Raw genomic sequence first — 144,179 nt, forward strand, 5'->3', positions numbered from 1 at the left:
TGCTTGAGTAGAGTCTTTTTTTATGCTAGTCCAGCAATTCTTGATTTTAGCACCAACAGATGTGCCAGAATGTCTGACACATCTGTGAAAACTTGCTCCATGAAACTCTACATTGTAAATGCAGTGCATCCAGTGCAAACAATCTGACACATCTGGCGGATGCGTCATAATTTTGTAAATGAGGCCCCAGTCATGTAATATGTGAGGCCATAAGTAGTTTATCAAAGCAGTGCAAGTTATACTTAGGACTGTTACGCATAAATGGTGAATTTCAGTTTCTTTGTTTTTTAAATGGCTTTATTGTTAGAAGGCCTATGTATAAATTCACTTCAATGTTAGCTTTTAAAAAAAACTAATTGTCCATGGGTCCTGCAGTACTCCATTGCAACCACCTGCCAGCCATGCTGACTCTTGCAGGAGAACTGTGGGACTAAATCGACCAAGGAAAATATGATTTATTTTATAGTCTTTCCTAGGGGGCTGCCTCTGGGACAGTCACGCAATGGCTCAGGGACACTGGGATACTCATGCAATGGCTGGGTGGTCAGGGTATCCCTACAATGCACTCTTATATGTTTTTTCAGGCAGGGGGGTGTATTAAAGTTACCTTAAGGAATGAGCTATAGTTACCTGAGATGACTACAACTATAACTGCTGAATTTCCATGGTTTTCTATTGTAAAATCTGAACCTAGCTATAATGTCCCTGCAACATTCAATTTTTCAGTGAATTGCTAGTTTTGTTTGTTAATTTCATTTCCTAATTATAAATTCCCTTATCTATTGCTTTGTATTTTTTAGTGAATTTCTACGTTTTTTAATGTTATTTCCTAATTATAAAGTCACTGTAAACTTTGGTTTCTTAGTGAATTTCAGTTTTATTTTTCTTAAAAAGAATTGTACTACGATTTGACCCATAAGTTTAATTACATACATTTTATTCACACATTCATTTTTATTATATATTTACAAATAAAAAAAATAAAATTGAGGTAAGGTAACTTATTTAGCCTTTGCTATTAATGCAATGTAAAAAGTCTATGTTTTTTAAATTCATTTTATAATTCTGCAGATCTGACTTGAATTCTCAGACAAAGACGAAGTCTGCAGTATATTGCAAACACACAATAGTAAAACAACAAAACATTGAATACAAACATATGCTGTTGCAATTTCTCTAAGTGTAGTGTGTCACTTTCTGTGTGTAGGTGTGTGAGTGGCTGTGCAAGCAACTGATGGCTGTGTGAGTGCCCAAATGAGTGTCTGAGTGGGCGTGTGAGTGGTTTTGTGGGAGAGGCTGTGTAGGTGTGTGAGTATGTGTGTGAATGGTTGTATGGATGTGTGAGTGGATTTGTGGGTATGTGAGTGGGTGTGTGAATGGCTGTATGGGAGAGTGACTGAGTGAGTGAGGGGGTGCATGGGGTGTAAGGAGGTGTGTGAGTGGGTGCACGAGTGGCAGGTGTGTGCGTGGTTTTGTGGGTCTTTGAGTGAGTGTGTGATGGGCTGTATGGGTGTGTGAGTGGGTGTATGAATGGTTGTGTGGGTGTCTAAGTGGTTGTGTGAGTGTGTGGGTTTGTAACTGCGTGAGTGAGTGGTAGTTATGTGGGTCTTTAAGGGGGTGTGTGAGTGTCTGTATGGGTGTGTGAGTAGTTGTGCTGGTGTGTAAGTGGCTGTGTGAGTTTGTGTATGAGTGTTAAATTAGACTCTCGATCTGTGGCTTCACCCAAATTTGTGAGGATCTGGGAAGATCGAGGTGGATCTGCAGATCATTGTGCACTAAAAAATCTTTTTTAGAAAATGTCTTTGACAATGAGAGGTCCCTCACAGCTACCTACAGCAGACCTATGGAGTCATGGTACCTCTACCTTGAACCCTTCTAACACTTTTCAGTCTTATTTTCCCCACTTGAAACCAAGTCCTTATGAAAAAGATGGTGGCCATAACTTTCCTCCCAGGTAGTGACCAACCAAATATGGCATTGCTGTTGGTGCATGGATACATGAATCCTCCCAGATCTGTTGAGGATCCGTGTCCCTAGTTAAACATAAATCCTTTTACCTTATTAGCTCCAACACCTGGTTTGACAGTTAGGGCTGGACTATTCCTATTGGAGCAGGATCATGACTGATTTGACATATCTGGACCACTCTGAGGTGGGATGGTGTGCACAATAATGATGGCTTTGGGTGCAGCTTTTAGTGCTTACCAGTGGCTAAGATCAATTTAAGCATTCCATCCATCACTGTTGTGTATACTTATTGTGTCACCTTAAGTGGGACGGGTATGCCCAGACGTGAGCCCTGTACATACTGTGTCACTGCAACCATACTGCACCCAGCTGATGAGCCCATAACTAGGGCCAAACCACGCATGGGTTGCTTGTGTTCCAGTTCAGGGAGAACCTGGATTGGCAATTCGTGCTGGTGTCAACACCAGGGCAGTGCGCGCTCTATTGGCGACTAGAATGCAAAAAACCAGCACTCTCAAAACAATGTAATTTATGCATTGTGCTGATATGTTGTTGTTTAACCTTTTGCATTGCAGAGTTCAATCCTGAAGACTTATTTTTTAATGTGCTTATACATGCTGTTCATTTGCAATGTATTGTTGCAGGCTTTCAGAGTGTGTTAGGGTGTGGTCCCTTTCCAGGGCCTTCTAGAGACTTTCCCTGCAACATGCCTGGGTGTGGTTGTGGGCTGGGCCAAGACTCTATAAAAAGGAGCCAGCCCAGCTCCAAGTGCTCACTATTCAGAGGTCCCGGTGCAGAGCAGCAGCTATTTCCTGAGCTCCTGTCCCGGTGGCATATTTGATCTTCCAGACATCTGACTTTCATTCTTCATTTGGAGATCCTTGTTCTGGGCGGTAAGACGGTGGTTGGGCTGGGTTCCCGATGCCGTTATTGACAACTCTCATGTTCTTGGGCCTAATTCTTTTATGATTTGACAGAGTACTTTGCACGTGTGAAATATGTGCTTGAGTGTTTGTGACATTTGCAGGGTGACTTGCGAATCGGCAAGACGCGCGATTCGTTTCATGATAATTTAATCTTGTTATTCATTGCATGATACCATTTCTTGACATTGCATGGTGGCTTCAGAATCGGCAAGACGCGCGATTCGTTTTATGGTGTTTTAACTTTGTTGTTCATTGCGCGCTACCATTTCTTGACATTTACATGGTGGCTTAAGAATCGGCAAAAGACGCACGAGTCGTTTCATTGTACTTTGATCTTGTTATTCATTGTGAGCTGTTATTTCTTGGCATTTACATTGCGGTTTACGAATCGGCAAGATGCGCGATTCGTTTAATGATGATTTGACTGTGATATTCATTGCGTACTAACATTTCTTGTCATTTTACATGGTGACACTCAAATCGGCAAGACGCACGATTCTCTCCTCGAGTTTAATTAATGTTGTTTATTGTATGCCACTATTCTAAGATATTTATCATGTAATATTCGAGTTGAAATTTTGTCAGAATGTTTTTTTCTGATTCTTATGTAAAGGAAAGTACTTGAATACGAAAGTTTTCATTTAATCCATCTTGATTCCCTTACAGATATCCGGCCATCTTGAAACTTAGTCATTTTAAACTTAATTCTTAGATTGTTCATGTTTTCAGAATGACTATGCTTAGAATCATAGTCTAGTATTGATTTCAGGAGATATAATTTTCATATTGTGTGTTCTAACCTTTTTCTTACTACAGGTCTCCTTCCCAGCTGTTTCCCTTCCTAATCCCCTCTTCCCCTCTTGAACCGTCTTAGCCTCTGTGATTTATCTATCAGAGTCTTGGAGCTGTTCAGTGGTGGACGTGTTGGGAACGTGCGCAGACCCCGAGGATCTGGTGACTCTGACAGAATAGTGAGCCCACGAATTATTATCCTCCTGGTTTGTGTATGTTCTCAGCATGGCCACGGTGGACGAGTTAGTCAAGGCTATCACCCAGCTCCTGGCAGAGGTGGTATCATCCAAAGAATTGAGAACTAGCTTAGCTGAGAGAGTGAGTCAGTTGCAAGATAGGGTAGAGAAGAAGGAACAAAGTCCCACAGGTGTATCCTGGCCAGGTACTTCTTCTCAGGCTTCTGGAAGTAATCCGACAAACATTTCCCTAAATTTTCCTTCTGCAATTCCTTTAGCTCCCCCAGAACGTTTCTCAGGTGACCCTTTGAAAGGGCAATCTTTCTTCATTCAAGTGGGACTTCACTTCACCTGCAGACCACATACTTTCCCCGATGCCTAGTCCAAAGTAGCTTTCTTGTTATCATATTTGGCTGGGGATGCAGCTACTTGGGCAATTCCACTTGTGCGTAAAAATAGTCCCTTGTTGTACAACTGGAGACATTTTGTTCGTGAGTTTGAGAGAGTTTTTGATCATAGAACTGTAACACAGTCAGCAGATCATGAATTATTAGATTTACGCCAAGGGAATCAAGACCTAGTGTCATATTTAGCCAACTTTAACTCGCTGGTTGCTGAGACATCCTGGCCTGAAGAAAAACAAGCGGTCTTGTTTTACAAGGGACTCAAAGATATCTTAGCGCAAATCGAACCACAACCTACAGACTGTCAAGAATTAATAAACCTTGTCTTGAGGCTTGATCATCTTTTAGCAGAACTTAAAGGAGCGCGCAACAAGATTGAAAAATATTTATGGCGTGTTCATGATAACATAGACTCAAGAACTCCGAAAGAGAGAACGCCGGAACCGATGGAAATTGGAACCATCAGAAGACCTTTGACCAAAGATGAAAAGGACCTACGCAGGAAAAATGGACAATGTCTTTACTGTGGGCGGAAGGGTCATTTTGCCAAAGATTGGCCAATCAAACCAAAGAACAAGCAAGGTCCAGTTCAGAAGGTCGCAGCCAATGCACCAGTCAAGTTGGAAAACTAAAACACCGAAGATGCAGAGAAGGGTTGCTCTTGGGTGTCACCGTGGACCCTTCACAATCCAGACATCTTAAACTGGAAATAAGAGTTCAGGTCAAGAAAAAGATCTATTTAAAAAAAGCTCTAGTCGATTCTGGGGCTACTGGGAACTTTGTTGATGCCCAATTGGTTCGTGCATGGGGGATCCCATGTATTGAAAAGAAGACCCCAGAAATCATCCAGGCCGTCAATGGAATACTCTTGACTGGAGGTCCAGTAACTCTTCAGACTATCCCCTTGTCGATGATTTGTGAATATAAGAATCAAAGAAAGAAACATAAAGAGACAATCATTCTTGACGTGATCCATGCTCCCCAATATGGGATTATCCTTGGCTTGCCATGGTTAACTCATCACAATCCAGAGATCAATTGGGCAGAACGAAAAATGTGTTCTCATCTGCGCTATGTAACGAACAATGTCTCCAAAAGATTCAAGTACCAAAATTTTGTAACTCTTAGATAGCTACTACCGCGGAGAAAGAAATTCAGCTGCCCAAACAGTATTCATCTTACAAAGATGTATTTGATGAGAAAGGAGCAGAGACTCTACCTCCTCATAGATCTTATGACTGTCAAATTGATCTAGCCCCAGGTGCGATACTTCCCAACTGTCGTGTATATGCCCTGTCAGAACATGAAAATCAACATTTAGGAAAATACCTAGATACATTTTTGGAGAATGGCTTAATTCGCCCTTCTAAGTCTCCTGCAGCTTCGCCTTTGTTTTTTGTTTCAAAAGCTAATGGAGAACTTCAATCTTGCATCGACTATAGGGGTTTGAACAAAGTGACCATCAATAATAAATATCCTTTACCCCTAATTCCGGTATTATTGGAACAAGTAAAGAGAGCAAGAATCTACACGAAGCTTGACCTTCGAAGTGCTTATCATTTGGTCCGAATGAGAGAGGGTGACGAATGGAAAACAGCGTTCAAGACAAGATATGGCCTTTTTTGATACCCCGTCATGCCTTTTGGTCTGTGTAATGCTCCAGCATCATTTCAATTTTTCTTGAATGACGTTCTTGGAGAGTACCTCGACATATTTGCCATAGTCTACATCGATGACATTTTGATCTACTCTGACAATGAAAACGAACATGTCCAACATGTCAAGAAAATTCTTGCAGCCCTTCGAAAGCACCATTTGTATTGCAAACTAACCAAGTGTGAGTTTCATGTTACCACAGTGGAGTTTTTAGGGGTTATTCTTACCCGTCAAGGTATGGTGATGGCAGAAAAGAAAGTAAAAGCCGTATCTGACTGGCCCACCCCAAAGACTGTTCGTGATGTACAATGTTTCCTGGGGTTTGCAAATTTTTACCGGAGATTCAGAAATCATTTCTCCCAGACAGTGACTCCAATCACTAAGCTACTAAGAAAGAAAGAAAAGTTTGTATGGTCCCCAGAAGCTGATCAAGCCCTCTCAACTTTGAAAAAAGCTTTCTCCACTGCCCCAGTCTTGACTCATCCTGATGCGAATTGACCTTTCATAGTGGAAGCTGATGCTTCAGATGTAGCAATAGGAGTCGTCTTATCACAACGAAATAAAGACACTGGTCAACTTCATCCTGTAGCTTATATGTCTCAGAAGGTGAACGAAGCCGAACAGAACTATGTCATTGCTGAAAAAGAGCTTCTGGTGATTCGTGACGCCTTTAAAGAATGGAGACATCATTTGTTGGGTGCCAAATACACTGTCACAGTATATACTGATCATCGTAATCTTCAGTTCAGGAGTTCTGCCAGACTTTTGACCCCTCGGCAATTACGCTGGATGCTGTTATTTGCCGAATTTGATTTTGTAGTAACCTTCCGGCCTGGTAAAGATAATCGCAGAGATGACGCCTTGTCCCATCAAGAGTCTACCACGTTGCCTGCATTTCAAGCCTCCAGAGCTATCATTGCTCCTGACAAGGTTCTATGTATCATAAAAACAGAAGATTTCTTTGAAGAAATTTGCAACTCTTTCACTGTTAAAAAATGGCAAACATGGGCCCAAGACGATCACAAAAGGTTAATCAAGCAAGGACTACCACTACCAAACTTCTCAAGATAGTTTTTCATTGGTTGCATGTTATACTGATGGCAGGTCACCCAGGTACTCCTAAAACTCTTGAACTGATCCAACGCTATTTTTGGTGGCCTACCCTAACAAAAGATATAAAAGCAATGGTAAACAACTGCGAAGTTTGTGCTCGCATTAAAACAAGTCATTCAAAACCAAAAGGGTTGTTACATCCACTTCCAACCCAAGTCATCCATGGGAGCACATTTCCTTAGACTTTATTACCGGTCTGCCAGTGGTTCAACAGCATTCAGTAATTCTGGTGGTAGTAGATAGTCTCACGAAATATGGACATTTCATTGCCTGTAAAAAATTGCCCACTTCTAGTGAACTGGCAACTATTTTACTGAACAGAGTGGTTCGTTATCATGGACTGCCAAAAGCTATCCTCTCCGATCGGGGGTCGCAATTTGCCTCCAATTTCTGGAAGACATGGTGTAAAACACTCCAAGTGACATCTACGCTATCTACTAGTCACCATCCTCAAACAGATGGTCAAACGGAGAGACTAAATCAGACTTTGAAACAATACCTACGTGCCTACTCTGAAAAGGCACTTCATTCTTGGACATACATGCTCTGGTTAGCTGAGTTAGCTTACAATAACTCATTCCACACATATTGGCGTTACACCCTTTTTTGGTTTATTTGGCTATCATCCTCACACCCTGCCCATCACAATTCCTCAAGAAAGTTATCTTACTCCAGCTGTGTCAGAAACCATTCAGCATTTGCATCAAACCTAGAAACGGATTCAACAGCATTTAGAAAAAGCCAAACAAAAATACAAAAGGCAGTATGACAAGAAACATTGTGAGGGACCGTAATATCAACCAGGTGACAAAGTGTGGCTTTCCACAAAACATATAGGGCCGTATTTATACTTATTGGCGCACAACTGCGCCAACGCAGTTGTGCGTCAAAAAATGTAACCCCGGCTAACGCCATTCCAAAGCGCCATGCGGGTGCCGTATTTATGGAATGACGTTAGCCGGCGGAGCTGACTGGTGTGCGTCCAAAAAAATGACCCACACCAGGCAGCGCCGGCGTAGGGGAAAATGGAGCTTGGGCATCAAAGAATGGGGCAAGTCGGTCTGAGGCAAAAAATCTGCCTCAACCCGATTAGCGCCATTTTTTTTTACTCCCACCCTCCATTGACATGACTCCTGTCTTAGCAAAGACAGGAGTCATGCCCCCTTGCCCAATGGCCATGCCCAGGGGACTTATGTCCCCTGGGCATGGTCATTGGGCATAGTGGCATGTAGGGGGGCACAAATCAGATTTGATCTTCCAGACATCTGACTTTCATTCCTCATTTGGAGATCCTAGTTCTGGGCGGTAAGACGGTGGTTGGGCTGGGTTCCCGACGACGTTATCGAGAACTCTCATGTTCTTGGGCCTAATTCTTTTATAATTTGACAGAGTACTTTGCGCGTGTGAAATATTCGCTTGAGTGTTTGTGACATTTGCAGGGTGACTTGCGAATCGGCAAGACGCGCAATTCGTTTCATGATAATTTAATCTTGTTATTCATTGCATGCTACCATTTCTTGACATTTGTATGGTGGCTTGAGAATCGGCAAGACGCGCAATTCGTTTTATGGTGCTTTAACTTTGTTGTTCATTGAGCGCTACCATTTCTTGACATTTACATTGTGGCTTAAGAATCGGCAAAAGACGCGCGGTTCGTTTCATTGTACTTTGATCTTGTTATTCATTGTGAGCTTTTATTTCTTGGCCCTTACATTGTGGTTTACGAATCGGCATGACGTGCGATTCGTTTAATGATGATTTGACTTTGATATTCATTGCGTACTAAAATTTCTTGGCATTTTACATGGTGACACTCAAATCAGCAAGACGCACGATTCTCTCCTCGAGTTTAATTAATGTCGTTTATTGTATTTGTATGACACTATTCTAAGATATTTATCATGTAACATTCGAGTTGATAAGTTATGTGATTTGTTTATTTATATGACTGGTTTAAAATTTAGTCTGAATGTTTTTTCTGATTCTCATGTAAAGGAAAGTACTTGAATACGAAAGTTTTCATTTAATCCATCTTGATTCCCTTACAGGTATCCGGCCATCTTGAAACTTAGTCATTTTAAACGTAATTCTTAGATTGTTCATGTTTTCAGAATGACTATGCTTAGAATCATAGTCTAGTATTGATTTCAGGAGATATAATTTTCATATTGTGTGTTCTAACCTTTTTCTTACTACAGGTCTCCTTCCCAGCTGTTTCCCTTCCTAATCCCCTCTTCCCCTCTTGAACTCTCTTAGCCTCTGTGATTTATCTATCAGAGTCTTGGAGCTGTTCAGTGGTGGACGTGTTGGGAACGTGCGCAGACCCCGAGGATCTGGTGACTCTGACAGCTGGTCTGTTTCTATTAGAGCCAATGTAATATAGTATGCAACATGAGAACGGATTGGAATGTGGCACCGAATGATGACCAGTGACTGAGATTAGTTAAAGCATTCCATCCATCTCTGTTTTATATACTTATTTTGTCACCCTAAGTGGGATGTGTACTCTCAGATGTGGGTCCTGTGCACACTGTGTCACTGCAATCAAGCTGTAGCCAATTGATGAGCCCATAACTAAGCCAAAACGGGTCTAGGGCTGCTTCTGTTCCACTTCAGGGAGGGCCTGGCTTGGCAATCAGGCTGGATTATTCCCATTGGAGCAAGGTCAAGACTGATTTCATATATTTGGGTCCAAACTGAGGCGGCATTGGATGCAAAATAAAGACTGATTTGAATCCAGCCCAGAGTGATTACCAGTAGATGAGATTAATTGAACCATTCCAGCCATCACTGTTTTGTATTCTTATTCAGAATAATATAAATCATCATTCATTTCATCACAGATACAATTCCCTTAAAAGTTGCAAGCATGTGTTATGTGCAGCACTGACCCTATACCATACCCTTCAGAAATAGCCTAGTTCACATTAACAATCAACCACACATGCATGGGACACCCTAATTGCATAAAGTGTTCAATATGTATACAACTGTTTAGAGAAAGCAGAGTTCCTCAAATATTCAACGTCCATTCAAAAATGAATGACCAACTATGGACAGCTTTTATCTGTATCAACCCCCTTATTGTCACTGTACCAACATTAAAAAGTGAAGCTGAAATAAGTACAAAAGTGGCTACTGTAAACAGTGCTTACCATGTGGAGAGAGTTTACGCTGTACCACACTGTTTGTACACAGTGAAATTCTCATGATAAATACAGTACAGAGTATTACAAAGTATCTACTAAAATCAGTGTACTCTCTATGCAGCACTTGTCAAAAAAACATACTTCAATAAAAATAGCCAAGGGCTGAAGATGTCACAGATATGAAGTACTGGGTTTTTCAGAACCCAGCGGTGCCAGGGAACACACCCTAAGACTTCGAGTCCTTCCTGTTTCAGACTACAGAAACACAGAGTCTTCTTGGTGAAGTCAAAGATCTTGTTTATTGGCTGCAGCCAGTAACAGGTATCCTAGAAGTACAACACGGTGTATATTCTCAGGAGACTGCTCCTCGTGCAAAGCTAACCTTCTCTTTTATACAAAATATTATGCTTTAGGCAAACATTCCTTATTTTACAGTTGACCATTCACATATTTTCACTACAAAGAAATAGCAGGTTTATGATGACAAGCCCATATTGCAGTTTGTCCAGCCCTCAATCAATTACCCGGCAAGGCTTAGTACTTTCATCAGATATCGACGGACCCCCAATATAAACGGGCACCTCCTCCTTGTAAAGCAAGTCATAAAGAAAGAAACAGGGACAGGTGTGTGTAAGATTAGGCATGGTTTGTGTGTGATGAAAGGTTTTATGATGTGTTGTGCCTTGATACTAATCTCATTCGGCCACTGGGAAAGAAACTGGCCGAACAGGTTTGGCTTCAGGCAGTGGAGTCAGCTTGCCCAGGTCACAGAGGAGTCAGCAAAGGTGTACGTGTCCTTCAGACTCGTTTTCAGCATTAGACATTGGCCTATGTGAGGGCAATCACAAAATGGCTGTCATTTAAATGGAACACGAGGGTTCAGGACGGAAACTCTGATATTCGGGTGATTTCGTTACCCGAATATGAATACAATGCTTGTGCATACTATTCTAATCATTCCCGGTCTGCTGATACCAAAATCGTTGTGATACGATGATGTTTATAACACGGGTCCAGAATTTTTCAGTACCACAGATACTGTGGTGAAAACTTGACAGATAGCCAATCGTCTGATGAAAAAGAAGGTCATGCATACATGTTAGTACTTGGTGCACACAGTCTACTATGTCACATAGAAATGATCACGCTAAGATGCTGAATAACTCAAGGCTGCATACAATACTTATGTAGGAGGCTGGCCTGGTTTTTTGTGGGTACTAAAGGTACTTACAATTTATACCAGGTCCAATTATCCCTTATTAGTGAAATATAGTCACTGTCTAGAAGCCAGGCTGTCTAGAGGTAGCTGTAGCTGAGCAGCCAAGGCCTATCTAGGAGACATGCAATGCTCTTGCAATACCACTGTAGTCACACATTACTCACACACATGAAAGAAAATACTCAGTGTCACAAAAATAAAGGTACTTTATTTGTTGTGACACAATGCCATAATACCTTAGAGACTATACTCCCTTAATAGGTAAGTAATATACACAGTACGTACACTAGAATGCAGAAATAGTTGTAGAAAACAGTGCAAATAGCGAAAATCACAATAGGTTGCAATGGGCATGGGGGATCACAAACCATGTACTAAAATAGTGGAATGTGAAAGTCGGTTTCCCAACTAGGCAAGTGTAGTGTGTAGAGGGGCATTGGGAGTGCAAGAAAACACCAAAGGTAAGTAATAGAACCAATCCCAGAGCCCAGGAAAACAGGAAAACAGGAGTAAATCACAGTAAGTTTCCTAGAACACACAAGAAGTCATGATAGAAGATATGCAAGAACCAGAAGAGACTGCAAGACACCAACAATGGATTCCTGGGCCTGAAGACCTGTTGAAGAAGGGGACAATGTCCAAGAAGCACTGAAGAGTCCAGGAAGAACAGGAGCTTCTGCTAACCCGGATGAAGGTGCAAAAGAAGAACCACCAGTGAGGAAGAACAGTCAGTACTGCAACCAAGAAGATGGATGCGGGTTCCTGGTTGGTGCAGGGGATGTCCCACGCGGGATGGAAGATTGCAGTCTGGGTTGCGTCACAGGATTCTGCCAACAAGCCTTGGCGCATGCAAAGCTCGCAGTTAGTGGGAAATGGCGCTGCCTGGGACCAGGAGGGACCTTGTGGCCTCTACCCAGGAGAGGGAGACAGAGGGGGCTCTCAGCAACCCAGAGAGCCCTCAGGAGAACAGTCAGCATGTACAGGAACCCCACAGCATGGGGACAAAGAATGTGCAAATGGAGGTCCACGCAGCACGACACAAAGGAATCCCATGCCGCCAGAGGACCACTCAGGAAGCCGTGCATCGCAGGAAGGAGTGCTGGGGGCCAGGGCTGTGCTGTGCATAAAGACATTTGTGAAAGGTCGCACACAAGCCTTGGCAACTGCAAATCACACAGTGCACGGTGGTATTGTCTTTTGTGGGGAGGCAAGCTCTTACCTCCACTAAAGTTGGAGAGCTGGACCTTGGGACTTCCGGGACCACTTCAGTCCACCACCTGTGTTCCTGGATCCATGCACCTCATCAGGGGAGGGGTCCCATGCCACTGGTCGTCGCTGCAGAGGGGTGCCTGCTGAAGCAGGGAAGTGACTCCTTCACTTCAAGGGAGATTCCTTTGCTTCTTCTAGTGAAGGCAAAAGGCAGGCAGTCCTCAGAGGATGCACACCTGGAAACTGTTACATTTGCTGGCAGGAGCTGAAGATACAATGTTGCAGAAGTTGTCTTTGCTTCTTTGGTGCAGTTTGTAGAGTTCCTGGAGGGCCCAGATGCAGTTCCATTGGTAGAAGATAAAGTAAAGGATGCAGAGGATTCCTGCTGGAGTCTTGCAATCCAAATCTGAGGAAACACCCAGAAAAGAGACCCTAAATAGCTCTGAAATGGGGATTGGTCAGCAGGCACTGGCCACTCAGATGCTCCCATAGTGCCCCACCACCTTGGAATCCAAGATAGCAAAACCCAGGGACACTCTGGAGGAGCTCTGGGCGACACTCATGGGGTGATGATGGACAGGGGAGTGGTCACTCCCCTTTCCTTTGTCCAGTTTTGTGCCAGAGCAGGGAGTGGAGGTCCCTGAACTGGTGTAGACTTGATTATGCAAGGAGGGCACCATCTGTGCCCTTCAAAGCATTTCCAGAGGCTCTGGACGGCTACCCCTCCCATGCCTGTAACACCTATTTCCAAAGGGAGAGGGTGTAATACCCCTCTCCCAAAGGAAATGCTTTGTTCTGCCTTCCTGGGCTTGAGCAGCTCAGGCAACAGGAGGGCAGAAACCTGTCTGTGAGGTTGCAGCAGCTAGGGCTGCCTAGAAAACCTCAGAAGGCTGGTACGGCAGTACTGAGGGTCTACTGTAGAGCCCCCAGAGTGCATGGAATTGTAAAACCAATACTAGAATCAGTAATGGGGTACAATTCCCAGATGTTAGACACCTTACATGCCCATATTCGGAGTTACCATTGTAAAGCTGGACATAACTATTGACCTACGTCCAGTGCATGCGTAAATTGGTGTCCCTGCACTCACGAAGTCTGGGAAATGGTCCTGGGTGACATGGGGGCACCTCTGCTGGTGTAGGGGTGCCCTCACACACAGGTACTTTGCACACAGCCTTGAGGGTTGGAAGGCCTGACACATAGGTGACTGATAAGTGACCTGGTGCAGTGTAAATGGCTGTGAAAGGGTGCATGCACCATTTCACGCAGGCTGCAATGGCAGTCCTGCAGACACCTTTGCATGGGCTCCCTATGGGTGGCAAAACTAATGCTGCAGCTCATAGGGATCCCATGGAACTCCATTGCCCTGGGTACCTAAGTACCATATACTATAGACTTATAAGAGGGGACCAGTATGCCAATTTGGGAAGAAATACTGGGTTAACAGTAGGTAGTGAGAGCATAATCACTAGCTTCCTGGTTAGTAGGACTCCAGTAACACAGTCAAACACACAGTCAAACACACTGACATCAGGCAGAAATTGGGGGTAACATGCAAAAAAGAGGGAACTTTCCTACACAACCCTCACCAAACGAGGGGCAATAAAGCTAACCTTGCCCAGATGAGTCTTCATTGTCTAAGTGGAAATATCTGGAGAGTCCATCTGCATTGGAGTGGTTACTCCCAGGTCTATGTTCCACTGTAAAGTCCATCACCTACAGGGAAATGGACCACCTCAACAATTTAGGGTTTTCACCTTTAATTTGTTTTAACCATAAGAGAGGTTTGTGGTATGTCTGAACTATGAAGTGAATCCCAAATAAGTAGGGTCTTGGCTTCTTTGGGGCCCAGACCACAGCAAAGGCTTCCCTCTCCCTGGCAGACCAACACTTTTCTCTAAATTCAACCTTCTACTAAAAACAGCAACAGGTTGATCCGGGCCCTCTAAATTGAGTTGTGATAGCACTGCCCCAACACCAACCTCAGAAGCATCTGTCTGGACAATGAACGTCTTTGAATAGTTTGGGCTTTTTATGACAGGTGCTGTACACATAGCCTGCTTAGGCTCCTCCAAAGCTTTCTGACAGCAGGACCTCCAAAACTTTCCACAGGTGGACCAGGCGGTCATCCCAGGTGGAGCTGAATAGAGCAATATCATCAACATATGCTGCACTGAAAGCTTCAAAAGCTTGGAGGACTGTATTCACCAGCCTCTGGAAAATGGCAGGTACATTCTTTAAACCAAAGGGCATAACTGTAAATTGATAATGCCCTCCAATGGCAGAGAATGCAGTTTTAGGTTTTGCATCTTCTGATAGCTTAATCTGCCAATACCCTGCAGTCAAGTCAGAAGTGCTTGGAAACTTTGCAGATGCTAGTGTATCTATCCGCTCATCTGCCCTGGGTTTAGGGTGAGCATCAGTCTTTGTGACTGTATTGAGCCCTCTGTAATCTACACAAAACCTCATCTCCCTTTTACCATTCTGAGAATGAGGCTTGAGTACTAGCACCACTGGGCTGGCCCAGGGGCTATCTGAGTGCTCAATCACTACTTAGTACAGCATTGTGTGAACTTCTGATTTAATAAAGTCCCTGACATGGTCAGGCTGTCTATAAATTTGACTTTTGACAGGTAAACTGTCTTCAGTATCTATGGTTTGTTCACACCAAGTGGTCTGACCAGGTGTCAGAGAGAACAGCTCAGAAAACAGGCCTAGGAGGTTTCTGCAATCCTCCTTTAACTCTTCTGAAAGGCAGTCTACAAGAACTACTCCTCCCACTGAGCCATCAGCTTCAGTCTTGGAAGAAATCAGGTAGAGGGTCACTCTTTTCTTTCTGTGCCTCATCAGTGGTCATGAGTAGGGTTAAGTCTGCCTTATCGTAGTGGGGTTTCAGGCGATTCACATGAAGTACTCTAAGAGGAATTCTAGGGGTGCCTAGGTCCACTAAATAAGTGACCTTACCCTTTTTCTCCACTATCAGATGTTGGCCAACCCATTTGTCTTGGAGTGCTCTGGGTGCCACAGGCTCCAGTACCCACACCTTCTGTCCGGGATGCCATTATTTTTGCAACTCCTAGCTTGCCTGAAAGTTTTTAGTGTCCTTTTTCATGTATTCAGCCATTTTGGATCTTAGGCCATAATCCACATTGTCTTGTTTGGAGGGCTTCAAGGGTTGCTCCAACCCATCCTTTTCAAGTACAAGAGAACCTCTAACAGGGTGACCAAAAGGGCGTTCAAATGGGGTGTAGCCCACTCCCTTCTGGGGTACCTCCCTGTAGGCCAAAAGGAGGCATGGAAATAGGACATCCCGTCTCCTTCTGAGCTTTTCAGATAGTCCTATAATCATACGTTTGAGAGTTTTATTAAATCTCTCAACCAATCCATTTGTCTTAGGATGGTAAGGTGTGGTGAATTTATAAGTTACACCACACTCTTTACACATTGCTTTCAAGTATGCAGACATGAAGTTACCACCCCTGTCTGATACTACCACTTTTGGAAAGCCCACCCTTGAAATATTCCCAGGAGAGCCTTTGCCACTGCAGGAGCTGTAGTGGTCCTTAGAGGGATTGCTTCTGGATACCTAGTGGCATTGCCCACTACAACCAAGATAAACCTATTGCCAGAAGCAGTAGGAGGATCAAGGGGGACAATTATGCCAACCCCTACCCTTTCAAGGGCACCACAACCACAGGCAGTGGGATCAAGGGGGCCTTTGGGGTGCCACCAGTCTTACCACTGGCTTTGCAAGTAACACAAGAGTAACAGAACTCTTTTGTGTCCTCTGATATATGAGGCCAGTGAAAGTGAGGAACTAGTCTGCCCCAGGTCTTGCTTTGCCCCAAATGTCCAGCAAGGGGAATGTCTTGTTCAACTGCTAGAAGAAATTCCCTATACTACAAGGGAATTACCAGTCTCCTGGTACTACCAGGTTTTGTGTCCTTTGCCTCTGTAAAAAGGAAATTGCTCTCCCAATACACTTTGTGAGAGTCACTGACACCTCCTGCTTCTTGCTTGACACTTTGCTGTCTCAACCCCTCTAGTGTGGGACAGGTCTGTTGTGCCATACTCAAATCCTCCATTCTGGCAGCCCACCCTGTACCCAAGAGCTCAGCTGTGTCAGCTGGGACCTCCACTGGTGTAGGTTCTACACAGGGAGTAGACTCCTCTTCATCAAAAGGGGAATCTTCATTGGAGGGAGGGATAGTGGATAACGGTTTATCCTTTCTACACAAAAGGATGATGGACGGAGTGCTGACAATGCAAACACTCACCCCCAGTCTCAGATCTGGGTTTAATCCATCGTTCTTTTGCTCACCATGCCACCCCAGTTCAGACCCGGCCATATGCAAATCAGTCTTGACCCTGTTCCTCCTGGTAACAATCCAGCCCGAACTGCCAGACCAGGTCCTCCCTGGACCGGAAACAAGCATCATGGGACCAGTTTCAGGGTATCACCCTTCTTCAGCCAGGCTAGCTTAATTCCAGTGGCACAGGGAGCAAGGGACCCACGTCTGGGCATACCCTTCCCACTTAGGGCAACATTAGTAACACAAAAGGATGATTACCGGAGTGCTGACAATGCAAACACTCACCTCCAGTCACAGATCTGGGTTTAATCCATCGTTCTTTTGCTCACCATGCCACCCCAGTTCAGACCCGGCCATATGCAAATCAGTCTTGACCCTGTTCTTCATGGGAACAGTCCAGCCCGAACTGCCAGACCAGGTCCTCCCTGGACCGGAAACAAGCATCCTGGGACCGGTTTCAGGGTATCACCCTTCTTCAGCCAAGCTAGCTTGATTCCAGTGGCACAGTGAGCAAAGGACCCACATCTGGGCATACCCTTCCCACTTAGGGCAATATTAGTAACACAAAATCCTTTCTACCCCTAGTTTTTGGGAGCACTTGTCCATTGTTGCAGGATCCAATTTTCCCTGCCCTCTTTGCTTCTTGGCCTACGCCCTGGTGAGAGCAAATATGTTCTCTGGAATGCCCAGCATTGCTGCATGAGCCTCCAGTTCTACTTCAGCCCAAGCTGAAGTCTCCAAATCATTGCCCAGTAGACATTCTGCAGGTAGGTCAGTGGATACTACAACTTTCTTTGGACCAGTAACCCCCCCACATCCCCAGTTGAGATTCACAACAGACTTAACCCTACTCATGGCCATCGGGTGGCTAACAGTGTTATTAATTATGGGCGACAGTCACTTGATACTTATTACCAAGTAGGTGTTGCTCAGGGACTACCAGTTTTTCCATCACCATAGTGACACTGGCATCTGTGTCCCTGTAGACCTCAACCTGAACACCATTGATTAGGGGTTGATGCTTGTAGTTATCCATGTTAAGGGGACCAGCAACAAGAACAGCAAGGGCAATGCCACCATCTGAGACTAAAACAGCCTCAGTGGTTTCCTTAACTAAACCAACCCCCACTACATTACCCAAAGTGAACCCTGCTATATTTGTATATGTATATATTGTAATGCTTTCCCCGCCACCACTGCTATTACTAGGGGCACTAGTGGAAGAAGTGGGGGTTATGGTGGTGGGAGCTTTGATGTTTTTCTTGGGACAAGTGGGATCACTAGCCCAATGGCCTTTGTTCTTGCACATGTAACACCAAGGCTTTTTCTGTTGGTTAGAAGGGGATTTGAGCCCACACCAGAGGACTTTTGTGAGACTGAAGAAGACTCTGACATTTTATCTTTGTCCCCACCTTTGTCATGTGACTTACCATCCTTCTTCTTGTTCTTGTCCCCCCATGTATGAGCTTTTCTGCTCACCTTTGTTCTAACCCATTTGTCTGCCTTCTTACCCAATTCTTGGGGAGAGGTCAGATCTGAGTTTACCAAGTACCGGTGCAACAAGTCAGACACACAATTGTTAAGAATATGCTCTCTTAAAATCAGATTATAAAGAGTCTCATAGTCAGACACTTTCTTGCTTTGTAACCAACCTTCCAAAGCCTTCACTGAACAGTCCACAAAGTCTATCCAATCTTGACTTTTTTCTGTCTGGTCTCTCTGAACTTAATTCTCTATTGTTAAGTGGTTAAGCCAAATCCATCCAAGAGTGCTGTCTTCAAAACATTGTAATTATCTGCATCTTCCTCCCTGACAGTGTGAAGTCTATCTCTCCCTTTGACAGAAAAGGACAATCGCTGAACAGCAGCCCACTGCATCTAAGGGACCCTTTGTACTTTACAGGCCCTCTCAAGTGCTGCAAACCACTTGTAGATGTCATCACCCTCCTTGTAAGTGGGAACAATTTTGTGCAAGTTTCTGGAATCAAAAGTATTCTCCCTAACACCATAATTCCTGAAACTGCTGCTGCTGCCACCAAGGGGGAACTAACTCCAGCCCTTGCCTTTCCCTTTACACAGCTAAGGCCTCACTATCTATGGCCAGTTGTTGCTGCTACAGCCTGAGCCTGGCCTCCTCCTTCAACCTCAGCTTTCCGAGCTCCCTGTCTATGGAGTCATCACGTGGATTAGATGTGTGGGACTCCTCAAACTGAGGTAACATGGGAATGGGCAGAGGTAGATCTTTCCCTAGACTTGGTAACCCTAGTGACTTGACATCTAGGTGTGAAGGGATCCCTCTCAGAGTGACTACCCCTCCCACTGCCAGCTCCACTAGATGGTTTGCTAGGGGGAAGATTTTGTGAAGAGCCCTCCCCTGAATCTTCAGGCTGATTCTCTGAATCTAAAGGGTTAGAATCCCCATCCCTCTCCTCCTCCTGGCTACCAGACTGCTCCTGGTCATCCTGGAGAAGTAGACTCAAAAGCAAATTCTGGTTTGGGTCCTCCCCTAACTCTAAGCTTCTCTCAAAGCAAAGCTTTCTTATTACCTCATAGGGAGTTCCCATGACTCCAGAGGTTGACTCAGAGGAAGACATAGGCCCTCATTACAACCCTGGCGGTGGGAGATCAAGGGTCGGTAATACCACCAACAGGCCGAGGGTAAACAAAAATGTAATTATAACCATGGCGGAAACTGCCAAAACAGACAGCCACTTTAACACACAGAGGTGGTCATTCTGACCTCGGCGGTAAAAGGCGCCTACCGCCGGTCAGAAATCCTCCATAATCCCGCCGCGGTCGCGGAAACCCGCCACGGTCATTCTGACCCGCAGAAGGCAAACCTCCGAAAATCCGACCGCCACAACAGACCGCCAGACCAGCGGTCGGCGGAAAGGTGGAGGTGCCCAAACCTCCACCGCCACGCCAACAGAAATACGCCCATCCCATTACGACCCACGAATCCACGCGGCGGTCATTCAAACGCGGTATTCCATTGGCGGGACACACCGCCGCGGTCAGAATACACACAAACGAACAAAACTCTGCCACATTGGACGATTTGAATCCCACACACCTGATACACATACACACACCACTCCCACACACACAATACAATATAAAACACACACCCACATCACCCACAAACCCCTACGCTAAAAAATTCGGAAAGAAGGCAAGAGCGAGACACCAGCATCCAAAAAATAACAGCCACAGCCACTCAACACCATCACCCACACACTATCCACACACAAAACAACACACACCACCACACTCAACTCACTTAAATACACATACTCCACCCCACACATCATACACACCACCCCATGGCACCCCAAAGACAACCCCGCTTCACAGACGAAGAACTCAGGGTCATGGTGGAGGAAATCGTTCGGGTAGAGCCCCAGCTGTTCGGCACACAGATACAATACACCAGCATTGCCCGGAGGACGGAGCTATGGCAGAGGATTGTCGACAGGGTGAACGCAGTGGGACAGCACCCCAGAAATCGGGAAGACATCAGGAAGCGATGGAACGACCTACGGGGGAAGGTGCGTTCCATGGTATCCAGGCACAACATCGCCGTGCAGAAGACTGGCGGAGGACCCCCACCTCAACCCCCACAATTCACATCATGGGAGGAGGAAGTCTTGAACATCCTGCATCCTGACGGCCTCGCAGGAGTCGGCGGAGGAATGGATACTGGTAAGTTGAAGCTTCAATACTGCTTCCCCCCCACCTGCATGCCAAATCAGTCCCCAACCCTCACCCCCATCCTCGAACCCCACCCTCACCCCCACCCCCATCCTCACCCCCACCCTCACCCCCACCACCATCCTCACCCCCACCACCATCCTCACCCCCATCACCATCCTCACCCCCACCCCCAGCACACCTATTCCCCGCCAATGTCTCACCATCACAACCCACACATCCCAAAACCTAGGCCTGCATGCGTCCACTAAGCATGGACACCCATCACCAAAGCATGCCCAATGCATATACACATCCCCCCACAAGCCACCCTCACCAAAGCCCCCACACACGAATGCCAGCACTTGGGGACACGAGAACCCACAGATACACCCATATGCGACACATTTAAACTATAACCATACCTCTATACCTCTGCAGGACCCGACCGTCAACACACCGCGGCGGAGGGGCCAGAATTCTCCACACCCCCCACCCAAGAGGCCGTCAGCGATGACAGCAGCTCTGTCGACCTGGACACCGATGACCAGCCCGGACCATCGGGGACCTCTGGACAGTCGGTTCCCCTCACACAGGCCCAGGCCACTACAGACCCAAACCCCTCTGGGAACACCAGCACAGCTCCCACCCAGCGGGCCCATGCCTCTGTCTCCAGGGCGCGTCAATCTGCGGTGTGTCTACCACTACAGGGCACCCAGGATAACCCACCACCCCAACAACAACAGGGACCTGGGGGCAGTGGTAGTGGGCACACCGGCCAGGGGGCAGAGGCCCAGGGAAACAGGGGAACTCGGCGGGCAGCTGTGCGACAGGGGGGGGGAGGAGAGGCCCAGGGAACCCACTCTCCACGAGGTCCTCACCACCATCATGGGAGCATACAACCGCTCCCAGGAGACGATGGCGACGGTACTGGCCCGGTTCCAGGAGATCCAGGTGCTGCAGGAGGAACACTATCGGGGGTACAGGGAGGACATCAGAGCCATCAACACCACCCTGGTTACCATGGTAGGGCTGCTGCAGGACCTCGTAAACAGCAGGGCGGACACTGAACAACACCCAAGGGCCCCTGCCACTAGCCTGGACCAAGAACAGCCATCCACCTCCGCCGGCGCTAGTGGACAGGAGGCCCCCGCACAGCAGCAGCCCACCAGACCCCCACCTCCTGCAGGAGAAGAACCACCCCGCAAGAGGGCCCTGAGATCTCGCAAGAAGACAGAGTAGGATGTCAAGACCCCCGCCAGCAAAGGATACCACCTGATGTCATCCCACTGTCCCACATTGTCACCCTGTCCATCCTTGAACTGCCCATGCTCCATCTCTCCACAGGCCTCTGGACAATGCACCTGTGTGACTGTTACTCTGGACTCTGCCATGGACATTCCTTCACCATAGCCCCCACCCACTTGAAACCACCCATCCCATTTTGAGCACTTCAATAAACACCTATTTTGCACCAAAATATCAGGAGTCTGGCTGTGATTTCAATAGATTGTAATTGACATGACAGTGCAAATATGTCCTTGTACATGGTGAAGTCAACAAACAGCTGCCACAAAGCTGTAGTCCATGGGGAAACGAAGCACAGGACTCGTAGTGGGGACCCCAGATCTGAAATAGGGAGGGAAAAGCCAAAACTCAGTCATCATACACTGGGGCAAATAGACAGGCAGCAGAGATGCTGGAGAGTAGTTAACATTTACTAAATTATCTTTGAAATGTTACCTGTGTCCTATTGGAAGTACTGTTCAATGATTCTGTCCCTGTTGTCTGTTTCAGCCCCGTCGTCTTCCTCCTCGTCACTCTCCTCAGGTTCCACCGCTGCCACAACACCACCGTCTCGACCATCCTCCTGCAGGAAAGGCACCTGGCGGCGCAAAGCCAGGTTGTGAAGCATGCAGCAGGCCACGATGATGTGACACACCTTCTTAGGTGAGTACATTAGGGATCCACCTGTCATATGCAGGCAGCGAAACCTGGCCTTTAGGAGGCCAAAGGTGCGTTCGATCACCCTCCTAGTACGCCCATGGGCCTCATTGTACCGTTCCTCTGCCCTGGTCCGGGGATTCCTTACTGGGGTCAGTAGCCACGACAGGTTGGGGTACCCAGAGTCCCCCACTAGCCATACACGGTGTCTCTGTAGCTGTTCCATCACGTAAGGGATGCTGCTATTCCTGAGGATGTAGGCGTCATGCACTGACCCTGGGAATTTGGCATTTACATGCGAGATGTACTGGTCAGCCAAACACACCACCTGGATGTTCATTGAATGGTAATTTTTTCTGTTCCTGTACACCTGCTCCCTGTCTCTTGGGGGAACCAAAGCCACATGGGTCCCATCAATGGCACCAATTACGTTGGGAATATGTCCAAGGGCGTAGAAATCACCCTTCACTGTAGCCAATTCGCCCACCTCAGGGAAAATGATGTAGTTCCTCACGGATTTCATCAGGGCAGACAACACTCTGGATAACACCTTCGAAAACATGGGCTGAGACATCCCGGAAGCAATTCCCACGGTTGTCTGAAATGACCCACTTGCCAAGAAATGTAGTACTGACATGACCTGCACCAGAGGGGGAATCCCTGTGGGTTGGCGGATGGGGGACATCAGGTCGGGCTCCATCTGGGCACACAGTTCATGGATAGTGGCACGGTTAAGACGGTAGGTCAGGATAATGTGGCGTTCTTCCATTGTCGACAGGTCCACCAGCGGTCGGTACACGGGAGGATTCATCCGTCTCCTCGCCCAACCCAGCGGACGGTGCCTAGGAAGGACAACATGGAGCACACAGTCAAGCAACCCACAGGTACGTACTCACAGCTAGCACAGTATACGATTCTCTATGCAGTGAATGGCGTGTCTGAGTGACTATGCAAGGCCTAGGCCTGTGTGACGCAGTTGAAATTGAGCCATGTGGGCCCTGGAAATGGCGGCTGCCTGACCTGTGAAGTGTGACAATGGGATGTGAGGTCAATGCGCTGGCGTGGCACACCGCGGCGGGCGGCGGGCGAAGACCGCGGCGCGAAGCCGCATTGGTTAACATTGAAGCCTATGGGTTTCAGGAGCCAATGGCGAAGGGCGCCGGCGGTGGCGGGACGCACCGCCGCGGTACGCACCGCCGCGGACGTGACCGCCATTTTCTATCTACTTATCCACTTGCGACTTGAACTTTCACAGGAGAGGACCTATACTGCAAGTGTTGCTGTGACCTCGGTCTGGAAGGGACAATGGCTGCTGCGACTGAGGAAAGGGCCCCTGCCTTCACTGGAGTGGAGAGGAGTTGGAGAAACTTGTGGATGGGGTCCTCCCCCAGTATGCGCTACTCTACGGTCCTCCAGACCAACAAGTGAGTTTAATTCAATATGGATTTGGGGCCACTGGCTGGCTTGGGGGCCTGGCGGGGATGGGGGGCATGTTGGGGCTGGCGGGGGGCCTGGCGGGGATGGGGGGCATGTTGGGCATGGCGGGGGGCATGGCGGGGGGCCTGGCGGGGATGGGGGGCATGTTGGGCATGGCGGGGGGCCTGGCGGGGATGGGGGGCATGTTGGGCATGGCGGGGGGCATGGCGGGGATGGGGGGCATGTTGGGGCTGGCGGGGGGCCTGGCGGGGGGCCTGGCGGGGATGGGGAGCATGTTGGGCATGGCGGGGGGCCTGGCGGGGATGGGGGGCATTGGGCCACTGGAAAGGAAAATGCTGAGAAACTTGAACGTGGTATTTATCCCTCCCTGTACGTGTCACATAGGTCCGCGCCCATGAGAAGATCGGGATTTGGCGTGCCATCGCCAAGGAAGTCCGGGCCCTGGGGGTCCACCATCGACGGGGCACCCACTGCCGCAAGAGGTGGGAGGACATCCGCCGCGGGACCAAGAAGACCGCCGAGTCTCTGCTGGGGATGGCCTCCCAACGTAGGCGGGGTGCCTGCCGTCAACTGAGCCCCCTGATGTTCCGGATCCTGGCGGTGGCCTACCCTGAATTGGATGGGCGCGTGAGGGCAGCACAGCAGACACAAGGGGGTGAGTACAAGCATTATCTACTCTGTTGTCGCGCAGTGGAGGTGTCTGGGTGGGGGAGGAGGGCTGGGGGTCCCCCTAGGCCAGGGCGATATCTGTAGGCTGGGCACCCCCGTAAGCCCCTGTGTCCCCAGCCACCACCCTCAGTAGTTTGTCAGTACAGCCATCCCTGGGCCGTGTCATCCATGGGTGCAGTTGTCAACTCTAGGCGTGTAGGGCATGTTCCACGGAATGCGTAGCGTACCCCAAGTGCGCAAGTTAGTGCAGGGGGCATCTGTGTCTGTCATGTCCGCTAACTGTACCGGAGATCCATGTACTCAATATCCCTTTATTTCTCTCTCCCCCCCCCTTTTTGTTTGTCTTTCTGTGCTTGTGTGCATCAGCATCATCAGGCGGAGGAGAAGTGGCATCGGAGCAGGAGGGAGCTGCATCTCACATGGCCCAGGAGGGCCATGCCACAGAGTCAGACTGGACCAGTGAGACGGAGGGCGAGGGGAGCTCCACGACGGGGACGACTGGACCCTGCAGCGACACGGACACGTCCTCGGAAGGGGGCTCCCTTGCGGGGGTGGCACCATCCGTGCCCCCCGCCATTACAGGTACAGCCGCCACCCAGCGCACCATCTCCGCCCTCCCAGCAGCCCCTCAGCGTTCGCCCCGTGCCCGCTCTGCCAGGAAGCCGGGCATCTCCTTCGCCCCAGGCACCTCAGGCCCTGCCCCTGTTACCCCCGCTGCCCTCAGTGAGGAGGTCATTGACCTCCTCCGAACGCTCATTGTTGGGCAGACTACCCTTTTGAATGCCATCCAGGGGGTGGAGAGGGAGGTTCATCGCAGCAATGCGTACCTGGAGGGCATTCATTCGGGTCAGGCTGCCCATCAGCGATCGTTCCAGGCTCTGGCCTCAGCACTGACGGCAGCCATTGTCCCTGTCTCCTGCCTGCCTCTACTAACTCCCTCCTCCCAGTCTCCTGTTCCTCTGCCTGTCCCACCCACACCATCAGACCAGCCTGCACACACCTCAACACCCAAGAGAAGCTCATCCAAACATAAGCACCACAGATCACGCAGACATTCACACACGCAACATTCCGATGCAGACATGCCAACAGTCACTACCACCTCTGTGACCCCCACCTCCTCGTCTCCCTCCTCCCTCCCTGTGACGTCTACACTCACACCTCCATTCACCTCACCATCAGCCAATGTTTCCATCACCAGCACACCCTCCACTCCAGTCCGCACACGTGCAGTCACCACCCCCACTGCCATTTACACGTCCCCTGTGTCCTCTCCCACTGTGTCTGTCACCCCCTCTTCCACACCAGACAAACGCAGCCACCCACCCACCCAACAGCCATCCACCTCACGACAGCCTATCCCTCCTGCACCTGCACCCAAAGACAGCAAACGTGACTCACCTACAACCACATCCTCTCCCTCCACTCCCATTCCCACTGTACCTACCACTCTCCATTGTCCCAAGAAGCTCTTCCTCGCCACTACTAACTTCTTTCCTGACCCTGAGCCCCCCCTCCTTCTCGTCGGGGTAAGAAGAGCACCTCAGCCACCACCAGCCCTGCAGCCCCCTTGACAAGGGTGCAGGGGTATTGGAGCCCGCCAGCCCGCATGTCTGGATCTTCGCCCAGCAGCAAGGGGACAGGCAGCCCACCCCCTGGGAAGAGGAGCAGAAGGCGGAAGGGGCGCCGCAGGAGCCCGCCTTCTACATCCCCCCCGGACACCACCCAGAGACAGTCACCAGCCACAGCTCCAAAGGGAGGAAAGGGCCACAGGCCGACGACTAAGGAGGGCAAGGGCAGCAAGTCAGAGAGGTCAGGCAGCAGGCCTGCTGCCCAGGAGGAGCCCACAACCCCCATAGCCGCTGCCCCGGGAGGAACCGGCACAGCTGCCCCGGGAGAGCCCACCACCCCCATAGCCGCTGCCCAGGGAGGACCCAGCCCAGCTGGCCAGGAGGGCCCCACCACCCACAGCCCAGGTGGGCATTGAAGGAGCACCATCCCCGCTGCCCAGGAGGGCACCACCAGGCAATTAGCAGTTGGCCATAGACCGGCCGCCGTCTCAAGAACCGCTGAACTGGGCCCCGCCGTCTCAAGAACCGCTGAACTGGGCCCCGCCGTCTCAAGAACCGCTGAACTGGGCCCTTCAAGGCAAGTAGCGCTGACCTGGGCCCCACCGTCTCAAGAACCGCTGAACTGGGCCCCGCCGTCTCAAGAACCGCTGAACTGGGCCCCGCCGTCTCAAGAACCGCTGAACTGGGCCCCGCCGTCTCAAGAACCGCTGAACTGGGCCCCGCCGTCTCAAGAACCGCTGAACTGGGCCCCACCGTCTCAAGAACCGCTGAACTGGGCCCCGCCGTCTCAAGAACCGCTGAACTGGGCCCCGCCGTCTCAAGAACCGCTGAACTGGGCCCCGCCGTCTCAAGAACCGCTGAACTGGGCCCTTCAAGGCAAGGAGCGCTGAACTGGGCCCCACCGTCTCAAGAACCGCTGAACTGGGCCCCGCCGTCTCAAGAACCGCTGAACTGGGCCCTTCAAGGCAAGTAGCGCTGACCTGGGCCCCACCGTCTCAAGAACCGCTGAACTGGGCCCGCCGTCTCAAGAACCGCTGAACTGGGCCCCGCCGTCTCAAGAACCGCTGAACTGGGCCCCGCCGTCTCAAGAACCGCTGAACTGGGCCCTTCAAGGCAAGGAGCGCTGAACTGGGCCCCACCGTCTCAAGAACCGCTGAACTGGGCCCCGCCGTCTCAAGAACCGCTGAACTGGGCCCTTCAAGGCAAGGAGCGCTGAACTGGGCCCCACCGTCTCAAGAACCGCTGAACTGGGCCCCGCCGTCTCAGGAACCGCTGAACTGGGCCCCGCCGTCTCAAGAACCGCTGAACTGGGCCCTTCAGGGCAAGAACCGCTGGCCCTTTGGCAGACGTGGCAGGGCAGGATCTATCTCGGGCAGGGCTGCAGGATGTCCTCTGGCCAACTTGCCTCCTCCAGTGGCAGTGGGGTCTGTTATGGACTGTATGGACTGTGGCTTTGCTCTCCCCAGGATGGCCCAGTGGGCAGGCCACCCACTGTATGGACTGTATGGACTGTGGCTTTGCTCTCCCCAGGATGGCCCAGTGGGCAGGCCACCCACTGTATGGACTGTTTGGACTGTGGCTTTGCTCTCCCCAGGATGGCTCAGTGGGCAGGCCACCCACTGTATGGACTGTATGGACTGTGGCTTTGCTCTCCCCAGGATGGCCCAGTGGGCAGGCCACCCACTGTATGGACTGTATGGACTGTGGCTTTGCTCTCCCCAGGATGGCCCAGTGGGCAGGCCACCCACTGTATGGACTGTATGGACTGTGGCTTTGCTCTCCCCAGGATGGCCCAGTGGGCAGGCCACCCACTGTATGGACTGTATGGACTGTGGCTTTGCTCTCCCCAGGATGGGCCAGTGGTCATGGAGTCCCCTCATGGATCTAGCGTCGTGTACTCAAGTGGCTGAGGTGCCCCCCCTTCCCTTCCCCCTGAGGTGCCTGTCCTATTTTCTTTCGGATGCCCCTGCAGTGTTCTCTCCGTGGAGTTCTTGTCGTGGGACTGGGCCTTGCCCCTTTGCACAGGACCCCTGTGATCCACGGACAGTGGTTGGACTACATTTAGTAGCTGTATATATTTTGTACATAGTTTATTTATTTATTGGGATTACTGGTGTACATATTTCAATATATCTGCCCGTTTATGATCTCTTCTTTTGGTCTTTGCATTATTTCGGAGGGGGGTGGTTTGTGGGTTGTGACAGTGATCTGTGGGAATGCATTGATGTGTGTGTTGTAGTGGGTGTGGGTGGGTGGGTGTGTGCCGGTAATTTTGTCCCTCCCCTGTGTCGTAGGTGCCGTACTCACCGATGTCTTCCGCGCCGCCGGGCGTGCTCCTGGTATATGAGCAGGAATAGGAGTGCGGGGATGACCTGCAACTCTGGCTCCATACTGCCGGAATCTCGCGTGGAGTGCGTAGAGGTGAGCGTTTTCCCGTTCGTAGTCTGTTTCCGCCGTGTTCTTATCGGCGGTGCTCCCGCCCCGGAAAAGGTGGCAGATTGGTGGGTCGTAATAGGGTGGGCGGTACTTTGTCTTCCGCCGGGCTGTTGGCGGAAACCGCCGCGCTGTTTGTTTGTACCGCTGTGGCGGTCGGAGTGTTAAGTTGGCGGGCTGTGTTGGCGGTTCCCGCCAGGGTCAGAATTGCATATTTTAGACCGCCGGCCTGTTGGCGGCTTGGCCGCCGCTTTATCACCGACCGCCAGGGTCAGAATGAGGGCCAGACTGCCATAGCGATAGCAACAAGCACCGCAGCGGTAACCACCAACAGCCAGGCAGTAGACAAGGTTCTGTCCTCTGTATTATGACACACCAATCCACCACCTTTTCCGGGGCTGTACCAATGCCATCAAAAGCACAGCGGAAACAGTATACAGAAGGCAAAGGACTCACCTCTGGAGACTCAAGGAAGAACCACAACGCCATGGAGCCCGAACTGCAGGTGTTCCCAATGATGGTCTACTTCCTCCTACACCAGGAATACCAATGCCAGCGACGACGACTACGGTGAGTACTGCCGCCTAGCACACGGGGGAGGAAAAAGAGAGTGCCACACACACACAACATGCAACACTCCCACCCCCAACACTATACACACAAACAGATGCAATAACATTACATATTCACCCCCCAACCTCAGGAATAATGCAAGAACAACATGATTGGAAGAAAGTGAGTGTAATAATATAAAATACTAGAAGTACATCCTCAAAATTCAAAACAGTATTTACAGATATACAAATGAAGGGACATTGCCCAGTCCATAATGTCCGTGGGCCACAGGGCCATATCACAGAGGCCAAGGCCCCACTTGACTCCTGCCTCAACACGGAGAGAACACTGCTGTGGCATCAGACCGAAAATACACTGGCACCTCAGGGAGGAGGAAAGGGGGGGGCACCTCAGCCGAAAGATGGCACAATGCCATTGCTCCTGGAGGGGGCTACATGCCCTCTGCGATGTCCTGGGGAGTACAAAGCCACAGTCTCTCAAGTGGGTGGTTTGCCCACTGCTTGGTCCTGGGGAGTACAAAGCTACAGTCTCTCAAGTGGGTGGTTTGCCCAGTGCTTGGTCCTTGGGAGTGCAAATCCACAGTCTCTCAAGTGGGTGGTGGTTTGCCGACAGCTTGGTCCTGGGGAGTGCAAAGCCACAGTCACTCAAGTGGGTGGTGGTTTGCCCACTGCTTGGTCCTGGGGAGTGCAAAGCCACAGTCACTCAAGTGGGTGGTTTGCCCACTGCTTGGACCTGGGGAGTGAAAAGCCACAGTCTCTCAAGTGGGTGGTTTGCCCACTGCCTGGTCCTGGGGAGTGCAAAGCCACAGTCTCTTTAGTGGGTGGTTTATCCACTGCTTGGTCCTGGGGAGTGCAAGGCCACAGTCTCTCTAATGGACGGGTTGCCCACTGCTTGGTCCTGGGGAGTGCAAGGCCACAGTCTCTCAAGTGCGTGGATTGCCCACTTCTTTGTCCTGGGAAGTGCAAAGCCACAGTCTCTCAAGTGGGTGGCTTCTCCATTGGTTCTGGAGGGGGCTCTGTGCCCAGTGTGCTTCATCCTGGCAAGGAGGGGGTGAGTGGATGCATTCTTCCACAGGTTCTGGAGGGGGCTCTGTGCCCAGTGTGCTTCAACCTGGCAAGGGGGGGTGAGTGGATGACTTCTTCCACTGGTTCTGGAGGGGGCTTTGTGTACTGTGATGCAGCACATGGGGAGTGCCAGCTCACAGTCTCTCACCTGGGTGTTAGATCCACTGGATCTGCTGTGAGCAGGATGCATGACACTCCATGGAGGCAGGACTATAGTCCATCCACCGGCAGGGACGGCTGCACAGTGGTGGCAGTGCCGGTGCTGGTGTCGGTGCTGCAAGTGGTGGGGAGAGGCTCCAGCCCTTCCCCTGCAGCCTTGGACGGCTGCCCACTGGGGCTGCTGCTGCTGGCAGTGGTGCTGGTGGCGGTGCCGGTGTCAGTACTGCTGCTGGTGCTGGTGGCAGTGCTGCCAGTGGTGGGGGAGGCTCCAGCCCTTCCCCTGCAGTGGTAGACGGCTGAAGCAGCATGGTTGGTGGTGGGGGCTCAGATCCTGTCACAGCACCAGGCCTCCTGTCCCTCCTGCCTGCAGGGGCAGGCCCTTAGCACTTGCCCTTGTTAGCTGGTGGTGCCTCCTTGCCCTTGGCAGCTGGTGGTACATCCTTGGCCTTTGCAGCTGGTAGTGCCTCCTTGCCCTTGGCAGCTGGTTGTGCATCCTTGGCAGCTGGTGGTGCCTTCTTGCCCTTGGAACTGGTGGTGAATCCTTGGCCTTAGCAGCTGATGGTCCCTTCTTGCCCTTGGTAGCTTGGTGGTTGTTTCTTGGCCTTGCCCTTGGCAACTGGTGCAGGCACACTGCCACTGCTGATGGGTGTCTCCTTAGAGTCGCTCACACCTGCAGTAGCTGCTGAAACTACAGTGGCTCTGGACTGGGTGGCTGAGGTGCTGGCCTGGGTTCTGTTCACCCTGGCCCGAAGTGAAGGACAGGGGGAAGGGGTAGGGAAGAGTTCAAGGGTGGAGAGGAAAAGCTGCTTAGGGACACTGGGGCGGCAAGAGGGTCAAGGTTTGGGAGTGGTTGTTCTAGGAGGTGTCTGTCTGCTGTGTTTGAGTGTAGGTGCATGGGCTGGATGCTGTTGTGAGGTGGATGGCTGTTGGGTGTCTTAGTGCTTGCGTTTGTGTACTTTTGGAAGAGGGGGCACAGACACAGTGGGAGAGGGCACAGGGGATGTGTGCATTGATGTGGGGGTGGTGACTGCCAGTGAGGGGTGTGTAGTGATAGGTGTGATGGTGATGGAGGTAGTGGATGAGGATGTAGTGCATGCAGGTGTGAGTGGAGATGCTACTTGGAGGGAGATGGACAATGAGGAGGAGGGGGACACAGTGGAGGCAGTGGATGTTGGTGTGTCTCCTTCTGGATGGTGTTTGTGTGAGTGCCTGTGGGATGAAGTGGGTTGCTTGTGTTTGCCTGAGCTACTTCTGTGTGTTGTCTTGGCCACTGTAACCCATAGGGCCCAATGATAATCAATGAGGGGTTGCACGCCAGTACTCGACCGCCTCCTGCAACAGCGCGCAACGTCAGCGGCATTACCTCATTTTCACCTGTCTCTTACATAGAACAGGGGTCTGCCAATTCAGGGGGAGGCAGATCATGGCATCTAACTGCATCACAGCCGGCATGAGCACATTTTGGGAATAAACATAAAGATACTGTTTCTGTCACAACATGCAATGCATTGTACATTGAGGAAATGTTAAGAACTGACCAGATGCTCATCGTTTTGCCCCCTAGAGTTCAACCGCTGAGGATGAATAGGAGATGGAGACATCCCCCATGTGCAGGCCCCTGGACTTGGCAACAATGGAAGACAGGCACATTTTTCTCACCTACAGACTTGATAGGGCCAAAACCCAAGAGCTGTGTGCCCAATTGGAGCCAGACCTGATCTCAGCTATCCGTCAGCCCACTGGGATCCCCCCTCTTGTGCAAGTCCTATCTGTGCTCCATTACTTGGCGAGTGGCTCCTTTGAAGTGACAGTGGCCATGGCAGCAGGAACGTCCCAGCCAATGTTACTCAAACGTGCTGACTGCCTTGATGAAAGACATGTGCAGCTACAGTGTTTTCCCCCAGGTGGAGGATTTGGCCACAGTAAAAGCTGACTTCTATGCAATGGGACATATCCCCAACATTATTGGGGAAATTGTACACATATATCCTTTGTTCCCCCCCCGGAGAAATGAACAGGTGTTCAGAAATAGAAAGAGCTTTCACTCTATGAATGTGCAGATAGTGTTCCTGGTGGACCAGTACATCTCCCATGTGAATGCAAAGTATCCTGGGATTGTGCATGATGCCTATATCCGGAGGAATAGCAGCATCCCATATGTGATGTCTCAACTCCAGAGGCACCGGGTGTGGCTAATGGGTAAGCCCATCGTCCCCACCCAGGTTATGTAGGCATATGGGTGTGGGTTTGGCCCTAGGGGTGAGTGTGCGGCTAACAGGTATCCCTCGATATTTACAGGTGACTCTGGTTACCCCAGCCTCTCACGGCTACTGACCCCAGTGAGGAATCCCAGGACAAGGGCAGAGGAACGTTACAATGAGGTACATGGGTGAACAAGAAGAATTATAGAGTGAACCTTTGGCCTCCTGAAGGCCAGGTTTAGGTGCCTCCAACTAACAGGTGGATCCCTGTGCTACTCACCCAAGAAGGTGTGTCAGATCATCGTGGCATGTTGCACAACCTTGCCTTGAGATGCCAGGTGCCTTTTCTGCAGGAAGATGAGGCAGGAGATGGGCGTGTGGCAGCGGTGGAGTCTGCGGACAATCACAAAGAGGAGGCAGAGGATGAGGATGTGGATAACAGAACATCTATCATTCGACAGTACTTCCAGTGACACACATGTAAGACACTATGGCCCTCATTACAACCCTGGCGGTAAATCCCACTTTCCGATGTGCAGAAGACTGCCAACATACCATTGCAGCAGCGAAATTCCGCTACAGGTATTATGACTCACAGCACGGAATCCGCCACAATACAGACACCCACACAAGTCCGCCACACCAAAGATCAGTGATAAACTGGCTATACCAAAACCTACACTGTCACACCAACAGGAATACACCCACAGTATCACAACCCACGAATAAATATGGCGGTCTTTCAACCGCAGTAAACCATTGGCGGTACACACCGCCGTGCTCAAAATTCACACACATTTACAATACACAACCACATTGGACAATTTCAAATTCACACACCTGATACACATGCACACACCACACCCACACACCCAAGCCAATATAAAACACACACCCACATCACCCACAAACCCTTACAACCAAAATTCTGAAAGAAGGCCAGAGAGAGGGACTACCTAACACAACTCCAGCATCCACAGACATACACCATCAATCATACAACATCCACACACCTCAAAACACACACCAACATATCCCCTCACACATCACAACAGACACCACCTCACACATCACTCACACCACATCATGGCACCTCAAAGACAACCCAGGTTCTATGAGGAGGAGATGAGGGTCATGGTGGAGGAAATTGTCCGGGTAGAGCCCCAGCTATTCAGATCACAGGTGCAGCAGACATCCATTGCAAGGAAGATGGAGCTATGGCACAGAATTGCTGTACAGAGGACTGGCGGTGGACCCCCACCTCCTCCCCCACAGCTAAAAGCATGGGAGGAGCAAGTCTTGGCGATCATGCATCCTGAGGGCCTCACAGGAGTAGCAGGAGGACTGGACACTGGTAAGGCAAATCTTTACTACTTCATCCCCCCCACCCCACCTGCATGCCTGTACTGTCATTTGATGGAGTTTGTTTTGACCAATGACTTTGTGTTTCACCACTGCGCATATTAGTTGCTCAATGTTCACCAGTAGCACATGGTATGTTTTGTTCAGTTGAGCCGCCTATGGGCTTTGACATTGCATTAGCCATTACATTCTGTATTCTGCCTATTGGCTTTGACATGCTGTATCCAGTCTAGCCGCCTATTGGCTTTGACATTGCATTCCTATTGGCTTTGACATGATATTATACATTGCATTTTGTATTCAGCTCAGCTGCCTATTGGCTTTGACATGATATTATACATTGCATTTTATATTCAGCTCAGCTGCCTATGGGCTTTGACATGATATAAGACATTGCATTTTGTATTCAGCTTAGATGCTTATTGGCTTTAACATGACACTAGACATTGCATTTGATATTTAGGTTAGCTGCCTATTGCCTTTAACATGACATTGCATTTGATACTTAGGTTAGCTGCCTATTGCCTTTAACGTGGAGTTAGACATTGCAGTTGAGAATCCAAGCTGTATTTTTCCAAGCTGTGTTTTTGCACCAGAGAACCAAGATGTTTTTCTCACAGTAGACTAGACATGATAAGAGAGAGTACATGGGTGTTGTTTTTCTTCGCTAGAGCTTGGGAACAGGAGTAGTCTTGGAGACCTGGCCAGTCTCCAAAGGGCTTGCTCAGTTTCCCAGGTCTGAGAGGAGGGGGCACACCTTTGTAACGAATGTAACAGGCTGCAGAGAGTCAGATTCGAATCTGCCGGACCTCGTGCTGGAGCTTGGCGCCAGCTGCCAGCAATCCTGTGTGGGTAGATGAATCTCTTTCTCGCGGCTGACAAGGGGTCATCAGCTTGCAGACCTTAGAAAGATGAAGCTGTAAATAGTTTCCCACATGGTGAAGTATTTGTTTTGCTTTGCATTCAATATCTTATAAATATAACCTGCTGTGTATATTGCAAACTGATATATTTTGTTTGATTAACGCGGGCTTGAAAGCTACTAATTCGTCATACATAAAAATTGTGGTTGGTGAAGAATTAACAACAATAAAAGTCTTCTTTGACCTCAGAAGTGCACTTTCTTGTGTTATGTTAGTGCTTAGAAACTAAATAAGAGGAAAGCACTACAATTGGTACCAGAAGGCGTGGGGTCGGTAATTAAGAGGTGATTAAGAGGGTGTTGACGAGTTGGTAGATTTCTAAGTGCACACTTTAAAAGTGTAATTGTTTTTGTTGTTTGGAGAATTACAGAAATTGTTTTTTTTTGGAGAATCACAGTAGCACGGCAGACCATGTCTGAGAATGCATGTGTTGGTAAACTGCCCGATGTTGCTCGGAAAAACTGTGAATTGTTTTCTGTTTGGGGAATTACAGATAGTGTTTTGAGAAATAATTTCTGTTGTACATATGTAGAAAAAGTGTCTTTTGGAAGTAATGATGACAGAAAGGTCTGGATACCTTTATCTGCTTACAGAGAAATGCAGGAGAAATGTAGGCAGTTGGAACATGAAAATAGGAATTTACGTGAGCAAATTAGCCAGGATACAATAATTCGAAATAAGACTGAAAGTTATAAAAATGCTGTTGTAGGTGAATCTTTCTTGTCCCATTCCAGTAATGAGGGGGTTAAGACAGCTCCGAGCTGCACTGAGCTTTCGTGTGAGCCAGGGTTTTTGGCAGTGAAAGCGCATTCCTTAACTGATAACACGAAGAGAGCTCAGAATGTGATTTACGAGTTACCGTTGCAAAATGCACAAGTAAAACGAAGGATTTTAGAGCAAGACACCCCGAGTTTCATTAGCTTGTTTGATTTTTGGAAAAAGAATAGCCCTCATTTGAGAGAAATCCTAACACTTTTGTATATGGTCACTGTGAAAAATTATATGCAGCTGCGCGCTTGTGATTTGGCAAATGAAATAATGCAGACTTCAGGTTTCTGCGCAGTGCAAGAAGGAAAAACTGATGTACATGTAAATCAAGAACAAGGAAAGAAAATAGTGCCCCTAGCTAGAATCATACAATGGATCTGGTACTTGCAAGACAGGGCTAGAGTACCACAGGTAAAATAATTACCGGTGAAATTGTGTGCACCATTTGAATTCGTGTCCACTGAAGATAAAAAGCATTTTTGTTTTACTAATGATTCATTGACTGAAATGTTGTTTTCTGGCACAGGAGAAGGAATGGAGTTGTATAATGTGTGTCAGATTTTAAAGCAAGAGCGACGTGAAATGTGTCATTTTTACGCTGATTTTTGGTTCATTGCTAATGTTTTAGCACCTAACTGGTTCAATTACCTTGCAGATGTTAATGAGAAAAATTCAGAGAGAGAAGTATACACCCAGAATTCTGCATTAGTGGGGATGGCTAAGTGGGTTCCCCAGAAATGTGAACAGCTGAGAGAAAAAGCCACTTACAGGTGGGCAGAGATGAGAGAGATGCACATTCCCCTAGATTTGATAAAAACTGTGCCGTACGCCCAAAAGCAATCTGTCATGCAAGCAGTCACAGAGCAGTTGGGGAGAGGAAAGTTACCAGGACAGAAATGGCAAATTGATCAGGTTTTAGGGAGAGTGATTGCTGCAGATTACCAAGGAAAAATCGAAATTATGCTGATACCTAGAAAAGAATCTGATTTATTCATACAAATTGGAGACAGAATGGCCCAAATTGACAAAAGTGCAGTGAATGGAGGTTTGGTAAAGAATGAGTCTGCCCCAGCCCTTCTGACAGTGCAAGAAAAGGGAAGCTGTGGCGCAGCAGATAAAAACCTCAGTACTGATGTGTGGGCTGAAGCCCCAAGTGACCCTCCAGAACCTGCAGAAAATATAACAAAGGGCCCCAAAAACGTCCTGCTGATTATAAAACAGGGAAAGAAAGAGAATGGGTGCAGTTTAAATGAAAAATGTTATTTGCAAGAAAAGTCATACTTGTTTCTTTTGCAGATCCTACCACGTTTCGCCACTGTCCCTGAGTGTGCTGTGTGGTCCCCCTTCCGGTGTGTGCGTGTGGGGTCGGGGAAGGGACCGAACCCCCAACCTGAACCTGGCTGAGTAAAGTGCCAGCACCATGGATCCATTTTGCGCAAACTGCGCCTTCAGTTCAAGTTCAACTTGTTTGATTGCATTCTTCCACTGGAACTAAGCTGTGTTTTTTTTTTTTTCCCTTCTCGTATGGAACTCTGACTTTTGCTTACCTTCCAGAAAACCTTTCAGGTGGACCGTGCACCTTTACATGAGCAGAACTCATGCCACATCAAATTGCTAACACTGTTGGGTTAGAGACTCATTCAGAGTATAAAAATTGCCCAGTCTTTTCTATGTAGATGTATCCGATGTGAAAGGTTATGAAATCAATGTGTTAATTCACTTCTATTGCTTTACAGTGATTGCTTTGATCATTCAAATCTGACTTGCTGATAATGTTTTGTTTTTTTGTGTGTTTTTGTTTAAAACAGGAGATATGTGAAACAAAAATTCATTGGTCAAAGGGCGGAATGTACTGCCATTTGATGGAGTTTGTTTTGACCAATGACTTTGTGTTTCACCACTGCGCATATTAGTTGCTCAATGTTCACCAGTAGCACATGGTATGTTTTGTTCAGTTGAGCCGCCTATGGGTTTTGACATGGCATTAGCCATTACTTTCTGTATTCAGTTGAGCCGCCTATGGGCTTTGACATTGCATTAGCCATTACATTCTGTATTCTGCCTATTGGCTTTGACATGCTGTATCCAGTCTGGCCGCCTATTGGCTTTGACATTGCATTCCTATTGGCTTTGACATGATATTATACATTGCATTTTGTATTCAGCTCAGCTGCCTATTGGCTTTGACATGATATTATACATTGCATTTTATATTCAGTTCAGCTGCCTATGGGCTTTGACATGATATAAGACATTGCATTTTGTATTCAGCTTAGATGCTTATTGGCTTTAACATGACACTAGACATTGCATTTGATATTTAGGTTAGCTGCCTATTGCCTTTAACATGACATTGCATTTGATACTTAGGTTAGCTGCCTATTGCCTTTAACGTGGAGTTAGACATTGCAGTTGAGAATCCAAGCTGTATTTTTCCAAGCTGTGTTTTTGCACCAGAGAACCAAGATGTTTTTCTCACAGTAGACTAGACATGATAAGAGAGAGTACATGGGTGTTGTTTTTCTTCGCTAGAGCTTGGGAACAGGAGTAGTCTTGGAGACCTGGCCAGTCTCCAAAGGGCTTGCTCAGTTTCCCAGGTCTGAGAGGAGGGGGCACTCCTTTGTAACAAATGTAACAGGCTGCAGAGAGTCAGATTCGAATCTGCCGGACCTCGTGCTGGAGCTTGGCGCCAGCTGGCAGCAATCCTGTGTGGGTAGATGAATCTCTTTCTCGCGGCTGACAAGGGGTCATCAGCTTGCAGACCTTAGAAAGATGAAGCTGTAAATAGTTTCCCACACGGTGAAGTATTTGTTTTGCTTTGCATTCAATATCTTATAAATATAACCTGCTGTGTATATTGCAAACTGATATATTTTGTTTGATTAACGCGGGCTTGAAAGCTACTAATTCGTCATACATAAAAATTGTGGTTGGTGAAGAATTAACAACAATAAAAGTCTTCTTTGACCTCAGAAGTGCACTTTCTTGTGTTATGTTAGTGCTTAGAAACTAAATAAGAGGAAAGCACTACAATGCCATCACATACTCCCACCCTCTCCCTCACACCCATCACCCCAACAACCCACAGATACCCCACTAACACAACCCACACATCCCGAAATCAAGCCATGCATGTAACACCAATGCATGGACACCCATCACTAAAGCCTGTCCAGTAGTGAGACTCACCCATGCCCCAAAATCACCAATCACACAAGGGCCACGGCTATAATGCAAGCACAGGAGTAGAGGATAACTCACCCATTTCACAAGATGGCAGACACAAATACAATAACTAGTACCCAGCACTGCATGCACCACCAATGCATGGACACCACTCACAGACCTGCATGGACACCCATCACCACAGCATGCACACTAGAGAGAGTCACCTAGCCCACAAAATAACTACTCACACAAGGCAAAGCTCACAGGGCACTCACAACCATACAGGGCAAGACACCCATGCACAAGATGTCATACGCAGAAACAATAACACTGCATTTACACCCCAAGAGGACCCCTACCCAATGTAACCGGACAGGAGGTGCCAGACATATCCAGTCCCCCCACAGATGAGGCCCACAGTGACTACAGCAGCTCTGCACGCTTGGATGACAAGCCTGGCCCATCAGGGACTTCGGGACAGTCGGTTTTCCTGACACAGTCACAAACCACCACTGAACCTCCCCCTCAGGAAACACCGCCATAGCACTCACCCAGTGGGCCCATCCCTCTGTCCCCAGGACACGTCAATCAGCAGTGTGTCCACCACTACAGGGAACCCAGGCAACCCCACTAACACAGGACGATCAGGGACCTGGGGGCAGTGGGCACACGGTTCAGGGGACAGAGGCACAGGATAACAGGGAAGCTAGGAGGACTGCTGTGCGACAGGGGAGGACAGGCCCAGGAAACCCACTCTCCACGAGGCACTCTCCAACATCATGGGAGTTTACCACCATTCCCAGGAGACCATGGGCACGGTACTGGCCAAGTTTCAGGAGACCCAGAGGCTGCAGGAGGAACACTACCTGGGGATCAGGGAGGACTTGAGGTCCATCAAAACCACCGTGGTCACCATTGCAGGGGTGCTGGCAGACCTTTCTCAACACCAGGAGGGACACAGTGGCACACCAACAGGCCCCTGACACTAGCCTGGACGAGGAACAGCCCTCCACCTCCGCCGGCTTTAGTGGACAGGAGGCACCGCCACAGGAATAACAGGCCATCAGCACTCCACCCCCTGTAGATGGAGAACCACCCCGCAAATGGTCCCTGAGATCCAGGAACAAGACAGAGAACATTACCAAGAGCCCCGCAAGGAAATAGGACCCCCCTGAATGTCACCCTTCTGTCTCACTTTGACACCCTGTCCACCTTAAACTGCCATTGCTCCACTTCCTATACACTATTGGACAATGCACCTGTGAAACAAATAGACTAGACTCTCCCATGGACATTCCTCAACCATCACCCCTGCCCATTTTACAACCCCCTCCACTTATTTGCAAATAAATAAACACACTTGAATCACAAAACAATCTTGAGTCAGTCTGTGCTTTCACAAATATGTAATTGCAAAATCTCTGGAATATAGCAATGTCAATGCACTTGTTAACATACCAATGTAACACAGCTGTAGGCCAGCAGTAAAGATAGCAGAGGGCACAAAGTGGCACCCAGATCTGTGAAATGGGAAGGCAAAGTAACAAGTCAGGGTCCATACACTGAGTGAAAATGGCAGACTTATGCTACCTCCAACAATAGTATGAGATGTGGGAAGCAGTTACATCTTCTTACCTGTGTCTCACTGGAAGTATTGCATGATGATGTTTTTTCGGTTGTTGACATCTTCTTCTTCTGCCTCCTCTTCTTCACTGTCCACAGGCTCCACAGCTGCCACAAGACCACCATCTGGCCCATCCTCCTGCAGAAAAGGCACCTGGCGTCGCAAAGCCAGGTTGTGCAGCATACAGCAGGCCACAATTATCTGGCACACCTTCTTTGGTGAGTAGTATAGGGAGCCACCTGTCAGATGGAGGCACCGGAATCTGGCCTTCAGGAGGCCGAAGGTGCGTTCTATAATACTCCTAGTTTGCCCATGTGCCTCATTGTAGCATTCCTCTGCCCTTGTCCTGGGATTCGTCACTGGGGTCAGTAGCCATGACAGGTTGGGGTAACCAGAGTCACCTGCAAATGTCGAGGGACAACTGTTAGACACACACTAACCCTTAGGGGCAACCCCATACCCAGACACCTATGTCAACTGTGTTGGGACCTTGGCCTCACCTATTCACCACACACGGTGCCTCAGGAGTTGCCCCATCACATAAGGGATGCTGCTATTCCTCAAAATGTAAGCGTCATGCACTGAGCCAGGATACTTGGCATTCACATGGGAGATGTACTGGTCTGCCAAAAATACTATCTACGCATTCATCGAGTGGTAGATTTTCCGGTTTCTGTACATCTGTTCATTCCTGTGGGGGGGTATAAATGCCACATGTGTACCATCAATGGCACCAATGATGTTGGGGATATGTCCCAGGGCGTAGAAGTCACCTTTCACTGTGGGCAAATCCTCCACCTGAGGGAAAACGATGTAGCTGCACATGTGTTTCAGCAGGGCAGATAACACTCTGGACAACACGTTAGAGAACATTGGCTGGGACATCCCTGATGCCATGGCCACTGTTGTTTGAAAAGACCCAGTGGCCAGGAAATGGAGTACAGACAGAACCTGCACTAGAGGGGGGATTCCTGTGGGATGGCGGATAGCTGAAATCAGGTCTGGCTCCAACTGGCACACAGTTCCATGATTGTTGCATGATCAAGTCTGTATGTGATAATGATGTGTCTCTCTTCCATTGTCAACAGGTCCACCAGGGGTCTGTACACCGGAGGATGCTGCCATCTCACCACCTGCCCCAGCAGACATGCCCTATGGAGGAGAGCAGCGAGCAGAGGGTCATCCAACACTGAGGTATCACAATGTGTTATTTGCTGAAACGTTGGTAATTTGCAATGTGCCAGTATCTGTCTGTATTCCCGGCCTAGATAGGTGTGATGCAGCTTTTATCCATCCCATGTGGCCCCCTGAAATGGCGGCTGCCTGACCTGTAAGGTCGGACAAGGGGAAATATGAGGTAACTGCGCTGGCGTTGTACACTGTCGTGGTGGTTGGTCGAAGACCGCGGCACAATTCAGCATTGGTTAACATTGGGCCCTATGGGTCCCAGGAGCCAATGACAATGTACGCCGGCGGTGATGGTATGCACCGCCGTGGACGTGAACGCCATTTTATATCTGTTCACTCACTTGATACCTGACCATCAACAGGAGAGGACCTACACAGCAAGTGCTGCTGTGACCTGTGTCTGGAAGCGACAATGGCTACAGTGTCTGAGGAAAGGGTCCCTGCCATCACTTTGGAGGAGTTGAAGAAACTGGTGGATGGGGACCTCCCCCAGTGCACGCAACTGTACAGTCCTCAAGACAAACAGGTGAGTACACTGTGAGTATGCTGCGTGGGCAATGCCTGTTTTGAGTGGTGTGGATGGAAGATACATGGGGGGGGCCTGAGGCCTGCACGTGAGGATGGTGAGTGTATGTGAGTCAGGGCATGGGTGGGAACTGGTGGGCAATGAGTATGACGGTCCAGACAGGTGAGTAATTTCCTTTCCTCCTGTACCTTTCCTCTAGGTCAGCACCGAGCAGAAGAAGGGTATTTCGCGTGCCATCGCCAAGGACGTCCGGACCCTGGGGGTCTACCATAGATGGAGAGCCCACTGGCGTAAAAGATGGGAGGACCTGCGCCACTGGAGCAAGAAGACGGCGGAGGCCCAGCTGGGGATGGCCTCCCAACGAGGAAGGGGTGCCTGTTGCACCATGACCCCCCCTGACGTACCGGATCCTGGCAGTGGCCTATCCGGAGTTGGATGGGCGCTTGAGGGCATCACAGCAGCCACAAGGGGGTGAGTACACTCTCATTCAGGTGACTCTGCGCACATTATGAAGTGTCTGGGTGGGGGAGATGGACTGTGGGTTCCCCTAGGCCAGGGCGAACTTGGTAGGCAAGGTCCTTGTTAGGCAGGCTCTGTGGCACCCCAACCCCACTAGTGGTAATAGCCATCTACACCTAGTCAGGCTCCTGTGACTTCCAGGTGTGCAGCAATTGGCCTTAGGCCTCATACTCCATGGGCATGTTAATTTGCTAGGAACTGTTAGTGCATGGCTTAGTGCAGAGGGCTGCTCCCCCTGTGTTGTGTCCGCCAACGGTAGTGGTGTTGCATGAACTGAACATGTTTTTCTTCTGTCTTTCCCCCACCATTTTGTTTTGTCTCCCAGTTCTTGTGTGCAATAACATCATCTGGCTGAGGAGCAGTGGCACCGGAGCAGGAGGGAGCTGCAACCCACTTGGCCCTGGAGGGTGAAGCAAAGGAGTCTGAGGCCACCAGTGGGCCAGAGGATGAGGGGAGCTCCATGACGTGGACAGGAGCATACACCAGTGACAGCGACTCCTCATCTGATATGAGCTCCCTTGCGGTCACGGGCACCTCTGTGCCCACCGTATCAACAGGTACAGCTGCCACCCCCCCCACCAGCACCGCTCTCCCAGCAGCCCCTCAGCGTGTGTCTTGTGCCCGCTCACCCAGGAGGGTGGGCATCTCCTTCGCCCCAGGCACCTCAGCCCCTGCTCCAGTCAGCCCTGCTGCCCTCAGTGAGGAGGCTTTTGACCTCCTGAGATCCTTCACTGTTGGGCAATCTACCATTTTAAATGCCATCCAGGGTGTTGAGAGGCATTTGCAACAAACAAATGCACACCTGGAGGGTATTCATTCTGGACAGGCGGCCCAACAGGGAGCATTTTAGGCTCTGACCTCAACACTGATGGCTGTCATTGTCCCTGTGTCCAGCCTCCCCCCTCCAACTTCCTCCACCCTGACCCAGTCCCCTGTACCTCAGCCTATCCCAAGCACACCATCAGACCAGCATGCACACTCATTAACACACAAGAGTGGACATGGGAAACATAAGCACCACACATCCCACAAACACACAAGCACCATACCCATGCAGACACAGCAACATCCACTGCCTCCACTGTGTCCCCCTCCTCCACATCCTCCTCCTCCCTCCCTGTCTCATCCCCACTCACACCTGCATGCACTACATCCTCAGCTACTACCTCCATCACCAGCACGCCCATCACCACACACTGCTCATGTGCAATCACCACTCACACTACCATTCACACATCCACAGTGTCCTCTCCCATTGTGTCTGTGAGCCCTCCTCCCAAAGTACACAAACACAGGCACACACCCACCCAACAGCCATCCACCTCACAACAGCCTCCCGCCCATGCACCTTCACCAAAAGTCAGCAAACGTACACCTCCTACAACCACTACCTCTTCCTCCACTCCCAAACACCCTCCATCTTCCTGTCCCAGTGTGTCTAAAAAACTTTTCCTGGCAAACTTTGAACTCTTCCCTTCACCTCCCCCCCATCCTTTCCCTAGGGCCAGGCTTTCCAGGTCCCGGCCTAGCACCTCAGCCACCAAGTCCCCTATCACAGTGGTGCCAGCAACTGTGGGGTCATCGAGTGTGCCACCCATCAGGGCTGCCAGTGTGCCACGTAGCGAGGGCAAGGACATTCCGCCACCTGCCAAGGTGAAGAAGGTGTCCACATCCCGGAGGGAAAAGCCGCACCTACCAGCAACCAAGGGCTCCACCAAAACAAAAGGGGACAGTGGCAAGACACCTGCATCACCATCAAAGGTGAGGAAGGGACAAAAACAGAAGAGCAGGTCAGGACAGGGCACGTTTGCACCGACTGAGGGACTACTGTCACCCCTTTGGTCCACGACTACACCAACCTGTATGGCGGCAAACATCGCAACTGCCCCCCCACCTGAACCGCCACCAGCACCACCACCAGCACCGCCACCTGCACCGCCCCAACACCTCCACCTGCACTGCCACCAGCACCGCCACCTGCACAGCCAACTGCACCACCACCGGCACATCTGCAGCCTCAGCAACAGTCCCCAGCATCTTCCCCAGAGGGCAGGCATCTGAGGCTGCAGGAGACGTCCTGATGTGTCCCTCAACAGGTGCTGACACATGCACCACCGCCAGCACCGCTGCCACAGACACTGCCGCAAGCACTGCCAGCAGCCCCGTGACGTGCTCGGAGAGTGGCACCATCGCTGACATTGCTACCATCCCCAGTAGTCAGTCATCCGAGGCTGGAGAAGAGTTCCTGGACCCTGCCCAGCTTCCATGAGGCATGACTTCCATCACTGTTGGCACCTGCAGGTGGAAGGCGAAGCCGCAGCAATGTGGGGTAAGTCTCTGCCTCCATGGCGTATCATGCTACCCATTCCTAAGCAATCTCATGGCACACACACCCAGGTGAGGGAATGGGACCAGCCACACTGCATGTGGAGCACTCTGGGCACATTGCCCCCTCCAGAACCAGTGAAGAGATACATCAACTACCTCAGTCCTTGGCAGGATGAAGGACTCTGGGCACAATGCTCCCTCCAGAACCAGTGGAGAGATACATCCACGACCTCAGTCCTTGGCAGGATGAAGCACTCTGGGCACAATGCCCCCTCCAGAACCAGTGGAGAATCACATCCACGACCTTAGTCCTTGGCAGGATGAAGCACTCTGGGCACAGGGATCCCTCCAAAAGCAGTGGAGACTGTTATCCACTTGAGAGACTGTGGCTTTGCACTCCCCAGGATAAAGCAGTGGGCAAACCACCCACTAGAAAGACTTGAGAGACTGTGGCTTTGCACTCCCCAGGATAAAACAGTGGGCAAACCACCCACTAGAAAGACTTGAGAGACTGCGGCTTTGCACTCCACAGGATACAGCAATGAGCATGGAGCCACCTCGTACAGTAGTGACGCTGTGCGTTCATCTGGCTGAGGTGCCCCCCTTCCCTTTCCCCGAGGTGCCTGTTTATTTCCGATCTGATGCCCCTGCAGTGTTCTCTCCGTTTCAAGTCAGTTATCTTGTGTGAGCTTCGTCCATGCATTTTGGGACCACTGGTCCATGGACAATGATTGGTACACTATCCGGACCTGTGTAGTTGGTGTACATATTTGTATATATTGAATTTTGAACTTTCACTATCAGATTTTTCATGATTAAAATTGTTACAATCATTTAATTTTGTCCTTGAGTTCTTCCAGGGGGCGGGGAGCATATGTAAAAAGATGCTGCATGTATTTGTGTGTATGGTATTGTGGGTGAGGGTGGGGGTGAGGGTATTGCGTGTTGCGTGTGTGTGTCACTCTCTTTTCCCTCCCCCTCTCCCCTGTGTTGTAGGTGGAGTACTCACTGGGGTCGTCAACTGCATCTGTCCTGCTCCTGATAGAGCAGGAGGAAGACCAGCATGGGCAGGACGTGTAGTTCGGGCTCCAGGGCATCCTGGTTTCTCGTTGGGTGTCGAGAGGTGAGTGGTTTCCCTTCTCTGCACTGTTTCTGCTGTGCTTTTGATAGCATTGGTTCCGCCCTGGAAAAGGTGGCGGATAGGCCTGTTGTTATATGGTGGGCGGTACTTTGTCCTCCGCCAGTCTGTTGGCAGTTACCGCCACGGTGTTTGTTTCTACCGCTGTGGTGGTCAGAGTGTTCAAGTGGCTGTCTATGTTGGCAGTTTCCTCCATGGTCATGATTCCATTTTTTTTTGCTGCCGGCCTGTTGGCGGTTTTACCGCTGCTTTACCACTGTCCGCTAGGGTTGTAATGAGGGCCTATAACTTCGTCTTCCATTGCTGTTTTGTGTTGTAACTTGTCACTGGCAGGCTGCTGTTCCCACTACTATGGCCACTTACTGTACCCTTGGACATGTCTATTCACAGATATTTGTGCCCTACTCTGGTTCCTGGTGTATTGACTGCAGCATAATACAGGTCATACCTATGTATACGTTACTGTACAGCCTACTTGCAATGGCTACAGATTGTAAAAGGAATACATACTTAAATCATTTGACATACTACATACTTGTATTTTAAGTGGTGTAAGTGGTGTTTATTTACTTGCTGAGAATATAATGGGGATGTGCAATGGGCTGGGGTGATGGTGGAGGAATGTCCAGGAAAGAGTCCATTCTATGTGGATCACAGGTGCATTGTCCAAGGGGGCATAGGAAGTGGAGCAATAGCAGTTCAAGGAGGACAGGGTGATAGAGTGGGACACAAGAGTGACAATCACAAGAGTCTTATTTCCTGGTGGGGTCTTGGCAATGTTCTCTTGGCTTCTGCCTTGATCGCAGGGACTGTTTGCGGGGTGGTTCTCCTTCTGCAGGGGGGAGGGTGCTGGTGGCCTGTTGTTCCTGTGGTGTGGCCTCCTGTCCACTAGCATCAGCGGAGGTGGAGGGCTGTTCATTGGTGTGGCTAGTGTCATGGGCCCGTTGGTGTGCCAATGCCTCCCTCATGGTGTTGGCATGTCTGCCAGCTCCCCTGCAATGGTGACCAGGGTGGTGTGGATGTCCCCCTGTCACTCAGCAGTCCTCCAAGCTTCCCTGTGCCTCTGTCCCCTGAACCGTGTGCCCACTGCAACTGATCCTAGGTCCCTGATTGTTCTGTGTGTGTGGGGTTGCCTGGTGTCCCTGTAGTGGTGGACACACTGATGATTGATGTGTCCTAGGGACAGAGGTATGGGCCCGCTGGGTGAGTGTTGTGGTGGTGTTTCCAGAGGGGGGGGCGGCTCTGTGGTGGTATGGGACTGTGCCTGGGTAACCGATTGTTTGGAGGTCCCTGATGGGCCAGGTTGGTCATCCTGATCCAGGCATCCAGATCTTGTGTCATCACTGTGGGCCTCTTCTGTTGGGGCACTGGATGTTGCTGGCACCTCCTCTCTGGTGACTTTGGGTGGGGGTCCTGTGGGGATGTAAATGCAGTGTTATTGTTTCTGCGTATGACATCGTGTGCATGGGTGTGTTGCCCTGTATGGTTGTGATTGCCCTGTGAGCTTTGCCCTGTGTGAGTAGTTATTTTGTGGGCTAGGTGGCTCTCTCTAGTGTGCATGCTGTGGTGATGGGTGTCCATGCAGGTCTGTGAGTGGTGTCCATGTATTGGTGGTTTATGCAGTGCTGGGTATTAGGATGGGTGGGGTGTGTGGGAGGTGGTGGCGTGATGGGAGTGAGGGTGAGGGTGGAGATATGTGATGGCATGCAGTTAGGGGGGTGAAAGTAGTGAAGATTTGACTTACCAGAGTCCAGTCCTCCTGCTTCTCCTGCCAGGCCCTCAGGATGCATGATTGCCAAGATGTGCTCCTCCCATGTTGTTAGTTGTGGGGGAGGAGGTGGGGGTCTACCGCCAGTCCTCTTTACAGCTATCTGGTGTCTTGCAACCAAGAAATGCACCTTCCCCCGTAGCTCGTTCCACCTCTTCCTGATCTCATCCCTTGTTCTTGGGTGCTGTCCCACCGCCTTGACCCTGTCCACGATCCTCCGCCATAGCTCCATATTCCTTGCAATGGATGTCTGCTGCACCTGTGATCCGAATAGCTGTGTCTCTACCCAGATGATTTCCACCACCATGACCCTTAGCTCCTCCACTGAGAACCCGGGGTGTCTTTGTGGTGCCATGGGTGTAGTGTGTGTGGTGTTTGTGAGGGTGTGTGAGGTGATGTGTTAGGGTGTGTGCTGTGAGGTGCTTGGATGGTGTACGGGTAATGGTGCTCTGTGGCTCTGGTTCTGTGGGTGCTCTTGGTGTGTCTCTCTCTCATTTGTCAATTTTTTTGAGTTGTAAAGGGATGTGGGTGGTGTGGGTGTGTGTTTTATAGTGTTGTGAGTATATGGGTGTGGTGTGTGCATGTGTGTCAGGTGTGTGTAGTTTGAATTTTCCAATGTGGTGTTTTCTTGTATGTGTATGTGTATTTTGAGCGTGGTGGTACATACCGCCAATGGTTTACCACGGTTGAATTGTCCGCCGCAGTGATTCATGGGTCATAATGCTGTGGGCGTAGTTCTGTTGGCGTAACGGTGTGCATTTTGCTACTACCATTTTATCACTGAATGTCATAATGAGGGCTATAGTGTAGTGTGTTAGAGTAGAGTGAAAGGAGAGGAAAGACCTACTCTACCTAACCCTTAGTGTTTTAGAAAGAAATTAAAAAGACTAGATCCCGTACTAGGTATATATTTGTATAGCTCTAGGTATAGAGTCATCTTTCCTTTGGAAAGCACCGGTGACAGAGTGATAAGGCAAGTGCAAGTACTCATCCCACCTCTGCACCACCAATGTAGCAGGATGGCCTGGTTTGTAGTGGGTACCAAAGGTACTTACATCTTATACCAGGTCCAGTTATCCCTAAGTAGTGAAATGTAGTCAGTGTCTACAAGCTAGGGTATCTAGGGGTAGCTGTAGCAGAGCAGTCAAGGCCCATCTAGGAGACATGCAAAGCTCTTGCAATACCACTGTAGTCACACAGTACTCACACACATGAAAGAAAATAATCAGTGTTACAAAAATAAAGGTACTTTATTTTTAGTGACACAATGCCAAAAATACCTTAGAGACTATACTCCCTTAAGAGGTAAGTAATATACATAGGGGCATATTTATACTCCGTTTGCGCCGAATTTGCGTCGTTTTTTTCGACGCAAATTCGACGCAAAACTAACTCCATATTTATACTTTGGCGTTAGACGCGTCTAGCGCCAAAGTTCATGGAGTTAGCGTCATTTTTTTGCGTGAACACCTTCCTTGCGTTAATGATATGCAAGGTAGGCGTACCCGTCTTAAAAAATGACTCCCAGGCATATGCGTCGTATTTATACTCCCGGGCAAAAATGACGCCCGGGAGTGGGCGGGTCCAAAAAACCTGCATTAGCACCGGATTTTAGCACCTGGGTCAGGGCAGGCGTTAAGGGACCTGTGGGCTCAGAATGAGCCCAGAGGTGCCCTCCCCTGCCCCCAGGGACACCCCCTGCCACCCTTGCCCACCCCAGGAGGACACCCAAGGATGGAGGGACCCACCCCAGGGACATTAAGGTAAGTCCAGGTAAGTATATATATATTTTTTTTTGTGGCATAGGGGGGCCTGATTTGTGCCCCCCTACATGCCACTATGCCCAATGACCATGCCCAGGGGACAGAAGTCCCCTGGGCATGGCCATTGGGCAAGGGGGCATGACTCCTGTCTTTGCTAAGACAGGAGTCTTTTCAATGGGGGATGGGCGTCGTAAAAAAATGCTGCAAATCGGGTTGAGGCGATTTTTTTGCCTCAGCCTGACTTGCACCATTTGTGGACGCCCATACGCCATTTTCCCCCTACGCCGGCGCAGCCTGGTGTACGTCGTTTTTTTAAACGCACACCAGACAGCGCCGGCGGCTAACGCCGGCTAACGTCATTGAATAAATACGGCGCCCGCATGGTGCTTCAGAATGACGTTAGCCGGCGCTAATTTTTTTGGCGCAAAACTGCGTTAGCGCAGTTTTGCGTCAAAAAGTATAAATATGGCCCATAGTATATACACTAGAATGTAGAAATAGCTGTAAACAGTGCAAATAATGAAAATCATAATAGGTTGCAATTGGCATAAAGGGAACACAACCCATATACTAAAATAGTGGAATGCGAAAGTCGGTTTCTCCCCTAGGCAAGTGTAGTGTGTAGAGGGGCACTGGGATTGTAAGACAACACCAAAGGTAAGTAATAGAACCCACCCCAGAAAAACAGGAGTAAATCACAGTAAGATTCCTAGAACACACAAGAAGTCATGATAGAAGATAATGCAAGAACCAGAAGAGACTGCAAGACACCAAGAATGGATTCCTGGACCTGAAGACCTGTGGTAGGAGGGGACCAAGTCCAAGAAGCACTGAAGAGTCCAGGGAGTACAGGAGCCCCTGCTAACCCGGATGAAGGTGCAAAAGAGGAACCACCAATGAGGAAGAACAGTAAGTACTGCAACCAAGAAGATGGATGAGGGTTACTGGTTGTTGCAGAGAATGTCCCACACCGGATTGAAGATTATAGTCTGGTTTGCTTCTCTGGATTCCACCAACAAGCCTTGGCACACACAAAGCTTGTGGTTAGCGAAAATAGTGCTGTCCTGGACCAGGAGGGACCTGGCGGCATCTACACAGGAGGGAGAGATAGAGGGAGCTCTCAGCAACTCAGAGAGCCATCAGAAGACCAGGCACCACACACAGAGGTCCCACAGCATGGGGACAAAGAAGGTGCAAATGGAGGCCCATGCAGCACGACACAAAGGGATTCCACGCTGCTGGAGAACCACTAAGGATTCTGTGCATCACAGGAAGGAGTGCTGGGGGCTGGAGCTGTGCTGCGCATGAAGAACATTGTGGAAGGTTTTACACAAGCCTTGGCAACTGCAAATCACGCAGTGCACAGGGGTACTGTCTTTCGTGGGGAGGCAAGCTCTTACCTCCACCACAGTAGCACAGTTGGACCTTGGAACAATCGGGACCACTTCAGGCGACAACCCATGTTTCTGGATCTATGCACTTTGTCAGGAGAGGGGACCCATGCCACCGGTTGTCGCTGCAGTGGGGTGCCTGCTAAAGCAGGGAAGTGACTCATTATCTTCCATGGAGATTCCTTTGCTTCTTCTGGTGCAGGCTGAAGGCAGGCAGTCCTCTGAGGATGCACGACTTGGAAACAGCTGCTGGCAGGAGCTGAAGATTCAATGTTGCAGAAGTAATCTTTGCCTCTTTGTTGCAGTTTGTAGAGTTCCTGCAGGGTCCAGATGCAGTTCTGTGGGTAGAAGATGAAGTAAAGGATGCAGAGGATTCCTGCTGGAGTCTTGCAATCCAAATCTGAGGAAATACCCAGAAGAGAGACCCTAAATAGCTCTGAAAGGGGGATTGGTCAGCTACACAGGTAAGCACCTATCAGGGGAGTGCCCTGACGTCACCTGCTGGCACTGGCCACTCAGATGCTCCCAGAGTGCCCCACCACCTTGAAACCCAAGATGGCAAAACCCAGGGATGCTCTGGAGGAGCTCTGGGCACTACTCCTGGGGTGGTGATGGACAGGGGAGTGGTCACTACCCTTTCCTTTGTCCAGTTTCATGCCAAAACAGGGACTGGGGGTCCTTGAACTGATGTAGACTGGATTATGCAAGGAGGGCACCATCTGTGCCCTTCAAAGCATTTCCAGAGGCTCTGGGAGGCTACCCCTCCCATGCCTGTGACACCTATTTCCAAGGGGAGAGGGTGTAACACCCCTCTTTCAAAGGAAATGCTTTGTTTTGCCTTCCTGGGCTTGAGCTGCTCAAGCAACAGGAGGGCAGAAACCTGTCTGTGAGGTGGCAGCAGCTGGGGCTGCCTGGAAAATGTCAGAAGGCTGGTATGGCAGTACTGGGGGCCACTGTGGATCCCCCAGAGTGCATGGAATTGTAAAACCAATACTAGAATCAGTATTGGGGTACAACTCCCAGATGTAAGACACCTTACATGGCCATATTCTCAGTCACCATTGTGACGCTGGACATAGGATTGACCTATGTCCAGGGCACGCATAATATGGGGTCTCTGCACTCAAGTCTGGGAAATGGTCCTGGACGATGTGGGGGCTCCTCTGCTAGTGTAGGGGTGCCTTCACACACAGGTACTTTGCACTCATCCTTCAGGGTTGGAAGGCCTGATATACAGGTGACTTATACTGACCTGGTGCAATGTAAATGGTTGGAAAAGGGTGCATGCACCATTTCACGCATGCTGCAATGACAGTCCTGCAGAAGCCTTTGCATGGGCTCCCTGTGGGTGGCAAAAGTAATGCTGCAGCCCGTAGAGATCTCCTGGAACCCCAATGCCCTGGGTACCTAAGTACCATATACTAGAGACTTATAAGGGCGTACCGGTATGCCAATTTGGGATGAAATACTGGGTTACCAGAATGTAGTGACACATTTGAGAGGAGAGAGAGAGCATAAGCACTGGGGTCCTGGTTGGCGGGATTCCAGTGACACAGTCAAATACACTGACATCAGGCAGAAATTGGGATAACATGTCAAAAAGAGGGTACTTTCCCACAACTAGGGGCATATTTATAATGGTTTTGTGTCACCCTTGCACAATGGAAGGGTTGCAAGGGCAACACAAACCCTTAGTCAGATTTATCATGCCACACAAGGACACCTTTCATGGCCCTAAGTAGCTTGATAAATCTGTAATAATGCAATGCAGTGCAAATTGCTGCCATACATCACTCATCCCAAGAGAGGTGTTCCATAGGTGAAGTGTGGGTGTTCCCATGCATTCACCCATAGATGTTGGAGCAGTCCCAGATTTACCAACACAGGTAAAGCTGAGATTGTGTCAACATGCTGCATCTTCCCATGGCAGGCTCACCGAGGAGAAATATCTTCATTTATCCTCATTGTTTCCTCTTTCAAAGTGTGCTGCATTCTGCAGCACACTTAGAAAGGCAAAAATATCTCTGAGGATGGTTTTTGTGCAGGAAGATGCATTCATACCCTTCACCTTTCAAGCAGTACAGCGCATCAAGGTGGCTTGTTGTGCTACATGAAAGAATTATAAATCTGCCATTGGTATCTTCTACTTAGACTATTTGCCCTGTTTTAAACTTGTTTGCAGAACCAAAAAATGTGTCATCTGCAAACAGAGCCAATCTTCAGTACAAAGATATATTACATGTTCTATACCACAACACACCTATGATGCATTAGAAGCCCATGCATTCTGTAAACACTTACACCCATCGACTGAACATGGGCTGTACAAAATTAGGTAAAAAAGTAATTTGGTAGTTACCCACCACTATGTTAACATACAAAACAAACCTACACACTTGATGAATAATGTATTTGGTGATGTCAGCAGTAATGTCATCAAAGATGACATTTGAGATGTCATCATTGAGATCATAAATCATGTCATGAGTGATGTAATATGTGAAGTCATCAGCAGTGCATCGCTTTGCTAACTATAACTGGCAAATTCCATTGTTTTATTTAGTTCAAAATGTTAATGTTGTCACTGACATATTCACCTAAGTATAATGTTTCTTTTAACCTTTTTTTTGTGAATGTGTCTGTGTGTGTGTGTGTGCGTGTGTGTAAGAAGGCATATATATGAATGTATATAAACACACATCTTCATTTTCACTAAAAGAATGAAAGGTTAAAGTGGCAAGTGATGTTATATTAAGGTGTCGTAAGGCCAGGCCCTGCATCCAACCACCTGCTGCCAGGGGTTTAGGTGCCCTAAAGTAACTATAACTTGTGCCCCACCATTCCTGTGTTGTCATCAGTTATTGAATTTCAGATGTTGCAATGATATCAAAATAATGTAATAGGACATGTCATGAGGTCATTAGCAGTGCATGTCGAGGGTGCAAGTTCTAGTTATTTTAAGGCATGAGTTATAGTTACATGAGATAGCTACAACTGATGAATTTCAGAGGTCTTGTTAGTTTAAAATGGCGTGTTTAACTGAGGTTTTCTTCTAAATATCAGTGTAAAGAAAGATAGTATTACAAATTCACATCATTTTAACCTTTGGATTTTTCAAGAAATGTCTATGGTATTTTTAACTTAAAGTAAGATCCATCTACATGTGTGGTGTGGGGTAGCGCCCTGCTTCTGCACCCCTCTTCCCCATGGGTGCCCAGCCCCCACTGCATATGCCCTTTGACCATAGGCAGGCCCTGCATCAAAACCTCCACAGGCACTCAACCCTCCAGGGTTGGGTGTGGGGCCTGACCTGGGAATTGGCCATGCACCCAACCACTTGCTGCTGCACATAGGTGACTATGTATTATAACAATACAAAAGGCTTCATTTCAAGAAAGGTAGACGTACAGGCTTTGTCTGAACACCAAAATATAAAAAGCAGACTTAGTGGCTTTATCAAGGTATCAGCATATGAACATATATTAAGCAGACTTACAAACTTTGTCAAAAAGTCATCAATAACTATAATGAAATGTATATTTTATGCAAATTAACATTCTGCGACATTTAATAATACTGCTTGCCACAATGTATAATCAAAACATTCTATTTAATATTTTTCAGGCCACAAAAGGTAGCAATCAAAGCAACCAAAAGCAGCCCATGCACTCCAGCTGAAGAGACTAAGCTCGAGGTGTGAGTGCTTTGAAATTAATGTTAAAGTCACCTGAGTTCATGGATTCAATGACCCAGAAGACTTCCTACTATTTTTTCAAATGTTCTTAGACGGGCTGCTGTGCTTTTTGTGCTCTACCCCAAAATTTAAAAAAAAGCTTGAAGGTACACCTGCTTCTTCTAAGGGCACCACCAGCATAAAAAACATATTTCGAAAATAAAGCACTTGCAGGGCATTAAGGGTAATCGCCAGCCAAAACAGTGAATATGAAATGAGTGGCTATTCCACTAATTTTGTATCCACTGCTTCCTATTTGTATTTATTATTTTGGAAGTAGGGCCTGCTCACCCACTACCCCCAAGCCTTGTCGTGGCCCCAGGAGGTCAGCAGAGGCAGACACCTTTTAATTTGGGAAAGGATGCATAGTGTCCCACTCTCTGAGGAATGCAAGCACCTTGGAAACCCCATACACCATGGCTGAATTAATTTTTGCGGTGAGGGGGTCATGGGTGATGCACTGGCCCCATGGAACTTCAACTCTCAGCCTGTGCTCCAGCACACAGAGAACACAGTTTTGCTCCCACCCAGCAGGAGCTGAGAAAAGCTGTTACAGGTCTTCAGGAGAAAATCAATCTCAGCTGGCTCCCACTGCACCAAGTATGGTTGCAAGCTGGAGAGCCAGAAAAGGTTTTAGGGCCCTTGGGGGCTCTCCCTGTGACCCCAAGTGCTGCAATTGCTGCGGGTGTTCCGGTTAGGACCGGGCACTGACAGCAACTCTAAGTCGCATCAGCCTTAGGGTTGGGGGACCCAGAGGCCTCAAAATGGCTTTAGGAGTGGGCCATGTGTACCCCTCTCATAAATATAATATTGGCCCAAGGGGATGGGTTCCCTGGGGCTTTTTGAAGGCTCAGGCGGAGGTAGTGCATGCCAAACCTCCTTACTTACACTCAGTTTTTTTTAAATTCCATTTAGCACTGTGGAGAGCCGGGAGGAGCTGAGTGCCCCAGCTACCTATAACCAGTATACAATAATTTGTGAGCTTCTAGAGGCAGAATGCTGCAATCACAGACATATCCAGAAGAGGGATCCTTTTTATTTGCATTCCTGAGTTATTTGATCGTGCCTTCATTACAAACAAATCATATATGATTGATGTTGTAGATGATACATGAAGAACAATGCAAGTGGATGTATTCAAACTTGCTACTAAGACATGTTTGATTGCAAGAGGTCTGTACATTTAGAAGCGAATGAGAAGCAAAAATGTATCCAATATACCAATGTTGAATTTCAAATGACATACTAAATGGTATGCATCGTGTGTTTATTTGTTTACTATGTGGTTTTATATAAATATAGGCATAGCTTTTTGATCAAGTTATGTACATAGTGGAAATAATAGGTGGTAGAAGCTTGAGCACAATTGGGTGACAGTGGGATCTAACTGAGCTTCTTCGGGTCTTACTTCTTCTTAAATTTCTCTTTACTGAATGTTTTACATGCATAAAACAGGAGAAGACACATATTGATCTACCGCGCGCATGTCTTCATACTAATGACAACCGTTAGCATAACAAGTAGGGTATACATGGTCCATTAGTCAGGGCGAACACAGATAAATAACGCAAGACATTCGGCCACGAAGAATCTGCGATAAAAGACACATTGGAGTAAATCTGTGCAGTGGTTAGCGGTTGACCGAGGCAGAGTGCGTACATAAATAGTGCGATGTGACGGTCTTATGGCCCCATTCACAGTCCTCCATATTCTTATGTCCTGAAAACCCACCGATGTACTTGTTTGATCGTCTTATTGTCTTATTTCATTTCCATTGAAACTGCTAACAATACCAGTTGTGACTCAACAAATCATAATTCGAAACAAAACAAAACACAGCCATAGGCTTTCATTTCAGGAAACAGTTGCATAGTGCAATAGTAACATAAACATATACAAATGTTTGTTTCCGTGATATTCTCGCTCTTTTTCAAAATGGATTTCTCGTTCAGAAGTCCGAATATTCTACAATGAATATTGTAGGCTAATACACATGTATTTCATATATTGTCGCATATAATGTTTACCTGCCAAAAACATGTTTCTTCTCATTTCTGATGATCTGCTGACACAGTTCTCTGTCAGGAGCTGCTGAAGGAGCATTGCAATTTAATTTATATGATTTCAAGGGCTGCCCATGAATCAGTCACGCAGGCCTGCTAGGTTAGACTTGATCTGCAATCAATCCCGAATTTTGTTTTTCAGAACTGCCTATATTCACAACTTGGTATACTAACATAATCAATTACCCACTCCGTGTTCTGTAGTTATGATCCTCACCTTTCCTGCCCAATGACTTATGTATTAATCAGGTCCATACTCCTCTTGTCATTTCAGTTCATGCATGACAGGCATCCATTATTTATCTCGCAAGACGTGAAAAAACACATTTGCATAATGAGAGTCCCAGCTTCTGCAATCTGTCTGCAGTCCAAAATGTTCAAAGACCCAGAAACACATTTTAGGCACAGTGCATGAATCTTGCTTGCTCAGCATCCTCTAAAGCCTTTGCGGCAAAAACTCATAAACTGGAATTACATATTAAAAACTGGAATATATGCTTTGGATTGATTAATTTATGTGAAAAGCATAGCTAATTTTTTCTCCTATCTGTTAACTACTATTGTATTTGAATAATTGGATAATCACATTTACATAGTTAAATTACTTTAAGAAGAAACTTAAGGTGGGGTTGCTAGAGAGTTCATGGGATTGGCGTTAAAGCTTGTCTACGTTCGCTGGAACTGTTCAGGAAAGAAAAGGCAGAAACTAAATGTACCATATATAGAATTTGAGTCACATAAACACATACATCTTGGCCTCACAGATATTTAGGCATCGCAGTTTAGCTTTTGCATTGTTGTACTTTTACAAGCATCCACGGGTTGTGTCTATTAAATGCTATGCAAATCGAGATTTTTTGTGCAATCTTTGCCAGGCTTAAAATTACTAATGAGGATTGTCTACTGTATACGTAATTTGCATGAGTTACCGTCGAAGGAATGCACATTTTAACTGTTTTTATTTTTATTTATTTACCTGTATTTTTTTCCCTGGCATAGAAATCACCACTCTTAAAAAGCCCCTTGAACACGCATGTTCTCACTAGTACCCCACAAAACTAATGAGAAAGATAAATCCAAAATTTTATGTTATTTTCTCCCTTGTATCTTTCATGTAGGTAGCTGCCCGTAGATCCTGATTGTGAAACACTACAGCACACATGCATTTAAACATAGAGGGCTATTAAAAATTGGGTCTCTCTTTGGCAGTGGTTTGCACTCTGTCCACATAGGAACACTCACTCTAGTAAGGGTAAGTGAGTCACACAGCTAGGATAGCCCCTGCTCACCCCTTGGTAGCTTGGCACAAACAGTCAGGCTTATCTTAGAGGCACTGTGCGAAGTATTTGTACACACACACACACACATAGTAACACAGTGAAATCATCACATAAGTACTCCAAAATATCCAATATTTATCTGAGTAAAACAAGACCAAAAGAACAAAAATCCAGCATACAGAAGCAAAGATATACATTTTTAAAAATTAAATCCCAGTAAATTGCTTAGAAACACAGTAGCTCCAACTGGGGCTATCACAATGTCTTGACAGACTCATTCCTAACAGTCCGATGCCACTCATGAGAAAGTGCAGGCTGGTCATGGAGTCGCACGGACCCCGGATACAGTTCCTTTGGAAAACAAGGAAACAAAGGTGTTGCATAGAGTCGAAGAGGTGAGGCATCACCGGAGCCAGTGCGGCAATAGTTCCTTACTGTTAACGGGTAGGTGAGACATCTGTTCCTTAGGTTGCAGGGGAGGTGATGTGGCATTGGCGGTGAGATCTTGATTACTTATGGTCCAGTGGGGTTGATGAATGCAGCAGGTCAAAACGTGTTGCGATCACACCACGGGGATAAAGGTGCTGCGGTAGAGTCATAGTCAGGCATCACGGACGTCAGTGACAAGGCACTCCTGACTCATGCTGTGGCAGGACTTTGGAGGTGCTGCAGCAGCTAGGGGCCTGCAGCATCGGTTGCAATCTATGCACTCAGCGGGACCATGGCTCTGGTGCAGGCAGCAGTACGGAGTCAGGCAGCGGCACCTGTTCCGAAGTTGCTCTGGAGTCAATGTACTTGATTTCTTCTTGATTGCATCAGAACTCACTCCCAATTGCCCAGGGACTGGATTTGGGACCACCTGGCAAGTCAGGACTGTCATCAAGAGAGCCCAGGTGCTGGCAGATGAGGTAGTTGATGTCCCTGAGACTTCTAACAGGAGTTAAACTGAGTCCAAGCCCTTGAAGAACCTTTAGAAGCAGGATGTAGGAAGCATGGTCCAGTCCTTTCACTCCCAGAACAGAAGCAGACAGAGGCAGGCCAGCACAGCAAAGCAACAGGCAAAGTGGCGGTCGCTCCTACAGCATCCATTTCTTCCTACTGGCAGAATGTTCTCAGTCCAGAGTATTCTAAAGTTGTGGTCTCAGAGGTCCAGTACTTCTACTAATTTCTTCCTTCGAAGTAGGAAAACTTCAAAGAAAAGTCTTTGTAGTGCACTAAACTCTGCCTTTCCTGCCCTGGCCCCAGACATACTCCAGGGGGTTGGATACTGCTTTGTTTAAGGACAGGGACAGATTTATTCAGGCGCAAATGTTAGCTCCTCCCACTACTCAAGCTCAGGAAGACCCATCAGGATATCCAGGGCACACCCTTTGTGTGACTGTTTAGAATGAATTCACAAAGGCCCCAACTGTCATCCTAACCCAGACGTGTATTCCACAGACAGGTAGAGGCACAGAATGGTTCGGCAAGAAAATGCCCACTTTCTATAAGTGTAATTTTCAAACTTACAATTTAAAAACCAACTTCACCAAAATATGTATTTTTAAACTGTGAGTTCAGAGACCTCACACTTCATATCTTTATCTGCACCTCATGGGAAATTACACTTGAAAGATATTTCAAGGCAAGCCCATGTTACCCTAGATGAGACATAGGTCTGGCAATTGCGAACAACAAATTTAGCAGTATTTCACTATCAGGACACGACACCAGTACATGTCCTACCTTTTATATACACTGCACCCTGTCCACGGGGCAGCATTGGGCCTTATTTAGGGGTAGCTTACATTTAGTAAAAGAGAAGGTTTGGTCTGGCAAGTGGGTGCACTTGCCAGGTCGAAATGGCAGTTTAGAACTGCCGACACTAAAACGGCTGTGGCAGGTCTGAGACATGTTTACAGGGCTACTTTTGTGGGTGGCACAATCAGTGCTGCAGGCCCACTAGTAGCATTATATTTACAGGCCATTGGCACACTGGTGCACTATGCTAGGGATTTACTAGTAAGTCAGATATGCCAATCATGAGGAAACCAACCACCAATGCCATGTAGACAGAGAACACTTGCACTTTAGCATTGGTCAACAGTGGTAAAGTGCCCAGAGTCCTAAAGCCAGCAAATATGAAATTCCGCACAGCATCAGGTCAGAAGCAAAAAGACAGGGGGAATCCTGCAAAAAGGGCTATTTCCAACCAGGGCCTTCACCACAAAAAATTGAAAATCCACAAAACCAGTATTTTAACCTCACAAGGATGCAGATTTCTGATTTTTAAGAATTTGAAAATGATTTTTAGACTTACCCAAGAAACCTGTAATAGGTGTTCCCACTTTACACCTGACCATCTTTTGAGACTTACATTTAAAAATAGAGACATAGATTTGCATTTTTAGCCTTTTTGGCACAGGGAAAAAGTTTTTCCTATGCTCCACCAATTTGAGGGGGTGTTTCTATTCCACCCTCAAAAATGTACTTCAGACTGTATCAGAAGTCAATCTCCAACATTTTCCCTGGTAGGGAAGGGATGGAGACCAAGATGTAAATACATACAAACATGAGGGTGTGTGGGTTTCCACAAGCTCACAGAGCATTCTTACCTTTTAACTCTCAGTACTGCCCATTTTCATAAATGTGCTTTCAGAAATGTTAGTTTGGGTAAACCATTCCCCAGTCCAAAACCAGCTGAACTGAATGTACAATAACATTTGCACTCGTGGATCAGGCTATTTGTACATTGAAGCTTGATTTACATTTAGAAATTGCTTTGAGAATAGGGCATGACATTTAGGTGCATCTAGGTAGAATCAGACAAGTAAAGGTTTTATTGATCCGAACTAAAAGAGAACAACAAAAAAGCTGAAAGTTAAAAAGATTTAGTTCCTCTGGTAAATCACTGAACTAATGCTTTCACTCACTGAACCTGTATCAGAAATATTCAGAGATTTGAATTCCTCTGAATACTCGCCTGTTTGTCCTTCTGTGGTTCATAAAACTAGCAACATTGAGCTTGCTAACAAAATATTACATGTGCATTACAAATAGACTATTATGTTTACTGAAAGAGAGCGAGACAGAAAGTGAGAAATGAAAGGGAGAGATCAGCTTGAAATAGATGTATTTGGGTAAAAAGGTTGAAAGGTAACTATTAATGTTTGCTTCTTTTGTGTTGACAGTCATTGGAAGTGAATTTTATAAATTATTTTGCCGAAAAATATAATAATTCCTTTTTACGCCCTTGAAGCAACATTTATAGCTAGTTCCATAGGAAAAGGCAGTTTTTGCTGTAGGACACATTTTCACCTGAATAATGAACAGGACAGACAAACCCAATAAATCATGTTTAAAAAACACCAGAGTAATTTGTAATAGGAAAACAAACTGATAAATATTGTATGCACCGGATAAATGACAGCTGTATTTAACAACTATGGTGGTTAAACTGTATTTTGACCAAGCAAGATGGCTACTTAGACACTCCTACTTGGTGCTCCAGCGATAGCTAGTGAATCTCTTCCAAAATCCTGGTCTATCCTGCCAGATTCCCCCCGCCTCTGTTTGCCAGATCCTGTGCTTTATATCCTATGGGATGGAGGCCTTTGAAGACTCAGAAGCAGCTAAGTGGAGTGGGTTGCTGAGCACAGACTAGACCACCTGGGCCTTTGTCATTACAAACCTGTGGGTTGTTTTGTTCTTGAGTAGTGCGGTGGGCCCCAAGCAGGATTAGGAAGGCTGGTGTCACAGGCCCAAGGGGCTCAGTAGATGGTGGTGGAGATTGATGATCCCATAGATAAACAGCAGACACCCCCTGCTGCCAGAGTGTGGAGCCTGTGACAGGGGCTGGCAGTCTAAACTGGGTGGGCCCTGCTGATTCTGCAGCTGTTCTATGTCAGTGGGCAGTGCTGGTTGCCCATTGGTTGTTGTGGACAGCAGACTAGAAGGGGAGCCCGTGATTGTTCCAAGGAGAAGACGGGTATGCGACATGTGGAGGGCCCCTAGGCAAACGCCTCAGAGATCTGGGAGACCAGCGGGAAGTGGCGGGCTGATTCCTGCATGGGACATATTTTGGCACAGCTGTAGCAGCGTCCGTGAGCACTGTGACCCGCATCACCAGCCTAACAGGTCAAATACTGCGTCTGAATTAATGATCTTTCTTGGATTGCCTTCTGCTCCCCATGACGACCTCATTGGATCCACTTATGGTCCTGGACAATGGTGAATCAGCTGTGGCCCTAACCACTGGGGAATAAGAGACTGTTGGCACTGGGGCCAGCATAGTGCAATGTGACATATTCTGACATTTGACGCCTCTGGGCCCCATGTGACCACACACCGGAGCCTTGAGGTCACTGGAGCTGGCCCTAGTCAGGCCACTGGAACAAAACTATATCCACATATGTCAGTCATGCCCTAAGACTTTCGCCCCAGGGCTGCAGTGAAAGGAGCTCTTTTGATGGGCGGTCATCTAATTTTCCAGACACCAGGGAAAAACTGTGAACTGTCTGGGACTGCTGTTGTGTTCAGTGGCCTATGGTACCTTGTCTGTAAAGTAGTCCTACCCGGAGGGTATGCGGGGCAGCTACCACAGTACTCCTTAAGAAGACCACCCATATGTCTCTCTGATCGGGGAGCAGCCTCATGGCACAATGGTGAAGGACAAGGGAACTAAGACTAATCAGATGAATAAAATAGTCAATTAGACACACCAGATCCACTAGAAGGACAAACCTAGGAAGAGGCATTGCCTGGTCCAGCAGAGAAAATGGATGGGTCAACAGGCGCAGCCCTGTCTTTGGCAGACCTATTAGTGACAATCCAAAATTCACACAATGCAGTGGTTCACAAAGTTGACTCTATTGCCATTGATGTCAACCTGTTGCAGACTGATCTATGAAATGTGGTGGACTGTGTGATGACTGCAGAGCAACATGTAAACTTCTTGCAGCACGAAATCCACTCTCTCTGTGATACAGTCATTAATCTGAAGAAATTGGCCACCCACTTAGACGATAGGATGGAAGACTCTGAGGTGCGATCCCACAGAACCAACTTAAGATTTGTCGGGATTCTGGAAAGGGCAGGGAGATAATCCTCCAAACATTTCCTGGAGGACTAGATTACTACAGTCCTTCTTTGTAAGAGACTCTCTACGTTTTTCACAAGAGGAAGGTTTCACAGGGTCCTGGCCCCACCGCCAAAACCTGGTACCCCGCCTATGTGATAATTGTCCATCTCTTAAACTTCAGCAACCGTGACACCATTCTGCAAAGCACTTGCACATGAGGCCCATTGATGTTTGAGGGAGATCCTATCTCTATATTTCCTAACTACGGACAGAGGGTACAGGAGCAGTGGAAAACTTTTCTATCCATTAAGAAAATACTTTGTGACCTCAATGTAAAATATGGCCTAATGTTCCTGGTGAAAGTGAGAGTTCAACATGAAGAGAAGGTCCTGTTCTTTTTTAGTCCTAGAGACGCCACTGACTGGCTGGACTCTATGGCACAGATATTTAGCCAGGACCCAGGTTGGCAGGGCTCATCTCTGCCATGATCGCAGCACTTGTTGTCACAACTCCGGTGAGGGAAGGGATGTTGAAAGAGCCTGGAGGACGGTAAAGGGCCTGAGAAGATAATGGTCTGCCCAGATGGCACTCTGCAAGACACTGCTATGGTTCCAGATTTGAGGGAGGACTCTGAGGAGCAACAGGCAGATCATAACTCGGCCAGTGATAGCTCAGACACCTACGTTGCATCCAAGTCACTGTTAGGGTGGATATCCCCAATGATATTGTACTCCACTGAGACACTGATCAGCTTCTCCAATGCATTAGGAGCACAGCTGAGGACCTTCACCGTGGGATTTTGCTGCTGGAGTGGGATTCACTACATGGAGTACTGTAAATTACTTGGACAACAGGGAATTACAATTCCGGGAAAATCATAATCCCTAAAGCTCCAGTAATCCCAACAATGATGGCGGGAGTGTCCACAATTGAAAGGCTTGCTGCCATAGGCAGGGAGCTCGAGTGCCTCGGCCTTACACCTTTTCCAACACTGTTTTTCTTCTTGAACTACAGTTGAGGTAATGAGGCAGCGTACGCCGACTCCCAACTTTCCATTGACTGGGCAATGAGGGTTGGTCACACTGCCCAGGGGGAGGCTGGAGTTAAAAGGGAATTTTGGTTTTCACTTTTTTTGTAGACACTGGGAGGTTTGTTCTGCTCTTGTGCATTTGGATCCTGTTCATTGTTCAAGTGCTATCCTGCCTTGGATTGTATATTTGTAAGATTGCACTGATTGAGAGGCTGAGTGTGTATGGTACCTATGACAAATGGCTGCTCATATAACTGAAGTTATAATCTGGAATGGTAGAGGTGAAGCTCAGTTTGAGAAGTACAGTTGTATGTATACTTATATGAAATGACACAAAGTGTTGATCACCTTCCTTCAGGAGACACATGTGTGGAGTGTCTGTAATATGTGCTACCTCATAATCAGGATATTTTCGGGGAGTGACCTTTTCTGCCACTGGGAGTCATGTTTTTTACTTGAAGGGCTGCTATATAATCTTACATGGGACCCTACGTGACCAGGAAATAAGCTTTATAAATGAATATGCAGCAAATATTGACTACTGAGACTTTTATCCAGGATCACTGACCTCGGGAACTGTAACTGTGTTCTGTATGGTGTACTAGGTCGGGAGCTTCCCAGAGACCATACAAAACCCCAATTGACCAAGGCACTCTGAGACATGATGCATGGCTTACCCCTTCACAATGAGTCTGGAAAGATAGACACTCAACAAGGAGGCTGTTCCCTTGTTACACCCCTATTATGGGAACCTACAGGTGACTAGACTACTGTTGGGGCTCAACTGAGATGGCTAAAAGTGTCACAGAGGTCTCCTTTTGGGCCCAATATCTCTCACACTATTCCCCTGCTGACTTTCGAAAGGGACCTTAGGTGACCAGCGATCCCTCTGCGGCGCCTCCATGTGGAGGCATTGATGTACCCTCCATTTGAAGCGTGAGGCAATGAGACACTGGTGCATTTTTTTGCTAAAAATTGGTATTTAGCAAGTAGCAGGGTTCCAGATTATGAAGCAATGAATATTGTGTTACAGGGGTTTGTATTAAAACAACCTGTGGGGTTCGTCATTGACTACAGCGTGATATTAGTACACATGAAAAAGAGCTAGGGGAGTTAGAAGCAATGCTCACTGCCCACCCAGACAAACTGACCACTTGACGTGAGGCCACGGCAGAGTTGCTGGAAGATTGGTGCAGGCTCAAAAAACACACATACATATCTTATCCCCAAAGACTGCACTTAGAAGGTAGAAAAAAACAGGAGCGTTGTTGGCTCAGTTGGTCTGACAAGAGTCCCCCAGTTCCCCTATTATGAATTTATGTAATGACACGGAAACCCTGGTTTGTACACAGAGGACCATTAACTATGTATTTCATGCCCATCTGCATAACACATTTGATGAAGAGTTAAATGCCCCATCAGAAAGACTTGAGGAATTCCAAGAAGATAAACCGCTCCATTGTCTCGACCCAGAAGCCAGTGATACTCTAGACAGACTAAATATTTGTGAGGAGATTCTTGCGGCAATCTGGAGCCTCATAACTGTGAAAACTCTGGGTAGTGATGGTCTACCCATAGAGTTTTATCATAAATACGCAGACACCATAGCCAATAGACTTCTTGAGGTGTACGAGGAGGCCCTCCAAAAAGGTAGCTCTCCCCCAGCCATGATGCATTAGGCAATAATTGTGATGGTGTTGAAACCAGGCAAAAATCTGATGGTTGCCTTGGCCTACAGACTGATATCTCTCCTAAACATAGAAATGAAACTCCTCTGCAGTGTGCTGGCAGCACGCTTACTTCCGAGCTACTAGCCTTAATACATACTGACCAATTGGGATTCATCCCGAAGCAAATCACCCTTCACAATCTACAAAGCTTATCTTATATCATTATGCCCCACAACTGCAGAAAGATGCCTACACCCTGGCACTTTCAGATATTAAACAAGCGTCTGACTCCCTAAACAGAGCCTACCTCTGGCACATGATGCAAAAAATGGGCCTGGACCCAAGATATATCCAGTGGACCCATCTATTCTATTCTGACATTTGTGCCAGAGTACCTTTGGGTGGGGCGGTCTCTGAGCCCTTCTGGCTGTGTAGAGGAACCAGGCAGGGGTGCCCTCTCTCACCCCTCCTCTTTGCCATTGCCCTGGAGCCATTGGCAGAAAGACTGCAGAGGATGATGGACCCACTGGGACAACGCTGAGGAAGACCAACCACGTGGTCTCCCTTTATTCAGATGATGCCCAAGTATATCAGCGACAACCAGCATACTCAGAACTAATTTTGTTGAATGTCATCCTCATATTTGGCGAGCTCTCAGGAATCCATATTAACCCAGATAAGTTTAAATTATTACATTTGGGGTCTCGACTGCAATGCTTCCCAAGTTGGGTTTCCCCTCGATGACAACTGATGTCAGATAATTGGGTGCCCAATTTGCGTACACAGCCCCAACATTTCTGGCTCTCAACATTGGGAGACTGGTCGAGGAGCTTTGTGCCTCAATGTGATTCTGGAAAGAGCTGCCTCTGTCCCTCATGGGCAGAATAGCCATTACGAAAATGATCATATTGGTATAATGCCTTCCTGCCCTCCAGTACACTCTAAATGTGATCTCCACACAATACTTTTGAACCCTAGATAGCCTTATAGTTGACTTACTCTGGGAGAATAAATATAAATATGTTGGCTTGCCACACTGAAAAGGCCTTGGGGCCAGGAAGGGATTCGAGGCTCTGCATCTTGAACTATACTACATGATGATGCAGTTACAAAAATGCAGCTGACTGGCTCGACCCAGGGTACAGTTGAGAAAAATGCCTCCTGAGAGGCACCCACACTGGATGGACACTCCAGTACTGTTAATAAGTGGATCACAGGTTCTTCCCACCTTCCCTCATATTATTCGACTGGTTGCCAACACCTGGGAAGGAGTGATTCAGAGAATAATTCTATGTGCCTTATATGCCCTGGGAATGCCATTGTGGGTAGTGGAACCCTTCCTAAAAATTGCTGACTCCATGTTGGTGCAGAGATGGAAGGATGGAGGCTGTGACATTATGCGAGACCTCTACCCAGTGGGACAGTCCATCACACAAGACAATGACATAGAATCCTTTTCACTGGGTGCAGGTCAATACCTTCAATATGTTAAAATCTCAATCAGAGCACGACAGTTGTGGCCAATATTCCCCGATGCGCATCCTTGTTCCAGCACCCTGATGACACTACTGTATATGGCACAAGGCCGAGGACTGATTTCCCACATCTATAGGGTGCTGGACATTGACTTCCCAACACCGACACTTAACATACAGTCTCAGTGGGAGGAGATACTGAGGGAACCCCTAGCAAGCAGGCGTTGGGTAAAGGTCCATGAGGGAGTACAGACGGTTAGTTACAATGCCTGATTCAAGTTGCTGCAATACAATTAAATATACACCAGCTATACTTCTCTCCAAAAACCTGGCATGCTATATACACCACTCGATCAGCCAGTTGCATGCACTGCAGGAACATCGACAGCAGACTTTATACAGTTGGTATGGACTTTCCTTTCCCTGTTCCCTTTTAGGCAGGAAATACTGCAAAACCTAAATAGGGCCAAGGGGTGGACAGTGCCACTAGAGATAACAAAGGCACTGTTGGGCTTACTTCCCTCTCCCATCAACAAAAAACTGAGTAGGAGTTTGTCCTGCTTGACCTAGTGTTGGCAAAGTGACAAATAGCAGTTAAATGGCTTAGCCCAATGCTCCCCACAAATACAGTCTGGCTAGGAGACATTTCTTAATGGATGACTGTGGATGAGGCATGTCTGTATGGATGATAAGCTCGAGGATGACTTGAGAGCCTAGTCCGCCAGATTATCTGATTTAAAGGAAGCACAGAGAATGACCACCTCTGGGGTTGCACTGATGAGATGAGCCTACCATACCCTTTCTTTGGTGGGGAGGGAGTGGAGAGAGCCCTGAGCTCATGGACAGATGCACCCTAGACTAACATGGGCCATTTGTTCTGAACCTATGTTATGTTACTTGCTGGAACGCAGAATGAGAGCGGGGGAAGGGTTATGCTACAAGTTTACCGGATCTGTATATAGGATGCCACCTCTTGTTTTCAATATTGTCTATCAGAAAGAACTATTTTGATGATATCTTATGATAATTTTTTAATAGCTGATTCTGTAATGATGCTTTCCATCCCATCCTACTAAATGTCAATGAAAACCTTATCAAACGAAAAATTTGAATCATATGTCTGCCCCCCTTAATGTCCTAATCCAATAGAATGTTATAAGAAATTGATTTATTTGGCATGGGAGACTGGCAACTTCAAGGAATACTCACAACCTTGTCAGGGTGAACCATCCAAGTCACTAAACTAACCTGAGCTCAACCTCCTGGTAATTACGGCACAGAGCAGACAGACTTGACTTAGGGAAATGTGTAAAGTATTCATGCAGTAGCAAAACAATAATAGAGTCAAATTGCAAAACAATAAAAATCAAAAAGCTGAATTAGGAAAATAGAGAAAATAAATGTTGACACCCAAATTTCAAAACACCAATAAGGGGAATCAGCGATATGCACTTTTATACATTTTAAATAAAAATAGCACCAAAAAGCACAAAGTACCAATGATAATCAATGGCCATGGTAGGCCAGGACATAGGTGTGATTTGAGGCTGACTGCGATAGAGTGAAGTTCGGATATACCATCCAGGTTCAATCTGGTTGAACGTTTTACCTTCTGTTTTAGTCATTCAAGCCCCAATCAACCAAAGGAGCACACTTCTAAAGCCCAAAGGCCCTCAAGGGAAGCACTGAGAGACTCAAATTGTGTCAGGCAGAAGAGAATAGCAGAGTCTAGTCCAGGTCCAGTTGCCACTAGTCAGCTGGATACTTCGAGAGGCCTTTTGCATCTTGTTATCTCCCTGTAGCCAAACAGGAGGTCAGCCAACTGGATCTTGAATCCAACTTCTTCGTCCTGTGTACAGGAGGAAGTAGGTACAATCATTGAGGACACCTCTCAGGTAATAGACAGCAGGTTCATTCCTCTTCTTACCTTTCACAGGTCAAGAAAGTGTTCTGAACTGGGTGCTTGGAGATTCCAAATGTATTTCAAGCAGAATACATTTGAGGGTGGGAGTGACTCCTGCCTTCTCTTTAACCTGGGGTAAATGTTCTCATACCCATAACTACCTTCTTTTACAGAAGTTCCTGTTTGCCTTACTAAAAACAGGCCCAAAGTGCAATAGGTCAGGAAAAATCAAAGATGGCAAAATTCTTCACCCGCATTCAACTCGGGCTCAGAGGGCTGGGGCATGTTGAGGGGAAGTGTCCCACAGTAATCATAGTGCCCTCTCTCATTTAACACTTAAATCCAGTCTGAAGCAGGCTCTGTACCCACAACTAACCCAGAGACAGAAGTTCAGTAGGATAAAAGCAAGGCCCTTAAGCAACCAGACAGGGCAGCCACAAAAATCATCTTGGCATCATGTTCTCTCCCTTTCAAGTATGCTCCAAGTGCTACATGTGGCTTAACAGACCTGTCCAGCAGAATATGACACTGATTTCAGAGGAGTCATCTTTGCCATTTCAGTTGAGCATATTGTTTGCTCCAGCGGAGCATTTTACACTTGTTTGAATTCTATTCAAGGCAGGGAAAGGCTGAGAGCTGGTATAGGAATATGCTAATTATCCTTTTGATAGTTCATGCAGTTAAAGCGTGACTTTCTGAAAGTTACTTTTCCTTAATATTTAATTAAACATTGACATTACCATCAAATTGAATTTTTAATAGCTATAAAAATAGTAGATATACAGTATTAGTATTTTATGACCTGATTACAACCTTTGCGGATAGGATACTTCGTCACAAACGTGATGAATATCCGCCTGCCATTTTACAAGTTGCATAGGATATAACTGAACTTGTAATACGTCGGGTGCGATATCCGTCACATTTGTGATGGTGTATCCCATCCAACAAGGTCGTAATCATGTCCTTAATCTGTAGTCTGGTTCTCTACATAGGGCAGCTAAACCTGCCATAATGAAAACAGATTGTTGAGCCTTCTCACTGTAGGAACATGGCAACATAATTTTTTACATGTCCAAGTACCATTCACCCCACCATGCAGGCTACAAGGCTTACATAAAGATGACAAACTAATATTTAAAAGGGAACTCTTCACCTGTCAAAATGTTTTTTTTTTAACAGATTGCACTGCGACAGGTTACAAAGGGTGCACCTGAAACTGTGTTTGTTTTTACACTGTAGAGGATAGCATAATAGGTGCTGCAAGGCCACTAGTGAAACTTAACTTTCAGGACCTGAGTACATTTTGTATGCCATGGACTATGGACTTGTTTTCAAGCTAAAGACAGCAAATAGTTATGGGCCAGTTTATCTATATTTAAAGAGGGGCACCAGCATTTTGCTACTGGTTAGCAGGGGTATAGTGCACAGTCCTAAGCCAATAAAAGAGAAAGAAGGTGCAGCAAAGACAAAAAAATCAGGGGTACTCAAACAGAGAAGGCAGATTTCATACAGATGCTATTCCGCTCCATTGGAGGGTCAGAAATGTCCTATTACCATTCAAAAGTTGCTTTGAAGAATCAGCTCCCCAACAATAAGCCAGACTTCTCAAATATGATCTTCTCACCATTTCCCCAGTACATCCTCATGTTCCTCTTCCCATCCACCTTAATATCTTAATATTTTCCAACACATGGATATAGATTGCAAAATAAAGAAGTACTTGCATTTTGACTGGAAGAGAAATGCAAAATTTAACTGAGTTTTATCAACAATGAAATCTAAACTCAAAACAACAGGCATTTTGTAGACATAAGGACAGTAGAGAGAATGCCATAGGACAAAATACAGTAGTGGATTTATACTAACTCAAAGACATATCTTAAGAACCCTGGAAAGGTAAGAATAGCTTGGAAATGGTAGCAGCAATTCATTTTTCAATATTGCTGCACTCCAATATACAAAGGTGCCACACCAAGAGATACAATAATCTGAGAATGTAATGGCATTTTACTTGTTCTTCATATTCACAGTAAAACAGGTACAATTTGACACCATCTAGAAACCTAGGGTATCAGACAGCTTAAACCTAAGAACAACCCAAATACCCTACATTTGATTTACATAATTTATGCACACTCTAAGCTTTGAAGTGTTTGATTTAACCTACACTGGGTGCCTTCTAATACTGCTCTAATTAGTATAAAGCACTGGTGTCAGGAGTTGATTTTTGCTTTTCTGGGTTGGCTTGCATGACGATTTACCAATCCATCGCAATAATACTATGTCTGGAGTTGGGAAATGCTTTTGCCATTTTTTAGATTGGTATGGATAGCAGTAGCTAATACTATGTTTCAAATATTGCTGCAAAAATAGCAAAACGTTTTCCACTTTTCCAGTTCACCACAACCAATACTGTGTACATTCTATGCTTATACATTCTGTTAAAAAAGCTGACATTTGTTGTGAGAAGATATGAGTATTTTTGGGTTGTAGATATGCTCCAGATAGAGGAGCAGCTCTACACCTAAACCTGGGAACTGACCAGAGTTCCTACTTTTGAGTTGCACAATTTTTGTATCTGTATGTACAACACAAATTACGTGCGAACATACAAAAATAATGTACATGAGTCAGCTAGTAATCCCAGTTAGGATGACAACAGAAATTCCCAGACAGACCACAGGAACACTGTGGATTATGATTCTTTCACATCAGAATTTTTCATACTAAATATGGAAAACATTTCCAAGTGAAATTCTGGCTGGAATGTGGAATAAATATGGAAGAATACACATTCCTAAATGTTATTCCCCCTTCAAGGAAAAAAAAAAAAACAGAATGACGTAGTAGAAGAATGGAAACAATCTGCATTAATTAAAATAGCTAGTGCACCAATGGTATTGTGCACCTTTACTAGAACACTGGTCATCAGCTCTAACTAGAACACAGGACAAAGCCATTTGAAGATGCTCATAAAAGGCATTGACTACATCACGTGGATCATTATCACCCTCCCAGGACAACTGTGATGACCATCTTACCACCACTAATACCTGATCATTACTTTATTGCAATGTTATGCTTGCTTTCCAAAATGCATAATTTATGCTATGAACAAATATGTGTGTGCCCCATCCACTCTGCCCCCCAGTTGACTGTAAAGAAGTTCAGCACACGAAATGTGGGTACCTAGTCTTCCCTTTTCCAAGCAGGATTCAAAGCCTGGTGAAGGACCCAAAGACACAAAGCGGGAAAACAAGTAGTACAATGGCAGTAGGTAAACATGCAACACAACCTGCTTACATACATTCAAAGCTAAGAGCTTAGAGTGGCATGGGTAAAAGGCATACAGACAGGCCCACAAGGGCAGGATGCAACATCTACATATTTTCAGTAACCTAAATTCTGATGAAAACATTGCTTTTTTAAGCTTAGGGAGCTGGACTCACATTATATATCTTGAATAATAATAAACATGCTTTTTAGTGTGAAAAGCAATATGCAGTATATGCATAAGTGCTTAAGGCATTTGCATGACGCTTGTTTAACTTTATTTGATCACTGAACCATAGAACAATCACTGCCCATCTTTTAAAGAGCCTGATAACTGTGAGCTCTATATATTCTTACAGTGTTACTTTTCAGAATATCACCAAAAGCACATTTAAGGTAGTATTACATGTCTCTGTTATTGATTCCATTGGCCCTGGTTAAGAGTCTCACTGTAAAAGTTCAAGAACTGTTGCACAAGTTAAGTAATGATGTTGTTGATTAAATTCGGTATTGTTATGACTATTTACCACACCTCATGATATTAATCTGTAACAGGCAGGTGTGGACATAGTTTATATGTGTAAATATCCCAACCAATAAACAGCAAATCATTATCTTCCCAGTGTGATATATACCACATGTGATAAATAGCAAATAAGATAATTTGCACATATGCACAACATAACAGGAATTTGATATTTTATAAGCCATGGAGAGAAAGCTTTGAAATTGAGCTTGATTTCTGTTAAACAACTTGAAATATTAGCTCAACAGAATAGTACAATGGAAGAAGGGAAGAATGAGCTAGAGTAAAATCGTGGAGGGATTCATCCTGCTTGAATACATTATCTCATTACAATTTGATAAAATTTAGATATTGCCAGTAACAGAAACAAATGTGGAATGGAGTCAACCACATCTAAGAATTGAAAAGGAGGTAAGAGTTGTGTCTGAGCATGGACCTCCAGAAAGGCCACTGTCAAGACAAATCACAGAAGAATTAAGGAGGTTTTGGGGTGGTATTCTATCTGATGATTGCGATGGGTGATTATTTGCCTTTGTAATTCCCTCACTGCCATGGACAGAACAAAAAGAAAAACCACCATCTAACCTAAACAGAGTAAGTAATTTAATACCTTTACTTCAGCACTCCATCTACTCTGGGTCCTTCACTGACAGAAAACTGACATTCTTCCACACTTTGCATAGGATAGGTGGGCCTTGACTTTGCAATGGGATTTCCTGGCTGAAAAACTCGAAACAATCCCGTAAGTCTTCATATGATCCTGCTAGAGCTAAAACAAACACAGTTACTGGACTCATTTAGTAAGTAGATTGAGTCAAATTCAGCTATTTTGGCACCCTGAGGCAATGAGCAATGGGTCTGGAGGGGAGGTGGCCAGCAAGGAGTCAGACTCCCAGTCGGAAGTTCGGTGGACGGGTGATCTTGTAATCAGGCCCTAGGTTAGAGGCAAACCTCTAATTTCTCATTTCTTATTGGAAAAAAGAAGCACTAGCAGAGCAAAATGTTTTTTTTCTACATATATTTATGGGGAAAAAAGAAATCTTGGTCAAAGCATATATCAAACAAAATGCTGTTTGCCACAATACATGTCATCAGTTTTTGCAATTTCCTCGGAGCAGGTTTTACCATTTTCTGCAAAGCTACAAATGTACAACTGTTGGAAAATGGGTTATTGGTAAGGGCAGGTAAGTACCTACACTTAGCAATAGGCCACTGACCTCCACTTAGGTCCAGTTAGGTCTCAGTAAATTAAACCTAGCTCAACCCTTGGTAGCTTGGTAACGAGCGACAAGGCTTGACTCAGGAGACAAAGCGTAAAACATTCAAATATCGCAAAACAGTAATTAAATAAAACACAGGAAACCGTTTATATTTTTATCTTTAAAATTACACCAAAACGAATAAAATCGGATAAGTGGAACCGGAGATATGACTTTTTAAAGAATGAATGCTTTCTAGCACATAGAAGCAACTAGCGCTCAAAGGGTTAAAAAAGGTCACACTGGAAAGGAACAAAGTCCAGAGTTCAGGCCACCCACGAGGTAACACTGTCATACTACTTTCAGAAGTGTTTGATTCAGGGAGTAGGTCCACAGTACCAGCCAAGGGTTCAGAGGCTCTGGTGTGCCTCTTGGGATCTGGGACTACAACTCCCACAATGCACCTCTTCAACTTATGGAGTTGCTCCAAACGTCTCCAAACTTCTGGATCTTCTTCCAGAGGTCCTTTTTGAGTCCTTGAAGTGTCCACAACTTGATCCAAGGTTCCAGAAGCTCTGAGTTGCTCCTTGGGAGTTGGGACTACAATTTCCAAAACGATCCTGGTCAGAATCCTCAAACGGCCACTGGATGCTGGTCAGCTGGGCTATGCTTGCAGGATTTGATGCAGGGGACTCTGGGCAGCTCCTTTGTACCTTTAGCAAACAAGGAGTCCCTTCTTGAATCAGTAGAAGACAGGTAAAGTCCTTTTAGTGGTGAAGCCCAAGTGTGCAGCTGGTGCAGTTCTCCAGAGTGTAGTGTCCAGGTGCAGGTCAGGGGTCCAGCAGGGCAGTCCTTCTTCTCCTGTAGTTCTTCCTCGTTGGAATCGGGTAGGGATCTGAGGTGTGGGTGCAGGTCTGCCAGTTTTATCCTTGCTCCCGGGAGAAAAACAGGGGGTCCTGGTTCTCCAATAAGGGGCAGGGTCCTTCCCCCTGTGATGACCACTTCCTGGGAAGTGTGGCAAAAATCAATTCCAGGGAGCAACATTCCTCAAAAATACATCACGACTGAAAGTGATTTTTGGAGGTTATATCTGGCTGAGCCCACCCACTAGTGTGGCTAAAAATCCTAAACACACCCCTCTCCTATCCTCTCCTAATCTAATCAAGAGGGCACCTAATTGTCTGGGTTTGCAGCAAGTGAGGGTGTTGCTGGGTTGCTCCAAATGTCCTTCTCTGCCTTTGAAGACCAGTTTGGCAGCCCTCCCCCTTCCAGCTTCACCATCTGCTGAGGGGAGATCTCATATCCCAGGCACATCTCTTTATGCTGAGCCAGGCCACTTCACACCTCATCAAGGTAGCCTGGCACAGCAGCAAAAAACACTGCAGGGCTGGAGTTGGCAACTTTTCAGGTAAAGTTTAAACCTCTTTACCTGAACAAGTTATATTAAATCCAACAACTGGAAGCTGCGGGGTTTAATATAAAAATTAACTTGAAACCAAACTTCTGGTATCTGTTACTTAAGGGGATTTTTAAAATTAAAATAAAGTCTCCCCATTCTAGCCTATGGAGATCATTCACTACAATGAGGTAAAAACGAATTTGGCAGTTTTACCTCACCAGGGCTTATAAAACTATTTTTATAAGGTCCCTGCTTATAGTTACATGGCACCCAGCCCTAGCGGCACATAGGTCACGCCTTAGGGGTGACTTATATGTAAAAATAAAGTAGTTTAAGACTTTGGAACTACTTTTAATTCCAAAGTTGAATTTGCATGTAACTTTAATTTAAAAGCAGCCAGCAAGGCAGGCCTGCTTTTAAAACACTGGGCACCTCAGCAGGGCACCTATGGGGGCACTATCTATGCTGGGGTCCCTAAACCTTCATGCCCTACCATATACTAGGGACTCAAGGTAGGTTGACTTAGCCGATTATAATTAGCCTAATTTGCATATTGATTTTACACAGAGCACAGGGCCTGGGACTGGTTAGCAGTACCCAGGGCACCATCAGAGCCAGGAAAATACCAGAAAAAAAGTGGAACATGGAGGCAAAAAGTTAGGGGGCCTCTACAATCAGCCCTGTTCTCTCACAACAACACACTGAAAAAACCTATTTTTTAAAGCCCTGGGGAGGTGGCCAGCCTGGTGCCCCACAGAAACAAGTGTAGCAGCCCGTGCTTGTTTTTAGTCACGATTCACAAATTTTGTGAATTTGCAGCAAAAAAAATACTTTTTAGCCCTGGGGGCTGGGACCCCACCACCAGAGCTAAGGGGTCAGATTGTCCCTACCCTGACCCCTTCATATTTTTTTCACATTTTTTAGTGGGACTCAGCTGAAGCTGAGTCCCAAAATGGTGGCCAGCACTACCTGCTTTGAGGTATTGGCAGCCAATCAGACCTGTGCATTTTCCTGCTCAAGCTTATCTTTTTCACAAATCATCAAGAAGGATCCACGTCCCTAGATATACAAATTTAGTTTCCCTTTAATATCTCTAGAACTTCTTAACAGATTTGCACCAAATAAGCGAAAGAGTAATCTGCAAACCGAAAGATAGTTTTCTGCCAAATTTGGTGTAATTCCATCCATTGGTTCAGGCTGTTATTGTGTCTAAAGGTGCTATGGGAATTAACATGGGAAATGCGACTTTTTGACCCCCCTTTTTCTCTGTCCCCGCATGACAGATCACCCTGAATCTTTCCGTGCGCAATAACAATCACGGCACACTTTTTTGGGAAAATTTCACAAAGGTTCATCAAACAGTGCCAAAGATATAGGCAAGTCAAGCCACACTTTTTCTATGGAAACATGGTCCTAACTATAACTATATACTGGCGAACATCTGCAGGTAGTTATAGTTGGGACCATGTTTCCACTGAAAACGCGTTATTTGAGATACCTATATCTTTGGTGCCAGTTGAGGAATGTTCACAACATTTTCCCCAAAAAAGTGTTCCAGTGTATCTTGTTATACAAGGGAATCTTGAGAGTGATCCGTCAAGCGGAGCCTGAGAAAAAGTATGGGCATCAAAAAATTTGTGTTTCCCATTATAATTCCTATTGGGATTTTAGACATGACTACAGCCCAAACCACTGGACGGAATTACCCTAAATTTGGTTTCCAGAAAGAGTACGTATTGTTATTTAGTGCAAATCCATTCAGTATTTTTTTAAATCATAAAGGGAAACTAAATATAAATATCTAGAGGTGCAAAGTGTTTGGGAATAATAATGAGCTCATGCAGGAAATATAGAGTTCTGATTGGCTGCCAACACTTCAACCAGGAAGTGTTAGCAGCCGTTTTGGGAGTCGCCTTCACCCATGCGCAGCAGTGGTTCGACTATAGTATGGTTATAAAAATTACTTTGTGTTAAAAACCATAGAAATTCACTGAAAAAAACAAAGGTTACAGGAACTTTATAGATAGGAATTAGAATGAAAGAAAATACAGAAATTCACTTGACAAACCAAAGGTTGCAGGAACATTATAGTAAGTTCTGAGTTTACTCATACAAAACCTGAGAAATTCACCAGTTATTTCAAGTAACTATAACTTGCTCTAAGGTAACTTTAACTCATGCCCCACAGAAACAAGCGTAGGAGCCTGTGCCTGTTTTTTGTCACGATTCACAAATTTTGTGAATTTGCAGCAAAAAAAATACTTTGTAGCCTTGAGGGCTGGGTCCCTGGAACCCCACCACCAGAGCTAAGGGGTCAGGTTGTCCCTACCCTGACCCCTTCACATTTTCTTCACACTTTTTAGTGGGACTCAGCTGATGCTGGGTCCCAAAATGGTGGGCAGCACTACCTGCTTTGAGGTGTTGGCAGCCAATCAGACCTGTGCATTTTCCTGCTCAAGCTTATTTTTTTCACAAATCATCACGAAGAATCCACATCCCTAGATATACAAATTTAGTTTCCCTTTAATATCTCTAGAACTACTTAACAGATTTACACCAAATAGGCGAAAGAGTAATCTGCATACCGAAAGATAGCTTTCTGACAAATTTGGTGTAATTCCATCCATTGGTTCAGGCTGTTGTTGTGTCTAAAGGTCCTATGGGAATTAACATTGGAAATGCGACTTTTTGACCCCCCTTTTTCTCTGTCCCCGCATGACAGATCACCCTGAATCTTTCCGTGCGCAACAAGAATCACGGCACACTTGTTTGGGAAAATTTCACAAAGGTTCATCAAACAGTGCCAAAGATATAGGCAAGTCAAGCCACACTTTTTCTATGGAAACATGGTCCTAACTATAACTATATACTGGCGACCATCTGCAGGTAGTTATAGTTGGGACCATGTTTCCACTGAAAAATCGTTATTTGAGTTGCCTATATCTTTGGTGCCAGTTGAGGAATGTTCACAACATTTTCCCCAAAAAAGTGTTCCAGTGTATCTTGTTATACAAGGGAAGCTTGAGAGTGATCCATCAAGCTGAGCCTGAGAAAAAGGATGGGCATCAAAAAATGTGTGTTTCCCAGTATAATTCCAATTGGGATTTTAGACATGACTACAGCCCAAACCACTGGACGGAATTACCCTAAATTTGGTTTTCAGCAAGAGTATGTATTGTTATTTAGTGCAAATCCATTCAGTATTTTTTTAAATATTAAAAGGAAACTAAATATAGATATCTAGAGGTGCAGAGTGTTTGGGAATAATAATGAGCTCATGCAGGAAATACAGAGCTATGATTGGCTTCCAACACTTCAACCAGGAAGTGTTAGCAGCCGTCTTGGGAGTCGGCTTCACCCATGCGCAGCAGTGGTTCGATTATCGTATGGTAATAAAAATTACTTTGTGTTAAAAACCATAGAAATTCACTGAAAAAGACCAAAGGTTACAGGAACTTTATAGATAGGAATTAGAATGAAAGAAAATACAGAAATTCACTTGACAAACTAAAGGTTGCAGGGACATTATAGTAAGTTCTGAATTTACTCGAACAAAACCTGAGAAATTCACCAGTTATTTCAAGTAACTATACCTTGCTCTAAGGTAACTATAACTCATGCCTTTGCCATGCACTGCTAATTACCCCAGATATTACAACTCTCATGACATCCTTTATAACTTCATTGATAATATCACTGTAACATTTGTTGTAAAATTATTCATAAACAAAAAACAAACTGTGCGTGGACTAAGTTAACACTCCCCTGATATGATCTACAAAAAATAGGCACACATTGCCAACGTGTAGTGGATTCTTATAAATATGTGCTAGTGTTTGAAAACAAGTGCTGCCCCAGCAAGGCAAACACCGGCACAAATTAAGAACTGAACATGGTCACAAAATAATGCAGGACATTTTGGATGTTCTCTGCAGCAATGCTCTAGAGATCAAACAGATCTTGAGATTTTTATTAAAGAGTGATTGAAACTATTTGTTAAAAACAAGGGAACAAAACAACTCACTCTTGTTATCTGTATGTTGGTACTAAATGAACCATTTACGTTAATTAAAATCATTTCATCAGTTTATGAAATCCTATCATATGAAAATATCCTACTAGAGGCATGAAATTGAACATATTGACCCCTTAGGTTTTATGCAATGCAGAAATAGAGATTCCATTGAACTGAATGACGGTAGTGAACACGTGACAAACTCCTCCCCTACCACATCTACATTTCAAACACTATTAACAGCTGTTACATGTCTAGCAATGCAAGACAAAAAAGGAACTAAACATATGGATGCAATCAATAGGCCACACTACATTAAAATACTAACCTAGGGTGCTCCTGCAACACCAAGCTTTTCCGTCCTCATTCTCCTGGAAACTAACAAATTGATGCATAAGCATACAGCCATTTGGTCAGCAACATCATCACAGGTAAATAAAAAGGCAGAGATTGACACATGGCATGGAAGTGTCAAACACCAATCACTGGTTATAATAACACTTTCCACGGGGCGTAGCTTGAGGGGGATTGGGTTGTTACCCCCCTTAAAAAAGTATTCTTTAACAAATACTTGGGTAAAAGTGATTTCAGTCGGGTAATGTGAAGTGTCTGTTGGATGTCACCTGGAATTTTTACATGCCCGCACTGACAAAAACACAAACACTTTCTCCCGCCTTTGTTTTGAAGGCTTTAGAAAACATTGATTAGTTTAGAAACTTTTGCATTTTAAGTACCCCTAACAATCAGCCCTTTTCTCTCTTTTGTAATGCGCCTTCAGCCCCTCCTCCTGTCCTCCTGCTCATATAATGTGTTTTCAAATGATGTCCCCAGGTTGACTGTTGGTAAATCTGAAGCTCACACCCCTTGGTCATATTGTAAAAGCTACGCTCCTGCACTTTGCTTACAAAGAAAAAAAATGACATCTGATTATGATAAAATTGACAGTTATTGATAAAAAATGCAAATATTAGCACTTGGTCTGGCAGTATTAAAATCATGAGACTCTGGCACTCATGCAGTGAAGGAGACATGGGACCAGTAGATACAAACAACAACAAAGCAATCATACTTCTTCATTGTGATAGAGAAATCTGAAATGGCTGAAAATGATTGTTATTATGCTACAAAACTACACCTATCATAATCAAGGAGAAATACAAGGTGTAACACATAAGGTTAATTTATATTAATGCAAATTAATTCAGCGAAAGCACACTTTCACAGACATAGACCCTCATTATGAACCTGGCGGAAAAGACCGCACTACCGGTGGTTGCGGACACTACCGCCAACAGGTGGGCTTTCTTGACCACCATATAATGAAGCACATGAGAAACAGCCAGCGGACGTGCCACTCACCACCATCTTAGGTGCGCTGTTGACGACGACGGAAGCCATCTTAAGCTGGGCGGAAAGGCCCGATCATCCTGTCATATAATGTAACACCACACAGTTCCATGGCGGGAACTACCGCCACGCAAAGCTTGGTGGAAACTACCCATATAAAGGGAAACACTCACTGCAGGCACACAGAACACACCAATGCCGACACAGAACGAGGGCTGTAAATCATCCTGGTGCTTCTTCTTGCGATATTTCTCCAGGACCGTGACTGCAGCCAACGACGATAAGTACAGCAGCCTAGCACAAATGGGAGGAAAGGGGACAATTGTACACCCTCCCAGCCCACCCACATCCCATGCCATACATACCCAAATAAAATGTACTTACCAGACAAATGCTATCATATCGCTGAACAAATGCACACACCTGTGTACACCACTCACCCACAGTTAAAAGGTGGACAATGGGACAAAATTGAACTAACAAGTCTGTTGGCCAAATATATTATCTGTCCAAAATAAAATAAATGAACAATGTCCAAACATGGCCATAAGCCAGTTCCACTGCAATGTCTGGTGGGACAAGTATAGCCCACACTTGAATCCCACAATGACAGAAAGGCTCCACTGGGCAGGGGCATCAATGGGGCAGCCAGGCACCCCAGGGAGCAGAGGCAGAGGGTGGTGGAGGTGAGGACTCTAGTTTGGAGGGGGGTCTTGGCATTAGACTTACCAGTGGAGAGGGTTTGGGCTTGCCCTTGGAAGGAGGTGGAGTGGGCTTGGACCAGGGTGTGGCAGAGGGACCTTGGGCAACACATGCCTTCTTCCCTGGGGAAGGAGCATGGGAATGGGAAGGGCAGAATGGGGAGGACTCTGAAGAGGAAGGAGTGGACTTGGGGAGGCCATGGACGTTTAGGGACAAGACGGGGAGGGCCAGTGGGTCCAAAGTGGTCCACAAGGGAGAGGAAAAGCTTATAGGCTTATAGGGTGCAGATAGAGGGGCTTTGGAGGCATGTCTGGGAGTGGTGGGTGAGGGAGTGCGTGTACGAGGTGTAGATGTGCTGGAAGTGGATGCAGGTGCCTCTTTAGCATGCTTATTTATGGTGGATGTGTGTGGGTTGGAAGTGTGTGAGCGTTTGTGTGTTGTGGGAGGACGGGGTTGGACACAGTGGGAAAAGACAGGCTGCCAGTGTGGATAGATGTGGTCTTGGTGTCTGCAGGTCTGGTGAGTGTGCTACAAGTGTCAGTGAAGGTAGTCGTGGTGAGGGCAGGTGTGGTGTCTGGGGTGCATGAATTGATGTAAGCTGTTGTGGTGACAGCAAAAATGGGGGCAGCAACTGTGACTGAGGGTGCAGTGCATGTAGGTATGTGTGCTGAGGTGACAGGCAGGGAGGGGGTTGAGGTAGACACAGTGGGGGTGCGGGATGTTGGTGTGTCTGCAATTGTATGTTGAGTGTGTGCCTGCTTGTGGTGGGACATGTCATGCTTGTGCTCCTCTTTGTGCGTCTTGTGTGTTGATTTGGGTGCATGGCTATCTGTGTGTGTGCTTGGGATGGGTAAAGGGAGTGGGGTGCTGGAAGGAGTAGAGGTGGTGGGAGGGGGGACAGAAAGACCAGGGAAACTGGCTGCCATCAAAGAGGAGGCCAGAGCCTGAAAAAATCTTTGTAGGCTTGACATTGAATGCCCTCCAGGTATGCATAGCATTGCTGCATTGCTGATGCCAGCCCCTTAATGGCATTCACAATGGTTGTTTGACTAACAGAGATGGTTCTCAGGAGGTCAACGGCGTCCTGAATGAGGGCAGCAGGGCTGACTGGGGCAGGGGCAGAGGTGCCTAGGGCAAAGGAGACCCCCACCCTCCTGGGTGAGCAGGCAAGGGTAACTCGGTGGGGAGCCACTGTGAGGACAGTGATGGTATGAGGTGGTGAAGATGGCAAAGATAGGCTGGGCCCACTAGGGTCTGCCACCACTAGGGAGCTGCCATAGGAGGAGGTTTTGGAATCGCTACCTCCAGTGGTAGTTGCCACCCCCCATGTCCACCTTGGCGTCGGTAAACTCTGCTTCCTGGGTCCTGTGGGTTACTGAATCCCCACTTGCCCGTGCCTCAGCTCCATCAGCAGATAATGCTAATGCGCACAAGAACACAAGAGCACGGGGGGGAATAATACAAGAAAGAAGCCTGTCAGCAACTAGGCAATTTTCATTTTGGCACACATACACTCCCATCCATCCCAGGAACTAACCCTCAACAAACCTAAATGATGTTAGGAAAGTGTCCCTGACTGGTAAGCCAGATCCCAAATACAGGACATGACCCCGTCAAGCCCACACACATCTACACTCATCAAATGCCAACAAGGAGAGACACTGCCAAGTCAATAAATCCGCAAGGTTATGTGGCAAACTGAGACCAAATAGCCCACATAGGGGGACTATCACAGGCCTACCTTCCCGGCCACATCTACCTGAGGACACAATTCCACTGACATAGAGGGGGGCAGGACAGCAGGGACACACCTGTCTAGGGGCATCCCATCACAATGTATGCACCCCATACCTCCTAACTACACACATCATAGTGGCATCACTACAGTGTCGGTACTCACCACCTGGTGGCTGCTGTGCTGCCTTTAAGCGTCCATCCAAATCCGAATATGCCACCTCCAGTATGCGGGCCATTATGGGGTCAGGCTCTGACGGGCACCCCTCCCTCATTGGGGGCCATCCCCAGCTGGGCCTCTCCGGTTTTCCGGACCCAGCGCCTCAGGTCCTCCCACCGCTTCCTGTAGTGGATGCTCCGCAGATTGTAGACACCCCAGGCTCTGCACCTCCTTGGCGATGGCTTGCCAAAGACCTTTTCCTGATGGGCGCTGACCTGCATGGGATACACAGAGGAAAGAAACAGATGTTAGTGTGGCTGCCCCATACACAAATGCCATGTCAGTTCTACCTGTCATAGACCATGGAGACATATAGATAGACCGTAGCGAAGACAATAACGGGCACACACACTACGGGTAACCAATCATACAGAAAACAGAAATTCCTACAAGCATCCAACACAATCACACACATTTCAGATGTACAAAAATCAACTCACCTTGTCCCCTTGTCGGCCAAACAGCTTTGCATACAGGGGTAGGACCCCGTCCACCCACTTGTCCAGCTCCTCCACGATGAAGGGCGGGGCCTGTTCCCCTGTAGCACGCGCCATCTCAATGACAAGACTCAGGACACAGCAGCACATGCAGTGGAGTTGTTGCCTTGTATAGGTGCAGGAGTCAAGTGGCAAGGGCATGGCAAAATGGAGGTATATACCGTGGCAGTGCACACCGTCACCGCCAGCAGTGATCATGATTGGCCTTGCTTCCCCATTGACACCAATGCTATCTAATGATCAGGTGGCCGGCGGTGTACACCGCATACCGCCATGATGACTAACACCAGTGGAATGAGATCCCTTCCTTCAAAACACCACCTGCAGGTCAGGGGGGCTGCCATTTTGCACCCAGAACACCTTCAATGTATGCCCTGTATCCCAGCCCATGGCTCCATTAACCCTTCCGTCTTTCGAATATAGTTAGAAGTGATGCCCCTCCTCATATTCTCTAAGGATGGGAATAGTTCCTACACTGTGATTGAATGAAACATACACACCTCAATAAACATTACCCTGACAGGATTACCACATCCCTGGTGTATGTGTGAGGGCCAATAGTGTTGCTTTTACAAGATCAATAGAGGAACATTGTCATTGGATTGAATGTTCCAACTCAATGTGTATTTCTTCCACCCCCATAGGTATAGATCATTTTGGCGTGGGAAGGCTCCATCTGTTTACAGCCCCCTGGTAGATCTGGCCACAATTGAGGAACATCACATCATCATCAATTACCGGCTGAATCGAGCAGTAATACGTGAACTGTGTGAAGAAATGAAGCCTGATCTGATGGCAGCTAACAACTGTGCAGGTACTATCTTTGATACATTTTTTGGCTACAAGCTCATTCCAAGTGACAGTGGACATGGCATCCGGTATGTCTCAGCCAATGTTCAGCCACATCCTGCCCAACCTTTTGAATGTATTTGTCCAACACCTGCAAAGCTGTGTCCAGTTTCCCCAAAGGGCTGATCCCACCACAATAAAGTCTGGATTCTATGCTTTTGCTAATATGCCCCATGTGATAGGTTCCATTGATGGTACCCCATAGCCCTCATACCCCCAAGAGCCAATGAACAGGTTTTACAAAACCATGAAAGTTATCACTCAATAAATGTCCAATTGGTGTGACTTTCTGATCAGTACATTTCCCATGTTAATGCAAGGCTTCATGGATCTTTCCATTTTTTCTATGTCCCGAGAATCAGTAGTGTGCCACACATCAACTACAGGGAAACAGAGCTTGGCTCATAGATGAGTGTGTATGGATCTGTATTGGTTACTTACCTGACAGTCAAGCTGTATGGAAGTTTCAGTTATGTGTTCTAGTGGAAGGGGCCTGCAGGTGGGTGGAGGACTCAGGCAGGATGTTGGTCTGGCGCTGCAGCACCCCTGCAATGGAGGCCATGGTAGCATTGAGCTGTTTCCATTGCTCCATTACCTCCTGGTGGTGTCCTACCTGCACCCTCTGATTCTCCTCCAAGGTGGCCAGGATCTGGCCCATCCTGTACTGGGAATGGTTGTATGCTCCCAGCCTGGTGATTGGTGGAGAGTCGGGCCCCTGTATAGGTGGGCAGACAGTCTGGGGACACTGGTGTGGGGGCACGGGGGCAGAGCTGATGGTGTCCTGGGTGGGGCTTCTGGAGGGTGACTGTCCAGGAGTGTGGGATGGGACAGATATTTCCTCAGGGGTTCAGACATCCCTCTGCACTCTCCTGAGTGTGGTCTTCATCTTCAGGTAGAGGACTGGCACTTCTTGGGGTATCCATCCAGGTGGCATGGGTGGTGGTGCCTGCGTGGGAGTAGAGATGTGGGTGTTGTAAGGAAATGGCTCCCTGTTACAGTTACCCCCCACTTTTTGCCTGATACATATGCTGACTTGACTGAGAAGTGTGCTGGGAACCTGCTAACCAGGCCCCAACACCAGTGTTCTTTCACCTAAAATGTACCATTGTTTCCACAATTGGCACACCCCTGGCACACAGATAAGTCCCTTGTAAAAGGTACCAGTGGTACCAAGGGCCCTGTGACCAAGGAAGGTCCCTAAGGGCTGCAGCATATGTTGTGCCACCCTAAGGGACCCCTCACCTAACACATGCACACTGCCATTGCAGATTGTGTGTGTTGGTGGGGAGAAAAAGGCAAAGTCGACATGGCATCCCCCTTAGGATGCCATGCACACAAAATACTGCCTGTTTCATAGGTAAGTCACCCCTCTAGTAGGCCTTACAGCCCTAAGGCAGAGCGCACTATACCACAGGTGAGGGCATAGCAGCATGAGCAATATGCCCCTACAGTGTCAAAGTCTATTCTTAGACATTGTAAGTACAGTGTGGCCATATTAAGTATATTATTATTTATTATATTAAGAATAATACACCCACACTGATGCCAGTGTTGGATTTATTAAAAAATACACACAGAGGGCATCTTAGAGATGCCTCCTGTATTTAACCCAATTGTTTAGTGCAGGGCTGACTGATCTGTGCCAGCCTGCTGCTGAGAGACGAGTTTCTGCCCCCCTGTGGTGAGGGCCTTTGTGCCCTCTGATGCCATAAACAAAGTATGCTCTGGGTTGAGGTGCTTCACACCTCCCCCCTGCAGGAATTGTAACACCTAGCAGTGAGCCTCAAAGGCTCAGGCTTTGTGTTACAATGCCCTACGGCACTCCAGCTAGTGGAGATGCCCTTCCCTCTGGACACAGCCCCCACTTTTGTCGGCAAGTCCAGGGGAGATAATGAGAAAAACAAGGAGGAGTCACCCACCAGTCGGGACAGCCCCTAAGGTGTCCTTAGCTGAGGTGACCCCTGCCTTTAGAAATCCTCCATCTTGATTTTGGAGGATTCCCCCTATAGGATTAGGGATGTGCCCCCCTCCCCTCAGGGAGGAGGCACACAGAGGGTATAGCCACCCTCAAGGACAGTAGCCATTGGCTACTGCCCTCCCAGACCTTAACACACCCCTAAATTGAGTATTTAGCGGCTCCCAGAACCGAGGAAGATACATTTCTGCAACCTGAAGATGAAGAAGGACTGCTGACCTGAAGCCCTGCAGAGAAGACGGAGACACCAACTGCTTTGGCCCCAGCCCTACCGGCATGTCTCCCCACTTCAAGAAAAACTGCAACAGCGACGCGTCCCCGAGGGTCCAGCTACCTCTGAAGCCTCAGAGGACTACCCTGCATCTAAAAGGACCAAGAAGCTACCAAGGACAGCGGCCCTGTTCAACAAAACTGCAACTTTGCAACAAAGAAGCAACTTTTAAAGACCACACGTTTCCCGCCGGAAGCGTGAGACTTTCCACTCTGCACCCGACGCCCCCGGCTCGACCTGCGGAAAACTAACACCACAGGGAGGACTCCCAGGCAACTGCAAGCCCATGAGTAGCCAGAGTTGACCCCCCTGAGCCCCCACAGCGACGTCTGCAGAGGGAATCCAGAGGCTCCCCCTGACCGCGACTGCCTGCTTCAAGGAACCCGACGCCTGGAAAAGACACTGCACCCGCAGCCCGCAGGACCTGAAGGAACCGAACTCCAGTGCAGGAGCGACCCCAGGTGACCCTCTTCCTAGCCCAGGTGGTGGCTACCCCGTGGAGCCCCCCCTGTGCCTGCCTGCATTGCTGAAGAGACCCCCGGGTCTCCGCATTGATTCCTATTGAAAACCCAACGCCTGTTTGCACTCTGCACCCGGCCGCCACTGTACCGCTGAGGGTGTACTTTCTGTGCCTGCTTGTGTCCCCCCCGGTGCCCTACAAAACCCCCCTGGTCTGCCCTCCGAAGTCGCGAGTACTTACCTGCTGGCAGACTGTGTGGTTCTAAAAATTCTGGACCCATGTAATTTACTTTGCCACAGCAGTACGATTTTAGTATCAAAAGACCAATAATGACTAGTACACTAAGCATGAGCATTTTCGCTCAATTCCAGCAGCGTTTTCACCTCGAAATCGCCATTTTCGTCCTGCACTTGTGGCTCCCATTTTATACACGGCAGCCATTTTTAAAAAGTTGCCCTCACATAGGCTTATAATACAGTCAGATTTTATTCCAAGGACACGTACACCTTGATTGAATTTTCTCTGACCTGGGCAAGCTGGAACCATTGCCTCAGGCCAAACCTGTTTGGTCAGTCCCTCTCCCAGTGGCCGAATCAGATAGCATCAAGGCACACCATGCCATAAAACCCTTATTATCGCTCACACACCCTGCCTAATCTTGCTCACACCTGCACCTGCTCTTTTCTTCTTCTTACTTTACGAGGGGGAGGTGCCCGTTTTTATTGGGGGTCCACACTTATCTGATGTAAAATACTAGGCCTTGCCGGGTAATTTATTATGGGTTGGATGACATGAAATATGAGGTTTCATCATGACACTGTTTTCTCCTTTGTAGTGAAAACATGTGAATGACCAACCAAAATGTCAAGAATGTTTGCCTGAAGCTTAAAAAACTGTATATAAGGAAACCTGACTTTGCATTGAAACACAGTCTCCTGAGAACATACAAACCGTGCTGTTGTACTTCTAGGACGCTTGTTACTTGGTTTCAGCCAATAAATTCGATCTTTGACTTCACCTAGAAGACTCTGAGTTTCTGTGGTCTGAATCAGGAAAGTACCTGAGGTCTTTGGGTGTACCCTGGCACCACTGGGTTACCGGATCAGTACCGGTTCTGAAAAACCCAGTACCTCAGTTGGCGCCCAACGTGGGGCGATACCAGTGGTACCGGTCCAAGCCTAAGGTTCGTGGGGAGCTTCATGTGAAAATTCTGGAGGAAGGCCGCCACTTCATCGACCCCTGCATGTCGACGTGGTCCGAAAGTCTTTGCTGCGAGGTTCCCCGCTTCCCGACGGCTACGAAGGACTGCTGCCCTGGCTATCGCCCTGATTTGGACCCTTGATGTTTGGTAGAGCAAAACGATAAGACGAGTCTTCTGGTGACGTCATCGATATTTTCAGTTAAGTATAAGTGGAGCGTCTCCCAGTCCTTAGTTGGACACTTGGTTTGGTCCTTAGTTGGACATTTGGTTTGGTATCCCTTCGGGATCACTTTGATTTGGAACTTGCAAGTACCAAAGCCGAAGGACTCGTGTATTCACGAGACTATCGTAAACGATAATCCTTTGAAGTTTGAAGCTAGACTAGTGAGCGAAGATGCCTGGTCTTAGCAGACTTGGAAATTTGTTTTGTCTTGGTTGTAAAAGGGACTCCCGGTTGGAGGACTCATGTCCGGTTCCTCCGATTGGAACTCCAAACTATGAACTATATGTGAAGCACGGAGTGGGCCCCATCACGTTTAATAAAGTATGGGTCCGCTATTCTTGGAAATAAATGTCTGTGAGGCTGTTTTTGCAGTTTTTTGGAACACTATTGAGAAAAGTTTTCTTTTCTCTTGTAAATATGACTTACAACTAGGATCTGCAAACGGTTCTGTAAGTAAATTGCGATGGCGCTATTTATGAAAAATGGCTAAAGCGCGCTGTATTGTGTGTCCTGAGTGTTTTCTGTTTATATCTGAAATGAGCTCAATGTGTGTTTGTGGGTCTTCTTGATGTTTTCAGTTTGTTAAGTAAAATGTTGGTTAATTAATATTAAGTAGAAACTTAGAAAAAATCCAGAAATGAACCACGTGATGTGCTAACATAGCTATATGTTGCTCTTTAATTTATAGAATGAGCAATTGTGCACATATACAAAACTGCCGTTAAATGCTTAATAAATTAGAAAACACATTCAATAGATATAAATAGGGCCCCCCCAAAAAAATCGAAATTATCTATTTTTGCAAAAAAATAAATACATTTACAGCATTTTTCTTAGATGCATTGTATTAGATGTTCACAGGCAAACTTTTCAGCTGCAGTATATTTGATAGGAATGTTCAATTCAGCCAGCACTTTCCCAGTTAAACACGGGTGGAATTTTGCATAACCTTCCTTTTAAATAAAAGTGGCGCAAAAATGTGACGCATTTCAAGTTAGGCTTATGCGCTTAGGCTTGTGAGTTAATGTATCCCAAATAATAGGCAAGGGATGCAGCTTGCTTTTATATGTGGAATCATCACAAAAAAAAGAATAATTGGGTTTTTTTAAAAAAAAGAAAATTATTAATTATGGAAAAATTATTTAAAAAATAAGTGCCTTTCAAAATCGTTTTTTAATATTTATAAAGCTTAATACCTATACTATGACCTCCTAGCATTAAAATTTAATTTAAGTTATGTTGCACCGCTAAAATGACATTTGTATGTGCAATTTTCCCTTGGCGCAGGAGCAAACAAGCTCATTTCTATAAAGTATAAAGTTAATATTTTCAATTTCTGACTCATGGATTGTGTAATAGACATTCTGGTAATGCATATTATGCAAGAAAATTGTAGGATATTGATTTTTAATGCCTAAAATATCAAAGTCGATTTTGGGCAAAAGCACTGTTTAAACTGCATTTTCTTTCATTCAGAGTACTTTTTAAAGTGTCTCAGGCTTCAGTAAATGCATACATTTAGGTTTGATATATATTTGCAGGTTGTGCCTTCTTATGATTCAATGAGTCAATGTGCCAGTACAAAGGCTTGTTTTAATATCGAGGTTGAAGGTTCTAACTTCAGCTGGGCCTTCTGAGACGTTCATTCATTCGAGGTTGATGAAATATGTACCATTGCATGGGATTGCAACAAGCATTTATTCTAACAACTGGTATGTGTGTTATTAAGGTTTGTGAATTATTCACAGTAAATGTAGTTTAATAATCTGGAAATAGAGATAAAAAAATGTTAGCGCCTAAAAAGGATTTTTTTTTTTTTTAAATAGAGTGAATTATTACAGGTTAGAAGGAAAACAGGAAGGCCTACTGTCTTTGACAGATTCAGAGTGGCAGAAGCTAGGAGAGCTACAGAGGCTGGCTCAAGTCACGCTGCTGAGATGCTATCTTTAGTTTTCCCATAAACAATGGAGGAGGCTGTCATGTTGACACTTGTGACCTTTTAAATTAGGGCCTTGTCTCTGTGAAATGCAGAATGACCCTACGGGCCTCTAAAAGTGGGATTTCTGGTTTCTCCCGAAGAACATCAATACAATTAAAGAACTTAGGGCCAGATGTAGCAAACCCTTTGCGACTCGCAAACGGCGAAAATCGCTGTTTGCGAGTCGCAAACGTGGGTTTGCCATGCAGAAATGCATATTGCGAGTCGTTACCGACTCGCAATATGCATTTCCGACTCGCAAATAGGAAGGGGTGTTCCCTTCCTATTTGCGAGTCGCAGTTGGATGCGCAAATGGCATCGCAGTTACCATCCACTTCAAGTGGATGGTAACCCACTCGCAAATTGGAAGGGGTCCCCATGGGACCCCTTCCAGTTTGTGACTGGACCCAAAAATATTTTTTCAGGGCAGGGAGTGGTCCAAGGGACCACTCCCTGCCCTGAAAAAATACCGAAACAAAAGGTTTCGTTTTTTTTTTAAGTGCAGCTCGTTTTCCTGTAAGGAAAACGGGCTACACTTAAAAAAAAAAAAACTGCTTTATTTAAAAGCAGGTCACGAACATGGAGGTCTGCTGACGTCAGCAGGCCTCCATGTTAGCGAGTGCCTATACTCGCTATGGGGCCGCAATTTGCGACCCACCTCATGAATATTCATGAGGTGGGTCATTGCGACCCCATAGCGAGTCGCAGTCGGTGTCTGAGACACCGTACTGCATAGCAATTTGCGACTTACAAATTGCGAGTCGCAGGGACTCGCAATTTGCAAGTCGCAAATTTGCCGATTTGCTACATCTGGCCCTTAATTCCAAAGGGAAAATATTAAAAAAAGGGGTTTCTTCGAAAGTCCCAACATCATGTTAAATGCTCTGCAGAACTGATACATTTGTGTCTCCGCGCTAAAAAAATAAAATGATGCCTGCTAGTTGCTTTTATTTGACAGAAAACGAAGTGTTGCATTAAGTCTTAGACAGAAAATAAGATGCAGCCCTTTTCTAAAATTTTGAAGGCTACATGCCTTTATGAGAACGATTTACCAATTAAGACTTATTTTTCACAGTGGAAATTGTAGGTGCCAAATTAATATGGAGTGTCAGTGTAACAATTTTTACTTTTAGAAAGGTAAAACTAAGGTGGCTTGATGTTGCGAAGTAACTGACAAGAGGGTAACAGTTAAGTAATGGAAATTTATTTTCGTGTATTTGGTCCTATCATGAATTGTTCTTGCTGGTCCTGTATGTTAGAAGAGAAACAGTAAAGTTATATTTGACAGCAGATTTCCATTGCCTGGTGATCTACTGTCAAAAGGAGGGTAAGGATTTTAAACCTGACAAATTAAACAGGCCCAAATATTGGGTTTTGGGCTGCAGGTTTAAAGTGCATAAAGTACATGACATGGTGTTGTGTGTCACCGCTTATTCACACATGCTATTGTTTTGTCTATGCTTTTTGTGCTTGATACACAGCAAGTACATCTGATAGCTTGACGTTTTGTGCGTTTTTATTATTTTTTATTTGTTTTTTTTTGCATGTTTGTTGCTGCTTTTGATACAATTACAAGCTCCCCTGTGTTGTGAGGGGATGGTCATGACGATGCCCATCGCTACGCAACAGTTGGTTGAACTTGTTCTGGTTACTCAATTCCACAGATAATTATATTTCATGCTGTGAACATAAGAGACAACACTTCACCAGTGCATGTCTATTTGGCTATAATGGTATTGAAGGAAAATATAAAGAGATATACAGGATCAAAGTGTGTCACCTGCAGTTAGTCACGTTACTGCCCCTTCCCTTAAAGGAACAGGCAGCCCTACATTTATGTAGCCTTGATTGGACCTAAGGATGAAATTATAGATCTGTGACTCAAGGTGGCCTAATTTCCATATTACATTAGTTAATGATGTTCTGTTTCCTAAGTAGCATATGGCTTTTGTTCTTTAAAAGAAAACCAGGTTTTCATTTTTTCCTGAAGAAGGAACTGAAACATTAGCTAGGAGTACCGTATATGGTATAGTCACCAACGGTAGAGTTAAAATTTGTGTAACTTTGGCCTTTGTGTATCACCCGTACTCTCGGTGTTGTGTCACATGCCTGACTATCACCCAAATAATTTTTTTGTTCTTCCTATAGATTTTTTCTTTTGTTACTTCCCCTGACCAATGTCGCATCATGCTTAGTTATTGAGATTTTAGCTATGTCCTAGTCCCATTTCTCTTTTTCAAATTCCTTTCAACAGTCAGACCTTTTATTATTATTGATGTATTGTTCAGGTTCACATTTCCAGACTGCAGTGATGTACCAGGGACCCCCATGTTATGTATAATTCCCTTTGGTATGACCAGACTGGTTTTCAAGAATTTGCCTTAGGCCTGCTTCAATGTTTTCCATCCTGACTGTCAGGGTAGCGATAGACTGGTTAACTGACTCAATATTATAGTAAGACAAGTTTTCCATCTCAATAGGAGATATCTTATGTTTACCTTTTTGAACATGACGAATTTTCAATGTCTATTTTAATTTGGTTTTCGGTTCCCTTCTGTTCCTGCTACTTTAATTTTTGGTGGGATCAGATGTGTCCTAATCATGCAAATATCAGGACCCTCTAGTTCTTGTCTTTTTGTTTGCACATTTGACTATTAGCCTGTGTATTGCATAGTGCACCTGATGCACAGTTTTTAAAGGAAGGTTTCTACATGTCCCTGATAATCGGTATCATGTGATTTCTCTATTGAGATGTTCTAAGATAAGGAGGAACACCTAGACTTAATCATCAAGGAAAATATGTGTTTACCCCATTAGACAATGCCACTGTGTGAGGAAATCCATTCAGATAGAATTCTCATGTAGCTATAGATGGCAGAGAATAATGGAGAGAACCCAATTAAAGATGCTAGAGACCCTGTTTTGCCCTTCTGCCTTTGTCTTTGTATTTTATGCCCATGGTGTATGGCTACTCCTTTGAAGATTGCAGACCACCTGCTTGCAGTCCCCTTGTTAAAAACCATGAACTGTTTTTGTACTAAATTGAAGGGAACTAACAACTGTGGCACATTTCCTACGTCACTAGACTCTGCGGGTATCAAGTCATAATAACCTGCAGGACATTGATTTAAGCCTAATTCCCATCAGTGACAGCTACAGATGAAAGACGGACGTTTTGGCCCTACAGTCTCAGCACCCAGAAAGTAGCAAAGCTGGACAGCGATCGCCAGCGCATGGTATCGTACTTGCTCCATCAGACGGCGCTGGACATCACAAAACCAAAGTTTCAGTGTAAAAGAGCTAAAGAGAAGGATTCCTGTTGTTGATGGCAGAGCTGTTTTGAGGTTTCATTTCTCTACCTGTCATGTGCTGGTAACCTCTGACAGTGTGCAATCCCTTGAGCCCCTTGGCCTGAGTTTTGGCCACACACCCCCTTTTCTTTGCTCCAACGGAAGAAGGGCAGTGCACCGGAGATTTCAAGTTTGGAAAAAGGCACTATATTGTGGTGCCCATGAAAGAGCAGCTTGAGCGTCCTCTGACACTAAATAATGAGTGTTGGAGTCTGAAAGTGCTGCTGAGCTTGAGCTATTTCCCAATTAATGGTGCTTGGGTCTGCACGAGATGATTTGTGCCCTTGATCAATGAAGAGCACATTGTTTGTAGTGTCTGCCACAGAGGAGAGACACTGGTGCATTGCTTTAAGACATTGAGACTTTCGAGTGAGCTGTGGGTGTTTGCCAGGAGGGCACTCCAACTAAGCAGTACTTTTCTCACGAAGAGGCCTGAATTGAGAGGCCCATGCGAAAGAAAACAACAAAAGAAAATTTGATGGACAATAGAAGCCTGCCAGAGAGGCTTTTTGAACAGACTCTGGGCATAGTTGGTTTCACAAGAGGTTTCCGTGTGATTGTATAGACTAGGTGTTAGGAGACTGATTGTTTTGCTGGCATTGTTTTAAAGTACTATTCTGTTTAGTAAAAGCAGAATAAAGTCCATTTTCTGTGGAAAGAGTACCCCCTTTTCACCTTAGAGCATTGATGAGAGTCACCACTGTTCCACCTGACCATACCAAAATTACTGAAATTCAGAGAAGCCCTAAAAATGTTACTAGATAATTTTAGGATTTGCTTTTTGGTTAGGGTTGTGAAAAATTATTATTTCATTTGTAATAGTGGTCACTACTTTCTCCCGTTGTCTATATGTTCTTAATAACGTGTTTTCTAGTGTCTTTTAAACATGACGTTGTCATTTATGGGTGGGATTGTTTTTCTCTACTCAATTGACTTCTGCACCCTCTTCCCAACCTATGTCTTTTCCTACTATTGTTTCTTTGCACTCTTTTCACCCTTTTCCTGAACATGAGCAGGTTAGAAGATCAGAATTCGTAAGCAATTCTTTTGTACAGCTTCTGCATCAACACTAGTTAGTAGTGAACATCACTAATTGTTGGGTGTGTGATCTTATGCCACCTACTGCAGATAGAGGTATTCCTTACTTTGTCCTGCCATATGTGGCCTCTGTGTTACATCATGCATAAGGAAACCTGCACCAAGAGACGAGCTAAATACTAGGATGATGTTACAGCAACATCTCAACGACTTTAGAAACATAGACCTGGACTCAGATTAGCATGAGAATAGGTTTATTGCCTATGTAAGGGCAAAAGGAGAGTTTGTGGTTCTAAAAATTCTGGACCCATGTAATTTACTTTGCCACAGCAGTACGATTTTAGTATCAAAAGACCGATAATGACTAGTACACTAAGCATGAGCATTTTCGCTCAATTCCAGCAGCGTTTTCACCTCGAAATCGCCATTTTCGTCCTGCACTCGTGGCTCCCATTTTATACACGGCAGCCATTTTTAAAAAGTTGCCCTCACATAGGCTTATAATACAGTTGGATTTGATTCCAAGGACACGTACACCTTGATTGACTTTTCTCTGACCTGGGCAAGCTGGAACCATTGCCTCAGGCCAAACCTATTTGGTCAGTCCCTCTCCCAGTGGCCGAATCAGATAGCATCAAGGCACACCATGCCATAAAACCCTTATTATCGCTCACACACCCTGCCTAATCTTGCTCACACCTGCACCTGCTCTTTTCTTCTTCTTACTTTACGAGGGGGAGGTGCCCGTTTTTATTGGGGGTCCACACTTATCTGATGTAAAATACTAGGCCTTGCCGGGTAATTTATTATGGGTTGGATGACATGAAATATGAGGTTTCATCATGACACTGTTTTTTCCTTTGTAGTGAAAACATGTGAATGACCAACCAAAATGTCAAGAATGTTTGCCTGAAGCTTAAAAAGCTGTATATAAGGAAACCTGACTTTGCATTGAAACACAGTCTCCTGAGAACATACAAACCGTGCTGTTGTACTTCTAGGACGCTTGTTACTTGGTTGCAGCCAATAAATTCGATCTTTGACTTCACCTAAAAGACTCTGAGTTTCTGTGGTCTGAATCAGGAAAGTACCCGAGGTCTTTGGGTGTACCCTGGCACCACTGGGTTACCGGATCAGTACCGGTCCTGAAAAACCCAGTACCTCAACTGGAACCGGGGCACCCCTATTTCCATTGAAGCTTATGGGGGTTATTACAACTTTGGAGGAGGTGTTAATCCATCCCAAAAGTGACGGTAAAATGACGGATATACCACCAGCCGTATTACGAGTCCATGATATCCTATGGAACTCGTAATACGGGTGGTGGTGTATCCGTCACTTTACCGTCACTTTTGGGACGGATTAACACCTCCTCCAAAGTTGTAATTACCCCCTATGTGTTTTGGGCACCCCTTTGACCTCTGCACCTGACCGACCCTGAGCTGCTGGTGTTGTAACTTTGGGGTTGCCTTGAACCCCCAACGGTGGGCTACCTTGGGCCCAACTTTGAACCCTGTAAGTGTTTTACTTACCAGTGAACTTAACATTATTTACCTCCCCCAGGAACTGTTGATTTTTTCACTGTGTCCACTTTTAAAATAGCTTATTGCTATTTTTGCCAACACTGTACATGCTATTGTGATTATTCAAAGTTCCTTAGATACCTGAGTGAAATACCTTTCATTTAAAGTATTGTTTGTAAATCTTGAACTTGTGGTTGTAAAAATAAACTAAGAAAATATATTTTTTTATAAAAAACCTATTGGCCTGGAATTGTCTTTGAGTGTGTGTTCCTCGTTTATTGCCTGTGTGTGTACAACAAATGCTTTACACTACCCTCTGATAAGCCTACTGCTCGACCACACTGTCACAAAATAGTGCATTAGAATTATCTCTTTTTGCCACTATCTTAACTCTAAGGGGAACCCTTGGACTCTGTGCACACTATTTCTTACTTTGAAATAGTATATACAGAGGCAACTTCCTACAGGTGTCCTGCACTTTGATTTGCATAATGGTGTGTGCGTTAGTGTAGTGGCAGTGCTGTATGGGATATGGCTTTGGCAGTACTGTCCCTAGATCTAATATGGGTAGTATGGGTAGTATGGATATTTGTCTTGGGGTTGATTGCATCTGTTTTGTTTTTCTCCTGTCTACTGCTCCCTATACAGTCATTGCCATTTCCCTTGCATTACTGGTCACCAGTAGTTGGTTGATACATTTTCCATGTGCTAGCATGCTGGGTCCATTGTGTGTATTTTTATGCGTTTGGTGATGGAGTAGTGGTGAATTCTGGTTGTTGTAGTGCTACTAACATTACATGCAGGGGTCGTTTTCTGTGCCCAGTGGGCAGGATACTGATTAGTATGGGAGTTTGTGGGCATGCAGGGAAGTTGGGCGGGGTGTCTTGATGTTGTGGGCTGGGTGGGTGATAGGGTTATAATGGTAGTGAGAGGGGTGGGGTGAGATTTGTATTAAGGAGTGGTGACTGATAGGATATTGTGGGAGACTTACCCGAGTCCAGCCCTCCAGGGAGTGTAGTGAGCCCCACCAGATGCAGGATAGCCAAGACCCTCTCCTCCCAGTTGGTGTATTCAGGGGGAGGAGGTGGGGGACCACCACCAGTCTTCTGTACCACAATGTTGTGCTGGATGCCGTGAAATGCACCTTTCCTCGCAGGTTGTCCCATCTCTTCCTGATGTCATCCCTTGTGCGTGTATGGCTTCCCACAGGGTTGACCTTGTGGACTATCCTCTGCCATAGTTCCATCTTCCTGGCCAAGGGCATCTGCTGCACCTGTGCCCCGAAAGCTGTGTCTCAACCCTGAGTATTTTGTCCACCATGGTCCTTAACTCCCTTTCAGTGAAGCGGGGGTGCTTAAGGTGTGTGTTATGGGAGGTGTTTTTTAGATAAGCTGGTTACGTTACTGTTGTGTGTTTGGGTGTGTGGTTTGTGATAGTGAGAGTGCAGTGTTGGAGTTTTGTTTGTAGTTTTGAGGGTGTGACTTGTGTGATGGTTGGTTTGGTGTATGGGTGTTCGGGTATCACTCTCTCGGTCTTGAAATGGGCGTAGCAAAGGATTGTGGGGTGTCTATTTGTGTGTTTTAGAGTGGTGTGCGTGGGTGTGTGAAGTGTGTTGATGTGTGTCAGGTGTGGGCCTTTCAAAATAGCCAATGTGTGCTGTAGTGGTTGGCGGGTCGCATTGCTGACCGCGGAGGGCCTTACCGCCAATGATTTGTGCATCATTATTTGGTGGTCAGGGGGATTGTATGCATGGCCATGGCAGGGTGATGTGTCAGGCGTTTCTGCCGTCGTTGGCCCTGGCAGTGGGTGGAGGGTGTCAGATTTGTGTCGGACTGTCTATTGGGCCTCATTATAGGGCGAGATGCATTCCGCCGCCACTGGCGGTGTTCTGTCAACCGGCTGTGGTCTTTCCTGCCAGGTTCATAATGACCACCATAGTTAGGACAGGAATAGTTTGGAAGCATTTTCACATGATAATAAATGTTTCTCAAACTTAGTTTATGGTAAGAAAATACCATAGAAACCCAATAAGAATTATTAAAATATTAGTATCATAAAACAATTCTGCCAGGTATTTGTAAGTCTTACTTGTTTGATATATGGCGAAGTAGTAAAGCAAACCTCCATGTGACCAGTTCAATTTATTTAGACTTTTTTCATAAGACACAAGTCTTATGGTCTTTTTTCACCAGTTAAAATTCTGGCAGGTTTGATCTACCAAAATCTATCAGGGGTGCAGACTTTAAAAAGGGCAATAAATATAATGCCATTTATAATTAGGATGCAGGATATGGAGATTTTGATATGGTTTTCACCAAAATCCGCAATCTATTCTCAGGACAAAATAGCAATAAACAATAATTATAGCACCTGGGAAATTCTGAAAAAACTGCTGTCAGATTTTATTGTATGTGATCAGTTTCATATTCATATTTCAATTTCCTGTTCTTAGCCATGTGTGCCTGCAGCCTGTCTCCAGTACATGTCTGGGGTGGGGAGCCAGCTTGACTTGAGCATTCCCTCTAGACAGATACGCACAAAGGGGAGCTTCGGTGTGACTGATGGGCCATCCTGGGCAGGATGGGAGGGAATGGCTGACACCTGAATAGGCTGTGCCAAGTCCCCAAACAAAGGGTTGCATATGCCCCTGTAGTGAGTCTGGAGGCAAGACAGGAAGGGAAGATCTCTGAGCACTCCAAAGCCCTTCTTTGAAGTCTCCATCACTTCAAAGGCACCACTGGATATAAGAACTGGATTTCTGGCCCTAATAACTCACTACACTTCCAGACTTGTTAATACTTTGCTAGGAAGTAGGTCAGCTGTGCTCTTATAAGGGCTGCTACTCTGCTGTACTGCTGCTCTGGAAGAACTGCTTTTTTTGCTGTGCTGACCTACTGTCTGCTGCCCTCTTGTCTGGGGAAAGAGAACTGGACCTGGAACTCACCATCATTAACCCAGGAACTCAGAGAGACTCCAATGACATCTCTAGTGGCCAAAAGCCTCAGGAAAACTTAATGGCCACAAACCCACAGGTTGATGGTGAACATTTCATACAAACTTTTAACATATGCATAAAAAATGCAAGAGGTGTACTTGTGAAAGAGGTGAACTTTAAAGTTAAAACAATGTATGCATGATGACCAACCTTGCTAAGTGATGAATTTGTAGGGGTCAAAGGATAACTGATTTCATTCTATGTCATACTATGTGCAAATCTACACTGTCAAGGTTAGAAGTGTGACAGAGGTGCAGAGAAATAGTGTGAGAAATTGGATTGTTGGTTAAGTAGGGTGTTAACCTGCTCAAGTAATAGACACAATCCCTGTCAGGGTCACAACAAAAGTCACTAAATTAACCTGTGTTTAGCCCTCTGGTAGTTTGACACAAAATCAGTCAGGATTATTTTAGAGGCAATGTGTAAAGTATTTATGCAGCACATAAACTGTAAAAAAATGAAAACACAACACAAGAGAAATCCCACACCACTTTAGAATAATAGAGACAATTTTAATAAAGTATTTGAAAAAAATTCAAATAGCAGAGCAGGAATTATGAATTTTAAAGTTTAAGGTAAAAATTGGCAGAAGATCAAAGCACCAACCACAGACATCTAGTCGAGCGAGACCAGGGCAAAATAAAAAAATATAGCCGACCATGATGGAGCCCAAGTCAAATACAAAAGGTGGATTGGCCCTAGTCTGTGCTTACCTTCAGACGCAGAAGACATTTCAGCAAAAAGTTGACTGAGAAGGTAGCTTACAGTGGCACAAGGCTGCAGGCGATATCCAAGGAGAACGCATCATCTTTGGGGAGTCGCTGGACAAAGTGACAGTGAAGATTTCTATGTTCACTTGTTTGGTGGTCGAAAATCTCCAGTGCAACAAAGCTGTGGGGTGTAGCCAATGAGAGTTTCATGAAGCCAAGTAACCGTCTGGCGAAGGACGCTGAATAGGATTTGCTGCTGTAGGGAATGTTGTTGTACCTGTTATGGGCACCCTTGGCTTAGCTTAGTTCCCCAGTTTGTGCCTTTTATGATGTACATAATTTATTCACATTTTATTCCTCATTTTAGCAAAGCTAAATATTTTATTTAGCTGTCTCTTCTATGAAGGCAGAGTACATGCTGCACATTTTATTAAGGCATTGTATGACATGTAATCTCTACCTACGTCCAAGACTGCCATGTAAGGTACATGATATGCCAGTTTGAACTGCCAGCTCAGGAGCCAGCTCTATCCTCCAAACACATCATTACATCAGGCCATTTTTTTGGACTCTATATGGGTTATTATACAAACAACACGTGGGCCTAAGGACGGTTGAGGACATTCTGATCATGACCTCCCTGGGACACGTACCACACTGCAAACAGCTTTGCTGATCCTGATACTCACTCTTCAGCTTTCTGAGAGAGTTGCCGTCCAGACAACAGGCAGACCTCTGCTTTTCTAGTCAGGTATGCGGTTTGGGCTACGCCCTTAGGTCGGGCCAGGCAGAAGGGTTACAGCCACTATGCTCCCAGATCTAAACAGATCCTGGGAAGTAATTTCTAGAACCCCTAGGCTTCCTAGGACCACACAACATATTGGGGCTGTTCATCTTCTGTACTCTGTAATGATGATTACAGTGTTACATTTCATCTGCCTTATTATCACACCACATGGTTTTTATACTAGTATGAAATTGCTTCAACAGATGCATTGAATTCCAGTTTACATTTTGCATACTGCCTTAGGATGCATGAGTACCTGAGTAACTGAGTGAAAGGGTATTATCTGTTTCCATGACTTCCCGAAGGAGTGAGAGTGTCAGTTTCAGGCTGCCACATATCATCTCTCCCCTGATAGGGTTGGGTGAGACACTGTGAGCTAGCCAGGGGTTAGGCAGAGAACTATCAAGTGGTGCGGGGTTGACTCAGTATCTCACACTTGGTGGTGCTGCCGCCCTAAACACGCAGTCTTATTACCAAAAAAGGAACCACATGACATGGCATCCTAACATTAAGTTAGATACGTATTTAACAGATCTCCTGAATAATTCTCTCTTGCATGCCAACGGTGCCCTAATTACCTCTATTTATAATGAGACATCCATTCTTCTCAGCTATATAGATAGTACCTATGCTAGATTGCAGGTTGTCCAAGCTTGAACATTAAAATGATACTAATTTTGCTGTTTCTATCTCTGAGTCCTGTCTTACAAATATGGCACAACCGCAACCAGTAATAATTTCAGTAAATTACAGACAAGCTGACACACAATATGTACTTGCTAATGGGTTTACTAATGGAGGTTTAAATGTTACATTTGGGGTAGAAGCCCACAATGTGCACAGAATAGAATCATTCTGTTTCTGGGTCACTTTTACTGCAGTTGATGGAAATACAAACACTTTTTATACATACATTGTAGCTAAAATACCAGCACAAAGCAGATCTTATAGCTATTTATAAATTTCACTTTTGTGTCAAGAACAACAAAACTGGTTTCAAGATGCCCTCCCACATGTAGTTCAACATGTTGAATTAGACCCCTTAGCAATGAAAGACCAGCATGGCAAGTATTGGCTACATATCCATATCCAAATATACAAAATCTGCAGGCAGTAGATTTACTACCCTTATATAAAAATGTAGTGAGCTTATACAGATGCTTAATACAATTTGCAATGAAACCTCTGAATACTGCCCCAGTAAGGGCTGCTCCAGCTACCCAACAATTGTTGACACCAAGGATAAATCTGACAACAATCAATGCAATTATAGGTAGGTTTCCCACCAAGCGTAAAGAAGTTCTATTTTGGGTTGCTCAAAAACATACCAGCTGGAAGGAGTGTTTCCCTGCACGCCATCCGAAGATAAACACAGAACTCTCACAATATGCCTGCCATTTGTTATGGCTCCCTCCATAGAAGACTGTGCCATGTGGGGCACAGTATTTGCTATAGTTTATACCACACTGCATGGCACACCAACACTCTTGAACGTTCCTGAAGTGTTAAAACAAGTACAAAATGAACATGGGGCTGCCCCTGCCTTGGACATGGGAATAATATTAATGCGCTATTTTGCCACAGTTTCCTCAATTATTTTAGGAAATGCTAAAGGGGAAACAGCAGCATTGGCAGTATGCCACTGGCTCCCACAGGTTCAACAAATAGACCTAAAATTATCTCAGAGACAAATACTAGTATAGGCTAGGATAATGTGGGGACCAGACCAAATAAGGCACATTGTAAGGGAAGTTCTGAGGAGGATAATGTAAAGCAAGCACAGGAGGGTTCTACAAAACACTGGAACAAACAAAAATCTACTAAGGATAAATTAAATGAACAAGGAGAATCTCCACAATAGGAGACCTCGTGGAACTATTATAACCAAAGAAATAGTGATCATTTAAGACTCACTGATACACTGATACATGCCCTTCTCATCCCTTTCAGGCCTCATCCAATAAACAGACCAAGAGCAATGGGTGGCAGAAGGCAGAAATGAGTATGTGAAACCAAAGAAAGACTCGCAACTCTCACCTGGCATTACAATGAAAAGGGAAGAGGAACTTCCACAACAAAAATTTCAGTTTAAAAAGAAGAAGGTTGTGGGGATTTTGGCTGAGTGTGCCACACATATTGAGAACATTGCTGAAGAACTGGACACGGGCAGTGACTCTGCTAGACAGAGCAGCAGAGGTCACAATAGTTTGCCACAATCTCCAAGAGTTTCTGGATGTGACAGTAACTAAAGACTTTCTTGAAGTCGAAATTCCAGAGGGACCCTTTGCACCTGATAGGGCATATAAATTAGAAAATTCAACTTGAGAGCAACATTATGCACACAATAAAAGTAATTTACTGGTGGGGCGTGGCCTGGAGCTCATGGAGTGAGCAGCCGATGGACGGAGCTCTGCCCGAAGTCCTCCGTCGACAACTATCCTGACACAGCAGCTTCCGGATCAGAGCGCCCACTAGCCCCCCGAGGCCCTAGAGCCCCTAGAGCTAGTGTTGCACTACCCCCTGTAGTGCAGTGCAACATTGAAAAACTACGGCTACGGGCCCCGGGAATGATCTGATCCAGGAGCGACCACCTGGCAGCCTGACCCCAAAATGGCAGACGAGAATGTCCCAATCGTGAGTGCGAAGAGGGCGGCCTTCAGGACGCCCTGAGAGTACCTGCCCCAAACATACCATCCCCACTGGTGCAGAATGGAGATGATAACACCAGAGATATCCGGTGGCAGGGCGCTACATTGGACCAGCGGGGCGCCTGCGTGTGGCTCTGCTCTCTGCAGGCAGAGGCGGGCGGCTTCTAATATTTGCGGGCGGCAAGGACGGAGAAGGCTCGAGGACAGGACGGACCGGCATGGCCACAGGGATGGACCCCGATTGACAGAGGTAAAAAAATGAGAGTGCCAAGGGGTGCCCCCCGCTTGATGCTGCTGAACATAACTGGTTGCGGAGCGATGAAAAGAATCAGGCGGAGGGCAGAGGCAAAATTGTGAGTGTTCTCATTCCCCCTAGAGATTGAAAGAGATGGGGGCACCAGGGCTTGGAAGGCTAACTAGAAACCCCCTTTGGACTGCAAGAGGGGCGAGGAGGCAACTGGACGTGGGGGAGCATATTTCATTCAGTGGGCCTCGGGATATGGGAAGCCAGGACTGGGATAGTGCCCTAAAGACTTCTCACACAATGGGGAAACCCAAAAAGAGAAAAGACACAACAGGTGCTCTTGACCCACACAGGATTGCACTGCCTGAGTCACGACAACTGTGGAGCAAATGTCACCCCCGGATGCCCCAGCACAAGGGCCTTCATTAGGAGAAACTACAGATCTGGGCCTCTTGAGAGAAGATCAAAGACGCTGGCAGAAAGAGTTGCGACAGCAGAACAAAAAGTGGAGGAGCTCATGCTGGTGGTGACCGAGTGACAACCCTCGAGAAGCATGTAGAGACACTGATGGCCCGAGTAGGGCATGCTGAAAATAGCTCAAGAAAGAATAATATAAGAATTGTGGTATTACCCGAGAAAACTGCATCCACAGATTTATCAGAATACCTTGAGACCTGGAAACGGGAAGAGGTGGCACCTGAGAGCCTATCGCGGTTCTTTGCTTTTGAGAGGGCGCATAGAGTGCCAGCACGCCCCCCCCGGGGCTGCACTGAGGCCGGTGATAGCCCGGCTCATACACTACAAGGACCGAGACCACATCCTGACTCAGGCTCAAAAAGATCTAGGAATGGAGAACAATACAGTCTGCATTTTTCCTGACTTCTCTCGGGAAGCGCAAAAACAGAGGACAACCTTGCGGTTGCGATAGTTGAACATCCCATATGCCATGCTTTTCCCCTCTACCCTGAGAGTAGCAGAGTGCTGAGGAGCGAAGTTCTTCCGCACGCCTCAAGAAGCGAGGGAGTGGATCGATGGGCGGGAAGACCCCACGGACCAGGGCGCGCCCGCAGACCCAGGCCAGGAGCAGACAAAGACAGCACAGAAGATGGCGGGGGAAGCCAGAGAGGAGAGACAGCGCGCTACCGCCGCATTGGCATCGCTGAGCAGTGGGACTCTAGCCCGCTCACCCAGGAAACAATGAGAGCAAGGTGGGGATCAGACTCTGATGGAGGATCCAAGAGCTCGATGGCACTAAGCAAAGACATGCCGGTGGTGACACCTGGATCATCTGACGACATATTATGACTACATAGTCAAGTCTTGTGTAGATTGTTTGGGGCCCAGATGCTGTACACAAACTTAGATCCATTGACAAAGGCATGGCTGAACTATCTGGAAGAACGACGGGGAGACAGAGGAGCTGTGGGCTCCACATGGTTGGAGAAGTACTCTCACCCACCCTTTAAGTACTGGTTCTAGTTAGTGAAAGTTTGGATGGGGGGCTGTTTTGACACCTGACCTGGGGGAAGGGAGTTGGGGAAGTTACAGTTAACAGTTACTATGATGCCCACCTGCTATCATACCCGATTAATAGTTAAGGAAAAGAAAGATACTAAGATGTGCCAGATTCAAGAGACGCGCACATGCTTAGACAGATTAGAATGCTTGATTGGATATGGATGATATGAGACAATACAAGGTGCTCTCCTGGAACATAAGGGGAATGCATACCACGGCTAAGCATTATAAAGAATACTCATATTTACAGAGGAGAGGAGCACACATAGAAATGTTGCAAGAAGCGCACTTGACAGCGGCAGAGGGAAAGGCACTGCAGAGAAGGTGGAGGGTCCAGGCATTTTACACAACGTATTCAGCCTATGTCCGAGGTACCCTAATCTGAATACGAGCAGGAGTTCCGTTCTAAATGACGAGCACATTAATAGACCCAGAGGAACGCTTTGTGGTGCCACAGGCCGCCTTTCAGGAAGAGATATAGTGCTTAGAAATATCTACGCACCAAACGCGGACCAAAGCACATTCATGGACCGCCTCTCACGGACACTAGCCCACCACCTCCTCCAGACAGCACTAATAGGGGGGGACTTTAATTGTGTGGCAAACCCCATATTAGAGATCCGGACCCCCCACGGGGCCAGACTATACTGACAAGATGAAATCAATCACCACTTTTTTGAATATTACGAGGCACTCTATACTAGCGTACCACATGGGGCGGGGGATGACATACAGTCCTTCATATGATACTTACCAAATAGAGGCCTCAGTGAGGAGGAGAGCAATGCACTAGGGGGCGACATAGCACCTTCGGAAGTTAAAAATGTCATCAAAGGCCTGGCGAAGGGGAAGACCCCAGGCAGAGATGGACTGCCAATAGAGTTTTATGCCACCTACGAGCAAGACATGACCCCAAAGCTAGTGCAATTATTTAACCAAGCACGCAAAGCTGGACTCCTCCCAAGCTCTACAAAAGAAGCACTAATAATCCCACTATTAAAGCCAGGTAAACCACCAGATGACAGCAGAGCTTATAGGCCCCTGTGTATGTTGAACTCAGACTATAAGATCCTAAGCTGCATACTAGCGACCAGGTTACTCCCATACATGACCCGATTGGTCCACAGAGACCAAGCGGGTTTCATTCCTACTAGGAATACTGCTCAGAATATCTGTCAAGTCATTAATATCCTGGATAATGTAGCCCCACAGATAGAAACGGCAACCATACTGGCAGTAGACATAGAAAAAGCATTTGACAACTTAGAATGGGACTATTTATACGCTGTATATGCTCGTATCAGCCTAGGGGAGGGCTTAGAATTAGAACCAGGGTCATGATCTCTGAACAATATCCAGTAGAGAGGGGCACTAGACAGGGCTGTCCGCTTTGACCCTTATTATTGGCTTTGACGATGGAACCACTGGCTGCCCACGCTAGAACCGCGGATTAGTATCAGGGATTGACACAGGGGAAACCGCCTCACAAAATAGTGCTGTATGCGGATGACCTCCTCCTATTTCAACAAGACACTGACTAGGACCTTAGGGGAGCTCGTGCCCTTAAAGCACTATTCAGCCGCTTAACAGGCCTGCAGGTAAAGTGGCAGAAATCTTACTTTTTCCCGCTGCAGGCTAATCGCAGGACACCTGAGGGGCTAGGGAATGTGACATGGGATCCCAGATGCATGTTGTACCTAGGAGTAAGAATATTTCGCACAAGGGCAGACATATTGGAGAGTATCATTGGGGGAGTCATAGGAGTACTGAAATTCAACATGGGCTTCATGGGTGCTGGAGAAGATGCCTTTATAGGATGCACACTACTATACCCTACACACCTGAGATACCGATATCATGGTTGCAGTGGCTTCCTGGGGTGGGAGATTGGAGGGGATTAGCGACTTGGGAAGAGGCAGTGGCCCTACATATGGGATACCTTTATTGCGATACTAATTTATTACTGTTTGAAGCCTTTTAACAGACACATGACCTGCCAAGGGGCCACTTTCTGTTGTACCGAGCACTGACACACACCATTAGCAAGCACTGGTGCCCAAGAAGTGGTGAGCCACCCCTTCACGGACCCAGTACTCACATAATGACCTCCAATGGCACACAAAAAGCCATTTCTGGGTTATACAGGGCGATTCACATAGGAATGATGCGCCCCCTAGATGACCTACGACATAAATAGTAGTCAGATCTGAGGACCCTCATTCCGGGGAGGAGGCCTGGGACCAGAAATTAGACAGAGTCCCGAAGGTTTCTAGGAATGCCAGGTTTCAATTTATACACTACAACGTCATACACAGGGTATATCTTACCCCGAAAAGACTTCAGGAGCACTTACACATACTGAATGCGAAATGCCCTAGATTTGTAGAGGAGGTGGCAGACTTCTTGTACATGATGAGGTCCTGCCCCCATTTGATTACATACTGGAAGGCAGAGACTGCATACGTAGCAGAAGTAATTGATCAAGAAGCGGAGTGTACATCAGCCCACTGCTTGTTACACTGTTCCCCCACACTACTAAGACCAGGACCTAACGAACATCCTGGGCAAACTGGAATTAACAAAAAATAGGAAGGCTCCCAATGTCCACAGCTGGAGGAGGGAGTTAAGGAGATGGGCAGAGTTTGAGGGTTTGGTTCTGAAACAGGAGCTGGCCCAACGGGGGGCTCCCCGGACCCAACGAAAGCTTGGGAACTGATTGTCACAGCACTGCAGGATGAATTAGAGCCTCCCAGATACAATAGACTATTTACTCTACACTGGCTGCATTATGAAGTGACACTCAGAGTTCCCACAAAGGGAAAATGTCATTTTGCCATCTTTTTCAGTCCTTGTTAAAGATCCAGTTGTGAAAAAGGCCACTTTTTGACATGGTTTGCCCCACTTTTTGCCAGATGTCTGATGTAGCCTCAGAATTGTAGTGCCCAGGGCCCCTGCTAACCAGGTTTCTGGGCCACAGTGCTTTCCTTAAAACTGGTTTGATGCACTGGCACAGTTGGATACACCTTTAACTATCACTATAAGTCCCTAGTAAAAGGTACTTAGATATCCAGGGCATTGGGTACTAAGTGTTAGCCCCTGATGGCAGCAGCACTGATTGTATCACTCGCTAGCTCCATGCGTCCTGATGCACCCAGCACTGCCATTGCAGGCTGTGTGTCCTGGTGCAAACCTAAAACACAAATTTGAAATGGTACACTGTCTGTGTGCCCTGTCAGCCATACACTGCATACACTATGGATAAGACACCCCTATGGCGGGTCTTCCAGCCCTAAGGCATGGTTTACCATATTATATGTGAGGTCATAGCTGCATGAGCAGTATGCCCCCACTGTGTCCTTTCCAAACCTGGGTCATAGTGAGTGACAGAGTAGCCATTTTTATACATGTGCTGGACACTGGTCAATACGAGTTTCCCAGCTAGATGATGGCCACTCTAAACCCTGGGATGTTTCGTATCAAACAACTCAGGATGATAAATCCAAATGGTACCTTTATTGAACTTATCCCTGAATGTACCCAGCGGTCACCTTAGAGGTGCCCCTGCAAAAGCTAAGAAACCTAGCATGGTTGCTGACTGGTCCTATCCAGCCTGCCACCTCCAAACACCCAATCTACAGACCTTAGGGTGAGAGATCCGTTCTCTGTGTTGTAGAACAATGCCCTTCCTAGGTGGAGGTGCTAACACCCCTTCCTCCGGAATGTGCACTGCCCAAGTGGTGAGCTTTAAAGGGCTTATTTCCTTTGAAACTCAACCCCTGGGCCTGCAGCTAGCAGCAGATGGTCACCCCCTTTTCGACCTCCCATTGTTGATGGGAACAAAGGCAGGAAACTTCACAAAGGATAAGAGGAGTGGCCCTACCTGGCATGGACCATCCCTAAGGTGTTGCCTGAGAGGAGGTCACTCCATTTCATTTTCCTCCATATTGGATGAAAGGAAAATAGTCAATCAGGGATAGGGAATTGGCTCTTCCCACAGGAAGTGGTCACTTTAGTTGGTGTAGCCACCCTTAGGTAGAGGGCCATTTGGTCACTACCATGTTCCCCCTAAAATGCCCACTAAATACATCAGATTCAATGGACAAAAGAAGACTGTCACCAAGAAGATCCAAGGCACACAAACAGTGGACCTGCTGCAGCAAGGAAAAGGTGCCAAACCCTGTCTGCTGCATCCAGGACCCATAAATCGCCACTGAGGAGCTGCTGGATAACTGCAAAAACTCTAAAGAATGCCAGAGGACCTCCAGGCTTCAAAAATCACCATAGAACTCCCTCGAGAGTGGATGGACCACTCTACAACAGCAAGTAAACAGCAAGCCACTGAGGGTCACTTACTGACAAGCTGCTATCTCCTGAACCAGAAGATGCAGCTGGACCAAATAAAACACCAACCACCATGAGGACAGACCCTGCAAGTGTGCCAAGTTTAGTGGCACTGCGTCCTCCAGTGATCAGACCGTACCAATACCCAGTATAGTGGTCAGCTAATGTCGCACACCAAGTAAACTAGCCCAAATGGGGCTGAAAAAGGACCAGGAGGTAGGCCCCATTGAGACTCTTAAGGAACACCATAGACCTCCTGCCATAGTGCCCCCGTTGTCCTGCAGCTGATGCTTGAACCAGCTTACCTCCTGCTCGAGAGAGCATCCTTGCACACAGCTCCTGGCTTACTGATTTGCTTTGCACCTTGCCATCCTGTGCCCTGCAATTAAGAACCAGCTGTGCCCTAAGGGTCACCTACCCCTTGCAAACTCAACACTCCAAGGGGACCCCAAAGAACTACCTTTAAATTTACCTGTGCCGTGCTTTTCCAAGTGGTCCCCTTTGCCCACTGTTCAATCCTGGGGAGTGCAAAGCCACAGTCTCTCAAGTCTCTCCGGTGGGTGGGTTGCCCACTGTGCCATCCTGGGGAGTGCAAAGCTCAAGTGGATGCCTTTCTCCACTGGTTCTGGAGGGGGCCTTGTGCCCAGAGTGCTTCATCCTGCCAAGGACAGAGGTAGTGGATGTATCTCTCCACTGGTTCTGGAGGGGGCATGGTGCCTAGAGTGCTTCATCCTGCTATGGACTGAGGTGGTGGATGTATCTCTCCACTGGTTCTGGTGGGGGCATGGTGCCCAGAGTGCTTCATCCTGTTAAGGATAGAGGTTGTGGATGTATCTCTCCACTGGTTCTGGAGGGGGCTCTGTGCCCAGAGTGCTTCATCCTGCTCGTGACAGACTCAGTAGCGTCAGTGCCCTTGGCGCTCATGGGCCAGCAGTGCTTGTGGCGGCGGTGCCCTGTTCTGCGGTGCTGGTAGTGGCGGTGCCCCGTTCAGCGGTGCTTGGAGCGGTTGTGCCCTGTTCAGCAGTGCTTGTGGCGGCTGTGCCCTGTTCAGCAGTGCTTGGAGTGGCGGTGCCCTGTTCAGCAGTTCTTGAGGCGGAGGTGCCCTGTTCAGCGGTGCTTGGAGCGGCGGTGCCCTGTTCAACGGTGCTTGGGGCGGCGGTGCCCTGTTCAGCGGTGCCTGAGGCGGCGGTGCCCTGTTCAGCGGTGCTTGAGGGGGCGGTGCCCTGTTCAGCAGTGCATTAGGCGGCGGTGCCCTATTCAGCGGTGCTTGCTGCGGCGGTGCCCTGTTCACCGGTGCTTGGAGTGGCGGTGCCCTGTTCAGCGGTGCTTGTTGCGGCGGGCTCCTTTGCAGTTACTCAGCTGCTGGCAGTCCTTTCTGTCCCAGCAGGGCTTGTGCTGGCCGTCCTCTCTGTCCCAGCGGGGCTTGCGCTGACGGCCCTCTCTGTCCCAGCGGGGCTTGTGCTGGAGGTCCTCTCTGTCCCAGCGGAGCTTGTGCTGGCAGTCCTCTCTAGCCCAGCGGGGCTTGTGCTGGCGGTGGCCTCCTGGGCAGCAGGGCAGGTGCTGGCGGTGGCCTCCGGGGCAGCGGGGATGATGGCGGTGGCCTCCTGGGCAGCGGGGTAATGGCGGTGGCCTCCTGGGCAGCGGGGATGATGGCGGTGGCCTTCTGGGCAGCAGGGATGATGGCGGTCTCCTTGGCCGTGCTGCTCTTCCCAGACTTCTGGGTTTCTTGTGGCCCTTCCCCACCTTGGAAGGTGTGGCAGCTGACTCCACACGACCACCGGGACCCCTGGGAGCGGCTTTGGTGGCTGGAGTCTTCCCCCTCTCCCGCCGGGCACTGGCCAACTTTTGAAGCTTGACAGGTGGGGGACTGTCCATGCTGTGGCTCCGTGCCACACTGGCTGCTCTGGTGGCCGGTGCACTCCAGATTCCGGTGACTACAGGCACCACTGTTGTGGCTGAGGTGCTACATTGGGACCTGGAGAGTCGGGCCCTAGGAGACGGACGGGGTGGGGGAGGTGTGGGAAAGAGAACAAGGTTGGACAGGAAAAGTTTTTGGGAGACACTGGGATGGGTAGCTGGAGGGAGTTTGGGAGTGGAGGAAGAGGTTGTGGTTGTAGGATGTGTTCGTTTGGTGACTTTAGGTGAAGGTGTATGCGCTGGAGGCTGTCGTGAGGTGGATGGCTGTTGGGTGGGTGTGTGCCTGCGTTTGTGTTTCTTGGGAGGTAGCGTCACAGACACACACGAGGACACAGGGGATGTGTGAATGGTAGTGGTGGTGGTGACTGCACGTGAGCGGGGTGTGTTGGTGGGTGTGCTGGTGATGGCAGTAGTGGCTGTAGATGTAGTGCATGCAGGTGTGAGTGTAGACAAGACTGGGAGGGAGACGAGGAGGAGGGGGACCCAGTGGAGGCAGTGGATGTTGGTGTGTCTGCATGTGTTTGATGCTTGTGTGAGTGCCTGTGGGATGTGTGGTGCTCATGTTTGCCTGAGCTTCCCTTGTGATAGGTCGCTTCCCCGCCGCTGCAGCTCCGCCTGCCCAGGCCCCTGCCACGCCATGCTAGGGTGTTCAGGTATTTCTGGTATTTCAGGGTCTTCTCTTGACCTTCAGCTGTTTCTTGCCATTTCTCTTTTGCTCTTTTTCTCTTTGCTTTCCACTTGCTCTCCACTGTTTCCTGCCATTTCTCTTTTGCTCTTTGCTTTCCACTGTTTCTTGGCATTTCTCTTTTGCTCGTGGCTTTCCATTTTCCATTTTTCTTTTTCTTTTTGCTGTGCGCTTTCCCGCTTTTCCTGCTTTCCCGCTGCTGCCACCCCTGTGGCCCCCCCCCCGGCTCCCATTGGCTGTCCTCCCTCCCGCCTCCCAGCTGACCCCTCCTCCCCCCTTCCCTCTTATGACAGCCGCGACGGTGGCGCGCCAAAGGCAAACCCGTCTGCGCCTGGACCGCGCCCAGCACCAGAACCCCTGGCCCCCACCGCGCTCAAAACACTTGACTTAGATACGCCACCGCCTCCCTCAACGCCCTCAACCCCGGACGAAGAGCCACCTAAACTTACTCATGGACCCTTCACCTGTCTAGCCTGCAGGTACACATTCCACCGAACCTGCAGACCTCCCAACGGCCCTCGCACCAACAACCACCTCAAGTGCATCCTCCTCAACACACGCTCTGTCCACAAGCATGCCATCGAACTATGGGACCTCCTGGACACAACAGCACCAGACGTCGCCTTCATCACAGAAACCTGGATGAAAGCCTCCTCGGCTCCTGACATCACCATAGCAATCCCCGACGGCTACAAGATCCCCCGGAAGGACCGCATCAACCAAACCGGTGGAGGACTGTCCATCATCTACATGAACTCCATCAACATCACGACAACCACTGAAGACACCCCCCTCGCCGCCGAACACGTACACTTCCAGATCCACACCGACTCCAGAACCACCCTCAGAGGAACTCTCGTCTACAGGCCCCCAGGCCCACGTGCCCAATTCATTGAAACCATCACAGATTTCATCAGCCTGCACGCCGTAGCCTCACCAGACTACATCCTCCTCGGGGACCTGAACTTCCACCTGGAGAAAAACAACAACAATAACACCACCACCCTGCTCGCCAACCTCGCCAACCTCGCCAACCTCGGACTCAAGCAACTGGTCAACACCCCCACCCACACCGCTGGCCACACGCTCTACCCCATCTTCTCCACCAGCAACCACATATCCTTCAGCCACTCCTCTGAACTACACTGGACCGACCACAGATGCGTCCACTTCACCTTCAATCGGGAGACCCACCACCATCGCAGACAACAAATCCCCTGCAGACACTGGAGCAAAATCTCCACAGAGCAGCTCCTCTCAACACTGAGCCAAAACCCACCAGCCATCACCACTGACGCCAACAACGCAGCCCTCAGCCTCACAAAGTGGATCACCAACTGTGCTGAAAACCTCGCTCCACTTAAAAGCCACGCTAAACTGGACCAGCATCAGGAAACCCCTGTGGTTCACGGTCGCCCTCAAAGAATCCAAGAAATCCTGCAGTACCCTCGAAAAAACCTGGCGCAGGGAATGCACCACAGAAAACATGTCAGCCCTCAAGATAGCCACCCGTGAACACCACCAGCTGATCCGCTCCACCAAAAGGAAATCATTCAAAGAACGAATAGACAACAACACCCACAACAGCAAAGAACTCTTCAACATCGTCAAAGAGCTCTCCAACCCCAGCGCCAGCTCCAACGTCATCACACCCTCACAAGAACTCTGCAACTCCCTCGCTACATTCTTCCACCGAAAGATCGCAGACAGACTTACACAACATCTTCGGCCCCCAGACCTTGTCGCCCACCACCGAACCTACAGCCCCCACCACTACACTCAATGCCTGGACCCCCATCAGCTCTGAGGAGACCAGAATCACCATGAACACCATCCACTCCGGCTCCCCCTCGGACCCGTGCCCCCATCACATCTTCAACAAAGCCGACTCCATCATCGCCCTCTATCTCCGGAGCATCATCAACAGCTCGCTCTCATCTGCCACCTTCCCAAAGAGCTGGAAACACGCGGAAGTCAACGCCCTCCTGAAAAAAACCACGGCTGTCCCCAATGACCTGAAGAACTTCCGCCCCATCTCTCTTCTCCAAGGTCATCGAGAACACTGTCAACAAGCAGCTGACCAATTTTCTTGAAGCTAACAACTCGCTCGACCCTTCCCAATCAGGATTTCGGGCCAACCACAGCACAGAAACCGCCCTCATTGCAGTCACGAACGACATCAGAACTCTGATGGACAACGGAGAAACAACCGCACTCATCCTCCTGGACCTCTCTGCTGCCTTCAACACCGTGTGCCATCGCACCCTAATAACCTGCCTCCGCAACACTGGAATCCTAGGACAGGCCCTCGACTGGATCATCTCATTCCTCTCCAGCAGAACCCAAAGAGTCTACCTCCCGCCCTTTCGCTCAGAACCCACTGAGATCATCTGCGGCGTACCCCAAGGCTCCTCGCTCAGACCAACCCTCTTCAATATCTACATGAGCCCCCTCGCCGACATCGCACACAAACAAAACATCAACATCATCACCTACGCCGACGACACCCAGCTGATACTCTCCCTCACCAATGACCCAACCACAGCCAAAATCAACCTACAGGAAGGAATGAAAGACGTCGCGGAATGGATGAAGCTCAGCCGCCTAAAGCTGAACTCAGGCAAGACGGAGGTCATCATCCTCGGACAATCCCCTTCCGTCTGGGACGACTCCTGGTGGCCCACGGCTCTGGGCACCGCATCAACTCCCTCAGGCCACGCACGCAACCTCGGATTCATCCTGGACCCCCTCCTCACTATGACCAGGCAAGTCAACGCCGTCTCGTTATCATGCTTCAACACCCTGCGCATGCTCCGAAAAATCTTCCGATGGATCCCAGCCGAAACCAGAAAGACAGTTACCCATGCCCTCGTCACAAGCCGTCTGGACTACGGAAACAACCTATATGCAGGGACCACCGCAAAACTACAGAAACGTCTTCAACGCATACAGAACGACTCCGCATGCCTCATCCTCAACATCCCTCGCCACAGCTACATATCCGCCCACTTGAAACACCTGCACTGGCTCCCCGTCAACAAAAGGATCACCTTCAGGCTCCTCACCCACACACACAAGGCTCTCCACAACATGGGCCCCGAATACCTCAACAGCCGCCTCTCGTTCTACACGCCCACCCGTCAGCTTCGCTCAGTCAGCCTCGCCCTCGCCACCGTCCCACGTATCTGCAAAATCACCGCAGGAGGAAAATCCTTCACCTACCTGGCAGCCAAAGCATGGAACTCCCTCCCCGCATACCTAAGAACTAACCAGAACCATCTCGCCTTCAGGAAGCGCTTCAAGACATGGCTTTTCGAGCAGCAGTAACCCACCCCCCCCTCCCCAGCGCCTTGAGACCCTCTCGGGTGAGTAGCGCGCTCTATAAATGCATTGATTGATTGATTGATTGATTGTGTGTTGACGTGTGTGCATGCTGGTCTGAAGGTGTGCTTGGGATAGCCTGGGGTACAGGGGATTGGGTCTGGGTGGAGGAAGTTGGAGGGGGGAGGCTAGAGACAGGGACAATGGCTGCCATCAGTGCTGAGGCCAGAGTCTGAAATGCTCGCTGAAGGGCCTCCTGACCAGAATGAATGCCCTCCAGGAATGCATTTGTTTGTTGCAACTGCCTTTAAACACCCTGGGTGGCATTCAAAATGGTAGACTGCCCAACAGTGAGGGATCTGAGGAGGTCAATGGCCTCCTCACTGAGGGCAGCATGGATGACTGGGGCAGGGACTAAGGTGCCTGGGGCGAAGGTGATGCCAACCCTCCTGAGTGAGCGGGCACGGGGCAAAAGCTGTGGGGCTGCTGGGAGGGCGGTGCTGATAGGGGGGGTGGCAGCTGTACCTGTAGATGCGGGGGCACAGATGTTGCCGCCACCACAAGGAAGTTCCCATCAGAGGACGAGTCAGTGTCGCTGGTGTCAGCTCCTGTCCCCGCCGTGGAGCTTCCCTCGCACTCCGTCCCACTGGTGAACTCCGAGTCCGTAGTGTCGCCCTCCAGGGCCATGTGGGATGCAGCTCCCTCGCGTTCTACTGCCACTGAACAGGGAGACCACAAAAACGAGGGGGACAACAGAAGAAAGACATATTCAGTGCATGCATTACCGCTACCATTGGCGGACACAACAGACACAGAAGCCCCCTGCACTACGTCGCACTCTTGGGCTCCACTGTTCAATCCCTGGGAAATGGCCTACTAGGCTATGGACGACATCTCTACAGAGGTAGGTTGGGGTGCCACATGGCCTGCCTTACGGAGGGACCTTGCCTACGGAACTCGCCCTGGCCTAGGGAAGCCCACAGCCCACCTACCCCACTCAGACACTGCCACTGCGAGCAAAATCAGCAGGATGAGAGTGTACTCACCCCCTTGTGGCTGCTGTGATGCCCTTGAGCGCTCCTCCAACTCCGGGTAAGTCACCGCCAGGATCCTAATCATCAGGGGGGTCATGGTGCGACGGGCACCCCTCCCACGTTGGGAGGCCATCCCCAGCTGAGCCTCCGCCGTCTTCTTGCTCCAGCGGCAAATGTCCTCCCATCTTTTCCGGCAGTGGGTGCTCCGTCTGTGGTAGACCCCGAGGGTCCGGACGTCCTTGGCGATGGCATGCCAAATATCTTTTTTCTGGTGGGCGCTGACCTACATGAATTTTAAAGGGGGAAGAGAAAAGTATTACCAACTGCACCGTCTCAGTCATTGCCCATCCATCCCTACCCTTGCCATGTGACACATGCACTCACCGTCGATTCATGCACGCCGCAATCTCCCATCCTTCTTACATCCACCCCACTCCACACAGGCATAGCCCATACAGCATGCTCCCAGTGTACTTACCTGTTTGTCTGGAGGACCGTAGAGTAGCGTGTACTGGGAGAGGACCCCGTCCACGAGTTTCGACAACTCCTCCGATGTGAAGGCAGGGGCCCTTTCCCCAGGCACTCGAGCCATTGTCTCTTCCAGACCGAGGTCACAGCAGCACTTGCAGTGTAGGTCCTCTCCTGTCGAAGATCAGGTATCGAGTGATTGAACAGATAGAAAATGGTTGTCAAGTCCAGGGCGGTGCGTACCGTCACCGCCGGCATACATCGTCATTGGCTCCTGGGACCCATAGGGTTCAATGTTAACCAATGCAGCATTGCGCCGCGGTCGTCGACCGCCTACCGCAACGGTGTACAACACCAGCGCAGTTACCTCACATCCCATTGTCCCACTTTAGAGGTCAGGCATCCGCCATTTCAGGGGCCCACATGGCTTCATTTTTAACTGTGTCACACATACCTAGGCCTAGACTCAACACACATACAGGCCACTTTTCGGATTATGATTAGTGTTCTGTGTAATGGAGAAAAGACATGTGATCATCACATACAGGCTTGACCGTGCCACAATCCAGGAACTGTGTACCCAGCTGGAGCCAGACCTGATGTCAGCTATTCGCCATCCCACAGGAATCCCCCCTCAAGTGCAGGTGCTGTCAGTTCTCCATTTCCTTGCAAGTGGGTCATTTCAAACAACAGGGGCCATATCATCAGGGATGTCCCAGCCTATGTTTTCAAACGTGTTGTCCAGAGTGTTGTCTGCCCTGCTGAAACACATGCGGAGCTACATCGTTTTCCCTCAGGTTGAGGATTTGCCTAGAGTGAAAGGTGATTTGTATGCCCTGGGACATATCCCCAACATCATAGGTGCCATTGATGGGACACATGTGGCTTTGCCCCCCCCTGCAGGAGTGAACAGGTATACAGAAACCGGAAGAGTTATCATTCGATGAATGTGCAGATGGTATGTTTGGTAGACCAGTACATCTCCCATGTGAATGCCAAGTTCCCTGGCTCAGTGCATGACGCATGCATCCTGCGGAAAAGCAGCATCCCTTATGAGATGGGTCAACTCCAGAGGCACGGTGTGTGGCTATTAGGTGAGCACCTGGAAGCAAGACAGTGGGAATGGTTGTCTGGGGTTATCCCTACAGGTTAGTCTGTGTCTAACAGTTGTCCCTCGCCATTTACAGGTGACTCTGGTTACCCCAACCTGTCATGGCTACTGACCCCAGTGAATAATCCCAGGACAAGGGCAGAGGAACGCTACAATGAGGCCCATGGGTGAACACGGCAGATAATCGAGTGGACCTTCGGCCTCCTGAAGGCCAGGTTCAGTTGCCTCCATATGACAAGTGGATCCCTATTCTACTCATCAAAGAAGGTGTGCCAAATCATCGTGGCCTGCTGTATGCTTCACAGCTTAGCTTTGCAACAACAGGTGCCTTTTCTATAGGAGGATGGTCCAGATGGCGGTGTTGTTGCAGCTGTGGAGCCTGTGGACAGTGAAGACGAGGAAGCAGAAGAAGAGGACATGGACAACAGGGACTTGGTGATCCTGCAATATTTCCAGTGAGACAAAGGTAAGAATACAAACCTGCCTACTACATGTACTTTAACACTACTACCTCTCTACTGTCTGTCGTTTTCACCCAGAGTATGGTCATTGAGTTGTCACTTTCCCTTACGATTTCACAGATGTGGGTCCCAATGTGTGACATCTGCTTTGATTCCTCATGGACTAGAGCTGTGTGACATAGGTATGTTGACGTCACAATTGAAAGAGCTTTTTGCCACAGTAATTGCTAATACACTATTCTGAAATCACAGACTGACTCCAGATTGTTTTGTGCTTCAAGGGTGTTTATGTAAGAGCAAAATATTGGAGGAGGTTGCAAAATGGTGAGGGGTGATGGTGGAGGAATGTCCATGGCAGAGTCCAGTCTATTAGTCTCACGGGTGCATTGCCCAAATGGGCATAGGAAGTGGAGCCTGGGCAGTTTAAGGATGGACAGGGTGACAAAGTGGGACAAAAGGATAACATTCAGGGTGGTCTAATTTCTTGGCGGGGGTCTTGGCTTCGTTCTCTGTCTTTGTCATGGATCTCAAGGACCATTTGCGGGGTGGTTCTCCCTCTGCAGGGGGTGGGGTGCTGGTGTGGTGGTCCTGTGGCGGTGCCTCCTGTCACTAGCGCTGGCGGAGGTGGTGGGCAGTTCATCATCCATGCTAGTGTCAGGGGACCTTTGTTGTGCCACAGTGTCCCTCCTAGTGTTGAGTACTTCCTTCAGCACCCCAACGATGGTGCAAAGGGTTGAATTGATGGCTCTGAGTTCCTCCCTGAAGCCCAAATACTGTTCCTCCTGTAGTCGCTGGGTCTCCTGAAACTTGGCCAGTACCGTTGCCATCGTCTCCTGGGAGTGGTGGTAGGCTCCCATGATGGAGGAGAGGGCCTTGTGGAGAGTGGGTTCCCTTGGCCTTTCCTCCTCCTGTCGCACAGCAGCCCTCCCAGTTCTCCTGTGTTCCTGGGCCGCCGTCCCCTGGACCGTGTGCCCACAGACACTGCCCCCTGGTCCCCGTTGTTGTTGGGGTGGTGGGTTAGCCTTCGTTCCCTGTAGTGGTGGCACACTGCTGATTAATGTGTCCTGGGGACAGAGGTATGGGCCCGCTGGGTGGGTGCTGTGCTGGTGTTTCCAGAGGGGGAAAGCTCTGTAGTGCCCTGTGACTGTGTGATGGGAACCGACTGTCCCGAGGTCCCCGATGGGCTGGGTTGATCATCTAGATCCAGTTGGACAGAGCTGCTCTCATCACTGTGGGTGGTGTGGACATGTGTGGACCCTCCTGTAGGGTGACGTTGGGTAGGGGTCCTGCAGGGGTATTAAAGGTTGTTTATTACATCTGTGTGTGCCATGGTGTGCAATGGGTGGGTGACCGTGTACCCCAGTGCTTGCATTCCTGTGTGGGACCTTGTGTGATGATCAAATCAAATCAAATCATTAACATTTATAAAGCGCGCTACTCACCCGTGCGGGTCTCAAGGCGCTAGGGGAAAAGGGGGGGTTATCGCTGCTCGAACAGCCAGGTCTTTAGGAGTCTCCGGAAAGCGGAGTGGTCCTGGGTGGTCCTGAGGCTGGTGGGGAGGGAGTTCCAGGTCTTGGCCACCAGGAAGGAGAAAGATCTCCCACCCGCCGTGGAGCGGCGGATGCGAGGGACAGCAGCGAGTGCGAGGCCAGAGGAGCAGAGGAGGCGGGTGGGGACGTAGAAGCTGAGGCGTCTGTTGAGGTATTCCGGTCCCTTGTCGTGGAGGGCTTTGTGTGCGTGGGTGAGAAGTCAGAAGGTGATCCTTTTGCTGACTGGGAGCCAATGTAGGTGTCTCAGGTGTGCGGAGATGTGGCTGCTGCGGGGTACGTCGAGGATGAGGCGGGCCGAGGCGTTTTGAATGCGTTGCAGGCGATTTTGGAGTTTGGCTGTGGTCCCGGCGTAGAGGGTGTTGCCGTAGTCCAGGCGGCTCGTGACGAGGGCGTGGGTCACGGTTTTTCTGGTGTCGGCGGGGATCCAGCGGAAGATCTTGCGGAGCATGCGGAGGGTGAGGAAGCAGGCGGAGGACACGGCGTTGACTTGCTTGGTCATGGTGAGAAGAGGGTCCAAGATGAAGCTGAGGTTGCAGGCGTGGTCTGTGGGGGTCGGTGCGGTGCCGAGGGCCGTGGGCCACCAGGAGTCGTCCCAGGTGGACGGGGTGTTGCCGAGGATGAGGACTTCCGTTTTTTCAGAGTTCAGCTTTAGGCGGCTGAGCCTCATCCAATCTGCGACGTCCTTCATACCCTCTTGTAGGTTGGTCTTGGCGCTGGCGGGGTCCTTGGTGAGGGAGAGTATAAGTTGGGTGTCGTCGGCGTAGGAGGTGATGATGATGTCGTGCTTGCGTACGATGTTGGCGAGGGGGCTCATGTAGACATTGAAGAGTGTGGGGCTGAGCGATGAGCCTTGAGGTACGCCGCAGATGATCTCTGTGGGTTCTGAGCGAAACGGAGGGAGGTAAACTCTTTGGGAACGGTTTGCGAGGAAGGAGGTGATCCAGTCCAGGGCCTGGCCTTGGATCCCGGTGGAGCGGAGGCGGGTGATTAGGGTGCGGTGACAGACGGTGTCAAAGGCAGCCGAGAGGTCGAGAAGAATGAGGGCAACTGTTTCACCGTTGTCCATCAGGGTTCTGATGTCGTCTGTGACTGAGATGAGGGCGGTTTCAGTGCTGTGGTTGGTTCGGAATCCGGTTTGTGAGGGGTCGAGCTGGTTGTTGTCTTCCAGGAAGGTGGTCAGCTGTTTGTTGACGGTCTTCTCTATTACTTTGGCTGGGAAAGGAAGAAGAGAGATGGGGCGGAAGTTTTTCAGGTCGCTCGGGTCAGCCGTAGGTTTCTTTAGTAGGGCATTGACTTCGGCGTGTTTCCAGCATTCGGGGAAGGTAGCAGAAGAAAAAGAAGAGTTGATGACGGTCTGGAGGTGCGGGGCGATGATGTTGTCGGCTTTGTTAAAGATGAAGTGCGGGCAGGGGTCCGAAGGGGCGCCGGAGTGGATAGAGTTCATGATGGATTTGGTTTCTTCCGTGTTGATGTGGGTCCAGTTGTTGAGGGTGATGGCCGGGGATGCGGGTTCGGTGGTGTTTGGTTGGGTCTGGTGTCCGAAGCTGTCGTGGAGGTCGCTGATCTTGCGATGGAAGAAAGTGGCGAGGGATTCGCACAAATCCTGTGAGGGCGTGACGGCGTTGGCGCTGGGGTTGGAGAACTCCTTGACGATGCTGAAGAGTTCTCTGCTGTTGTGGCTGTTTTTGTCCAGTCTTTCGGTGAAAAAGTTCCTTTTGGCAGCGCGGATCAGGTGGTGGTGTTCGCGGGTAGCGTTCTTGAGGGCGGGCATGTTGTCAGCGGTGTGGTCCTTGCGCCAGGCTTTCTCAAGGGCGTGACAAGTTTTCTTTGATTCTTTGAGGGTGTCAGAGAACCAGAGAGGTTTTTTGGTGTTGGTCTGTCGATGCGTGCGTTTGAGGGGAGCAAGGTTGTCTGCGCAGTTGGAGATCCAGTTTGTGAGGTTGAGGGCTGCGTCGTTGGGGTCGGTGGTGAGGGTGGGTTGGTTGGCGGCGAGTCCGGGGAGGAGTTGCTCTTCAGGGATCTTGTTCCACTGTCGACGAGGGATGGGTTGAGTGCGGAGGTGGCGGGTCTCGCGTCGGAATGTGAAGTGGACGCAGCTGTGGTCGGTCCAGTGTAGGGCGGAGGTGTGGCTGAAGAAGACGTGTTTGCTGGCGGAGAAGATAGGGTCGAGCTTGTGTCCGGCGATGTGGGTGGCGGTGTTCACCAGTTGTTTGAGGCCGAGGTTGGCGAGGTTGTCGAGCAGGGTGGTGGTGTTGGGGTCGTTGTTTTGTTCCAGATGGAAGTTGAGGTCGCCTAGGAGGATGTAGTCCGGTGAGGCGAGGGCGTGCGGGGAGATGAAGTCGGCGATGGCGTAGCTGAAAGGGGCGCGTGGTCCGGGAGGACGGTAGACGAGGGATCCTCTGAGGGTGGTCCTCGGGTCGGTGCGAATCTGAAAATGCAGGTGTCAGCGGCGAGAGGGGTGTCTTCGGTGGAGGTGGTGACGCTGATGGAGTCTTTGAAGATGATGGCGATACCTCCTCCTGCTTGGTTGGTGCGGTCTTTCCTGGAGATCGTGTAGCCTTCGGGGATGGCGGTGGCGATGTCTGGAGCAGAGGAGGGGTTCATCCAGGTCTCTGTGATGAAGGCGACGTCCGGGGCTGTGGAGTCCAGGAGGTCCCAGAGTTCAACGGCGTGTTTGTGGACGGAGCGAGCGTTGACTAGGATGCACTTGAGGTGGTTGATGGCACGTGGGCTTGTGGTCGTGGTAGTTGCGTGGTGGAAGATGCGTTTGCAGGAGTTGCAGGCGAAGGGTCCATGGGTGTGTTTGGGGTGAGCTTGGAAGCAGGTGTTGGAGCGTCCTGGGTTGAGGGCGTGGAGGGTGGTGGGGTCGTAGCGGATCAGCAGGGCTTGGGAGAGCTGGGGACCAGGGGTCGTGGCGCTGGGCGCGGGCCAGGCGCGGACGGGCGCAGACAGGCTTGCCACTGGCGCGCCTCCGGCGCGCCAGCGGCGCGGTCGCGCAGCGGCCGCCACATGAGGTAGGAGGGGGGGAGGGGTCAGCTGGGGGCGAATGGGAGCTGGGGGGCGGGGGCATGCAGGAGGTCGTGGCGGGAAAGCGCGAGGGAGGGGGGACAGGTAGAGTGAGAAGAGCTGGGGAGGGGGGTTTAACGGTGGAGGGGGGTGAGTGTTAGGAGGTTTAGGAGATTAGGGAGAAAGATAGGAGTAGAGTTGTGAAGAGAGGGGAGGGGGGTTGTAGAGGTGGGTGAGGGTGAGAGGTAGAGTGAGAGGATAGGAAGATAGGTAATAGAGGGGGTGGCGGGAGGGGGGAGAGATAGAGAAATAGAGAAAATAGATAGATAGAGAAATCGATAGATAGAGAAATAGATAGAGAGATAGGAAGATAGGCGGAGGTGGAGAGTGAGGGAGTTAGATAGTGGGATAGAGAGATAGAGAGATAGGTAGATAGGAGGAGTGAGGGAGGTAGATAGTGAACGGGTTAGATAGGGGAGATGGAGAGGGGGATGCGAGTGAGGGAGGGGGATGAGGCAGGAGCAGGAGGGCAGGTGCGGGGAGAAGAAGACGGAGGAGGCAGAAGAGCCAAAGGCAGAAGATAGAAGACAGAAGACCAGAAGAACAGAAGAACAGAAGAACAGAAGACCGGAAGAACAGAAGAAAGGAAGACCGGAAGAACAGAAGAACACAGAAGAACACAGAAGAACACAGCAGAACACAGAAGAACACAGAAGAACACAGAAGAAGATACAGAAAGCGAAGAACAGAGGGCAGAAGACCACAGAAAAAGATGAGGAAGAAGAGAGGCGACAGGAGAGGCTGAGAAGCACACAGAAGAAGAGAGAAGACGGGGAAAAGAAGAGTACAGAAGAAGATTACAGACGAGGAGCGAGGAGGAAGAACAGAGAAGAAGAAAAGAAGAAAAGAAGCAGGAGAGAGGGTGAGTAGCGCGGGGCAGAGCGAGGGGCTGGGAGGTGGGGGGTACTTACTGTGAGGTGGGTCTCAGGAACTCAGGAACCTGGAGGAGCTGGAGGAGCTGCAGCGGCAGGGGGAGCGACCTACCCTTGGGTCAAGGGTCGCTACCACTGTCGCGCAGCAGCCGCCATATGAGGTAGGAGGGGGGGGAGGGGTCAGCTGGGGGCGAATGGGAGCTGGGGGGCGGGGGCGTGCAGGAGGTCGCGGCGGGAAAGCGCAAGGGAGGGGGGACAGGTAGAGTGAGAAGAGCTGGGGGAGGGGGGTTTAAGGGTGGAGGGGGGTGAGTGTTAGGAGGTTTAGGAGATTAGGGAGAAAGATAGGAGTAGGGTTGTGAAGATAGGGGAGGGGGGGTTGTAGAGGTGGGTGAGGGTGAGAGGTAGAGTGAGAGGATAGGAAGATAGGTAATAGAGGGGGTGACGGGAGGGGGAGAGATAGAGAAATAGATAGAGAAAATAGATAGATAGAGAAATCGATAGATAGAGAAATAGATAGAGAGATAGGAAGATAGGAGTAGGTGGAGAGTGAGGGAGTTAGATAGTGGGATAGAGAGATAGAGAGATAGGTAGATAGGAGGAGTGAGGGAGGTAGATAGTGAACGGGTTAGATAGGGGAGATAGAGAGGGGGATGCGAGTGGGGGAGGGGGATGAGGCAGGAGCAGGAGGGCAGGCGCGGGGAGAAGAAGACGGAGGAGGCAGAAGAGCCGAAGGCAGAAGATAGAAGACAGAAGACCAGAAGAACAGAAGAACAGAAGAACAGAAGACCGGAAGAACAGAAGAAAGGAAGACCGGAAGAACAGAAGAACACAGAAGAACACAGAAGAAGATACAGAAAACGAAGAACAGAGGGCAAAAGACCACAGAAGAAGATGAGGAAGAAGAGAGGCGACAGGAGAGGCTGAGAAGCACACAGAAGAAGAGAGAAGACAGGGAAAAGAAGAGTACAGAAGAAGATTACAGACGAGGAGAGAGGAGGAAGAACAGAGAAGAAGAAAAGAAGAAAAGAAGCAGGAGAGAGGGTGAGTAGCGCGGGGCAGAGCGAGGGGCTGGGAGGTGGGGGGTACTTACTGTGAGGGAGTGTGTGGGTTTGTGCAGTAGGCATGCTTTGATGATTGGTGTCCATGCTTTGGTGTTGCATGCAGGGCTTAATGTTGGGATGTGTGGTTTGTCATGTTGGGATATTTGTGAGGAGTTGGAGTGATGGGGTGAGGGTGGGGGTATGTGATGGCATGCAGGTAGGGTGGGGGATGTAATAGTTAAGATTTGACTTACCAGAGTCCATTCCGCCATCTACTCCTTCGAGGCCCTCAGGATGCAGAATCGCCAAGACCTGCTCCTCCCATGTTGTTAGTTGTGGGGGAGGAGGTGGGGGTCCGCCGCCAGTCCGCTGAACCGCAAGGTGGTGTCTTGAGACCACGGAACGCACCTTCCCCCGTAGGTCGTTCCACCTCTTCCTAATGTCATCCCGATTTCTTGGGCGCTGTCCCACTGCGTTGACCCTGTCGACTATTCTTCGCCACAGCTCCATCTTCCATGCAATGGAGGTGTGCTGCACCTGTGATCCGAATAGCTGTGGCTCTACCCGGCTGATTTCCTCCACCATGACCCTGAGCTCCTCCTCTGTGAACCTGGGTTGTCTTTGCCATGCCGTGAGGTGATGTGGGTGATGTGTGGGGTGGTGTGTGTGGTGATAAGTGTGCTGATATGTAGTGGGGTGTTGTGTGAGGTGCGTGGAAGTTATGTGGGTGATGGTCTAGTGTGCCTGTGGATGCTCGTATTGTTGATGGTGGTGTCTCTCTCTGTGCTTCTTTCTCAATTGTGGTCGTAGGGGTTTGTGGGTGATGTGGGTGTGTGTTTTATATTGTATTGGGTGTGTGGGACTGGTGTGTGTATGTGTATCAGGTGTGTGTATTTTGAATTGTCCAATGTGGCTGTGTTTTGTATGTGTGTGTGTATTTCGAGTATGGTGGTGTGTACCGCCAATGGAATACTGCGGTTGAAAGACCACCGCGTGGATTCGTGTGTCGTGATAGTGTGGGCGTATTTCTGTTGGCGTGACGGTGGAGGTTTTTTTTTCGCCAGTTTATCACTGACCTTTGGTGTGGTGGACTTGTGTGGGTGTCTGAATTTTGGTGGATTCCTTGCTGTGGGTCATAATAGCTGTGGCGGATTCCCGCGGCCCCGGCAGTGTGTTGGCCGTCTTCTGCACAGCAGTAAGCGGCTTTTACTGCCAATGTTGTAATGAGGGCCCTAGTTTTTACCCCAATAAACCAACGTGTGGTTGCCTAGAATCCCTGAACAGCGTGCCTAGCTTTTCACACTACATAGAGGGCCACCCTCCTATACCAATGAAAGAAGCCGATGCTGCAGATTGGGCTCTAGCACAGGTTCCAGTGCTGTATCTGAACTACCTGGGTTGGGACAGGAACTCTCGTTATCAGGTTATTGTTATATGGTCAAACCCAGAAGCAGCACCTCAATATTCAATAAAAAATGATACAAAATCTTCAATTAGGGAAATTCTCCCACGCCTAGAGTACCAGGGAGTAATTGAACCCTGTATATCTCCAATAAATAACCCTTTGTTTCCCAAAGCTAAACTGGACTATTCTCGTATAATAGACTTAGATTACAGACATTTAAACAGTCACACATGCACATTTGCAATTCAAATCTCACATAGCGCAGTTCTTATGAACAACATGATCCGCAAAAATACAAAACCACCCTGAATATTTTCAGTGGGTTTTCTGCCAAGATCTAGCACTTGAAAGCCAAGATTTAAGTGCCTTGTTCCACGTTAGCCTCTCAGCATAGCCTTTGATGACTTATCCAATGGTAATTGAACAGTCCAGGATTGTTCTCAGCCCATGTAACATCAATATTGTATGATATTGATCCTGATGCTTTGTCCTTTGTAGAAGACATTTACCTGACAGATGAAAACCTCAAAACATATCTGGCTAGTATCAATCACATTATATTGAGATTTGCCAATGATTTCTACAAACTCAATTTTAAGAAAACTAAAATAGCTTTTCTCAGTGTCCTGGTTTTGAGATAGAAGGTTTCAAATGAAGCATAGAATCTGGCACCACACTTCATAGAGAAGTGTACACACCAACAACCACCAAACAATATATCCTTACTAGGATGCCTTTCTCCACTGTTTCTGGAGGGGACCTTGTGCCCAGATTGCTTCATCCTGCCAAGGACAGAGGTATTGGATGTATCTCTCCACTGGTTCTGGAGGGGGCATGGTGCCTAGAGTGCTTCATCCTGCTAAGGACTGAGGTAGTGGATGTATCTCTCCACTGGTTCTGGAGGGGGCATGGTGCCCAGAGTGCTTCATCCTGCTAAGGACAGAGGTTGCAGATGTATCTCTCCGCTGGTTCTGGAGGGGGCTCTGTGCCCAGAGTGCTTCATTCTGCTTGTGACGTACTCAGTAGCGTCAGTGCCCCTGGTGCTCATGGGCCAGCGGTGCTTGTGGCGGCGGTGCCCTGTTCAAGGGTGCTTGTAGTGGCGGTGCCCTGTTCAGCGGTGCTTGGAGCGGTGGTGCCCTGTTCAGCGGTGCTTGTGGCGGCGGTGCCCTGTTCAGTGGTGCTTGGAGCGGCGGTGCCCTGTTCAGCGGTGCTTTAGGCGGAGGTGCCCTGTTCAGCGGTGCTTGGAGCGGCGGTGCCCTGTTCAGCAGTGCTTGAGGCGGAGATGCCCTGTTCAGCGGTGCTTCAGGCGGCAAAGCCCTGTTCAGTGGTGCATGAGGCGGTGGTGCCCTGTTCAGCGGTGCTTGTAGCGGCGATTACCTGTTCAGCGGTGCTTGGAGTGGCGGTGCCCTGTTCAGCGATGCTTGAGGTGGCGGGCTCCTTTGCAGTGACTCAGCTGCTGACAGTCCTCTCTGTCCCAGCAGGGCTTGTTCTGGCGGTCCTCTCTGTCCCAGCGGGGCTTGTGCTGGCGGTCCTCTCTGTCCCAGTGGGGCTTGTGCTGGTGGTCCTCTCTGTCCCAGGGAGGCTTGTGCTGGAGGTCCTCTCTAGCCCAGCGGGGCTTGTGCTGGCAGTGGCCTCCTGGGTAGCAGGGCAGGTGCTGGCAGTGGCCTCCTTGGCAGCGGGGATGATGGCGGTTGTCTCCTGGGCAGCGGGGTAATAGCGGTGGCCTCCTGATCAGCGGGGATGATGTTGGTGGCCTTCTGGGCAGCGGGGATGATGGCAGTCTCCTCCGCCGTGCTGCTCTTCCCAGACTTCTGGGTTTCTTGTGGCCCTTCCCCACCTTGGAAGGTGTCGCAGCTGACTCCACACTCCCACCGGGACCCCTGGGAGCGGCTTTGGTAGCTGGAGTCTTCCGCCTCTCCCGCCGGGCACTGGCCAACTTTTGATGCTTGACAGGTGGGGGACTGTCCGTGCTGTGGCTCCGTGCATCACTGGCCGCACTGGTGGCCGGTGCACTGCAGATTCTGGTGACTACAGGCACCACTGTTGTGGCTGAGGTGGTAGGTTGGGACCTGGAGAGTCGGGCCCTAGGAGACGGACGGTGTGGGGGATGTGTGGGAAAGAGTTCAAGGTTGGACAGGAAAAGTTTTTGGGAGACACTGGGATGGGTAGCTGGAGGGGGTTTGGGAGTGGAGGAAGAGGTTGTGGTTGTAGGAGGTGTTAGTTTGGTGACTTTGGGTGAAGGTGCATGCGCTGGAGGCTGTCGTGAGGTGGATGGCTGTTGGGTGGGTGTGTGCCTGCGTTTGTGTATCTTGGGAGGTGGCGTCACAGACACACTGGGAGAGGACACAGGGGACGTGTGAATGGTAGTCGGGGTGGTGACTGCATGTGAGCGGGGTGTGCTGGTGGGTGTGCTGGTGATGGCAGTAGTGGCTGTAGATGTAGTGCATGCAGGTGTGAGTGTAGACGAGACTGGGAGGGAGGAGGGAGACGAGGAGGAGGGGGACCCAGTGGAGGCAGTGGATGTTGATTTGTCTGCATGTGTGTGATGCTTGTGTGAGTGCCTGTGGGATGTGTGGTGCTTATGTTTGCCTGAGCTTCCCTTGTGTGTTGACATGTGTGCATGCTGGTCTGAAGGTGTGCTTGGGATACACTGGGGTACAGGGGATTGGGTCTGGGTGGAGGAAGTTGGAGAGGGAGGCTAGAGATAGGGACAATGGCTGCCATCAGTGCTGAGGCCAGAGTCTGAAAAGCTTGCTGAGGGCCTCCTGACCAGAATGAATGCCCTCCATGAATGCATTAGTTTGTTGCAACTGCCTTTCGACACCCTGGATGGCATTCAAAATGGTAGACTGCCCAACAGTGAGGGACCTGAGGAGGTCAATGGCCTCCTCACTGAGGGCAGCAGGGGTGACTGGGGAAGGGACTAAGGTGCCTGGGGCGAAGGTGATGCCCACCCTCCTGAGTGAGCGGGCACGGGGCAAAGGCTGAGGGGCTGCTGGGAGGACGGTGCTGGTAGGGGGCTGGCGGCTGTACCTGTAGATGTGGGGGGCACAGATGTTGCCGCCAACACAAGGGAGCTCCCATCAGAGGACGAGTCCGTGTCACTGGTGTCAGCTCCTGTGGCCGCCGTGGAGCTTCCCTCGCCCTCCATCCCACTGATGAACTCCGAGTCCGTAGTGTCACCCTCCAGGGCCATGTGGGATGCAGCTCCCTCGTGCTCCGGTGCCACTGCTCCTCCGCCTGATGATGCTAATGCACACAAAAACAGGGAGACCACAAAAACGGGGGGATGACAGAAGAAAGACATGTTCAGTGCATGCATTACCGCTACCGTTGGTGGACACAAGAGACACAGAAGCCCCCTGCACTATGCTGCGCTCTTGGGCTCCACTGTTCAATCCCTGGGAAATGGCCTACTAGGCTATGGACGACATCTGCACACATGGATGACACAGGGGCATGACTAGGTGTACTTGGCACTCTACAGAGGTATGTTGGGGTGCCACATGGCCTGCCTTACAGAGGGACCTTGCCTACTAAACTCGCTCTGGCCTAGGGAAGCCCACAGCCCACCTACCCCACCCAGACACCTCCACTATGTGCAAAATCAGCAGGATGAGAGTGTACTCACCGCCTTGTGGCTGCTGTGATGCCCTCAAGCGCCCAGCCAACTCCGGGTACGCCACCGCCAGGATCCTGAACATCAGGGGGGTCATAGTGAGACGGGCACCCCTCCCACGTTGGGAGGCCATCCCCAGCTGAGCCTCCGCCATCTTCTTGCTCCCGCGGCGAATGTCCTCCCATCTTTTCCGGCAGTGGGTGCTCCGTCTGTGGTAGACCCCCAGGGTCCGGACATCATTGGCGATGGCATGCCAAATATCTTTTCTGGTGGGCGCTGACCTACATTAATTTCACAGGGGGAAGAGAAACTTATTACCCACTGCACCGTCACAGTCATTGGCCACCCATCCCTACCCTTGCCATGTGACACATGCAGTCACCGCCGTTTCATGCACGCCGCAATCTCCCCCCCTTCTTACATCCACCCCACTCCACACAGGCATAGCCCATACAGCATGCTCCCAGTGTACTTACCTGTTTGTCTGGAGGACCGTAGAGTAGCGTGTACTTGGGGTGGACCCAGTCCACGAGTTTCTCCAACTCCTCCGATGTGAAGGCAGGGGCCTTTTCCCCAGACACTCGAGCCATTGTCTCTTCCAGACCGAGGTCAAAGCAGCACTTGCAGTGTAGGTCCTCTCCTGTCGAAGATCAGGTATTGAGTGATTAAACAGATAGAAAATGGTGGTCATGCCGCGGCGGTGCGTACCGTCACCGCCGGCGTAAATCGTCATTGGCTCCTGGGACCCATAGGGTTCAATGTTAACTAATGCAGCATTGCGCCGCGGTCTTCGACCGCCTACCGCAACGGTGTACAACACCAGCGCAGTTACCTCACATCCCATTGTCCCACTTTAGAGGTCAGGCATCCGTCATTTCAGGGGCCCACATGGCTTCATTTTTAACTGTGTCACACATACAGGCCATCGTTTTCCCTCAGGTTGAGGATTTGCCTACAGTGAAAGGTAATGTCTATGCCCTGGGACATATCCCCAACATCATAGGTGCCATTGATGGGACACATGTGGATTTGGTTCCCCCCTCCGCAGGAGTGAACAGGTGTACAGAAACCGGAAGAGTTATCATTCGATGAATGTGCAGATGGTATGTTTGGCAGACCAGTACATCTCCCTTGTAAATGACAAGTTCCCTGGTTCAGTGTATGACGCCTACATCCTGCGGAATAGCAACATGCCTTATGAGATGGGTCAACTCCAGAGGCACCGTGTGTGGCTATTAGGTGAGCACCTGGAAGTAAGACAGTGGGAATGGTTGTCTGGGTCTGGGGTTATCCCTACAGGTTAGTGTGTGTCTAACAGTTGTCCCTCGCCATTTGCAGGTGACTCTGGTTACCCCAACCTGTCATGGCTACTGACCCAGTGAGGAATCCCAGGACAAGGGCAGAGGAACGCTACAATGAGGCCCATGGGCGAACACAGCGGGTAATTGAGTGGACCTTCGGCCTCCTGAAGGCCAGGTTCAGGTGCCTCCATATGACAGGTGGATCCTTATTCTACTCACCAAAGAAGGTGTGCCAAATCATCGTGGCCTGCTGTATGCTTCATAACTTAGCTTTGCAACGACAGGTTCCTTTTCTAAAGGAGAATGGTCCAGATGGCGGTGTTGTTACAGTGAAGACAAGGAACCAGAAGAAGAGGACATGGACAACAGGGACTCGGTGATCCTGCAATATTTCCATTGAGACACAGGTGAGAATACAAGCCTGCCTACTACATGTACTTTAACACTACTACCTTTCTACTGTCGTTTTCACCCAGTGTATGGTCACTGAGTTGTCACTTTCCCTTACGATTTCACAGATGTGGGTCCCACTGTGTGACATCTGCTTTGATTCCTCATGGACTAGAGCTGTGTGACATAGGTATGTTGACATTACAATTGAAAGAGCTTTTTGCCACAGTAATTGCTAATACACTATTCCAAAATCACAGACAGACTCCAGATTGATTTGTGCTTCACGGGTGTTTATTTAAGTGCAAAATATTGGAGGAGGTTGCAAAATGGTGAGGGGTGATGGTGGAGGAATGTCCATGGCAGGGTCCAGTCTATTAGTCTCACAAGTGCATTGCCCAAATGGGCAAAGGAAGTGGAGCTGGGGCAGTTTAAGGATGGACAGGGTGACAAAGTGGGACAAAAGGATGACATTCAGAGTGGTCTTGGCTTCGTCCTCTGTCTTTGTCCTGGATCTCAAGGACCATTTGCTGGTGGTTCTCCCTCTGCAGGGGGTGGGGTGCTGGTGTGGTGGTCCTGTTGCAGTGCCTCCTGTCCACTAGCGCCGGCGGAGGTGGTGGGCAGTTCATCGTCCATGCTAGTGTCAGGGGCCCCTTGTTGTGCCACAGTGTCCTTCCTAGTGTTGAGTACTTCCTTCAGCACCCCTACGATGGTGCCCATGGTTGAATTGATGGCTCTGAGTTCCTCCCTGAAGCCCAAATATTGTTCCTCCTGCAGGCGCTGGGTCTCCTGAAACTTGGCCAGTACCGTTGCCATTGTCTCCTGGGAGTGGTGGTAGGCTCCCATGATGGAGGTGAGGGCCTTGTGGAGAGTGGGTTCCCTTGGCCTGTCCTCCCCCTGTCGCACAGAAGCCCTCCCAGTTCCCCTGTGTTCCTGGGCCTCCGTCCCCGGACCGTGTGCCCACTGCCACTTCCCCCAGGTCCCTGTTGTTGTTGGGGTGGTGGGTTAGCCTGGGTTCCGTGTAGTGGTAGACATACTGCTGATTGATGTGTCCTGGGGACAGAGGTATGGGCCCCCTGGGTGGGTGCTGTGCTGGTGTTTCCAGAGGGGGAAAGCTCTGTAGTGGCCTGTGACTGTGTGATGGGAACCGACTGTCCCAAGGTCCCTGATTGGCCGGGCTGGTCATCTAGATCCAGTTGGACAGAGCTGCTGTCATCACTGTGGGCCTCTTCTGTTGGTGGTGTGGACATGTGTGGACCCTCCTGTCGGGTAACGTTGGGTAGGGGTCCTGCAGGGGTATAAAAGGATATTTATTACATCTGTTTGTGCCATGGTGTGCAATGGGTGGGTGACCGTGTACCCCAGTGCTTGCATTCCTGTGTGGGACCTTGTGTGATGATGGTTTAGGGGGGTGTATGGGTTTGTGCAGTGGGCATGCTTTGGTGATGGGTGTCCATGCTTTGGTGTTGCATGCAGGGCTTGATGTTCGGAAGTGTGGTTTGTGATGTTGGGACATTTGTGAGGAGTTGGAGTGATGGGGTGAGGGTAAGGGTGGGGGTATGTGATGGCATGCAGGTAGGGTGGGGTATGTAATAGTTAAGATTTGACTTACCAGAGTCCATTCCGCCATCTACTCCTGCGAGGCCCTCAGGATGCAGAATCGCCAAGACCTGCTCCTCCCATGTTGTTAGTTGTGGGGGAGGAGGTGGGGGTCCGCCGCCAGTCTGCTGAACCGCAAGGTGGTGTCTTGAGACCACGGAACACACCTTCCCCCGTAGGTCGTTCCACCTCTTCCTAATGCCATCCCGATTTCTTGGGTGCTGTCCCACTGCGTTGACCCTGTCCACTATTCTTTGCAACAGCTCCATCTTCCTAGCAATGGAGGTGTGCTCTACCTGTGATCCGAATAGCTGTGGCTCTACCCGGATGATTTCCTCCACCATGTCCCTGAGCTCCTCCTCTGAGGACCTGGGGTGTCTTTGCCGTGCCATGGGGTGGTGTGGGTGTTGTGTGGGGTGGTGTGTGTGGTGATAAGTGTGCTGATATGTAGTGGGGTGTTGTGTGAGGTGCGTGGAAGTTATGTGGGTGATGGTCTGGTGTGCCTGTGGATGCTAGTATTGTTGATGGTGGTGTCTCTCTCTGTGCTTCTTTCTCAATTGTGGTCATAGGGGTTTTTGGGTGATGTGGGTGTGTGTTTTATATTGTGTGTGTGTGGGAGTGGTGTGTGTATGTGTATCAGGTGTGTGTATTTTGAATTGTCCAATGTGGCTGTGTTTTGTATGTGTGTGTGTATTTTGAGCGCAGCGGTGTATACCGCCAACGGAATACTGCGGTTGAAAGACCACCCCGTGGATTCGTGTGTTGTGATAGTGTGGGAGTATTTCTGTTGGCGTGACGGTGGAGGTTTTGTTTTCGCCAGTTTATCACTGACCTTTGGTCTGGCAGACTTGTGTGGGTGTCTGAATTTTGGTGGATTCCTTGCTGTGGGTCATAATAGCTGTGGCAGATTCCAGCAGCTGCGGCTGTGTGTTGGCGGTCTTCTGCATGGCAGTAGGCGGCTTTTACTGCCAATGTTATAATGAGGGCCCTAGTTTTTACCCCTATATACCAATGTGTGGTTGCCTGGAATCCCTGAACAGCGTGCCTAGCTTTTCACACTACATAGAGGGCCACCCTCCTATACCAATGAAAGAAGCTGATGCTGCAGACTGGGCTCTAGCACAGGTTCCACTGCTGTATCTCAACCACCTGGGTTGGGACAGGAACTCTCGTTATCACGTTATTGTTATATGGTCAAACCCATAAGCAGAACCTCAATATTCAATAAAAAATGATACAAAGGTGGTCATTACAACTCTGGCGGTCGGTGTTAAACCTGCGGCAAACCGCCAACAGGCTGCCGGTAAAAAAAATGGAATTCCGACCCTGCCGGAAACCGCCAAAAGAGACCCTCCACATCAACACAACGGCCGCCACAGCGGGACAAACAAACAGCGCGGCGGTCACCGCCAACAGACAGGCAGGAGTCAATGTACCGCCCACCCTATCACAACACACCAATCCGCCACCTTTTCCGGGGCGGTAGCCCCGCCGATAAAAACACGGCAGAAACAGACATTTCAAACGGAAAACGCTCACCTCCATACACCCCATGAGGAATCTGGACAGCATGGAACCCGAACTCCACATCCTCCCAGCGATTGTCTTCCTGCTCCTCTACCAGGAGCACGAACGCCGACGCAGAAGACAACGGTGAGTACTGCACCTACGACACAGGGGAGGGGGGAGGAGAAAATATTACGTGGACACACATACGCGACACACCCACCCCCACCCTCACCCACTACAACACACACATTAATGCACAGTAATACATCACAGTTACCCCCCCCAAACCCCCTGGAAGAATGCAAAGACAAAAGGAAATGATTCTAAACATTGGAATATATTGTATTACTGGCTGAATTATATATATATATATATATCTACACATCAAAAACACTTATATACATATATGTACAAGTCCGAGCATTGTAGCAGGCATTGTCCGTGGACCACTGGGCCCAAATAACATGGGCAAAGCCCACGCAGGATACCTGACTCCAACGGAGAGAACACTGCAGGGGCATCAGATAGGAAAACTACAGGCACCTCAGGGGGAATGGAAGGGGGGGCACCTCAGCCAGATGAGTGCCCGACGCCAGATCCACAAGGGGCCTCCATGGCCACTGTTCAATCCTGGGGAGTGCAAAGCCAAAGTCTCTCAAGTCTCTGCAGTGGGTCGGTTGCCCACTGTGCCATCCTGGGGAGTGCAAAGCCACAGTCTCTCAAGTCTCTGCAGTGGGTGGGTTGCCCACTGTGCCATCCTGGGGAATGCAAAGCCACAGTCTCTCAAGTCCTGCAGTGGGTGGGTTGCCCACTGTTCAATCCTGGGGAGTGCAAAGCCACAGTCTCTCAAGTCTCTGCAGTGGGTGGGTTGCCCACTGTGCCATCCTGGGGAGTGCAAAGCCACAGTCTCTCAAGTCTCTGCAGTGGGTGGGTTGCCCACTGTGCCATCCTGGGGAGAGCAAAGCCACAGTGTCTCAAGTGGATGACAGTCTCCACTGGTTCTGGAGGGGGACTGGTGCCCAGAGTGCTTCGTGCAGCCCTGCCCGACACAGATGCGGGCCTGCCCCTGCCGCTAATGGGCCAGCGGTGCTTGAGACGGCGGTGCCCAGTTCAGCGGTGCTTGAGACGGCGGTGCCCAGTGCAGCAGTGCTTGAGATGAAGGGCCCAGTTCAGCGGTGCTTGAGACGGCGGTTCCCAGTTCAGCGCTGCTTGAGACGGCGGTGCACAGTTCAGCGGTGCTTGAGACGGTGGTGCCCAGTGCAGCGGTGCTTGAGATGAAGAGCCCAGTGCAGCAGTGCTTGAGACCGCGGTGCCCAGTGCAGTGGTGCTTGAGATGAAGGGCCCAGTTCAGCGGTGCTTGAGACGGCGGTGCCCAGTTCAGCGGAGCTTGAGACGGCGGTGCCCAGTGCAGTGGTGCTTGAGATGAAGGGCCCAGTTCAGCGGTGCTTGAGATGAAGGGCCCAGTTCAGCGGTGCTTGAGACGGCGGTGCCCAGTTCAGCGGTGCTTGAGACGGCGGTGCCCAGTGCAGCGGTGCTTGAGATGAAGGGCCCAGTTCAGCGGTGCTTGAGACGGCGGTGCCCAGTTCAGCGGTGCTTGAGACGGCAGTGCCCAGTGCAGCGGTGCTTGAGATGAAGGGCCCAGTTCAGCGGTGCTTGAGACGGCGGTGCCCAGTTCAGCGGTGCTTGAGATGAAGGGCCCAGTTCAGCGGTGCTTGAGACGGCGGTGCCCAGTGCAGCGGTGCTTGAGATGAAGGGCCCAGTTCAGCGGTGCTTGAGACGGCGGTGCCCAGTTCAGCGGTGCTTGAGACAGCGGTGCCCAGTGCAGCGGTGCTTGAGATGAAGGGCCCAGTTCAGCGGTGCTTGAGACGGCGGTGCCCAGTGCAGCGGTGCTTGAGATGAAGGGCCCAGTTCAGCGGTGCTTGAGACGGCGGTGCCCAGTTCAGCGGTGCTTGAGACGGCGGTGCCCAGTGCAGCGGTGCTTGAGATGAAGGGGACACAGTGGAGGCAGTGGGTGTTGGTATGTCTGTATGTGGATGTTGCTTGTGTGAATGCTTGTGTGATGTGTGGTGCTTATGTCTGGATGAGCTTCCCTTGGGTGTTGAGGTGTGTGCAGGCTGGTCTGATGGTGTGTCTGGGATAGGCAGAGGTACAGGTGATAGGGTATGGGTGGAGGAAGTTGGAGGGGGGAGGCTAGAGACAGGGACAATTGCTGCCATCAGTGCTGAGGCCAGAGTGTTGAACGATGGCTGAAGGGCAGCCTGACCAGAATGAATGCCCTCCAGGTATGCATTACTCTGGTGCACCTCTCTTTCGACACCCTGGATGGCATTCAAAATGGTAGACTGCCCAACAGTGAGCGTCCTCAGGAGGTCAATGATCTCCTCACTAAGGGCAGCAGGGGTGACTGGGGCACGGCCTGAGGTGCCTGGGGCGAAGGAGATGCCCACCTTCCTGGGTGAGCAGGCACGGGGCAAACGCTGAGGGGCTGCTGGGAGGGCGGTGCTGGTGCGCTGGGTGGCGGCTGTACCTGTTGTTGCAGGGGGCACGGATGTTGCCGCCACCACAAGGGAGCTCCCTTCAGAGGACGAGTCCGTGTCACTTATGTCTGCCCGAGTCCCTGCTGTGGATCTCCCCTCGCCCTCCGTCCCACTGGTGTATTCGGAATCTGTTGCGTGGCCCTCCAGGGCCATGGGGGATGCAGCTCCCTCGGGCTCCGATGCCACTTCTCCTCCGCCTGATGATGCTAATGCACACATGAACAGGAAGACCACAAAAAAGGGGGAGGAGAAAATAAAGACATGTTGAGTGCATGCATTGGCGACACCGTTGGCGGAGAGGACAGACACAGAAGCCTCCTGCACTACGCCGCGCACTTGGGGTCCACTACTCAATCCGTGTGACATGACCTACAAGCCTATGGACGACATCTGCACACATAGATGAGACAGGGCCATGAATAGCCGTACTTGGCACCCTACGGAGGTGGGGGGCGGGGGCACAGGGCCATGCCTTACGGAGGGGCCTAGCCTACAGAAATCGCCCTAGCCTAGGGATACCCACAGCCCTCCTCCCCCACCCAGACACCTCCACTGCGCGCAAAGTCAACAGAATGAGAGTGTACTCACCCCCTTGTGTCTGCTGTGATGTCCTCACGCGCCCATCCAAATCGGGGTAGGCCACCGCCAGGATCCGGGACATCAGGGGGGTCAAAGTCCGACTGGCACCCCTCCCACATTGGGAGGCCATCCCCAGCTGAGCCTCCGCCGTCTTTCTGCTCCAGCGTCGGATGTCCTCCCATCTCTTCCGGCAGTGGGTGCCCTGTCTGTGGTGGACCCCCAGGGCCCGGACTTCCTTGGCGATGGCACACCAAATGTCTATCTTCTGGTGGGCGCTGACCTATGTGAAATGTACAGGGGGAGAAAAAGAGCCATCACCTTCTGCACCCTCAATGTGAGTGGCCCCCCATCCCTACCCTTGCCATGTGGCACATCCTGTCATCCGTCGTTTGATGCATGCCTCATTCGCTCCCCTCCCCACCATCTTTCATCCACCCGACTCAACACAGGCATTGGCCACAAAGCATGGTCCCAGTGTACTTACCTGTTAGTCTGGAGGACCGTAGAGTAGCGCATACTGGGGGAGGACCCCATCCACGAGTTTCTCCAATTCCTGAGCAGTGAAGGCAGATGCCCTTTCCCCAGTCGCATGAGCCATTGTCTCTTCCAGACCGAGGTCACAGCAGCACTTGCAGTGTAGGTCCTCTCCTGTCGAAGATCAGGTATCGAGTGATTAAGCAGATAGAAAATGGCGGTCACGCCCGTGGCGGTGCGTACCGCGGCAGTGCGTACCGCGACCGCCGGCGCACATCGTCATTGGCTCCTGAGACCCATAGGGTTCAATGTTAACCAATGCTGCTTTGCGCCGCGGTCTTCGACCGCCTACCGCCACGGTGTGGCACGCCAGCGTATTTTACCTCACATCCCATTGTCACACTTCACAGGTCAGGCAGCCGCCATTTCAAGGGCCCACATGGCTTACTTTTAACTGCGTCACACATACCTAGGCCTTGCATCAACACTCATACAAACCATTCAATGCATTGGGAATCGTGTTTTGTGCAAACTGTGGTTACGTACCTGTGGGTTGATTGACTCTGTGCTCGCTGTTGTCCTTCATAGGCAACGTCCGCTGGGACATGCGAGGAGATGGAGGAATCTTCCCGTGTACAGACCGCTGGTAGACCTGTCGACAATGGAGGAAAGACATGTCATACTGACATACAGGCTTGACCGAGCCACTATTCATGAACTGTGTACCCAGCTGGAGCCAGACCTGATGTCACCCATCCGCCAACCCACAGGGATCCCAAATCTAGTGCAGGTGCTGTCAGTACTCCATTTCTTTACAAGTGGGTCATTTCAAACAACAGTGGCCATATCATCAGGAATGTCCCAGCCTATGTTTTCCAAGGTGTTGTCCAGAGTGTTGTCTGCCCTTCTGAAACACATGCGGAGCTACATTGTTTTCCCTGAGGTGGGGGATTTGCCTACAGTGAAAGTTGATTTCTATGCCCTTGGACATATCCCCAACATCATAGGTGCCATTGATGGGACCCATGTGGCTTTAGTACTCCCCAGCAGGAGTGAACAAGTGTACAGAAACAGAAAGAGTTATCATTCGATGAATGTACAGATGGTGTGTTTGGCAGACCAGTACATCTCCCATGTTAATGCCAAGTTCCCTGGCTCAGTGCATGACGCGTACATCATGCGGAATAGCAGCATCCCTTACGTGATGGGTCAACTCCAGAGGCACTGTGTGTGGCTAATTGGTGACTCTGGTTACCCCAACCTGTCATGGCTACTGACCCCAGTGAGGAATCCCAGGACAAGGGCAGAGGAACGGTACAATGAGGCCCATGGGAGAACTAGTAGGGTGATCGAGCGGACCTTCGGCCTCCTGAAGGCCAGGTTCAGGTGCCTCCATATGACAGGTGGATCCCTATTGTACTCACCTAAGAAGGTGTGCCAGATCATCGTGGCCTGCTGTATGCTTCGCAACCTGGCTTTGTGACGCCAGGTGACTTTTCTGCAGGAGGATGGTCCAGATGGTGGTGTTGCAGCAGCTGTGGACCCTGTGGAGAGTGAAGACGAGGAAGCCGAAGAGGACGACATAGACAACAGGAACACAGTAATATAGCAGTATTTTCAATGACACACAGGTAAGATTCCAACCCGGCATATTACATATACTTAACCCCTACTACCTCTCTACTGTCTGACCTTTTCCACCAGTGTATGGTAACTGAGTTGTGACTTTCCCTTCCAATTTCAGAGATGTGGGCCATACTGCGTGACATCTGCTTTGTTTCCCCATGGACTACAGCTGTGTGACAGTGGTATGTTGGCATCACAATGTATATATGCATTTTGGGATGGTAATGTCTAATACATTAGTATAAAATCACAGCCAGACTCCTGATTGTTTTGTGCAATAACTGTGTTTATTTCCGTGCTCTATATTGGTGGGTGATTGCAAATCGGTGAGGGGTGATGGTGGAGGATTGTCCATGGCAGAGTCCAGACTATTAGTATCACAGGTGCATTGTCCAAATGCCTGTGGAAAGTGGAGCATGGGCAGTATAAGAATGGACAGGGTGTCAATGTGGGACAGTGGGATGACAATCAGGGAGGTATCCTTTCCTGGCGGGGGTCTTGGCATCTTACTCTGTCTTCTTCCTGGATCTCAGGGCCCGCTTGCGGGGTGGTTCTCCTTCTGCAGGGGGTGGGGTCCTGGTGGCCTGTTGGTCCTGTGGTGGGGCCTCCTGTCCACTAGCGCCGGCGGAGGAGGTAGGCAGTTCTTGGTCCATGCTAGTGTCAGGGGCCCTTTGTCCTGCCACAGTGTCCCGCAATGTGGTGACTACCTGATTCAGAGCCCCTACAATGGTGGCCAGGGAAGAACTGATGTTTCGTAGTTCCTCCCTGAACCCCAAATACTGTTCCTCCTGCAGAAGCTGGATCTCCTGAAACCTGGCCAGGACCGTCGCCATCGTCTCCTGGGAGTGGTGGTAGGCTCCCATGATGGAGGAGAGGGCCTCGTGGAGAGTGGGTTCCCTGGGCCTGTCCCCCCCCATCGCACAGCAGCCCTCCCAGTTCCCCTGTTTCCCTGGGCCTCTGTCCCCTGGACCGTGGGACCACTACCACTGCCCCCAGGTCCCTGTTGTTGTTGGGGTGGTGGGTTAACCTGGGTGCCCTGTAGTGGTGGACACACCGCTGATTGACATGTCTTGGGACAGAGGGATGGGCCCGCTGGGTGGGTGCTGTGCTGGTGTTCCCAGAGGGGGGAAGGTCTGCTGTGGCCTGTGGCTGTCTGAGGGGAACCGACTGTCCCGAGGTCCCCGATGGGCCGGGCTGGTCATATAGATCCAGGTCGACAGAGGTGCTGTCCTCACTGTGGGCCTCTTCTGGGGGTGGAGTGGACATTTGTGGACCCTCCTGCGCGGTGACGTGGCATTCGGGTCCTGCAGGGGTATAAAAGTATGGTTCTTGCATTTGTGTGTGCCATAGCGTGTAATGGGTGGGTGCCCTTGTACCCCAGTGTTGGCATTCCCGTGTGGGGGCTTTTGTGACGGTGATTTGGTGGGGGATGGGTATGTGCAGTGGGCATGCTTTGGTGATGGGTGTCCATGCTTTGTGGTCGCATGCAGGGATTGGTGTTGGGATGGGTGGGCTGTGATGGTGAGACATTTGCAAGGAGCAGGATGTGATGGGGGTGAGGGTGAGGGTGGGGGTATGAGTTGGTATGCTGGTGGGGTGGGGGGGATGAAGTAGTGATGATTTGACTTACCAGAGTCCATTCCTCCAGATACTCCTGCAAGGCCCTCAGGATGCAGGATCGCCAAGACTTGCTCCTCCCATGTTGTAAATTCTGGGGGAGGAGGTGGGGGTCCGCCGCCAGTCCGCTGCACCGCGATGTTGTGCCTGGATACCATTGAACGCACCTTCCCCCATAGGTCGTTCCACCGCTTCCTGATGTCGTCCCTATTTCTTGGGTGCTGTCCCACAGCGTTGACCCTATCGACTATTCTGCTCCATAGCTCCATCTTCCTGGCAATGGTGGTGTGCTGCACCTGTGTCCCGAAGAGCTGTGGCTCTACCCGTACAATTTCCTCCACCATGACCCTGAGTTCATCCTCGGAGAACCTGAGGTGTCTTTGCGGTGCCATGGGGTGGTGTGGATGATGTGTGGGGTGGATTGTGTGGTGATGTGTATTGGTGTGTTGTGTGAAGTGCGTGGAAATATTGCTGGGTGAAAGTAAAATGCGCGTCTGGGTGCTCAGTTCTCTTTTTCTCAGTGCGTGGTCCCGATTCTGTAGGAGTGGGGGTTTGTGGGTGATGTGGGTGTGTGTTTTATATTGTGTTGGGTGTGTGGGAGTGGTGTTTGTATGTGTATCAGGTGCGTGTATTTTGAATTGTCCAATGTGGTTGTGTTTTGTAAGTGTGTGGGTATTTTGAGCTCGGCGGTGTGTACCGCCAATGGATTACCGCGGTTGAGAGACCGCCGCGTGGATTCGTGTGTCGTGATAGTGTGGGCATATTTCTGTTGGCGTGACGGTGGAGGTTTGGTCATCGCCAGTTTCTCGCTGGCCTTTGGTGTGGCGGACTTTTGTGGATGTCTGTATTTTGGCGGTTTGCCTGTTGTGGGTCAGAATGACCGTGGCGGTTTACCGTGGCCGCAGCGGTATGTTGGCGGTCTTCTGACAGCGGTAAGCGGCTTTTACCGCCAAGGTTGGAATGACCCCCAAAATCTTCAGTTAGGGAAATTCTCCCACGCCTAGAGTACCAGGGAGTAATTGAACCCTGTATATCTCCAATAAATAACCCTTTGTTTCCCAAAGCTAAACTGGACTATTCTTGAATAATAGACTTAGATTACGAACATTTAAACAGTCACACATTTACATTTGCAATTCAAATCTCACATAGCTCAGTTCTTATGAACAACATGGTCCGTAAAAATACAAAACCACCCTGAATATTTTCAGTGGGTTTTCTGCCAAGATCTAGCACTTGAAAGCCAAGATTTAAGTGCCTTGTTCCATGTTAGCCTCTCAGCATAGCCTTTGACGACTTATCCAATGGTATAGGAACAGTCCAGGATTGTTCTCAGCCCATGTAACGTCAATATTATATGATATTGATCCTGAAGCTTTGTTTTGTAGAAGACATTTACTTGACAGATGAGAACCTCAAAACATATCTGGCTAGTATCGATCACATTCCATTGAGATTTGCCAATGATTTCTACAAACTCAATTTTAAGAAAACTAAAATTGCTTTTCTCAGTGTCCTGTTTTTGAGATACAAGGTTTCATAAGAAGGATAGAATCTGGCACCACACTTCATAGAGAAGTGTACACACCAACAACCACCAAACAATATATCCTTACTTGGATTCT

The sequence above is a fragment of the Pleurodeles waltl genome, chromosome 8, assembly GCF_031143425.1.
Source record: "Pleurodeles waltl isolate 20211129_DDA chromosome 8, aPleWal1.hap1.20221129, whole genome shotgun sequence".
In the NCBI taxonomy this organism is placed as follows: domain Eukaryota; kingdom Metazoa; phylum Chordata; class Amphibia; order Caudata; family Salamandridae; genus Pleurodeles; species Pleurodeles waltl.